The sequence below is a fragment of the Ambystoma mexicanum genome, chromosome 1p, assembly GCF_040938575.1.
Source record: "Ambystoma mexicanum isolate Mex_15411 chromosome 1p, UKY_AmexF1_1, whole genome shotgun sequence".
NCBI classification, from domain to species: domain Eukaryota; kingdom Metazoa; phylum Chordata; class Amphibia; order Caudata; family Ambystomatidae; genus Ambystoma; species Ambystoma mexicanum.
Window position 1 is genome coordinate 1,447,419,900 of NC_090921.1, and position 144,179 is coordinate 1,447,564,078.

The following is a 144,179-nucleotide window of genomic DNA, read 5'->3' on the forward strand; positions in this document are numbered from 1 at the left end:
ACAGGGACTGGAATGAGCAGGGACCAATGTGCTTGGAACTGAAGAGAGCACTGGGATGCACTAAGCATCTGTCAACAGGCTTCAAAATATCTGCTGGTGTATTGTGCATGGTACATGTTCACCATGGCAAACAACGCCTGGCCAATGTCATGTGTCTAGTGTTTTTGTGGTGAACATGGCATCCCGCAAATGGCCATCAATGCTGTGATGTGTGTGGATTTGTCTCAGGACAGCACCCTCAGAAAGGGCAGAAGGGCCACAAGTGGACTGCCTGCTTGGGTAGACATGACTACAAAAGCTCAGCGAACAGGATGCCAAGTAGCAGGCAAGACACATGCAAAAACTGCAAGGAAACACTCGCCATCTCTTCCATCCCCATGTGTCCCAGCACACATACAGCCAGTCCTGCCACCCTCATGACAACTCACCAGTAGATGCCCTACAAAAACAGCCTCCTTCACAACAATCACCCTGCAACCAGTGCCACCCTGATTGTCTTGATAAAACAGTATGTATAGACACACCAGTCTACCATCACAATGTGTCACATGCATCCATGAAGCTGGGCGAGTCCATAGTACAAGTAAAACACAAATAACCCCACAGAGTGCCAGATACCCTGCCACCAATGACACCACAAGTGCCACCCTGAGTACCCTCAACTTACCTGCATATGGTACCCACCTGGCTCGCATCCACTGCATCCCACCTGAAACAACATTTTGAACCCACAAAGACATGCATTGCATCAATCTAAAGATACTGGCTATGAAAACTCCTGTAGGTAACACGTAAATAGGCATGGAACACCCATTGTCAACAGCTGGACGTACAAGCAACCAAGCGTGAGCAACCATCAATATCACAACTGCAAACCTGACCAACAGAGAAATCAATGGCAGCAAAGCAAACACGTTACAAGTACAGCACAACATACACCCTGGAAACAGGTGTCACTCAGCACTGATTTCAGGGATACAAGTTCTGTACACCCACTGTCTGGTCGCATGTATGCATTTGGGTCAACCATGGATGCAGGGTAGGAAATGGACAAGTGAGGAGGAGCTGTCCTGGGAGTGGAAGTACAAGTGTGGTGGCTGATGAGAAGGAAGACAGGGGGCAAGAGGGAGTCAGGACACAGAGTGATGAATGAATAGCAGTGGAGTGGAGAGAGAGAGAGAGAGAGAGAGAGAGAGAGAGAGAGAGAGAGAGGCATAGATGAAAGAAATGCTTCCTATTAATTAAAGTTGAGAGTAAAATGATTTTGTAGGGAGTAAAAATGTAAGTCCAATTCACAATGAGAGTAATTTCGAAGTGAGTAAAAATATGTTTTAACAGAAAAACTGCATTTTTCTGGTAATATACATTCCTTTGCACCTAAACATATATGCCCATCCAAAGATATATGTTTACTTCTTCCAATCAGACAGTTATTATATTATTGTACACCTTTGGGACTACGTGCACCACTGGGCCAAACATATCCATGTTGCTTTGAGGGTGAAAGCCGGAGGACAAGATTCCACATGTCTCATTCATATATTTTGTTGAGAGTATTGTTACTCCCTATTATCATTTAACGTGAGTATGTGCCAGTTGTTAGGGAGTAAACGTAGCCATCTGTAGGGCTGTGCAGAAATCACCAACATAGTCATAGCAACTGGAACCAACAGTGTCCATGTAGTATATCTAAAAACATACAACACAAGCAACACAGTCCCTAATCACTACCACATGGACAGCAACCACTATTCTGCACATAGCCCCCAAACTACATACATGAGAACACAATTAGTAGGCAGAGTACAAAATAGTAATGAGAGGACTTCCAAGAAGAGATCAGTGAGAGGTTGGAAACACAGGATCTCCTTGGAAGTACTCCCAATGCCACACAATGGCATCCCCTGATTAACGTGGCAGTGGGACAGTTCAGTAAATGCTGGCAGGGGAGCTGGTGATGTAAAGCACAAGACGATGAGATGCAAACATGTCTGCATTAAAGACAGGACTCGGCAGAAGGCAGCTGTTCATAGAGGCTGCAATCATACAGGAAGCCAGGGAACAGAGGCAACTGGCATGAAAGAGACAAGTGGCATGAGAAAGGAATGAGAAACAGAGGTCAAGGACTCTGCCACACAAATGGGTGCTGGCAATAGGCAAGAGGAAGGGAAGGCAGACTTCACAGGGACTGGAATGAGCAGGGACCAATGTGCTTGGAACTGAAGAGAGCACTGGGATGCACTAAGCATCTGTCAACAGGCTTCAAAATATCTGCTGGTGTATTGTGCATGGTACATGTTCACCATGGCAAACAACGCCTGGCCAATGTCATGTGTCTAGTGTTTTTGTGGTGAACATGGCATCCCGCAAATGGCCATCAATGCTGTGATGTGTGTGGATTTGTCTCAGGACAGCAGCCTCAGAAAGGGCAGAAGGGCCACAAGTGGACTGCCTGCTTGGGTAGACATGACTACAAAAGCTCAGCGAACAGGATGCCAAGTAGCAGGCAAGACACATGCAAAAACTGCAAGGAAACACTCGCCATCTCTTCCATCCCCATGTGTCCCAGCACACATACAGCCAGACCTGCCACCCTCATGACAACTCACCAGTAGATGCCCTACAATAACAGCCTCCTTCAACAATCACCCTGCAACCAGTGCCACCCTGATTGTCTTGATAAAACAGTATGTATAGACACACCAGTCTACCATCACAATGTGTCACATGCATCCATGAAGCTGGGCGAGTCCATAGTACAAGTAAAACACAAATAACCCCACAGAGTGCCAGATACCCTGCCACCAATGACACCACAAGTGCCACCCTGAGTACCCTCAACTTACCTGCATATGGTACCCACCTGGCTCGCATCCACTGCATCCCACCTGAAACAACATTTTGAACCCACAAAGACATGCATTGCATCAATCTAAAGATACTGGCTATGAAAACTCCTGTAGGTAACACGTAAATAGGCATGGAACACCCATTGTCAACAGCTGGAAGTACAAGCAACCAAGCGTGAGCAACCATCAATATCACAACTGCAAACCTGACCAACAGAGAAATCAATGGCAGCAAAGCAAACACGTTACAAGTACAGCACAACATACACCCTGGAAACAGGTGTCACTCAGCACTGATTTCAGGGATACAAGTTCTGTACACCCACTGTCTGGTCGCATGTATGCATTTGGGTCAACCATGGATGCAGGGTAGGAAATGGACAAGTGAGGAGGAGCTGTCCTGGGAGTGGAAGTACAAGTGTGGTGGCTGATGAGAAGGAAGACAGGGGGCAAGAGGGAGTCAGGACACAGAGTGATGAATGAATAGCAGTGGAGTGGAGAGAGAGAGAGAGAGAGAGAGAGAGAGAGAGAGAGGCATAGATGAAAGAAATGCTTCCTATTAATTAAAGTTGAGAGTAAAATGATTTTGTAGGGAGTAAAAATGTAAGTCCAATTCACAATGAGAGTAATTTCGAAGTGAGTAAAAATATGTTTTAACAGAAAAACTGCATTTTTCTGGTAATATACATTCCTTTGCACCTAAACATATATGCCCATCCAAAGATATATGTTTACTTCTTCCAATCAGACAGTTATTATATTATTGTACACCTTTGGGACTACGTGCACCACTGGGCCAAACATATCCATGTTGCTTTGAGGGTGAAAGCCGGAGGACAAGATTCCACATGTCTCATTCATATATTTTGTTGAGAGTATTGTTACTCCCTATTATCATTTAACGTGAGTATGTGCCAGTTGTTAGGGAGTAAACGTAGCCATCTGTAGGGCTGTGCAGAAATCACCAACATAGTCATAGCAACTGGAACCAACAGTGTCCATGTAGTATATCTAAAAACATACAACACAAGCAACACAGTCCCTAATCACTACCACATGGACAGCAACCACTATTCTGCACATAGCCCCCAAACTACATGCATGAGAACACAATTAGTAGGCAGAGTACAAAATAGTAATGAGAGGACTTCCAAGAAGAGATCAGTGAGAGGTTGGAAACACAGGATCTCCTTGGAAGTACTCCCAATGCCACACAATGGCATCCCCTGATTAACGTGGCAGTGGGACAGTTCAGTAAATGCTGGCAGGGGAGCTGGTGATGTAAAGCACAAGACGATGAGATGCAAACATGTCTGCATTAAAGACAGGACTCGGCAGAAGGCAGCTGTTCATAGAGGCTGCAATCATACAGGAAGCCAGGGAACATAGGCAACTGGCATGAAAGAGACAAGTGGCATGAGAAAGGAATGAGAAACAGAGGTCAAGGACTCTGCCACACAAATGGGTGCTGGCAATAGGCAAGAGGAAGGGAAGGCAGACTTCACAGGGACTGGAATGAGCAGGGACCAATGTGCTTGGAACTGAAGAGAGCACTGGGATGCACTAAGCATCTGTCAACAGGCTTCAAAATATCTGCTGGTGTATTGTGCATGGTACATGTTCACCATGGCAAACAACGCCTGGCCAATGTCATGTGTCTAGTGTTTTTGTGGTGAACATGGCATCCCGCAAATGGCCATCAATGCTGTGATGTGTGTGGATTTGTCTCAGGACAGCAGCCTCAGAAAGGGCAGAAGGGCCACAAGTGGACTGCCTGCTTGGGTAGACATGACTACAAAAGCTCAGCGAACAGGATGCCAAGTAGCAGGCAAGACACATGCAAAAACTGCAAGGAAACACTCGCCATCTCTTCCATCCCCATGTGTCCCAGCACACATACAGCCAGACCTGCCACCCTCATGACAACTCACCAGTAGATGCCCTACAATAACAGCCTCCTTCAACAATCACCCTGCAACCAGTGCCACCCTGATTGTCTTGATAAAACAGTATGTATAGACACACCAGTCTACCATCACAATGTGTCACATGCATCCATGAAGCTGGGCGAGTCCATAGTACAAGTAAAACACAAATAACCCCACAGAGTGCCAGATACCCTGCCACCAATGACACCACAAGTGCCACCCTGAGTACCCTCAACTTACCTGCATATGGTACCCACCTGGCTCGCATCCACTGCATCCCACCTGAAACAACATTTTGAACCCACAAAGACATGCATTGCATCAATCTAAAGATACTGGCTATGAAAACTCCTGTAGGTAACACGTAAATAGGCATGGAACACCCATTGTCAACAGCTGGAAGTACAAGCAACCAAGCGTGAGCAACCATCAATATCACAACTGCAAACCTGACCAACAGAGAAATCAATGGCAGCAAAGCAAACACGTTACAAGTACAGCACAACATACACCCTGGAAACAGGTGTCACTCAGCACTGATTTCAGGGATACAAGTTCTGTACACCCACTGTCTGGTCGCATGTATGCATTTGGGTCAACCATGGATGCAGGGTAGGAAATGGACAAGTGAGGAGGAGCTGTCCTGGGAGTGGAAGTACAAGTGTGGTGGCTGATGAGAAGGAAGACAGGGGGCAAGAGGGAGTCAGGACACAGAGTGATGAATGAATAGCAGTGGAGTGGAGAGAGAGAGAGAGAGAGAGAGAGAGAGAGGCATAGATGAAAGGTGGTGCAAGGAGGAGACTGGCTGGTGGGGAGATGAGGATGGATATGTCTGACATCACAGTAGGTGAGGACAGAGATAAGGTGACCAAGAGAGGAAGGCAGAGACATGAAGACTTGTAATTGAAGCAGCCTGGTCAGAGAGCCTGGAAGAAACATACATGAAATGTAGCACATGTAGTGGGCGATGAAGGACAAAAGTGGGTGATGGAGAAGGGCAGACTGGCAAAACAAGGCCACCTGTGAAAGGTCAATCAGCAGTTTCACATCAAAAAAACAACATGCACAATCCGCCATGGCATGTAAAGCGGAAAGCCACCCATGTCTGCAACATCCCTGCAAAGAATTGCCTACACTTACATGCCCATACTCTGCACCAATCACCAAACCCACTGTTGGACACCACTGTAAATGGACCTCATGACAATATGCAGCTATTCTCTCACCCTCCAACATACCACACACCATGTGTGAGACAGTCCCAGTAAGTGTGCATGGATCGCAGGGTACACAGGCAACACCTACAGGGACAACAGATAAACACAAGCTGGGGGAGTGGACGATGTACCACATTCATGCAGCCACAATGTGCACACTAACTGTCCAGTCACTCACAGTGCTGGATTAGATCAACAAGTAATGTAAAAAAAAATCATGCAATACATCCAGGTGTAGAGAGCAGACAGAAATGAAAAATTAACAACAGGTGGCCTGATTGGGGTGCACATGAGCAGTCCGTCAGGGGAACACATGCACATATCTGTACAACCCTACATGCAGCAAGTGTGACAGACCTGTCATATGGAGTCAATGTACACAAATGCCCATAACTGTGTCACCAAAGGCAGCGCCATGAGGCGCAGCAGCCGAGGATGTGTAAACCTGACAATGGACGTGTGTGTCACATGTGGAATAGTAGAATGGCAGGTCATGTGAGCCGATAACAGAGTGGAGTGGGGAGTGGCACAAGTCAAAGAGTCGAGTGGACAGGGTGTACACCTGCATGGCCTCATAGGAAACATGAGATAGGGGGAGTTGAAGGGTGTCAGTAAGGAGACATCATCAGGGTCAGTGAGGCAAGTGTTGGAGAACCAAAATACACAGAGTAAATATGCACAGATAATGCATGTCATCAATGAGCATGTATATCCACAATGTGGGAAATACTGCAATTGCCTAAATTGTGACAAATGATGCACAATACCTTCCATTTGTTTACATCAATCGTGTAAGTGCATCCTCCAAAACAATGCACACGCATCAAAGTGGAAGTGCACATACACACACACGCATGTGGATAGACACACATCTTCAGTGACATTTACCACATTTAGATGAACGATTCAGTTTCGTTAACAAATACTTCTATGTCCTGATGAAAGCCCACCATACATCTAGAAATGATGATTGCCTGGATGTGCGAACTACCACAAGAAGAGCTGAAACACATTGTGTCGACAATTCTTTTTAGATAAACATCCATCAGCGGAGAATAGGACTATTAAACAAGTGCCACAGGGCAATGTTTGGTATTGACCACTCCTGAACAAGATACGCTATCCAGCCATATGTGCTAAATGAAATATAATACAATCCAGTCTGGAGAGCTTAAAAAAGTGGAAACTAGCAACACCCATATAGACCTACTTTGTGTAATTTGTCGAAACATTTTTTTCACACATCAAGATAACACCATTACTAACCCCACTTTGTAGAAATTGTTTATGTGAACTCTTTTGAGTATAAGCCCCCAAGATCAAAAATGTTAGGGGTTGACCCATTCTTAAAATGTCTACTAACAACCCTTGGTTGTAGGGCCAAAAGTTTGTTTGCAAAAACATTACTTCTATCAGGTATCAAGAACCTAATAGTCTGATTAACAAAGCAATCAGTCCCACAATAAGTACCTTTTAGGACACTATACATTATCTCATAAGCAAATATGGAAATCGTGAACAAATATTTTTTCACTGATGAACATTTCCAAAGACTCATGAATGCACTGTTCCTATTAAACTCTGGCTTGGGGTCCACCACTCATGCTACAAACACCAATGACTTGGAACTATTAACACACAAAAAAGAAAAAACTAGTGAGAACAGAGTTACACGGAAAAATAATGCTTTCATATCTCAAAGCAGGTGCTATCCCAGAAGGCCTACAAGTCTGAAATATCCCTAGGATTTTCATAGACAACCCTAAATTCAAATTGAAGTTTAGCGGTGTGGGCAATAAATGCAGCCGTGACCGGATTATTCTAGTTATCAAAACTGCAGAGGAAATTAAACAGCAAGGCAGAGACTTGGAAGCGCTAGAAAAAAGATTATCAATGAAACTAGTATCCACAATGTTAAACACAAATTAGAGAAAATAGAAGAAGAGATTAAGAAATGTAAACAATTTAACATAGAGAAAAAAATCTGAAAGCTTAATAAGGATAGAGAATCCTATAAGGAAGAGAAGATGTATCCATATCTGAATGGAAGTTTCTATACTAAACAAAACAAAGCATGCAGTGTGAGACCGCAGAACCATAATAGTGCACTGCAAAGAAAGAATTTTGTAACCTTTTCGGAAACATCAAACACTTATTCAACATCTACCTGTCTCAACTAATCAAGATCACCAAAAGACAAAGCCTCACCTGTTACAACTATGCTGACGATACACAACTAGTCTACAAAAAACAAGACATTCAAGAATACAACACAATATTAGAGAACTGCCTCCGTGAAATGTACAACTGTATGAAATCAAACTCAACCCAGGTAAAACAGAAATAATGATCATCACAAAAAACAGAGGAAACAACTACTACATCCCCTGGCCGGTGGATCTCTGTACAACCCCAGCCCCATCGTTGATTGTAAAAAAACCTGGGAGTCCTGATGGACAACAAACTTACTCTATAGCCACAAGTAAACTCTCTAATCAAGAAATGCTTCATTCTCCTGTGAACGGTAGAAAGGATTCTACTGTTCCTGTCATTCACCAACAAAACACTCACCGTCATCGCTCTTGTCATGTCTAGAGTAGACTACGGCAATAGCCTATATCTGGGCATGCCGGAAGGACTTCTAAAAAAAACTACAATGCATACAAAATGCAGTGGCCAGACTGCTCCTCAAACTACCCCAAGGAGATCACATCACACCAGCGCTGTAAACACTACACTTGCTACCAATAAAACAGCAAATCAAGTTCAATTCAATGTGCACAGAGCAATCCATGACCAAGGCGCAGAGTTCATAAGAGACAAATTAAGCCTGCCATGCCCTACAAGGAGGCTAAGATCGAGCAGCGACATGCGTTTGGAAACGAAACCCTACAAAAAAAGAACATTTGGAGGTTCTTCTTTCTTTCACCTCACCTCAAAAACCTGGAACAAGCTACCAAAGAACATACTTAACACAAGAAATCAACTGCTATTCAGAAAACTCCTCAAATCCTGGCATTTCACCCCATAACTAGAAGAATTCCTATGGGGGCATATACACAGCTGAAAGAACGCTGAGAGAAGAAACCAATCCTCCCAATCCACTTAATTTACTGGCCATAAACAGAAGTTAAGGACAAACAATCTAAGGCATATCAACTTACCAACTGAGAGATAGATATGTTAGAATGATACCAAAGAAAGATCACAGATAGGTTGGGATGGAAGGTCAAGGATGATAAATCAATAACGCCTTGACCTACAAACTACAAACATGCAACAATGGACCACCAACAGAAAATAGATAGCAAGGGAGTGGGTGATTGCTAACTACAGCTTCAGTATCAGAGTGGGGGACAAGACACGCTCCTACCTATTGCACTAAGTTCAAACAACATAGCTGGGAATGTGCCACGCCATAACTCATAACAATTAGACAGACAGGAAAGAAAAAGTGAAAAACATCCCAACCTATAGGACAAATGGCTACATAGAACAAGAATTATAAGGACTAAAAGACATATAACTCACTAACCCTATTCTCTGCATACCTAACTCGCACAGAAATCCACACAACCATCTTCTTGCTCAGAAAACTGCACACACTTCACCACACCACAACAACAAACAAACAACACATGAACAGCAGCAAAAGCACACAAGGTTTTTCATCGGTTCGATATTAACACCAAAGTTCAGCGCACAGTGAAAACCAACTGAAACTGTAAACAGCACACCACTTTCTCACTTCCCTACTCCCTCTTCACCCGACTAACCCATTCCGGCCTTCTTATTTGCAGATCCGCCTGAGCGCCTGGGGACCAATTCTGTTGGTGACGGTGCGCGGTACAAATACCTTTTACATTAAAAATTACATTAACTTCCAGTAGCAATGAATCAGACAATAGTGATGAATCGCCCTCTACCTTGACCCTCACAAAATCAAGCCTAGATGCGCAACAGTTTTTTCAAGGACACGGCTGCAGAGGCAGAATCAGAAGACGCCCACAAAAAGGAGAATACGGGATGAGATCTCGCTAATGGAACATCAGGTTTGACCAGCAATGGTAGCTCCGATCTTTAATCTGACTGCTCATCAGCTATCACCATAGGAAATTGCGGTGCTCTACAAAGGCCTCCGTTTTGTACCTACAAAAAGTGCCGGGCATTTCACCACTGCAGCAGAACTAAGACATTTCTTTAGAGTTTTCAAACTTAAATATTTCTCTTCAGAAACTCGGAAAAGAAGAAAGCACAACAGGCCTGAAAACACCATCAACCTTCACACCACCTATGTTAGCACTTTGTCCTAATTTACTAACTTTGAGAACAGGATTCTTCACGAAACCAAGAAATTACTAGCACATTCATTTATTTATTTATTTATTTGCATTTTTAAAGCACTCAAACAGGCCGAGTGCATCAAGGTGCTGTTACAGGAATATGTCTTAGTTGCATATTTATAACACGCTTAATACCCAGAGGTTTCTAAGCGCGGACCCGGGGATCGAACCTGTGTTGCTTTGTGTCATCTTGTTTCCAAGGCAAGCACGTTGCTGCTGAGCTATCCTCCCGGGACAGGAACTATTCGAGAGATAATCTGAACAAAGGTGAAAGAGAGGTGATACACCAACATAATAACAACTCTGAGTTCCTGATTAAGCCAGCCGGTAAAGAAGGTGCATCGTACTATGGAAACGCTGTAACTATAGAGAAGAAGTGTTGCATCTACGGAACATCAAAGAATACTATAGACATCTGAAGGCCAATCCACAAAGAGATTACAAGAAGATATTGTGATTTTGATGCAACACGCATACTCAGAAGGGTGGATTAATAAAGTCGAAAACCGTTTCTTATTTAAAATACTTTCAATGTCCGTGGCCTTTTATATATTGCCAAAGGTCCATAAAAAGGCATTAAGACCACCCGGTAGACTTATCATCTTAGCAATGGGCTCAGTACTGAAGCCATTGTCCCAATACTCCGATTTTTTCCTGAGACCGTTTGTCCTGAAAATGAAATCGTATGTCTGGGACTGAACACAAATCATCAACATTCTATCCACAATAAATTATTGAATGAGAAGATATTCTGGTGATCTTTGACGAAGAAACCTTGTACACGAGTATCCCCCAAGATGCCAGCATAGAAGTAGTGCACACCTACCTGGATTGACGCACCAAGACCAAAGAAAAAGTGGCAACAGTTTTTATTTTGGAATGCATTAGATTGACTCTCAAAGAAAATGTCTTCTTTTTTGAAGATACACTTTTCAAAGAAATACATGAAACCAGCATGGGAGCAACATTTGCCCCAGATATAGCTAACCTGTATGTGGACAATTTCGAGAATCAGTTTCTATACCAAGACACATGCGCCCTGCTCACAGATGTGAAGATCTGGCGGCGATACATTGATGGTGTGATGAGAATCTGGAACAGTACTGTGCAGGATCTGAACACCTTTCTGAATTGACTCAGCAGATGTGACCCTTTTTTAAAATTCACCATGACATGTGATTTACATACTGTCCCCATCCTAGACCTGATGGTTATGAAAACAGGCCACAGGTCTATTCAGACCACACTGTTCAGAAAATCGACAGATAAAAATACTCTACTGCATTACACTAGCTATCATCCCTCAAGCCTCACGACCATTCTTCCCTATGGACAGTTCCTAAGAATAAGCAGAAACTGCTCCCAGACAGTAGAATTCACTTGACATGCTGGGATCCTGGAAAAAAGTTTGAGAGACCAAGGCTACTCTAACACCACGATAAAATCAACCAAGAGAAGAGCACGACACACAACGGGAGAGTCCTGCTTGACAGTTCATCAATGAGAGCAAGAAGATTGGATCACTTGTGTGTCGACATATAGTCGTATCAGCAATGCTCTTAATAAAGTGATTATAAAAAATTGGAATATCATACATACGCCGGGCATCACTCCAACAAAACCTCATTTTTTTCATTCAAAAAGCCACAAAATTTAAAACAAATTCTTGTGCATACATACAAACAGAAACAACCTAGACAAACATCCATTCTAAGTGCATGGGGATTGCTCCCGGTTGTAGGTCACAACAAATGTGGGGGGAACTGTTCGGTCTGCCCCTGACATGCAATAAGAAGACTGTTGACTTATGTAGTCTCACTTGGGAATACAAAGACTTTTATAGCTGCAAAACCAATGTGGACCATTTATGCCATTGGATGCCCATGCAATCTGTTGTATATTTGCACAAAAAAAAAGAGAAATCCGCCAAAGGATCTGCGTACACAGATCATGCATAAAAAAACAGGTCCCTGAAAAACCAATGGTGGAACATTTCCAGGCAAAAAAAATAAATTCAACAACTTTGTCTAGTTTGTGATCCAACCAATCCCATCCCTAACATGATACGGGGAACGAGATATACGGCTTAGACAATTGGAATAATGCTGGATCCAATGTCTCAACATGGTAGAAGAAGGCCTGAACAAAAGTATACAGTGGGGTTTGTTAATTCACCCGTGTTGACGTCTGGCTTTGCCTCGCGCGTTTCTTCAAGATTGAGGTGAATTTGGATTATGTACATTAGGGAGCATACATAACTTGTGTGGGTCCACCAACTTTCCCATTCCTATGGATGCACATAATGTCTATTGACAACTATTATGTCAATCTAGATTTGGGTTTTTCCGCTGGCCACAGACGATAATAATAACATTCTGACATTATTCAACCTCCTGGCTGTGCCCCAAAGGGCTGGAACGCCTTTTCAAATGCAAAATATCTGTGTCTAAAAACTATATGTATTTGATTGTATGTACCAAATGACTCGAATATTTTTCCATACCATCACTATGTGACACACTTTGGAAGATGGTCAATCAATTGGGTTGATTTTATCAAATGTATGTGCAACTTGTATGTACCAAATCATTTCAATACCAGCTGTCTCTCCACACTACAATCATTATGCAACATGCCTGAGAAGAGGGCCATTCTATCCGTTTAGTTTGACTTTCACGATACTGGAACAGGAACTTAGATATATTCAAATTGTTCTGTACATTAATGGTTGGTTAATATGCGTGTGTGTACCAATTGTTTTTTTAAAAAATCAAGTTCCATCAAAAAAATACACTTAAATACACTCTGGAACATGGGGTGATTCAATTGTCTCTTGAAATAAATGGTTTAATTCAACCTGGATGCATCCACTCAATGTAGAAACCTTTAAGTTTCATGGATGATAAATACATTCTAAAATGGCTGCTGAGTGCACCGTGTTGAGTAAGAGTTCCTCACTAGCCAGTAACATAGAAAATATATGATATCCGTCCCCTTGGTTACCTAGATACACACTCAGAATACAGCTCTGTTGGATTTGACAACGCTGCCAACGGGATTCTGGAAGCAACTGGAAAGAGAGCAAGTGTACGTGAATACCGACACCCTTACCCGCCGACATGCCCGTGCCTTTATAGATATCCCAATAGATTATGGTTCATTAGGAAGGCAGCATAGATCTGTCAAAACTCCCTGCATGGCCACGCACCCACAAACGCCACTAGAGAGCAGCCGGTTTTTGGCTATGTATAGAGACGGGGCACCAAGGCAATGGATTGTGACATACTGTAAAGTGGGGAGCATCTATGAGCAGCACAATCCCGCCTCTGGCCCTTCCTGAAAGATTACTGTGATGTTTTATCAACACATGGGCATCCCCAGCCCACTGTACTGTAGCAGATTAGGACTACTTTTAAAAGCAACTTTGGGCTATAGACAGTAGTACTTGCCAAAGGATGATACATTCCATGGCTAATTGATGTACCCACTGAGCTCTAACTTATAGAAGCATTAGATTATGACATGTTTACCAAGGATTAAGATCTCACTATGACACGTGGTACAAGATGATTGCATCTTAATATGCAACTCTATCCATAGCGCCTTTGAAGTATGGCAGACGAACTAGGGGCTGGACTGAACCCAGCATGAGACCGGTGACTCCTGTAGCTGCTAACATTGGGAGATCAGTAATATACGCCTGATTTTTCTTCACTCTATTAACATGTTGCATAACTACCCAATTAGGCTTTTAATTAGATATTTGTTATCAATACAGATCCTCTCCGTCATTAGGAAGAGAGCCATCCAGGACTAATACCAATCCGAACGGGAAGGAACACCTGCATGAAACATGTATGTGCTGCTTTCCCTATGTGCCTTAAGCATCGTCAGGTCAGTAGCCCTCTCGTACTGGGGTTAGTAGATATGAATACGCCCGGTTATACAGCAATAGATCTCACACCCTCCCACTTTATGTATTTGTCTCATCATGGATGCCATAAACCAAAGGGTTAGACGAACGATTCAGTTTCATGAACAAATACTTGTATGTCCTGATGAAAACCCACCATACATCTAGAAATGATGATCGCCGGGATGTGCGAACCATCACAAGAAGGGCTGAAACCCTGCTGTGTCAACAATGGGTACAATTTGTAAAACCTTTATTGAAATTTTTGGGGTTGGAGAAACTCCTATTTTGCCCTATAACTAAGTTGGCAGTAGTCTCGACCATCAAATAATAAATAATACAGTACTAGTGGGGTCTGTCTAATCAAAATGGACTATGCTAACAAACCCTAATGCCTTCCCTACCTCTTGTACAAAAAAGTGTGAAAAGGAGAAATGTATGCAAAAGGAAAACAGTGTTGAAATGAATAAATGTGGTTGAACCAGCTCTCCTCCTCACGTTAGACCTCATGGAGTAAGGCTGCCCCTGTAGGCATGATGACCCTCTGGCTCAGCTTCTAACACAACCTGTCTGGCACGACATTTAAGTCTCTTTTCTTTGACTTCAAAAATAATGCTTCATCAAAACCATTCCCAAAGGTTCCCCTCTCTATCAGGCTCAGACCTTGCACCCCACAGTTCTCATAGGCCCCCATCTGCAGGGCTCAGACCTCCCAAAACAAGTTCAACACAAAAAAGCAAGGGGTTTCCTTCCCCAAGCTTATCTCACTTCGGGTCACCCACTGTCAGGCTTGGACCTCTTTCAGATATAATTTAACACAAACTCTTTGGGACCCCTTTCGGATGTCGAAGACTTTCGAATGTGCATGGTTTTCTTCGCAGACAACAGCAGGTCCACTTTGACTAAATGTTCCCAGTTCAACTTTCACTTTAACCATTCTGTGGAAGTTAACTTCTTTATTTCACTTTTGTGCGTCATATGCTTTATTGTTTTAAACAATTCACTTTTTACAGAGACTTTCGAGTAGGCTACTTCCTTTCCCCAGACCACTCTGTTACCAGTATCGCTGTCTTCCCAGCCACCTTTTACTTTAAAGATCATTCACAGGTCTGCTTTTCCTCGTGTTTCATTCACAGGTGTGCAGCCTCCACTAGCGATATAATGTTGCTATCTTAAACTTATAACACACACCAGCCTTACAGGTTCCTTTGCCAACTCACCGGCTGTGTGCGTTTCTTCTTTGTTTTTACACAAGTCAAGGTTAGTACTACAGTATTGACCTTGCCTCTCCAACTCTGCCGTTCAACAGAGAGAGTTGCTGGTGTCTTTGGAATACAATGCAGTCTTCAGTTGTGGGATCTGGCCTTCTCCAAGTGTCTTTAGTGGCCTGTCGGAGGCAACAAGCTCCAGTAAGAAACTCTCAGGATTTCGAACCAGCGGCTTCTGTCCCTTGTTCCGTCGTTCGGCTCTAGTAGATTTGCCTTCATCCCGGAAGCCCTGCCCGTGCTCATGTTCCACCTTGCTCAGAGTGTGCCTTTGGGTGCTGTCTTTTATTCATTAGAGGAGAGCTAATTGGTATCAGGTGTATGCACTTAGCAGCAAGTGCCAGACTTTGCCTGACCCGATTAACGGGACATGCCCAGTACAAAGTGTGTGAGTGAATGTTGTTATTCTCAGTCGCCCTCTTCCTTGGCCCAGTATTTGTGTAAAAAGGGGGATGAGTTGGGACGATAGAGCATCCTCAAACGTAGGATAGGCTGGATAGTCAAAATAGGGGGGAATACCACATCTCACCATCAGTGGCCTCACCCCCACTCCTGAAGACACCTCAGCCAGGTGATCCTCCCACACTGGTTCACCCCCAGGGTCTGGATCCAAAGGTGATGGCCATGGCCATGCTACCTGAGAGAGAGATCCCCGGGTACTAGCGGGTGAGACACCCCCTGTTTTCTCACAATGCCCTCTGCAATTCTGTCCAATACGTTGCCATTTTGGATGGCAGCACACAACATTTGCTGCTCCCTCCCTGTTTCTCCAGCCTGCACACGTCCACGGCGTGTGCAGGGCCCACGCCATCCTGATGAAAAGGACCATGCCCGTTGCTCCGGTGCCCGTGTCGTTGGCTGCAGGTCTGCAACCCTCCATTGGACATCAGCTCCAGAACCTGATACCAACTCATGGGAGGATGGCATTGCAGCCTTAACCACCATGGACATGAGGCCCAGCACTGACTGGCCTTTTGGGTAGCCAGCTGTACAGCTGCAGACTCAATGTCCCCATCTGATCTGCCCATTGGGGGCACTCATCTTCTCCCTCTGTGAAGCAAACACATCTGCTTCTGCATCCAAATCAGCTGAGTCAGAACAGTCTGAAGAGGCTGCAGCATGACTGATGATCGTCTATAGTACCAGTGGGTTTTCATGTCGAATGACACCACAGCCTCCACTGGTGGTCTGACGTACCAACAGCTCTTTTTCCTCCTCCTCCACCTCTGCATTTGGTGCACCCTCACCTGCACATGGACAGAGAATGGCATATTGAGTCATGTGCCTCGAGAAAAAATGCACAAGTGCACCAAAGTGCAAACAGACATTGTGACTTTCCACAGTATGAGCTGTAAGTCACAGATGTATGGCTTTTGCTGACATGGGGCACCCCGACCTCCACCCCACGATTCCTGTCCATGTCGCCAGTAGACACATTTATGTACGAAAGTGTCATACTCATTGACTGATAGTCCATGCAACTGTCATGTCAGCACACGACCCAGAGACAAGTACTGCACATGGGGAATTGTAATGGCACAGGCCATCACATGGCATCAATCAGCCATCCAAGTACACAGATACTACCACCATCAAAACAACATGACACACAATACAAGATTTTGACTAAGGAGTCGACAACCATGACCAGTCAAAACACACATGTATACTGTTCTTTTGCACCATCACTATATATGCCGCATGCCTGAGATGGTAAACTGTCAATCCTTTGAAAAGTGCTCCATGGCTGTATTGGGACATGACATACATGCATTCACTCACCATCGGCATCCACTCCATCCACCCAACATTGCAACCACTGCCACATGTCACCTTAATGCAATCATGTCTCCTGACCAGGACAGCATGGCCCACTGCATCATTGTTTTGGAGCGTAGTTCATGTAGAATGAAAAATGTCATAAGTGTGCAGTAAAATGTGTGTACTGTCAAAATTACAAAAGTGTAGGGCTCCCTGTATTTTTCAGCAAATTGACCACACATAGGACTGTTACCGTATGCTGTGTCACATTAATGTCAACACCAGGTCTCATGGCACCCTGTGTGTGACTCCACATAAAAGCAAGTCCCCTGTGGTAGGCCTAGTAGAAATCAGGAATATGCATTGTAAATTGACATTGTGTGTGACGACAGTGCCATTCACATGACATTGTCATGTGAAGGATCATTCGATGACTGGCCATGAGTGTATGACCAACAGTCATTGACTATCATTTTGTATGACACTGTCAGGCAACGGCCATTCTCATCTCATACAATGCAATCTTCTACTGCACATGATGGGTGTATTTTGAGCACCATATTTCTCCTATACCAATAGTACCTTAAATAGTGAAATAAGAAAGTTGACATATGAATCTACCATGAGTGTGCCATACTGTACACAATGTTTATGGCATGCATCAATCACAGAGTTCTCTTCAAGTGCAATACTGCACTGTGAAACATAACCCTGCTACACAGCCACTACATGGGATTCACTGACTGCAGGCCATCAATGATGTAGATGTGGAGACAAGTATCCCCACCCAAATCTCCTCCCTCATGCTGCCGATATGTTGGGAGCCAGCGTGTGAGACATGTGCATTACCAGTGAGAATACCTATACCAAAGAGAATCCAGGAATTAAGATTCCCATTGAGAAAGCCATACATGCGTTCACAACAATATGATGGCCATTTGAATTAAATCCCAGAAGAAGTGTGAAAACTGAGAAAAATAGAAGACTGGTGACATCATGCAGAATAGAGGTGATGCACACAGAAGAGATGCAGACACGAGAAAACTTAGACATTGTATAGGTCTAAGGAGGAGGTGTTAAAGAAGAGCAATATTTCGGGCTCGAAATTAAAATGCTCATGCTACAGAATAAATAAAGAAGATATCAAGTCATTTTTATAATTGTACAGATGCAGTAACATAAGTAGACAAAGTATTCTTAAAGGCTAGCTATGTAGAGAAAAGATTGCAGCGATGTGCCAACGTATATACATAAGAAATGTAAGTATTATGGATGATTCCACAATGCAGTTTAGCAGAGCTGGATCCCATGAGCAGAAATACTTTTTCAGTGTGTCGCAGTTAGAAATCGGAAAACTTAACCATGGAGGTAAATCAAAAAAAGGCTTGGTTGGATCAACACGAAGAAGTCAAGGCCACCATGGGCCTTGATGTGCGTACAAACAATTACAGAATGTGTGAAAAGAACAAACCTTATGTCTTAAGTGAGGGGCGAGAATATTTAAGACGTCAGAGGTTCATCAAATAGGTGCAACAATCATTGCCTACACTAATGCCTCCGGGATAGGTGTCATTGTTTGTGACTAAGCTATGAAAATTATCACAAGAAGATAGGGCTACTTGGGGAGTGGTCTGTGGGCACTGGTGCACCGTCTGGTCACACCACAAGGTGTCATGATAGACAGCTCTGATATGCATCATGACAAGGCATCCCATGAGAGCAGGTAACAATTTAAGCATGCAACTCTGCATCAAATGATGTGATTGGTCAACATCTATCTCTTATACCAGTTAAGAAATGAAAAGTAACAGGCTGAAAAAATGTAGCATACAACAGTACAGGTGGGCGTTTCATTAATTGGCCATTGTACAGAGGAGTACCCTGTAGGTGATGTGTGCCTGTCAGGGGGGGCACGTCACAGGGCCTGGCCATTTGCACATGTTCTTGGCATAGATACCCTGCATGCATGTGCGGTCACTGCTGTGTAAACCAGCATGTGTACCCTCTTACAAACATGTGACACACATGTCCACCACACAAGATACTCCCAGAATGATGACCATGTGACATGAATCTAAACATGAACAAACATGCATTCCCCAAGGACGTCACACAACTGCATCCAGATGTAGCACACACACATATGGTGGGTCATACATAATTGGCAAAACACATGATGCATGAGAAATGCCACTCACCAGAAGTGTCCTCATAGTTCTCCAGGCCTCTGATGCCTTGCACCTGCTCAAGGGTGATGAATGGACTCATGGCCTCTTCATGCAGTGTCAGCTGCTACTCCTCTGGTGGCCCCCTCCAGTGGCCAGTGCAGAGGCCAGGTTGAAACTGAGCTTGTGCATGGTCCTACTTGTGAGATCATTCCACCGCTTCTGAACCTGTTCAGCAGTGTGCATATCCACACCTACAGCATTGAATCTGGTCTGCGACCCGCTGCCAATGCACCATCCACTGTGCGGGTGTACGGGTGCGCCCTGCATACTGGCACATCTCACAATAGTGATCGGTTAGGTAGTCAATAAGGATCTGGAGCTTCTCATCAGTGAAGCTCCTCTTCCTCTGCGGGCCCGTTTCTTGTGCTGTGTCTTGTGTTGAAGCCTCATCCTGCTTCGCAGGGCATCCCTTCTTTGCCCAAGGGGCCCCAGGTGGTGGTGCTTCACCTTTCTGGCTGTGACCACGTTGAGGTGCAGGTGCTGGGTCACCTGTGGGCTGAGCACACCACCTATTTCATGGGCTGGGGCAGATGTGTCCTCACCATGTCCCGAGCCCGTCTTCTCCCTTTTCCCTCTTGTGGCCTTTCCACTTATGTTTCTGATGTAAAGGATAAATGTAAGGCACACCAAGATATTGTTCATGGAATATGAGGGAGGGAACATTGTGTTCCAGCAAGGCTCCAATGCACCCCAATAGCAAGAATACACGGTATGCGCTACTCAGGGGCACCCCAATACTCTGTTACAGATGCGAAATGCACACCATTGTTCCTGCTACAGTCAGACTGCCAATTTTGCCGCCTCAGGCCCTGCTTTGCATCACTCACTCCTCATCTGCTGCTGCTTGCTTGAGTGTGTGTGCCTACTTGCAACTGGCACTGTCTCTGAGTTCTAGCTGTCCTACTTTTGCCTGTACTCCTGTGTTGGGCCTGTGACCACCTCTTCTGTATTTGGGACTTCCACCTCTCCCTGCCAACACCACCAAAGCTCCACAGCACCTACCCAGGACCCAGGAAAGCCTTACCTGCCTCAAGGGTGCCATGTCTGGACCATCTACATCCTCTGAGGAGTGTGGCAACCCCACGTCGAGGCAGAGGGCTGCCAACTTCACCTCCACTGAAGTTGTCATCCTCGGGGATTGGGTCTTGCGAGACTATTATTCCCTCTTCAACCCAGCAACTCTGCTGGACAATGACCCGAGGCAAGTGGTCTGGGGTGACATCACAGCTGCATTAATACAGAGGGGTTGGCAGACCGCACAAAGACCACGGTTCGGATATGTTGGGACAACCTCAAGGCCCATAGCCATTCCAAAGTGTTGGCAGCCCTCGCCAATGAGCCCATCGTGGAGCTGCACTGTGCAGGCTGCCACCGGTTCACCCAGGTAGAGCTGCGGGTCCTTGAGATGTTCTATACGGACCGTTATGCCCAGTTATATGGCTGGAGACGTCATCTCGAAGCTGCAGGTGAGTACCCATGTGGAGCAATGTTCTACAGTGTATGTGTGGCATGCATGTTTGCAGATGCCACATCTGTTTGCAGCTTGTGTGTGCTCTGAGACACAGCATATTTCTGCCACATGCCAATGCTGGGCGTATGTGGCGTTGTACATTGTATATTGGCACATGCATGGTTTTTGCTAACTTAAACCCACTGACTTGTTGTACTGTGGCACATGCTTTGTGAGATCATGGAGCAAGTGCAGGTACATTATAGATGTGAGGGATGTGCATGATGGACACCTCCATGTGAGACACACCTTTAAGTGCATCCATGCAGACACATCTGATGAGAGTAACACATGTGCATGGATGTCTGTGATTGGCAAGTTGTTGCATTGACATCTCTGGGACAGGGATGTGACATAACATCCCAGTGCATCTTGAGCACAGGTGCACATGTGTAAATGTAATATGTGTTTGCTGGGCCAAACCACATGTGCAAGTGGGTCCCAGATATACGTGGCGGTATGTGTTGCTTGCTTGCACGTCATTCTGTCACATATGCATGTTGGTGAATGTGTTTGTTTGAGCATGTGCCCTGGTGCAGTTCCCATGGCCCTGGCTGCATGTAGTGCTTCTGTTGGTTGTTCATTGGTATGGTGGCATAGCATGTTTTTGGTAATGTGTTTGAGGGCACACAACAATAGGCTGTGTTGACATGTGCGTGTGCCATGACTGTGATTCATCCTCCACACTACACCCATGCATCAGTTGACATGCAGTTTGCATGGGCACATACATGTGTTTGAGCAGTGTGTGTGTGTGTCAGGGCATGGTTGAAACATGTTGCATGATTGGTGGTGTTTATGTTGTGTATGCCACTCATGCATTGATGACGATGACTGATGGCCATGTTTTTGTCCCCTTTTTCACAATTGCAGCAGTTCATGAAGAGGGAGGAGGCACAGCTGTGGAGCAGCAGGGCAGGGACCGGCCCACCAGACCGAAGCACAGACCCCAGCCAGCCATTATTGAGACCATATCATCTGGGGGAGAGTTGGCGGGTGGAACGCATGTAGCATCAAGCTGTCGGAATAAAAAGTATATCGTGCCTCCTATTGTAATAAATATATTAATATTGGCCTACGCCAAGCTGCTCGAAAGTCATTTGCGAGATCTGTGTTACAAGGTCCTGACCTTTAATCTATGTAGGCCACCATTTTAGGTCAAACCGACATTTTAGGATTTATGTCGAAAAGTCACCCTGTGAGCTAAAATGGTGGACGATGTCATTGCAAAATACAACATGGCCGTCTTGACCTCTGTACATCGCTAATGTGTAATCTGCCTCCACGCTACTTGTTGAAGGCATGAACTGAGACCTCGTCCTACGTTGACCTATGTGTAAGAGTATTACTCGCACAAGTAAACCAATCCACAAGTATGTATTATGATAATGTATTTACACATTGGACAAAGAACATCTGTTTAACTATATTGTATTAATGTTTAAGAAGACCTGCAATACGAAACTTAGAATACACAGTTAATGCATACGCTTATTGTTACATGTAATAAAGAACGAACCAGTTAGACGCGGTTATTTGAGACTCGGCAACGAACCCTAGAATTGGTGATGTATAAAGTAGAATATTAACCAGAAGAGGTGTTGGCCATAGCGCTCACAAAATGTATAAAAAGCTAATGCATTCTAATGTACACTCTCTCACTGAACACACTGAACCACTGGAGTTCGTTGTGTTGTACTGAGGGCCGATAGCTATCTGACTTTGCACTGTTTTGTAATTGTATTCGATAGAGAATAAAGTACTTTGTATATTCCTTTGAAATCTGTGTTTGGTGTATTTCCTTTTGGGGTACTCAGCCTCGATATTTTGTTTCTGTTTTCACAAAGCGGACCTGCTGGGGGTACATCCCAGGAGATTGATGTGGTGGGGGACTCCTCAGTGGCTGTGGGCCAGGGAGGAAGGCCCTCTGGAGTCATCCATACCGCTCTAAAAAGTCAATGAATCAGGCCCTCTGTATTGTTTTATACCATTCTATAACATCTAGGAATCACTAGCAAAGCATGCGTCATCATCTCTATATTATACTCAATTGGGTTCGTATCTGGGCTTCCCAGGAATGAACACTGCACTGTTCTATATTTGCACTATTGTGTTTCATTTCTTGGTGTCTCCGAAGAAGCACATTGCATGTGTTCTATAATATGCCCATTGAGGTATCCCTGAGAAACCTACTAATAACCTCATATTCCAACCAGCCTGAGGTACTGCATGCTTCCGAAAGACACCAACACAAACATCTACAGAAACCCTTATCCCCGTTCTAGATACCCAAAACTCTGCAACTCTGGGATTAACTTGCAAATCTCATCAACCTACTGAAGCATCCTTTTAAGTCAAACTCTTGATGGTTCCCACCAAGAAAGACAATAACTTTGATGTTTTGTTAGAAAAATTCGTCGTAATCTGTCTTCAGGAAACTTGGCTAAGTGAGACACCATCAAGGGATGGCTACGTCACCCTACTGAACCCTGACATCAAAAACTCAAAAGGTAGACCATCTTCGTGTCTCCTGACACTAATAGAAATAAATCTTTTGTGGTCAAATGCAAACTCTTTCTGTCCCAACCCCTTTGTTCAAGGTGTCTTGTTGCGGACCGAAGACGAAAACATATCGACAAGGAAACATTTGCTAGTCTTGAATGGGTACTGGAATCCTGAAAGAATCAGCACAAAGATATTTCTAAATTCAATAACACAGTACATTGACGAGGCTTTAACTACTTACACAAATATTTCCATTATATGTTGTGGGGATCTAAACTGAACATGGTTCAAAATCGACCACTCAACCCAGTTCTTCACTCCTCTATCAAGTGAAGAGGTAACTGGAAGAGGTCAGTTGTGGAGTCTTGCTTTGCAAAATCGTAATTGCAAAATGGTCAACGGCAACGTGAAAGGGGACCAGCCACCCCGCGCAACTTGGTCAAACTTAAAATCACGGTCAATTATCGACTACTTTTGGGTATCTCAAAATCTTTTCGCCCAAGATTGATGATGGTAGTATGTGATATGCCAAATAGTGACCATGATCTCCTTTGTTTCTCCTGCATGCTCAAATGGACACATTGTACAAAGAATTACATAACTCCTGTATTGGTCAATGCAGGTGGCAACTGACTTCGGATTAATTGCTCTCAAATTCATACTATGAGCCAACAACTATTCAATCAGAACGCAGCCCCGTCGGTTGATTATGCATCGCTTCTCTCTAATTTCATCACTGTCAAAGTGTCCGATAGGGTGATGGGCATCTCCCATAAACATCTGTCTACTACGTTAGTAACAACTGCAAAGAGACTGATGTAATGAGACATAAGAGCAATGAAAAAGTCAAATATCACAAAGATCTGTGGTATGGATCTTAAAACTGCAATTCGATTGCGACAGCAAGCGTACAGGAACTGGTTGAAATCTCAAAAAACGATAATGGAACAGGACAAAGCAGAAACCATAATGAAACATCTGATCTTAAAGAACTCTCGTGAAATTTGGGCAATCTTGAACACAGGAAACTCACGACATTCTGCTTCTCTTTCAAACGAAATCGAAGCAGTCAAATGGGAGTCTCATTTTCTGAATATCTTCAGTTTTCCACCGAGTGAACCAGCGATAGATCCACATAATGATCTTACCAGATGGGATTTGCAAATCTCCCTGGATGACATTAAATCTGCCATACGAGCCTTGAAAAGTTTGCATGCTGCTGGCCCTGACATGATATCAAACATGATGTTAAAACAAAACGATGTTCAATGGTCAGTCTTCATGCAGTGTCAGCAATGCAAAAAGTGTGCTTTATGAGGGACGGCCCACAGGAAGTCCCATCGCACACCCACATTTGATCCAAACGACCCGTATTCATGGAAACATTGTGCAGCATTTCCGCATAGTAATGACCACGCAAATCCCTCTGTCATTACGACACCCCAAGGCAGGCAGCACGGAGGTGGTTTTGCATGTCGGATTTAGGGGTGCGTGGACGCAACCGGGTTTCCGATCTAACTTAGGGGTGCGCGTATGAAGTGTAGCGGGGTGCAAGACGGTTTACGGTGGTTCGCACGCAGATTTTCTGAGTGCAGACTGAGCTACGTTTTCTCATACACATGTTGTCGGGGTGCCGGCAACAGTTATGGGGAACCCTGCGCACGTTATCCGAGATGAAGGGGACCCCACACAGTGTTTGAAGGGTGCGTGTATCCGCACCCAGGGGAGCGAGCAAAGATAGCTGTATTGGCTGTTTATGCTATGCATGTGGGTGCGTTGGGGGCGTTCCGTGAATGACTTGTCAATACGGTTAATTTGCGCAGTAAATTTCATTATTACACGGGGCAGGCATTTTGTATTCTCTGCGCGGATTCGCACAGTGTCCTTCTCGACGCGCTGTCCTTTCAGGATTTCTGCACACTTTTTCATGAATCGGGCCTTATGTGTTTCACCAATCACTGAGGTATATTGTGCAATGGCCATTTCAGCAGGATTATGGAGCCATGGAAATCTGTCAAGCAACTCAAAAGCTCATTTGAAGTTCTGAAATCTTAGATCAGAATTGTGTATCTTCAACATTCGACAAACTAAAAACCCTGTTGTAGTGAGTTCAGAGTTTGCCCGTCCGTTGGACAATCCTGCAAAGATTCTGTGGATGGCCTTATCCTGCTAATACATTAACCTTTCGGTTAATTGAAACCTGAGATAAAACATATTAAAATTGATCTAAAAACTCAAAGCACTATTTACAAGTGTGATACATCAAATAAAAGCCAGCAGACACCTGAAGTGTGGAGGACAATGAGAAAGAAGCACTTCCAATGCATGCACAGGGACAGTGAGGGCCGTTTGAGAGTGGATTTGTAAAAGATAGCAAGCCCCCCGCTTCTCTTTTTCTCTTATGATACCTGCTACAGAGTCACCTTGAGGTAATAGCTGATGGAAACATTTGGATGAAACACGTTTCTGTTAAAAGCAGTACATCCACATGCAGACTCGATATTAAATCATCGATTATATTAGCACTAGAAAGAGCACTTTGGGCCTTGAGAAGAGCTCCAGAAAAACAGAAACATGCAGATTTGATTCCAGGAATTGTGTGTTGTAAAGGAACAAGGACTAGATTTGATGAAGTGCCGCCATCGAATGGAATCCTAGGACCAGGAGATTGTACTTTATAAGAAGTAATAACTGGAATTGGATTGTACACTTGGAATAACACATTTTCTAAGACATGAGCAACCATCAGCAAAAGAAAAATTAACAGAATCAGGGTAATGCAAGAACACCCTCACCATTCGCAAAACCCTAGGCGAATAATACTTGGGTAAATAAGCAGTTCCCTGAGCCATCTGCCTTTTAATGAGAACAGCAATCCGAGCAAAGCCCTGAAGGTATGATTTAAATGCTGCACTAAAAACAATATGGGGGAGAGGTCGGGTGGCAAGGTCAGCTGATCATGAGTGTGCATCACACACCTGATTACTAACAACGCTCTTTCACGGGACAACCTATGTTGCCCAGAAATACCAACTAAAAGGACTACAAGCCCCAGCAAGCTGTTGGAGTACGAAATCACGTAGACAAATGGGGCATTAATAAAAAAAACTAAATTCCTGCAGCACGTACTGCATGGGAACCGAGCCTAATAATTTGAAAAAGACTATAAAATAAAAACATCTACTTTAAAATAGCATGCTGAAGCCTAATCTTCAATTTTGAATAAATGAACAATGAAAAAGCAATAACTTAAAAAGAGCACGAGATAACAGTCTAGGGCTAATTTAATTGAGTTTAAAATATAATCAGTTACTTTAAAAGTACCATTGCTAAAAGGTAAAGGTATCACTGAAACACTGGCACTAATGGGTGTTTCTCCCAAGCACTATGTAAATAACCAGAAACATATTATTTTTTTCTCCTGCTTTGTTTAAATTATTACGTGTAAAGAAACTGTGGTGACGATAAATCCGTAACTATTTTCTCAAACTGATCCATTGTTAAATCAAGTAAGATATTTTAGGCCTACCGAGTTGTCAGCAAGCAAACTGTTATGGGCATATTTCATTGTTGGCATTGTTTCATTTGTGCAAATAATTTTTTTTTATTTGTATTTTGTTAGTGATTTATATAATACCTTAGTCCAAGGCACTGCACATAAGCCAATTTATAGTATATTACTGATGGATAGTGGAAAAGTAATTCAACAGAATAAATAGGAATGATAGACATTACAATACCAAAAAATAAAACAAAACAAAACATGGTCCATGATTTAGAATTGAGGAAGATAGCTGTTCAAAGAGGAGCTGAATAGAGGATAAGGCACAGTAGATCGAAGAGAAAGAGGAAGAGCTTTCCAATGAAGCAGAGCAAGTAAGGAAAAAGTACGAAAGCATGACCGAGCACAGGGTGGACGAGGAACTAACAATAGAAATTGAGATTGCGATCGAAGAACCAAGAAGGGAGATAAAAAGAAGGAAGAGAAGTAAAGTAGATAGTCGCAAGACCATAAAGAGATTTAAAAGCAATACCCAAAAAATCAATTTTGGCAGAGGATGAAAAGGTATCCGAGGAGGACGGTAGGGGCCACGGACAAGGAAGATACCATCAAGGAATTAGAAAACTCCCCAGCCCGGCAAGTGTAGGGGTCCACTTGTCGAGTGAAGAAAGTGAACTACAGACCTCCCATTTTGCACTATCTGTGTTCTTGATCAATCAACAACAACCATCTCGGTTGCACGCAGTAAGAGCATACATTGACAGTGGAGCCGTTGGGAATTACATCGACCAGGATCTTGCGGCAAAGATGGGTCTTCTGTTACGCCCTAAATCAACCACCGACACTGTTACCACTTTTGACGGCACAGAAATAGATTCTGGTCCAGTATCCCAATGCACTGCAGCTTTAACCTTTCTGTGCCAGGATGGACACCAAGAATCTATCGTTTTCGACCTCATTAAGGCACCACAGTTCCGGTTGATTTTGGGAATGCCATGGTTGGTAGCTCACAATCCTCGAATCGATTGGCGAGCAAAAGAATTGGCCTTTCCCGAGACTTGCGCCCACACATGTTATCGCCAAGAGAAACCACCCATAGACACCAGAACCTCCACGCTTGCGACTGTGTCAATTGGTACCCTACCAAGTGAATACCAGGACTTTCAAGATGTCTTTCAGAAAGAACAGGCTAATAACCTGCCACCGCATAACCCATACGATTGCCAAATCAACCTAATACCCGGTGCACAAATCCCTTGTGGGCGAATTTACGCACTCACGTAACCAGAAAACCAGCACCTGAAGGCCTATCTTGACCAATATCTGGCCAAAGGGTTCATCCGTCCCTCGAAGTCTCCACCAGCCAGTCCTCTATTCTTTGTCATGAAAAAGGAGGGGGGAATATCACCTTTTTTGCGTAAAACAGGGGACGAATGGAAAACCGCTTTTTGCACCAAATACGGCTTGTACGAACATCAAGTAATGCCCTTTGGCCTTTGCAACTCGCCTGCAGCATTTCAATACTTCATGAACGATGTCCTACGGGAATTGATTGATGTCTGTGCTCTAGTGTACATCGACGATATTCTAGTATATTCTGCATCAAAGCAGGACCACGTTAAACACGTCCAATCCGTATTGGAGAAACTCTGTGAACACCAGCTCTACGCCAAGCTCGAAAAGTGCTCATTCCACGTCTCTGAGGTGGAATTCCTGGGCTTTATTCTCAGCCCGAATGGAATCCGAATGGGTGTACACAAGGTAGATGCTATCCTGAACTGGCCATCCCCAAATTCATTCAAGGGGGTTCAAAGTATGCTGGGCTTTGCAAACTTCCACCGCCGGTTCATCCCAGGATTTTCACAAATCGTGCATCCCATCATGTCATTGCTAAGGAAAACCACAAAAAGTTCCAGTGGACAACCAAAGCCGAGGAAGCTTTCCAGGAACTCAATGCAAGATTCACATCTGCCCCAATCTTACGCCACCCTCGCCCTGATCTCCCATACCTGGTGGAAACGGAATCCGCAAGCATGGCTATGGGAGCCGTCCTCTCACAAAAGGACCCCGAAACGGGCCAGTTACACCCTGTTGCCTTCTGGTCACGTAAATTCACACCCCCTGAACTCAATTACGCTATCACAGACAAAGAACTCTTGGCCATTAAATCAGCCTTTAAGGCATGGCGGCACTACCTCTTGGGCGCCAGACACACAATCACTGTAATAACTGACCACCGGAACCTCCAGTACCTAAAAACGACAAAGGCCCAATCCTCACGACAACTACGTTGGGCTCTTTTTTTTTTTTTGCTGAATATGACTACGTGATTACATTTCGACCGATGCCCTTTCCCGTATGGGGGTGGAAGAGCAAAGATATCAGACCCCTGACCCAATACTAATCATCCCGAGTGACAAGCTCCTAGGAATCACAGCAACCATAACTCAGAAAGAATTACATGAAGAAATCCAAACCCTGATGAGTCCGGAGCAATTACAAGCGTGGAGTGCAGAAAGAGAACATTACATGATAAAAGATCAGTTGCCCTATGTCAGGAATCGTTTATTCTTACCAAACCAAGAACTACGAGAACAAGTCATGTCCGGTTATCATGATTCCTTGATCGAGGGCCACCCTGGAATCGTTAAAACCCTAGCCAAGGTAAAACGAAATTATTGGTGGCCCACGTGGCGTAAAGACATTATCCAATTCATCCTATCTTGTGGAGTGTGTGCTCAAAACAAGTCATCCAAGCAGAAACTGCCTGGGAAATCCCACCAGCACCCTGGCACACGTTGTCCCTCGATTTTATTACTGACTTACCACCCAGTCAAGGGTTTAACACTATTCTTGTGGTCGTGGACCTATTTTCAAAAATGGCACATTTCATTCCTCTTAAGGGGCTCCCAAATGCTTCCACTGTGGCAAAGGTATTTCTTGAAGGCATCGTACGGCTCCATGGGTTTCCTTCAGTTTTAGTCTCAGACCGAGGTACTCAATTCGTATCTAACTTCTGGAGAAAATGCTGCTCTATAGCCCAGATCGACATCCGGCTATCCACCAGTCACCATCCCCAAATGGATGGTAAAACTGAGAGGACAAATCAGACGCTCGAGCAGTATCTACGTTGCATGTTACACCAAGCTGAAGGATGCTGGTTCGACCTATTATGGATAGCTGAATATGCTTATAATAATTCCCTACACACCAGCACTGGGCAGACACCCTTTTATACCATGTATGGCAGGTACCCACGTACTTCTGAGTTGGACGTGCCTACAACCCTGGAAATGCTAGCAGTCAAAACCTTGTACACAACCATTTCTCAAACCTTTAAAAGGGCAGCTGAGCACCTACTTCAAGCTAAGAATCGCCAAAAGAAGTTTGCTGAACAACACCGAGTAAAGGCCCCCAACTACCAAGTGGGAGATAAAGTCTGGCTGGCGTCTAAACACGTGTCCATTAAAGGAACCCGAACTTTCCGTCAAAGATACCTGGGTCCATTCATGTCACCTCCGTGATAAATCATGTGGCGGTCAGACTAGCTTTGCCGTCAAACATGCAGATTCATCCTGTGTTCCACGTGTCTCTCCTTAAACCTGTTCAACCTGGGACCCAGGTAGCAACGCCACCGCAGCCAGTAGTAGTCGCCGGGGATCCAGAATTCGAAGTCAAGGACATCCTGGTTTCAAAGTACGTCAGATCCAAATTATACTACTTAGTAGACTGGAAGGGGTATGGTCCACAAGACAGGGCATGGTAGCCTTGTGAGTACATCCATGCACCTCGCTTGCTTAGATGATTTCATCAAAACCATCCAAACAAACCAGGACCAGGCAGAAGAGCCACCTTGAGAGGGGCCTTGGGGCGAGTGTTGTCATGATTCCTGCGCCTCATGTCCCCAGCCCTCAAAGATGTCAGGCTGGAGCCAGGCCACGATCACCTACATGGCCCTCAAGGGCCTCTCCATCCCTCCAAAACCCACTTGGAGTCAGACTTGCCGCGTGTGGCACCAGACTCACTCACTCCCATAGGATAACTTGTAGTGCATTGATGGGGACAAGATAGATGCCACCACATATTTCGGTTCTCAGAACTGCATGTGCAGTCTAGTCTTTTGGGTGTGGTTCAGCCCAGAGTCACCTGGGATACCCAGAGACTATTTAAGCCTCGCCCAGGCTGAGAAACATGCTTTGTGTTTTCTGCACCTGCAGCGTGACACTCACCATGTTCGAATCGGTCTCCAGAAGGCCTGCATCTTTCTCCTGCGCTAGGCTCCTGCAAGAACAAGAACACTGTTAGGAACAGCCTTACCTTGCAGCGCTTCTGCCCATCATTCATCGCTTCTTCTGTTCTGCGGGCATCTTCGGCGGTGTCATTCCCATCCCGGCATGCTGCTTCCTAAAGAAAAGAGAAAAGAACAGAAAAAAGGCATTAGTAAGCATTCAGCAAATCTCCGCTTATTTTTAAAGACTGTACGAGCTTCAAACGCTTACCTGAATCCCAGCCACTCTGTCGGAACTCTGTCTCCGGAACTTCTCATCCATCTGCAAGAGGGAAAAGACACTCCAGGCTAGCGTGGAAACATCGAGAGGCGCTGCATACCGTGCTTACTCACCGCATTTCTTCTTCATAACCGGTATCCATGCTGAAAACCTCGCGGCACCTAAAAGACACAGAAAAAGATCTCAGTTCAATACAAATACGAAAGGGTCGCATCGCGCATCACGCTCTCACTCACCTTCAGCGCTACTCATCTCAGCAGCACGTCGCCATCCCCAGATGCCGGCCATCATCTAAGGAAGGAAAGGAACAAAGTTAGAGAACTGTTCAAAAGACTCATTATACTTACCTGTTAGACTCTTGCCAGTGAAGTAACTAGGCTGCAACGAGCCTGCATCAGTCAAAGCACTGCTGCGCTGAAAGCAGGATGGAGAGAACACTTTCCAAGAAAACAAGGTGAGCTGTGGATCAACGGGAAGGGTTGGACTCCTGGGAAGAAGGGGTTCAAGCACACAGAGACAATAGGGAGTTAAACTGTACCAATCCTGTGTTTCAGGCCCGGTCTCCAGTCAAATAGACTCCAGGGAAGGGTTCAAGGTCGTAAGAGGTCAGAACAGGCTGAGTGACGTCCCCGTGGATACCAGGTGAGCGTTACACAGTTGTGTGTGAGAATGGTTTAATTGAAATTAGGTATATTATCAAACTACAACCTCTTTTATATTTGCTCTGTATATGGAATTCAGAAGATCTTGCACCCTCCAGGGAAGGTCTCAGAGAGGTTTTGTGGATGCCAGGTGGTAGGAATATACCATGGTTTAGGCATGTCAGAACCATGATAAATAAAACCATGATAAATACATGTGGGTTATTCCCAAGAAGTGTGGGGGTGGCTATAAAGCTTATGTTAAGAAATGCTTTACGGAATGGGCATGGAGTATGATTTTTGACAACTGTTTAAGGGGAAAAAATTAAAGCTCTATCTGTATCTCAAAAAGGAGTGGGGGTTGCAAGCATATTTGGATTATCAGCTTCCCCCACCCTTAAATGTTGGTATATAAAATGTTGTTTGGGCACTCTCCCATTAGCCAACTTTCAGCTAAGTGAAGTAGGGGCTCTATTTCGCCCGCTTGTCCTTTTTGATCAAACAAAATTGAAGATGAAGCCCATTTTCTCCTTCTATGCCCATTCCATCGTGCTGAGTTTCCAAGTGGCTTAGGCAATTATGGCCGTATCAAAATATTCAATCGACTCACTTGGTCATTGAAGCCTTAAAATGCTGTTCGGCATTTGAAGATGTGAAGGTTATCTCCCTTTTTATCAAGTCTGTTTGTATAAAAAGAAGTCTATTGAAGTGCATCAGTGGATTTTACCTATGCATAGTTGCTTGTACTACCTATTTTATTTTTGACAATTTTTCAGATGATTTATTCGTTAATTTTATGTATCTGTATTTTGTATTGTCTAATTTGTGCTGCTATGTTCTTTTATGGCGTTTCTGCTGAAATAAAGAATTTGAAGTGATTGAAGTAAGTAACGCTGTCCCGGGCAGAGCTTATATTAACCTTAATGGGCTTCCATCCCCGAAAATACATTCTTCTGAATTGTGCAGATATGATCAACAGAAAAAACATCATACCATTAATATGTGCACATGTGTACTAACTGTACTAGCTAACATACCCAACACATCTGAATCAAATGTCTATAAGTACCTTGTTGTAAAATATCCATATATGTGCATTGATGCTACATCCAGGCATACAACCCCACCACAGCAACCACCAGGATAGAAGCGCGTAACACGGCGTTCGAACTGGCGTTCTTCTGTTTAACGCGCAGGGAGCAAAGCCCAAAACTGTGTCCGAGTGCTTAAACTATAGGTGTCAGCACATAAACTAAAGTGCGGCCAAACCTATATCCTTAATCTCAAATGGGCGCCATGTTGGAGTAGGTATTTGGACAGCTATGACGCTGCCGTCCCTGATGAGTCACACCTTATGAATGAGTGGTTGCTGCTTGTGAATTTTTTACCCAGCAGTTAAATGCAGGTGGTCAAATCTCTGACTGCATGTCAGTAATCACATGATTTTACTTTTTTGTGTGGTTAACAATCACCACCACATATATCCTCATCATCATCATCATCAATATTTTTTTTCCGGTTATAAGGCCATAAAAGTACATCATGACACATATCAACAATAGCAATACACCTATCAAACAATAAGAATACATTAAATAATGACATCCTTGTTGTGGATAAATCAAATACCATGCCCTCTTGGCATGCTGGTATACCCAAGGGGACACACTTCTCACCTTCACCAGTGAGAGTCAGGCCAAGTAACACTGTCACTAGTTTAGTCCAGGTGCGTTTGCCCGCTAGGTTGGGCTGCGTTTGCAACCGTGAGCAGGATGAGCTCTGACTTGGATCTTTGTGTTGACTGGGGGGGGGGGCATCTCCTAACGAAGCCCAATACACTTTTCCCCACACTTGGCTCCCAAAAATCAATGTGTACATAATCGTGAGCACTTTCCCTATGATATTGCACTCTTGTGCCCCTTCATATTTTTTTCCCGGGTAACAAAAAAGCAGCTCTGCACAGCCTGAATCCAGTGAGTACACTTATTTATCAGGACCTCTCTGGGTTCATCGAGATTGGGACTAGCTTGGGGACCCTGTGGAGGTAAACTGACCCTCCCCTGCCAGGAGCTGACGCCTTGCTGCAGGCGGCGGTATGGTTCCCTGACACGTGGTCTGCTCCACTGGATGGCTTTCTCATGAGGGCGTTAGCTCAAAGATCACCTTCTGCCCCTAGTGGGAGTGTGCTGCATGGTTGAGTATGATGCCCTAGGTGTCGACATGCCCCCTTAAGGCTCTAGGCGCTGAAGAGGCTGTGTTGGAAACTGGGCTTTCAGTTTTCTAGCTCTCATTGCAGCTGCTGGAATACCCCAGACTAACAGGGTCGGAGTTTGCATTGTTAAGGCAGATGTCAGTACTGGCAACTGGTACTGGGGGCACAGCTTTTGACACGGCATTTGGGTCCCCCCTTATACCCTCCTTGGTGGATAAAGTCCTCCAACTCACCCCCTTGGTCCCTCCTTTCCTGTGTTGGTTCAGCAGCTGTAGGAGTGGGCTATTTATGGATGACAGTTCAGACATAAGGTTACATTTGCAAGCATGGACCCCTGGGTAATCCGCCCTGTCCCTGTCAGCAGTTGATGTAGGTGTTAGACCAGAGTAAAGCAGGGTGGCACAGGGGAAAACAAAATTGTTGATACAAAAACCAGAATGGAAACCACCAGTGGCTTCTGCTTGTTCCACCTGCATCAGTACATCTGTAGGCCCCATTTTGATCACATTGCAAATGCCCCTCTACATCCCTCCCCTTCCCCGGGGATCATTAGATTGCATTCTGTTTGGGGTCCCTTTGGTCCTGATGTCTGTCATCGATGTAATTGCACCTCCCCCAAGATTGTTACTAGAGTCTTCGGGATATCATTAGTTCTGATGGTGTCAGAATTGGTCAATGGAGATTGACTAAGGGTCCATCCAGGAGATGATGGTGCAATTGTGTTGGGTACAGGGGTGCTGGAATGGCTACTGGGGTGTCGCTGTCATGGATTATCGGGTTTTGGTGTTCTGGTCCCCAGGCAAAAAATGGCTGATAGCAACCTTGGCTGGGTCCCGATGTCCTGATGGTCAGAGCTGCAGGGGGGATCTGTATCCCTGCCACTCGTGCCTGGATTGGGCTTCTTTACCATCGTTGCATGCGCTGTGATTTTGACCCCCCAGGGATCTAGATTTAGGGGGAGATTGGTGTATCCTAGGAATTGATTGAGTTTGCCGAGGCTGCGTGTCGCCCCCTGGGAGTTCAGAAGCCCGTTTTACCTAGGCACTGTTGCTCCTGTGTGCACGGGTAAAGATGGGACAGTAGAAATGTTCCCCTTAACCAACAGGATTTTCCGTTTGGGTGAAAGTGGGAGCAAAGGTGATGGCATTATTGGCGAGCCAGCAGGTGGGGTTAAAACAATTTAGAAGGGCAAAGGTAGAGCGTTGTTCGGGCAATGGCTTGAAGTCATTTTAAAGTCTGGTTTAGATTGCTCACCCTAGCCTGGATTCCTGCCGCTGCCGCCACAGTGTTAAAATAATGTGATAATCCCCCAGGCTATTGGCTCGCCTCCTCACCTCCTCACACATTTGGGAGTCAGTCAGGGGTCTTGCAGTGTGGCCTCCTCTCCTCGACTCTTTTTGTCACCAGATCTCTGCGGTAAGGGGCCTTAGATAAGGGATAGGAAGGCTACGCTGGTTTTCCGTGACAAAGACCGTCCTGTGGCTTCAGCTATTAACTGGATTCCATGAGGCGAGGTCCAGCAAACCACCGCCCCCCACCCCTCCGGCCGGATACCCTGCACCCTCGCAGAGGAGGTGGGTGCTTTTCAACTGCTGTTGGTGGATGGGGGCTAAAGAATAGCTGTTGACTACAGCAGAGTCTCCCAAAGCGGCCCCTTTGGGCTACAGACTCCCGTGCCGTTAAACCCTGCGGGCTTCACTCTCGCGAGGGAAGGTGGGTGATTTTCAACTGCTGCTGGTGGGTGGGGGGTGAAGAACAGCTGATGGCTACAAGCAGCCCCTGCGGGTTACAGGCACCCATGTCCTTAACCCCCGCAGGCTTCCTTTATAGAGCAGTAACATGTTTTGTTCGTATTAGCAACCTGACACATAACATTTTCTCACTTAGTGGTACGCTGTTGGATTTCTATTTAAGTGGTTTTGTACAATTTTTAGGCTCAATTTGACCCATAATGTTTGTTTACATTTGATGTTGGTAGATAATATGGACAGTAATGGTGTGCAGAGAATGGTATCTCTGTGTAGACCACATTATGTATTTATTTATTTATTTTTAATTGTACTTGTTATATAACCATTTTTACAAAGGTGTTTTCTTTTCGCTGCTCAAATGTATGTTAACTTGTTTATTTATGGCATTTATTGTCATCGCCCAAACCTGTATCAAAGAAGTCACAAAAGTGTAGTCATTATGTAAGTACCGTCCCAATCTCAGATGTACTGAATGATACATTAACATGCCGAACTTTAAAGACACAGGACATCTTTATGTCCCTCCCAGCAAGTAGCACCCAACCACACATACACAAACACACACAAACACATGCTCATTAACACACAGTCCGCAGTACACCTTGCCCATAGACAAAGCGAAATAAATCGCTAAACATAATGGTTTTGTGATTTGCATGTCAGCATCCTGGCTCCCAAGCCCCTTCCCTTACATTATGTATGACTGTTCTCAATCAGTCACAATGTAAAAGCATTGATCCCACAAAGATGACTGGAGTGTGGCTTGCTGTGGTGCACATGACCCTGTGGAAGTGCACCACCCAGGATACCTCTTTTCTCCACTCAGCCACATGGTACTCCTTTCCTGTCACTTCCTGCTCATGCAAATACAAACTGCAACCTTCCATGTGAACTGCCACTCACCACAGATTATTAAAGCCTTGCTCTGAGAAATCACCATCTTTGTTAAAATAGCAGCCAACAACTACCCCATCAACTTTACTGGAGACTCAACCATTCTGTAATCCGTGCAACTAAGAATCAAAGAAGTTCTTGTTGATCTTTGAGACACACGCCGAGCTCATCACAATACCTACCCACAGCAGAGTCAATACCTTCCACCTTGTATTCACTGCATCCCCAGCACACTCATAACTAAACAACTGCTCTGGATAACCACACAGCCATACCCATCCGGATTCACCCACGCAGTGCAGCCTTCACAGGCAGCAATATCCAACAAAGACATCTCAATGCAACTTCAAAACAGCAAAACAAATGTTTTCCTATGGATGCCTTATTTAGAAATCTCTGCATCCATGCAGCCATATGCAATCAGCTGACATTAATGTCCAGTTCAACAAATTGAACTACATTCTCACTGGCACACTAACAAATAAGCACAACTTAGCCATTCGCCGTCTTATATACAATAACTCACGGACAACAAATATGTCATCCACAAACAAGAAACACAACACTGCTTAACACCCTCTCTACAAAAACACACATGAAATGTGAAGGCTCAATCATTTGCTGGTTTGATTCATATCATGGCAATCAACACCAGCTCCAACGAGAGTGAACTATCAGTTCTTAATGATACCTGGAGGACTTTGAAGTGCCAAATGGATTCAAAAGTTTCTCAGACATCTTCAACGCCCGCATGGCACCCGTGGGCTACTTCTGCTGACTGCAACATCAAAATATATCAGTATGCGATTGACAGAGAGCTCTACAAGGAAGTCAAGAGTGTCAATGACCATCACTAGCTGAAAAACTGCCCCCTCATCAATAATGTCTAGATGCCTAAAACATTGGCCAATGAATGCAGATATAGGGCTAGATTCTCAAATGAAGGAGCTTTGTGAATATTGGATGCGCTTTTAAATGTGCAGAAATACGCCCGTATTTGCGCACATGCGCTAAGAGGCGAAAAAAGGCCATCTGAATGATCACACGCAAGATGCGCTCATTCAGATGCCCTTTCAGAATTTGGCTGCTCCTTTTTTTGGAGACATTGGTGAGATGCCCATGCGCCAAACAATGATTTGAGCATCTGGCCCGTCATTTTTTTAGGTACTGCCAAAATCACACCAGCACTGAAATGGAACTTGCAGCTTGTGTCTGTAATCCACCCCAGTACAAAGTCCATTGGCTTTGCCCCCAACTGTGATGTCTCCTGAAAAACACAGCTTGCCAAAAAGACAAGAAAACCATGCCACTGCCTCTCACTGCTTCAGAAAATCAAGCTATTCATTTCGATCTCAGAAGTCACAACTGTTGTTGTAGCATTTCTGCTGCCCCAAGAGTGCTCCTTCACTGGTCAAACTAGTTCTGAATCTGTTCGATATTCCAGTCGCATCTGAAAACAAGCTGCCAGCAGATAACGCTGAATCCTAAGCAATCAAAACTGATGAGCCACAAGAATCTGCCCTTTACACATGCACCAGAGGAACCCTGTTCTGTGGAAGCAAAGCTGTAAGCTGCGGGCCTGAGTGCGTGTCCACACCACATGCAGAGCCTGGAGTGACTTGTATGATGGAACAAAAGCCACTGGACATGATTGTACTGATGACTACTGATCCAAGTCAAGGACCCACAAAAAGGAGATTAAGACATCACCAGAATATGAGGAGCAGGAGCAAAAAGGGATACCACTTTGCAGGGCCAAGCTCAGCAAAAAGCCTTAACATTGAGATTCCCTAACTTTGGGAGCAAGTGGAAACTGTGCATCTCATTTTCCATCCAATCTGAGGACCGTGGAAAGAGATCCAACAATGCTGCTAGCAGTGTGCCTGAGATGAGATCTGCAGTGTTGGAGCCTGTTAGGCAAAGTTTGTATGCAGTACCCTTTGGGTGCACTATACACAACTCAGACTACAGGTATAGGAAACCCAACCTTTGGTATAAGCTTGTACTAAACAGTTTTGGGAGCGTGTTGAGCAGCCACGTTTATCTCACGAGGGGTAAATGTGAGCTCTAAGGGAGTTACACAGAGATTCACAGTGACAAGTATTCAAATAAACTCTTACATACAAGGTTCATTGAATAAACTATTATTACTTTGTTTATCAGTCAGTTAGAATAAGCCTACTTCAGAAGGGAGCAATATCACAGTAACACTCAAATACACTTCAAAACACACAGTCTTAATATTCTAAAATCAGTGAAGACCCTTTCGAGATGGCCCACAGACACAACCTACACCCTCGGGTGACTTCAATAGCTAGGGTGCTGGGGACATTAATATTTTACTGTTTACATTTAGAATACTGTTGAATTTGGTAAAAGGAAAAGGTTATTTAGAACATACAAGAGACCACAGATATTCTTAAGCAGGCAAATACTTTCAGTCCTCCAAGAAGAGTCATTCAGTGAAAAAGGCTAATCCAAAGTCAATAGACAAAAGTCTATCTGAGCTGAAGTCCTTCTTTGCGGGTAAGTAGAAAAAGTTCTTGCACAATGTTTTTAGAAGTATTTGAAGAAAGATGAATCAAGTGGGCTACAAGCTGTTAAACCTGTGAAAGGTAGAAGATGCAAGCAACATTTCAACAAGAGGTAAATTCTCTCAGACGTTACAGTACCTTTGCATTGAAGAAAAAGTGCAGAGGATGACTTCTGTTCCTGAGCAGCTCTGCAGATATCTCTGTTCCTGGGCCTCAGTCGTGGGGACAAGAGGGAGGACTTCTGGGGACTCCTGCACTACAATGGGACAGTCACCGCTCACAACCGGGAATCTTTCCAACAAGTGGCACTTCAGTGTTTCAGCTCCTCTCGACTACAGCAAATAGCATCACTGCGGTTCCTGGCTGTCAAGATGGACTTGCTTTGCTTCTGGGGTCCCGCACTCTGTTGAGGGGGCTCGGGCTAGGTCAGTCCTGCTTCCTGGGAGTCCGGAGGATCTTCCTGGAGCTCTTGGCCAGCTTAAAAGCAATGCACACAATCTGGTGTTCATCTCCCTGGCTATACGGTTTCCAGCAGCAGCTCTATCGAAATTCAACCAGCTCTGAGAAGGATGTCCAGGTGGCTTACTTTGGAGTTGTTTTGTCCCACCAACTCAAGGGGAGAAGTCGTTCTTGCAGGGACTTCTCTGTCGATACGAATTTGGAGTTTCACCACAGCAGCAGGGCTTCACCAGGCAAACCAACGGTCCAGGAGTTGCAGCAGGAGTCCTCTTCAAGTTCTTCTTCGGTTCCTTCGTCCAGAGTTCGACTCTGCCTTCCAAGCCAAAAGCCCCGTCTTTTATTCAGTTCTCTCCCATTCAATCAAGCCCAACTGTCAGTCACCCAGCAGGTTGGCTGTCCTTGCTGGACAGTCAGCCAGCCAATCACTACAGGGTGCATGTGGGTCTCCTATCAGACTAAGCACATGGAGTTTTGGGCACCTCCCTCATTTCCTGCCTACCCTAGACACCCTGGAGCCAGAGGTGGGCTTCACTCGTGAATCCCACCAAAGGCAAATTGAACAATGGGACCAAACGTGGTTTGGTGTGCAGAGTAAATCTCAAGAAGGACCTTTCCACATAGAAATGGCGAAAAAAGAAGAACGGGGCCATTTTAACAAAAATGGCACCCTTGGGTGCTTTTTTGCAGCTGCGAAAGCAGCCCGTGGTAAATGCAAACCACAGTAATTAAATCGAAACCACTGCCACAGCCATCCAGTGATTAAAGGGTAGCATAAAAATGTTACATGAGAAGCTAGACAAAGGGGATACTAGGTAACCCCTCCAGCACCCAATTGTAAAATAGTGTGTGCTGGGTCTAGAAAGTTACAAATGTAAGTAAAGTCAATTTCACTCTACTGCTCTGGGAAATAGTAGTTTATCCCAGAGAAGGTATTAAAACCTTTGGGAAATCTGAAAGACTTCCCGGTGCCACTGCACTGAAGGTGCTGTGTGACACAATGTAAAGATGATGCTTATGGAGTTTGTCAGACTCCATAACCAAAAGAAACACAAAGTCCAGAAATCACATTAAAATACATGAGCGAGTGGGAAAAAGGTTTTCACTCTTTCCAGGTTAAAAGAAATCAAGTCCTCAAAATCCAAAGTTGTTGGGGGTCTCTAGGGTGGTGGGAATTAGCATGTTTCTAAGAATTCTCCCTAACATTCGTCCCGCCCAGACAAAGGGACAGGAGGATTTAATCCACCCCTGGATGAATCCCCTTAATAAAATTTAGGATTTTCCCCCTTCATCTGCATTAACCATCTCAAGGGTAGGTGGTCTGTTTGAATCACAAAATTAGATCCATACAAGTATGGTCTAAACCTCTACACAATTTCAAAACATTAATGTTCTATGGTTGTCACCTTGTCTCAGGTTCCTTCATTTTCCTACTGATTAAGCAGATTGGGTGTTCCCTGCCTTTCTCATCCAGCTGATTCAGAATTACACCTATACCTGTATTGGAAGCATCTGTCTGTACAATAAAGGATTGGTTGTAGTCAGGAGCTCTTAAAACTGGAGCTTGACAAAGGACTTGCTTAAGTCTTTCAAACGCCTTAGTTCCCTCCTCATTCCACCTGCCCTTCTAGGGGAATTTGGGTGAGGAGATCACATTCAAGGGAGAAGCTGTGGTCCCATAGTTCTCAATGCAGTTCCTATAGTAGCCTCTGAGACCTAGAAAGTGTCACAAGTTTCTCCCATTCTCACCTGTTTCTCTTTTCTTGTGACTTTCTTGGACATAGCTTCCTTCTTTCTTACTGTCCGGGACTTGTATAAGTCTGGACGCGGGTCTTCGGAGTCCAGCGTGAGGTTTGTAGCCTTCCACTAGGAAGCATTCAGTATCCGGACGAGGAACCAGGAAGAAGACGAGTCGGCTCGAAAGGAGTTGGGGCTCCGACTCCGAGCATGAGGTAATTCCAGGAATGTAACCACAAAAAGAAGGTAAGGGGAAGGGAATGAATGAGTACCAGGAAGGAAGGAAATAAAGTATCAAGGAGAGCACAAAGCCAACTTTAGAAACACACGTCTAACTTCACCAAGCAGTAGCGTTTAGACGCGTGGCGCCCCGCAGGCGTGGCCTTTTTCTAAGAAGCCGAACGTTGCATGGAAAGGCTGGTGTGCCGCGCTTCGGAAGCGCTGGCCATGTTGGTAGAACCGCAGAATTTACCATGAAGTCCAGAATGGGCGAATTTGGTGGTTCATGACAGCATGCCTCCTCCTAAGCCCGGCACCTCCGGGTTTGCCTGGGTGGATCCGATGATATCTTTGTAATAGACGATGGGCATTCATGTTTGAGACTGGTTCCCAGGTGCACTCACTGGGAGGGTATCCTTTCTATTCAACCAGATACTGGAGTTGGCCGTGTCTGTATCCGGAATCACATATCCTGGAGACCTCAAACTCAAGTGGTTTATTGACAAGTACTGGAGGGGGTCTTGGAGCAGTTTGGTTGGATTGCACAAAAGGTTTTAGCAAGGAAGTGTGGAAAACTGGATGAATCCTTTTCCAATAATCCGGTAGCTGGAATCGGTAGGCTACTGGATTAATGATTTCTGTTATGGAGAAGGGTCCATAATACTTGCAGGCCAGTTTATTTGGTCGTAGATGTCGAGGAAGAAGTTTCGAGGACAGCCAAACCTTGTCTCCCACCACGTAAGGAGGGCTTGGTCTTCTTTTGGTGTCTGCATAACGTTTGACATCTTTCCTGGCCTTTTCCAGTCGTTCTTGGTGTCTTTGTGGATGTCGATTAATGTTTCGATCCAGGAATCAACCGCAGGGACTAGGGTTGGATGAGGCAGAATAGACGTTAGAACTGAAGGATGAAATCCCTGGCTACAGAAGAACTGGCTGGTTTTGATGGCTGAATGATCCGTTTGCTGTAAGAAAACTCAGCTACAGGAATCAGAAGTGACCAATCATCCTGGACTTTGGTGGAGAAACAGCGAAGATACTGCTCTAGTGTCTGGTTGACTTGTTCTGTTGCTCCATTGGTTTGTGGGTGGTATCCTGATGACAACGCACGCTGAATCCCCAATATATGACATAGTTGTTTCCAAAATTGGGAAATGTATTGGGGGCCTCTGTCAGAGATGATTTTGGAAGGTAGTCCATGAAGCCTGAATATCTGTTCCAGGAAAATCCCAGCCAATTCAGATGAAGATGGTAGCTTGAACAAGGGTGTAAAGTGAGTCATATGTGTAAACAGATTGATTGTAACCATTATGGTCGTGAATCCTCTGAATGGGGGTAATTCCACGATAAAATATGTGGTGATGATTTCCCAAGGTCGTGCTGGCATTGCTGGTTGGTGTAAGAGACCTGCTGGTCTTCTGTTTCATGTTTATTCTGGTTACAGACTGCACAGGATTGGACATAGGTTCTTACGTCGTCTTTCATCCGTGGCCACCAGAACTGTCTCTGTAAAAGATGGAGGGTGGTGGTGCTGCCTCGATGTCCTGAATGGAAGGTATCATGGCATAGTCTTGTGATCTTACATCTGAGATCTTGTGTGGGTACTGCCAGCCGGTTTCCTTGAAAAGATATCCGTCTTTAAGCTGGAGGTTCCTAGGATTGTTCCTTTCGTATTACTTCCAGAGTTCGGAAGAAAGTGTTTTAGCACGAATGTCCTCCAGGACAGAAATAGCTTGAGCTACAATTACAGAGTCAGGAAACATCTTGGGAAAGGTCCGCGCTTCGAGAGGCTCGTAGTCAGGACGTCTGGACAAGGCATCAGCTACGATGTTTTGTGTTCCAGGGAAGTGAAGAATTTGAAATTGGTATTGGGCAAAAAAGAAGGCCCAACGGGCTTGACAGCTGTTTCTGCACTCCAGGGATTGTAATACTTGTAATTTCCGATGGTCTGTACGAACTTGTACTGGGTGTTTGGCTCCAAAAAGGAGATGACGCCAGTCAGTGAAGGCTTGTCGGAGGGCTAGCAACTCCTTCTCCAGGACGGAATAATGAGTTTCACTGGGAGTCAAGGTACGGGATAAATAGGCAATGGGATTTCCATTTAGTCATCAAGTTCTTGTTTTAAGACTGCTACGATGGCGTAGTCGGATGTATCAGTCTCAACTAGGAAGGGTCGATCTATATCAGGTTGAGCTAGGATGGGAGCTCGAGTGAATTCCAACTTCAATTGTTGAAACGCCGACTCCTGAGCCGAAGACCATTGAAACGGAGTGTCTTTCCTTAAGAGTGTTACAATAGGGTGTACAATGTCAAAAAACGTGGGTATGAATTTCCTGTAAAAGCTAGCAAGTCCCAGGAAGGATTGAATGAGGATCCATTCCGATACCCTTGGAACCAAGAACGAACCCAAAATAATGAATGTTTGACACATGGAAAAGACATTTTTCCGGTTTGGCCAGGAGCTTATGTTCACGTAAACGTTGTAAAACTGCCTTAACGTGTTCTTGATGGTTCTGAGGTTCCATAGAGTAAATCAGTATATCGTCTAGGTATACAATGACAAAAAGGAACAACATGTCTGAAAAAACCCGATCCATGAAGCATTGGAATACTGCGGGGGCATTAGTGAGACCAAAGGGCATTACCAGATACTCAAAGTGGCCAAAAGGAGTTCTGAAGGCTGTTTTCCACTCATTGCCTTCCTTTATGCGAATGAGATGGTAGGCACCCCTGAGATCGAGTTTAGTGAAGATGACAGCACCCCTCACTGCCTCCAGGATATCCGAAATAAGAGGTAATGGATAGCGGTCCTTGAGGGTGCATTGGTTGAGGCCACAGTAATCCAAACATGGTCGAAGCTCCTTGGAGTCTTTTTTAGGGACGAAGAAGCGAGAAGCACCAGCTGCAGACTTGGAAGGTTGAATAGTTCCATTTGTTAAATTGGTATCCAAATATTCTCAGAGGGCTCTCTTTTCCGGTTCAGAAAAATGAACATTCTTCCAAAGGGAATCAGCGCTGAAGGCTCTGTATCAATGGCACAATCCTCAGGTCTGTGAGGTGGAAGAGATTGAACAATGGCTGTTGAAAACACATCTGAGTATGTTTGGTATGCTTGAGGAATTTGGATGATGTTGGAGACAGTTACTGACGGTTGCTTAGGTTCCTGGATGTCTTCCGAAGGACTTGGCAAGGTGCCAAGAGATAAACAATGGGACATGCAATGTTCTGAACCGAGAAACAAGGATCCCGCTGCCCAATTGATGTAGGGATTGTGCTTCTGTAACCAAGGCATGCCCAAAACCAAGGGGTAATGAGCCTATTTAATGATGTGAAATTTGAGGATTTCCTGATGATTGTTTATTGACAGCAGTAAGTCCTTGGTTTGGTGGGTTATGGGTCCAGAAGACAAGGGTCTGCCGTCAATGGCTTTGACCGGTTGTATTACCTCTTTGGTTTCTCGTGGGATGTGATGTTTGACAACCCAATCATGGTCTATGAAAATGCCCATGGCACCACAGTCCACTAAAGCCAGGATGGGGTAGGATTCCTTTTTGGAAAAGGATAAGACTGTTTGCAGGATTACAAGAGTGTTCTGTCCTGGAGATATCACGGAGTGAATAGATGAGGAGCAAACATCTTTCTCCCGAAGCTGTGCTCTGCCTAGCATCGGGAGCTGGTGTTTCCCGGATGCCGAGGTGGCGCTAATGGACATTCGCTTACAAGGTGTTTATCAGAGGTGCAATACATGCATAGTCTGGTATTGATCCTACGGATCCTTTCCTGGGGAGAAATAGGTCCTCGGAAGGCTCCTAGTTGCATTGGTTCAGGTTCAGTGGCTTGCGTAGCAGTTGCTTCTTTTGGGCCGGGATAGTTTGTGGCTGGCTTAGGAGATGTTGATTTAGATTTCCTCTTTTTCCCCTTCCTTTCCTGAATCCGGAAATCAATCTGTAGAGAGAGGTCCATGAGGGCTTGAAAGGAGCTTGGGCGAGCTACTCTAGTTAATTCGTCCTTTATCTCATCATTTAAACCTCTTCGAAAGAGGGTAAAGCTGGCTTCCAGGGACCAATCAGCCTCTTTGACTAACTGGTTGAAGCGTGTCACATACGTGAGCATATCCTGGGTCCCTTGTTGGAATTCGAGCAATCTTTCCTGAGCACTGTAAACAAGCTCAGGGCGATCAAACATGGCCTTAAGGGCTTCCACAAACCCATCGTAATCATCCAGGAGAGCATTGCCAGTGTTGATTAATGGAGTAGCGCAGGTTAAGGCATTGCCCGTAGATGAGATATCATGAATCCAACCTTAACTCGTGGGGTGGAAAAATAGTATGGTTTGAAAGTGAAATGTACCAAACAGGAATTTAGAAAGGCACATAGATTTTTTCATGATCTGTCGTATTTGTCCAATACTCCCCCTAACAGGACACTTTCCTTGGCAGCAGAATCGCTGGACTGTTTTAATGCAGCATTCTCAGCCTTAAGGTTTTGAACTTCAGTGGTTAGTTCTTGCATGCCTCTCATGAGGTCCTGGACTGCGGCTTCCATATCTGCCTTTGTATCAGGTTTGAGGCGTCTCAATCTGTCACACGTTTCTCCCCTTCTCACCTGTTTCTCCTTTCTTGTAACTTTCTTGGACGTAGCTTCCTTCTTTCTTACTGTCTGGGACTTGTATAAGCCTGGAGACGGGTCTTCGGAGTCCAGCGTGAGGTTTGTAGCCTTCCACTAGGAAGCGTTCAGTATCCGGACGAGGAACCAAGAAGAAGAAGATTTGGCTCGAAAGGAGTCGGGGCTCCGACTCTGAGCACGAGGTAATTCCAGGAATGTAACCACGAAAAGAAGGTAAGGGGAAGGGAATGAATGAGTACCAGAATGGAAGGAAATAAGGTATCAAGGAGAGCACGAAGCGAGCTTCGGAAATGCACATCTAACTACACCAAGCAGTAGCGTTGAGATGTGCAGTGCTGCGGAGGCGTGGCCTTTTTCTAGGAAGCCGAACATTGCATGGAAAGGCTGGTGTGCCACGCTTCGGAAGCGCCGGTCATGTTGGTAGAAACGCAAAGTTTACACCGCGGTGCATCAGGGACCATGAAGTCCAGAACGGGTGAATTTGCCGGTTCATGACAGAAAGCCTCTCACTTACGTTTGAGTAGTAGGGGTGGCCCAGTCTTGTACAGCTTGTACTTTGCTAGGCAATGGCCTTATTTCACCTCCTCCTACCTCATGTCCAAGGTAGACCACTTTACTCTGACCAATTTGACATTTACTTGCTGTTATGGTCAGATTGGCCTGCTCAAGAGCCTGCAATACATATCCTAAGTGGTCAATATGTTCTTTCTAAGTAGGGCTGAACACTGCAATGTCATCCAGGTATGCCATGCAGAAGTCCTCCATCCCATTCAGAAGATGATTCACCATCCTTTGGTAAGTAGCAGGTATATTCTTTAGTCCAAAAGGCATAACCTTAAACTGGTAGAGGCCCCCTGGGGTTGAAAATGCAGTTTTCTCCTTGGCATGGTCTGTCAGAGCTATTTGCCAATAGCCTGAGGTTAGGTCAAATATGCTGAGGTACTTACTAAGTTTGTCCACCAGCTCATCTGTCCTAGGTCAAAGATGGGCATCAGTAGTAGTGACTGCATTAAGGGGTCTGTAGTCCACACAGAATCTCAACTCCTTGGATCCTGCCTTTGGTACTAGCACAACTGGACTAGACCATGGACTTGTAGATGGCTCTATTACCCCGAGATCAAGCATTTTGTTGACCTCTTCCTTTATGTGCATTCTTACATTGTCTGACATCCTGTAACCTCTGCTTTTAACAGGTAAACAGTCACCAGTGAGAATCTCATGTTGGCCCGAAGGGTTCAAGCCTGGTGATAGTGAAAAACGAGGGGCAAACTGATTTAACAGAGCTTTACACTCCTCCTGTTGTTCCAGTGACAGATCAGAAGAGGGATTAACTCCTTATATCTTTCCATCTAAAGGTTGTCCCCTGAGGAGGTCATGTAGAGGCTCACTCTCCTCCTCCTCTTGAGCAGAGGCTAGAAGCAAAGCTCCCAGTTCTGGTCTAGAGACATAGGCCTTTAGGCGGTTGGTGTAAGAGACCCTGGGGGCCTCCTTAGGATTGCCAAAGTCCACCAAATAATTGACCTCTCCAAATGTTCCCACAACCTTGAAGGGTCCAATCCATTTGTCCTGTAAGGCCCTTGTACGTACCATAACTAGAACTAGCTGGTTTTGAGAAAACTCAACCATTTTGGCCTTCTGGTTATGTCAATGCTTCACCAGAGCCTGACCTACTTTCAAGTTATCTGAAGCTTCTGTCATCATGTGTGTCATTCTCCTTCTGAAACCTAACACATAGTCAGTGACTCTGACTGGCTTGTGGGATGGAGCACTCGCCAACCCCTCCTTGATTAGGGCCAATGGACCTCTACCCAGATGAACATAGATAAGCTCCAATGGACTGAATCCAACCCCTTCTTGAGGGACTTGTCTATAAGCAAAGAGAAGGCATGGCAGTAGAAGGTTCCACTTTCTTCTAAGGGGTTCTTTTAAAGCAACTATCATGTTCTTCATAGTTTTGTTAAACCTCTCCACCAACCCATTGGTTTGGGGATGGAAGGCTGTTGAGAACGTGTAGGTCACTCCACAGTTTTTCTACATGGCTTGCATGTAGTGGGACATAGAGTTGTATTCCCTGTCAGAGATAGCCTCCTTAGGAAAACCTACTCTGGTAAAAATACAGAGTAGGGCCTTAGCCACTGCCTGAGCAGTAACAGTCCTCATAGGTACGGCTTCAGGATACCTGGTACCATGGTCTACCACAACCAATATACATTGGTTGCCTGAAGATGTTGGAGGGTCTAAGAGACCAACAATTTTGATTCCTACCCTCTCAAAAGGGACACAGCTTCTACAGAATGTATCTACATCAGACCCAATCTTAGGCCAGTAGAAATAAAGAGAAATCCTTTCCTTGGTCTTCTTAAAACTTAAGTGACCAGCCAAATGAATCCCATGGTCTAACTGTACAAACTGGGGCACTACAAGGCTTCTGTAGTCTCCTGGGGTAGACTGAATAGGTTCACTGTAGAGGAGGATATCCGCCCAGAATAACATGTGCTTCCCTGGCTCTTGCCCTTCCAGCAGGAAAGCTGCCTGTTGGCGAAGTGCTTCAAGAGTAGGACACTCTTTTTGACCTCTGCTAAAGTGTGCCCTACAGGGGCCACCTTCTGCCAGTAAAGACGGCTGCCCAGGATGGTCTTTAGGATCCAGATCTCCAAAAGGGGAAAGGTCTTCTTCCAGCACTGTGTCATCAGTAGCTGACTCAACCTCTTCTGGTTGGACCTCATACTCAGCCTCAGCTGGTGGAGTAGTCACTGGTGTAACTTTGGACTGTCCTCTCAGAGATGTCCTGGTTTAATGCACAGGAGTGGTATCTTTCTTGTTTCTTGAGACCTTGGGTTTCTCCTTTGTCTCTTTCTTTTGGGAAATAGAAGTTGGCTCGTCCTGTGGACTGTGTGTTATAGGTTCTTCTGTAACAGCCTACTGAGAGTCATTTAAAGTGAGCTCTCTGGCCTTCCTAGTCTGCTCTTGCTTCTTTTACTGGGAGGCCTGGAGGTGCTTGAAACAACTCCAAGAGTGTTTAAGTTGTACACTGACAGGTATTCTTACAGTCATATTGTTGCACTGGATGAGAGCTGGTAATATTGGAACTATGTGGATAGGCCCTCCAGCAAGATTAGTGGGCCCTTTGGGTGTCACCAACCACCACTGTGATATTGGCCCCAGTGTTTCTAATCGTGGGATATCCTGACCATTTAAAAGTACACTGTCCTGGCATGTTATAATTGCTTTTCTAGAGGAGTTTAGCCTTGTGAAGGTTTTTAGTTGAACAAAGGCAAAGCAAATTCTTAGTGTAACAACTCTACATTATATCCTCACCACCTGCCATCAGTGTTAGGCAAAGTTTGTATGCCGTATCTTTTGGGTGCACTACTCACAACTCTGACTACAGGTATAGGAAACACAACCTTTGGTATAAGCTTATACTACACAGTTTTGGTAGCGTGTTGAGCAGCCAGGCTTATCTCAAGAGGGGTCAATGTGAGCTGTAGGGGAATTACACAGAGATTCACAGTGACAAGTATTCAAATAAACTCTTACACACATGGTTTCTTGAATAAACAATTATTAATGTATGTATCAGTCAGTTAGAGTAAGCCTTTTTCAGAAGGAAGCAATATCACAGTAACACTCATATACACTTCAAAACACACACACTTAATATTCTAAAATCATTGAAAACCCTTTTGGGATGGCCCTCAGACGCAACCTACACCCTCGGGTGACTTCAATAGATAGCATGCTGGGGACATTAATATCTTACTGTTTGCATTTAGAATACTGTTGAATTTTGGAAAAGGAAAAGGTTATTTAGACAACAAATATTCTTAAGCAGGCAAATGCTTTCAGGTCCTCCAAGAAGAGTCATTCAGTGAAAAAGGGTAAGACAAAGTCAATAGGCAAAAGTCTATCTGAGCTGAAGTCCTTCTTTGCAGGTAAGTAGACAAAGTTTTTGCACATGTTTTTAGAAGACTTTGGAGAAAGAAGAATCAAATGGGCCACGAGCTGTTAGTCTTGTGAAAGGTAGAAGATGCAAGCAACTCTACAACAAGAGGTAAGATCTCTCAGACTTTACAGTACCTTTGTATTGAAGAAAAAGTGCAGCAGATGACTTCTGTTCCTGACCAGCTCTTAAGATCTCTCTGTTCCTGGGACCCAGTCGGCCGGACAAGGGGGAGTAATTCTGGGGACTCCTACACTACAATGGGACAGTCACCACTCGCAACTGGCAATCTTTCTAACAAGTGGCACTTCAGTGTTTCAAGTCCTCAAAATACAGCAAAGTTGCTGGGGGTCTCTAAGGTGGAGGGAATTAGCACATTTTTGAGAATTCTCCCTAACAGAGCCACTATACTGGGCTGAGCCCCCCCCCCCAAAAGCAGAACTGCCCATTGTTCCCGAGTGCTGTATAAATATCATCACTGCCATACCTCATGTGAAACATTTGCTTACCTATGAAGTCGGCAGTATTCACATGAGGAGCAGAGATTGAATGGGAATGTGTGAACTGTTTTTAGAAAGTAGTTTCCCAGTCCTAAAAGGAACCAAAGATGGAGCTGGTGCTGCCAGCCCAGAAGTACAAAGTACAATGAAACCATCAGACCATCATTGTACTCAGAAGCCTGGACTGCTGACTGGGTAACCGTGTCAACAGGAAAACACCAAGCATTCCACTCCAGGCCCAAATGTGCCACTGACCTTGATGAAGTGGCTGAAGCCTTCAGTGGTGACCAATGCTGGATCAAGCTCATTGGGTACATACAACTAGAGTAGAGAGTTCTCCTGATGATTGTCTGGAGAGCCAAGAGGATGGCCAGCCATCAGTTAGCCCAGCTCTGGGGAGTCAGCCAGCCCTGGATACCTGAATGGTCAGTTGGAAGAGGTAAAAAAGAGTGCACATCGTGGGTACGTAGGCAAGTGTGCCACTTGTTCCAGTGCACACGATGGAAAGAATAACTCTTAGACAGAGGCCTGGATTGCCACATGATCTAAGCTCTTGATATTTAGAAGACACTGGGCCTCATTACGACCCTGGCGGTAGCCGTGCTCTTATTAAGTGCACCGCTGCCGCCGGTAATGATTTTTTACCGGAACCCAGAAAAGGGCAATAACCGGGTCATGCTGATCTTGGCAGAACCAGTAATTTATCTTTTCTGGGCACCGGTAAACATTAATCCCCATTCCCATTGAGCCCTAAAGGGCTCAATGGGAATGGGGAGGATGCTAACAACGGGCCCATTAATGACGGGCCCGTTGTTAGCACCCTGGTCTGCTAACGGGTCCCAGTAAGGATGCCTGGTCTGGCCAGGCGTCCTAAGCGGGACGTGCAGCAGACCTCGTAATGAGGCGGCCCGGAATGAACAGCGCCGGTCCCTTACCGGCACCGTTCATTCCGGGGCTGCCAGGTTCCTAATGAGGCCCATTATGTAGATTCTATGAACCTGGAGCTCATTGTGTGATTCAGACAGACCAAGTGCACCATTTTACCAAACTGGTATGTTCTGCGTGGGGAAAACTGGCACAGAAACCTCAACCGCTCTAACCCCCCCATACATGTAATACCCCTATCTTCTGTACACCAGATGTGGACTTTTGAAGTAGTACCAGCCAGCACCCCTTTTTTTCCTAGGGATGGGTGAGGGACTGCCTTTGCTATTGTTAAGTGACTTCAGTTCAGAAATCCCACTAAGTCAGTGCCTCGTCTGGGACGCCCAAGGGAAGCCCTTATTTATATATCTTTATGACAAGTTATACTCTGGATGATAAACCCTTATATAACGCCCCTCTCTTTGAATCCCCCTGACCTCACTGAGCCAAGAAGTAGGTGTGTTTTGCAATTTAAAAGATTTATTGGAAAAATTAAACAATATATATATACATCACACTTTTATAATAAATTAATATTTGATATCACACTTAAGAATATGACAGTGATCAACAATGGATAATATTACATTTGTATGCTTATTTAATTACTTAGGAGTTGGTATAGGAAGGAAAAGGTAACTTATAATGCTTTTATGGTTTCAAGGAAAAACAATGATGGAAAGAATGCTGTACAGAAATAAACTGATAGGGTTTCACAAGAGATAATATGTTCCCTTTTACCCTGGTGGCAATTCACTCCCCCCCTATGCAATATAAGGTTATGGAAGGTGAGCACACAATTTTCAGGAATACAAACAAAATGCAATGCAAAGTTCCAGTTCCCCCCAGCGGGTTTAGAGGAAAACAGGTATGATTTTAAAGCAGGCAAATCCTTTTAAATTTGGTGGCAATGAAGTAAAATATGCTAAAAATGCTTTTAATTCCCTATAGGAGGTTCAGGGTAGGTGATAGCTATTTAAGATTAGTTCAAGTCACACCTGCGATGCTCAATGAGGGATTAGCAGGTTGAAAACGAATTTTAGCAGTTCAAGCAAAAGCGGCTATTTTGACAGGAGCTAATTGGACCAAATCGCAAATCGCAAATGTGGGCTTTTCCGCCATCTTGGATTTTCTAAGCCCACAGCACCAAATGTTGCAGCATAATAACTTGAACGTGGGTCAAGACACCCAACACTATCTGATGTGAATCATGCCATATTCGAAAGGGCATTTATTTTGTACTACATATGTAATGCTATTTTTATATTGCATGTTTTTTAAAAATGTTTGTCATGGTTTGTAGAAAAACTGCACACATTCAGAGAATACCTGCTGATGTTAGCAGAAAAAAAACGACAGAAACTAATTTGGAAACATAGGGATTCTCTTTATGTATTATTTTCAGTGTTAGATGGCAGATGACACAGTGGGCCTGATTCATGCAATCTTTAGCGCGGTGCAAAGTGCCTTTACACAGGTGCAAAGTGATTTTGCACTGCCAACAAACACCCTGATTCACAGAGCAGTGCAACGTGTATTTTTGCAGTGTAGAGTGACTTTGCACTGACTTTCCACTGGTGCAAAGTCACTTTGCATTGCGCTAAAAATTCCATGAATTAGGCCTATTTCAGGCTACTTTTGTTAAAGAATATAATAGTTCATGATCTACAAAGAAGAAATGCACGCTGTTAAATGTAGTTCTTTATATTTTATAGAACACTGAATCCCCCCTGAAATAGGGACTGAAATTCAATGAATTGCTGAGATTAAGGACAAACAGATAACATTATCACAACTTTCACAGAGTTGTGCTACACTGTGACACTGTACATATGCACTGCCCTGTTTGTCTTGAAGATTAACCTTGCCTAGTAAGGTTGGGGGACAAATTGAAATATAAAGATGGACATTTTGATAAAATAATAGTCCACTTGTTATGCTGCTTGATGTCTTCTATTTGGTGTTTACCAGATGGTTTTAAATATATATAAATATATATATATATATATATATATATATATATATATATATATATATATATATATATATATATATATATATTTGAAGTTACTTGATGTACTGTCAAGTAAGTGGTTGTTCAGTGTGTGCATATTGCCTTTTCTAGGAGGGTTGTGCGAAATGTAATTTTGTATGCATAACTTGATGAAATTCAAAAAGTTTCACTTCATGAAATTGCAAAATTATGATTTTTTTTCTAATGATGTCTCTAGTGAAACTGGAAAAGATAAATCCTGAGCAAATCCAATTTCTGGAAACTACATATCAGGAAAATAAAAAGAAACCTTCGGTAAGGAATTTTCACTGAGTTTCCTTAAATGAAATGTGGGAGGTTTCCTGTTTTATATTTCAAACTCACCATAATATAGACAGTACATAGCAAACATGCCACAATGTTACAATCCTAACGATGACAACCTACATGACACTGACAAACCTCATTGAAAGTGAAATGCATAAATGGTTGGTTATTGCCTCCTTGAAAACTGTCAGTGTAGGGTTAATAAGGCAATGTATAAAATAGCTCCAGCTAGTTTTTGCATTTATCAAGTTGTGTGCCGCTCGCAAAATGTTGACTGACTTCTCTGGAAAACGGTCCACTATTGTGCTGTTTGAATCTAAAACGGTTTTGCAAACCTCTCTAATTTTGTTCCTTTACCTCGCCCAGTCCTATTAACTCTCTGAAAGGTATCTCTTTCTTTTCTATACATTAAATTTATATTGACAAGTTCTCGCTCAAGTGTTGTTCTTTTTCTAAACTCTAGCCAAATATGTAGAGAATACCTCATTCCACGTACATTTAAATTAAGCTGGTTTTGTGGTTCTAACTGAGAAGTCAAATTGGGCCTCATTACAACTCAGGCGTTAAGGGTTAACGCCGTCGTTAACCCTTAACGCCTGATTCCGATTTTAAAAGCTGCTTTTAGCAGCCGTTAAAATCCATGACGCTAAACCGCCTTGGTGCTAATTACGCCACCGTAATTTACGGTGGCGTAATTAGCGCCTTCCCCACTCCGATTATGCCCTATGGGGCAACAATGGGAATGGGGAAGGGTAAAATGGGAAATGGGGATTTACCGCCCCACTCACCTTGGAATGGGGCGGTAAATCCGCCATCCACCATGGTGTAAAAGTAGTTTACACCATGGTCGTAAAGTCGGCATACTTACCGCCTGGGTCGTAATGACCCCCATTGACTCTTATAAGTCTGATGGAACTCTTCAGAATATTGCAGTTAGATTTTTAGGATAACATTTAAATGATGATTCAAACCTTCCACTTAATTTATGCAGGCTCGCACAATCAGTGCCTATCTCCATTGAAAATATATCTTCAGTGTGTTTCATTTAGATTGGATTGTTATTTGAAATCTATTTCTTCTGGCGTGCTGCCTAGCACATCTCTGACCTTTGACAAGTGCATAAAATGAATAAGTATTGCAATTCTTTTTTGAATTTGAGTTACTTCACACAGTCAATGGTTGCATGTCTGTCTAATAAATGTCATATTGATAAACGAATTATACCCGCAGGGAAAAACGTTTATCAAAGTCTTCTTTTTAAATAAACGGTCAAGTACTGCCACCCCAGATTAAATTGTCAATGTTCAATTCAGTAGTTCCCTTGCATAAACTCACCACCCCACCTACCCAGGAATTATCCCAGACTGTCCACATGAAATCGTAAAAAAACAGGAACAATAAAAGTTATTGGATGCTTTTTATCCAATACTTTTGAACATTTTCATGATCTGCTGCAATCCAAGAATATTGAGATCGTGGGAAATTGAGGCTGTGCATAATCTTTTATTGAAGGCACATTTATCTATTTTCACTGTGTTTTTTTTATTCTGGATTTCTTGTATTATGCAACAGTTGTTCTTTTCTGTGACCACTCTGTTGATTAAAAGACATTTACCTGCAAAGCAATTAAGTATAGTAATTAATGATGTAATTTGCTCTGTGTTTGTGCATATACATATTTTGTTTGTGGTGTCTTATCTTTCACAAACACACAAACACAAAACACTAGATGTTTCTCAATCTCGCCCTTCTCCCTTCCCCTCTCCTATTTCAATCGCCTTGCATTTCTCTTTCTTTATCTCTCTCCTTTTATCTCTCTCTTACGCTCTTTCTCTTGTGTTGTCTCTCTCTCGCCTCCATAATCTCTTTTAATCTATTATCATTTGGAAGACAATTTAAACTGTATTAACTATATGTTATATAAAAGCAGTTTATAAGTATATTGTTCACCATCAAGGTGGTTAGTGGGAGTGGTAACACAAGGTAGGGGAAGGGGAGAAAGACACACACTTATTTTTGGCAGACTATGTTTGCAGGGTACACGGAAAAGACTGACATGGTCATGGGTAGTACTTTTTTGAGATGAAAGATGATTTGATAGACAGGCTGTTATTATTCCTCCTCAGGAATGTGATCTGATTGTGCACAGGATAAGGAAAAGGTCATCTACAGATTATTGAGTGTTCATTATGGAATACCATCAATAGATTTATGAGACGCTAACCTGTTGAAGGGAGAGCATGTGATACAAAGAGATTTCAGACTGAATGGGTTTGTCTACCAGTAGTCATTGGAGGGCTGGGAAGTGTGTTGTGATTAGATGCATTTTTGAAAGCTAAGAATGAGATGGCCTCCAGCGTTTCCAAGTCTTTGCACCCAGCGACTGAGGAAGGATGGTAGATCAAGTTATATGTTTTGTTAGACACATGTGGGTGGGATAAGGCCAGTCCCAAAAGCCACTGTTTGAAGAAAGACGAGATATCCAAAGACATTTTTGATGCTGTGAAGAAACAGGAGCTCACTAGCAAATCTGCCTGTGAGTGAGTGAGAGATTTTAGTTTATGTTGATGCCAATAATTTTGAATGATGAAGGCAGGGCTGGGTGGTCCACAAAAGGGAGACCATATAAATGATGACCAGTAATGGAAGCTATCTCTGACGAATAAGATCTTTGTTTTTGTGACTGTAGAATTTAAGCCAGTTGCTCCACATTCATTCTTAAAATGCTGACATGCAGTGATAGACATTGCTAAAGGTAGGGTGTTTATCTTTTTTGATACTAATAAAGAACTATGTGTCTTTTTCGCAGGAGATGAAAATGAGCCCAAATGAATGAGTAAGCAAGGTTATATGGTGAATGAATGCATGCAGGTGCGTAGGGAGAGCAAAGAGCCTTTCCGAAAGTTCACAGAAACGAGTTGTAATTTGGATTGGTATGGGGGAGAGTGATTGTGATCTTGCTCAAAAGAAATGGGTGATCAGGGAAAGTGCAGAGACCCGGACACCTGCAGTGGCCTGAGATAATGTGGTGTACAGCAATGTTATACACAACCAACAAGTCAATGATTATGAAAACAATGGCTGTCTCATCATCTATGAGAATATTCATTTCATTCATGAGATGACTGCACATTAGTTCAAAATAGTGGGTGGCTGCAAACATGGTTGGTATCCAGAAGCATTTTCTCTTCAAAGGGAGCCTGGAGTTGAAATGTCACACAGCCTTTGTGTTTTCCTGGGAAGGGGAGATTTAATATTGGTTGATATAGTTTGGCATTTTGATATCGACAAGATGTTTTTTGTGGAAATGGCTGCAAACAACTTCTCAATGAAAAAAGGGCTACACAGTTCTGAGAGCAAGAGAGGAACTGATTAGGTGGTGAAGCAATTTGGGACGGATGGTGTCATGAAGCCAACTGTACTCCAGAAAATGTGCAACTCATGAGCTTGTTTTAAAAGGTTTATTTGGGATTACGTAAAGTCCTGGGCAACTCAAAAGGGATCTGAATGATGAGAGTCTTCTTAAATCAAAAAGAGTGCTCCAACAGCTTCTCCAGTTTCTTCCCAGAATGACTCATAGACTCTTGCAAAATGTAGCTCTGTTGTGGTGGGTGAGTGGCCTTCTCCAGGAGGCCACTGGATGGAACACATGCAAAGATGCCTCAGTTATCCTTGCTGCAGCAATATATTGTACTGGAGCAGGTTCCGTAGCATTTCCCAGAGACGGGGTAAGTCTGCAGGGTTTTTAGGCACTAAATAGGGATCTTCTCTTTGTTGAGGTGTTACTCACTCATGCCTGTGGGTCTAACAGTAAACCTTGCTGTCTATCCTCCTCATCTATCTGCCATGTACATGTTCCTCCTCCACATCTCCCAAATTACAGGTGGGGTTGAGTTGTCTCATCCAATTCCTGTAACTCTGCCTATTCCTCCATGGAACATCCCACTGATCCCTTCTCCTGCTTCTTGGTCCTTCATCTCTCCTCCATCTGCAACTCCTTCCTCCCTCGAGCCTCTAATGCTGCTTCTCCTTTTTAGGTTCACAGTTCTCCCATGTCCTCTTCTACCTATGTTGCTCTCATGACTCTCTAAGATCTTCACTCACTTTTTTTCTTCACTTCTTCTCCCCCTCCACCAGCTTTTGTACTTCTGCCTCCTCCTTGTTTCCCAAAATCCACTGTTTTCCATAACCCCTATTCCTTCAATGCTGTATGTACCTATACCTCCTCCCTGACCTCTAACTTATCCAACTCACACAACTCCTCCTGCACCTGTACCTCCTCCTGAAATTCAACTTTCCCTGCACCTCCAACTCTGTCTGCACCTCAACCACCTCCACTCTTCCACTCAATGCTCTATTTCTACAAACTCCCACAATACTTCTAATCAAGCTAGCAATTTTATGATGGTTCGTCTCCTTCCCCACGGCCATTCTTGTGGCAATGGCTTGCAGCTGCGGGTGAAAGCTTACCCGATTCAAAGATTGGTTGGGCTGCATGAACTTCCCAAACACAGGTGGATATGGTTTAATTTCAATGTCTCCTTCCCCAACTAAGACCAAACCTCTTACTGGCCAGTTCACATAGTGGGGTGCAGTGGCACTGTGCACGTCTACTCTGACATAAACTATGCACTCCATGAATTGGGCATGCAGGACTTTTATCTGCACTGAGATCTGCAGCTCATGCTCCTGAATGGCTTTAGCCCTAGAACGTTAAGAAATGACATCCATTTAAACTTAACTCTGTGAGTCCAGGTGTACATGGCCTGCAGACTTCAACCCAGCATCCTGAGTCTGCTTAGAATGTCCTGTGGCCGCACATCACATAGTAGGTAGTGGGAGCCATACCCCCGAGCCTCCTCCGTGCACACGTCATGGGCTAAGCAGGCAGCTTTGTCACAAGGGATGTAGTCGCATTGAAGATTGAGAGAGGATTGGGATATAGGAGATACTTAGATCATGTGGGGCAGAAGATGCCCAGGAACATGAGTTCAGAGATGTGGTTGGATGAGAGGGAAGCAACAAGCCTCTTCCAAGGCAATGGAAAGAGCAGGTTTTATGAGAGATATACTGTGACAAATGATGCACATTGCACAGGTAAGGAACGTGGAATGTTCTTCACATAGAAAGTGAGAAGGGTTTGTAGAGGAAACTGTTGCAGAGAATTCAGACACAGCATTAGATAATGTATTGGAGAGCTCTGGTGTCCTTAATATGTATTTTGAGAGATTTTGAGTTGGAAAGAAAGGCAGATGTTGCATTAATTGTATAAGAGTGTTGCCAGGCGCTTACTAATAAGTATAGCTGAAGCTTGGATTAGAAGAGTTACCATTAGGAAAGGATTTCTTCTATTAAAGCATTTGATCTTTCTGGTAGGGGCAACTTGTTTCAGCAATGAAGATGATTAGTGAGGGTAAATAATTTGGGCATAGAGCTTGGGTTCAAGGGTGTGTCAAGAGCACAGTCTTACAAGAAAGTGTACACGTAATGGAGCTATTTTGTCGGGCATGGAGGGGAATGCTTTTGCTGGGGTTGGCAGAATGGGAGTTGTTGGAAGATATATCAAGAAAGGGATGGGGCAGCAAGGTCAACGGTCTAACTATTTGAGTAAGTGGGTCAAGAGATAAGTAGTTTGAGACATGGGCATCTTAGCCTTTGGTAAGTCACCGTAGTCAGCCCATAAGTGGAACTTCCAGGGACGAGTGAATACAGAGAATGACTGGGGTGGTGTCAGAACAGGTGATGCCCAGGGCATACTAGACACCCGAAGGGTGAACGTTAATGGAAAGTGGAAGGTAAAAGAGTTGGGGATGCTTCAATGGATAAGAAGGCTGTCAGAAAGAATAGGGAACGTAAACAGGAATGTGCATTTCGATATGTTTATGTGTGTTTCCTTTCCCTTCATCTCTCTATTCCCCTAAAATGCAAGGTAAACCTAGCTGGACTGAATGTGGGCTTGAAACTTGTGGAAGTCTATGGGCCATTTTGTGACCTGCTATATTGAAAGTGACCTCAGAAATCGATTGGACAAATCATTTGTATTGACTCAGCTATCTGTCACATTCAACGATTCAGCTAAATCGCAAAGTGTAATGAGCAACATTCATGGCAGCCATGAAGCAGAAACAACTTCGTTATCGCTTCCCTCTGCAAAATGAACCGTGTGAAAACCAACACGAGTCATTGTAACAGGGGAAGGCTCTATGAATGACCGTAGGCTTTCAAAGAGCTCAACAAGGCAGAGGATGTGACCGTTTCATAAATATACCAACAATGTATGACTGTTAAAAAATACAAACACAAATGACCTAATGAGAAACATGTTTGCTTAAAAATGTCCTAACACGTTAATCTTGGTGAACCGTCATTGCTGCACAGAATCTAGGCATGCGTAGATGTGAGAATTCTCAGGTATTCCAAAAAGGTGGAGAGGATTGACCTGTGCAGTGACTGGAATGCAATGCATAAGTGGCAGTGCATGGTAGAAACCATTCAGAAACAAAAGACCAGTTGCAAATGGAAAAGTCAAACGCTGTGTATGTGTCATGAAAACACAAAGAGCAAGAACACCTTTTCAATGGAACATCAGAGCAAATATTGAAATCTGCCAATATCAAGTAGACTCTAAAAGCAGACAAACATTGCAACGGGCCTTTTGGGCCAAATACATGTTGATATTGCAAACAAAATACATAACCGCAATATGCAGATGGATAACTGACAACCAAAAGTGTAATAAACACAAAGAGACCGATTCATGGAAATGTGCGCAGAAATCCTACAACGCCTGCATGCTCATTACGTCACAGCACGAAACTACACGCAGAAGGTATTTTGTGTGCCCCAGGTATTGGTGGATTTGTTTGTGCAAAGAAACTATTCGTAAGTCGCGGCCGTCACGCCCCTGACACGCCCCCAGGCAAATAAAAAGTCAGAAACAGCCACCATTGCGTGCTCCCTGGCACGAATACAGGCACGCTCAAAACAATGTGTGGGGTCCCCCGGAAGAAGGCCTTCATCTCGTGGACCCTGCACGGGGACCCCCGTAACTGTTAACGGCACCCCACAACATGTGTACAATTTATCGTAACTCCGGAAAAACTCTGAAAATCTGCATGCGAATCCCCGTAAACTGTTTCTGCACCCTGCTACACAGCATATGAGCACCCCTAAATTAGATAGGAGCTCCGGCTGCATTCACACACACCTAAATCCGACACTCAATCTTATCTCTGCTCAGTGATTCCTATGCACAAGTTTCTGTAGGCCTGCTTTCGGGTGGCAGATAGTATGAGGGCTTTGCGTGGCCATTTCCCTGCTGGGATTTTGCACGGTCAGATCCCTGAATATGTATTGTTCCATGCAATAGTGGACATGCGATGGACCGCCTGTGGGATCCCCCTCGTAATGCCCACTTTTTCTGCATCTTCTTCACCATTTTTGGTGATCTGCTTCCTTCCCCGCATTCTGCACAAGCCACACCCACGCTCTGCGTGGTGTGTGGCGCTAGGCACTCGTCCGCTCGCAGGGGCATGGCAGACTGCTGCGAAGTCCCTGCAAGTCCAAGGAAAATCCTGTGCATTCGATTCCATGGATCGATGAACAGGATTACGCACTCTGTTTGGCGCGCAAGTTCCCTATTTTCAACGCAAATATTTACATGAACCGGGGTGATAGCAAATAGACATCGACATGCCAATGGGTCCAATCAAATTGCAAGTACCCTGTTGTTATGGGTAGAAAATACATCATCCTATGCTTGCAGCTCCAGCCCATTAATTGTGTTTTCCAAAGGAAACTAATCAACAAGAAGCATTTGTTTTGGATGACAACTATACTATCTCCCTCATCTCATCTCTCTGTGCCCATGAGTACAAGCTGCGGTAAAGTAATTGGTGAAGGAGACAAACCTTGTTCTTCACCTTACATGTGGTTGTTGGACCTTGTCATGGGCACACAGCACACGAGAACCCAAATGCGACCTCCAAATAAAGCTGCACGTGACAGATGAAAAAGAGGCCACGGTTGAAAGGTTGTCTGCAGATGCCTTGAATTAAAATGTTGTTTGATGCGGTCAAGGAAAGAAACACCTTTGCTGAGTGTTCCAACTGATGCTGAACACGTTGAGAAGCCAAACTCTTTTACTTGCAGAAATAAATCGAATTAGTAACCTTCCAGCCACTGGACATGGCTGACTGGTCAAAGCGTGAATGTGCATGGATGGTTGGAAACTAGGACTGGCCAGGAATTGCCAAGCTAGAAGAACATGGTTAAGAAGAGAGGATATAAGGGTAAATCATATACTCTTGAACATTCTTTGCAACTGAGTTCCAAGAACATGGATGAGAGGTATCTGGTACCTGAAGTAGGAGTAAGATGTCTCTAAGAAGAAGTGCCCATAAGGTGTAGTGATCCTTCCTGCACTGCTCCGTCTACTATTACAAGGAAAAACATAGGCGAGAGCCCAGAATGAAGCCACCATAACCAGGATCCAGAACCTCTAGATGGTCATTCACATTCTTTAACTAGGAAGAAGAAAAATGACCAGAAAGAAATGAACATCAAGAAAATAATCTCTGTGAAACACAAAATGTCATCAATACATCCCTTGTACACCGACCTTTCTTAGATCCACTGAAAATGGCACAGATTGCCACATGCTGAAGGCACCCAAACTCACCCAACCTCAGCGAGATGACCAAGTCAACTATCACCATAGCATGTGCTTGCCCTTCCTCATATTTTTCAGCCCAATTGGAATATTTTTTTCTCATTGGGCCCACTCATGATTATGTTTCTAATTTACAAATGCATCCACAACATGATAGATTTAAGGGTGACCTTTACTATATAATATCCTTTTTTTCTGAGCTGGAGAAATGCAACCACTGGATGCATTTTTATTCTCTCAATCCTGACTGATTTTCTCCTAGATAAATACAAAATGTTCCCTTTCCCATTCCATGTGCCTACTAATGGTGGTTGAATGATTAGATGCTGGAAAGTTTGTAATGAAAAGAAGTCTGAATGGGAAAGCCTTTCTGAAATAACATGGTGGTCCATCAAGGTAGTTACAAAAATCAAAGCTATCCTCTACATTATTTAAATACAGTAGTAACAGTCATATAATTTGAATTGTTTTATTTTATATTATTTGAATTTGTGTCCAGTGTTGGCCCCAATCAGAGGGGCTTATAGGGGTGTACTGGGTTCAAACGTTCAAAAGATGTGAGATGAAACAGAAGTTACATACTTTTCAGGACAAGATAGAAAGGTATGATAGAGAGGAATGACAGAAAGGAGGGGCGGCTGATGGGAAAGAGGTATGTTTTGAGGCTTTTTACAAAAGTGGTGATGGAGGGTGTGGTGAGGATGTGGAGTAGTGGGGTCTTCCATGCTCTGGTTGATCACTGAGTCAATGTTTGCTTTTGAGTGCATATAATTTGCTGTGTGGAATGCATAGGAGATTTTGTTTAGTTTGGCTGCTGTTTGTGTGGGTGATGTGTTTCGATTTGTTGTGAAGACGAACAAGAAACACATCATGTGCTATCCTTCTTCCCTTGGGATCAGGGGAGGAAGGCTAGCTCAGCGGCAATGTGTTTGCCTAGGAAGAAAGACAATGCAGAGCAACTCAGGTTGCAATCACGATCGTGTGCTTAGAAACCACTTGCTGGTATTAAGCACCTTATAAAAGAACCATTATAATTATAAAGATAGGAGAAGGTTTTGAGCTGGATGGCTTTTTTGCAATGCAGATTCCTTTCAAAGTAATTATCTGTGGTATGGGGAGTCAGCAGAATTTGTAGAGAGCAGGGGTGTTGTGTGAGTTTCTGGTGGCTGCAGGGTGAGTCTCTCTACTTAGTTCTATGTGGCTGGCAGGGGAGAGGGTGTTGTTGGGATTCCAGTGTGGAGAGCATTTCGGTAGTCTAACTTGGATGGAACTAGTGCTTGGACTACGGGGTGGAAGTTGTCTAGGGAAGGGTGTGACTTATCTTCCATGTAAGATGTAGTTTTACTTTGCATGTTTCGGTAAGGGCAGCCATGTGTTGTTTAAGGATAAGGTGGTGGGGTGCTGGTGAAGCCTAAGGATTTGACAGGTGTTTAGAGGGATAAGTTTGGGTTCCGGTGAAGAGTACTTTTATCCATGGTTTTATGTTGGGTTTGTGCTTGGGGGCGGGGGGGCAGATGACGAAGTATTCCATTTGGATGGGTTGAGTTTGAAGAAGTAGATGTCTATCCCTGGATGACAGTGAGAATACAGCTTTAGAGTGTATGTAGTTCTGAGGGGGATAACATTGGTAAGTAAATTTGCATATTATCTGAGTATTGGAGAAAATGGATGTTGTAGTTGCTAACTGTCTGTTTGACGTGTTTGATATATAGGTAGAAGAGGAGAAGAGACAGTGAATATCATTGTGGAAGCCTGTATTTGACTGGCATGGGGTCAGATTGATAGGGAGATCTGTGGGATATATTGACCCTCTCAACGCATTGCCCACATCACTGCGCTGCATTGGTGCAAGAAACAGCAAAATGGCTGTGCTGACTCCTGTGCAAACCAGGATCTCGAAATTGCATTTTTACAACCACCAGAAAGATGTCTGCACCACCCTGCCACACACATTTCAGGTGGGGGGCGGGAGGGCAGAGTACACACTGCAGGCATGTGCCAGTGTGCTCTGCAACATTTAACATGGAATTAAGTAAATAGGCAGCATTGCCTTGCTGGAAACCCCCAAAATTCCCTGTTAAAATGAAAGTTTTTTCACTCTTTGCAAAAGCTGCGTTGACGCTAATTCCATCCATTCATTTTGAAACTACTGTGATTAAAAAGGCCATGCCATGCCAAGGATCATCCATTGTGTCTCAGCAAAACCGGGCCTGATTCCTGAATGACAGCCCCTGTCAAAAGTAACTTTGAAAAAGTAACCAAGAACTCTGTTTTTACTCTCATGGGAAAGCGCATGTATTTCTCCACAACGTATCATACACCAGCTGTTTATTTCTCCACAATGTATCATACACCAGCTGGTTTCAAAAGAACTTTAACTATCTGAGGCTGGTCAGTCTCATATAGCAGTGTTCAGATAAAACTCTTGCATTCAAAGAAAAATAAATTTAGCTGCAAGGACATTGTGGAAATCTGAGTGAGCTGCACAAAACCGAATTAAAGAAAGAAATGTCAGTTTGCACCACTTGTGAAAATAGGCTGCTTACAAAATAAGGAAAAATAAATGCCTGTGTTTTAAAACAGTACACTGGTAAATAAAAGTTTTGCTTGTCTTTAGAAATATCATGGGGTTTGTTACTGGAAGAATATATCACAAGTGTTATTTGATGTAACGGGCTTAATTCTGGACTTAAGGTCAAAAGTGAAAGATGTTAAACCCAGGGTGGCTTGAGTTACCAAGTTGAAAAACAGGTTTTCTGCCAAAAGGGCTATCTCTCCCAGCAGATCCTGCCAACCCACTGATAATTATAGGGTGGAGCAGACTTTTGTCTCTGTTAGAACCCAGGACAATGCGGATCTCAGGGAAGGAAGCAAAAGGTGTCAAAGACCATAAAACCTTACTCAGGCTGAAGCAACCCCCTATCCTGCTTGAAAGGAAATGCCATTTGGTGTCAGCTGGGAAGAGAAAAAAATGACAGGAAATGGCTCCCATTTGTTCTTAAGACTATTTTATAAAGAACTTTAAAAGACTTGTATCTCAGCTGCCAGAATTGGTTAAAAATGTGGAATTTTCACAGCGTAAAAGTGGAATTCCGGCCTGTATTTGCAAACTCGGTTGAACGTCTTGACACACTCTGGACAAAAATGGTGATATATGTTGTATCACAAGAAAAGCATCCATGTTGCAAACATAACATTTTGTACGTAAATCCCTGGGGATAATTTGCATCTGTGTACAAAGTTGGGGAATTTTAGGCCAAATCTTTCATATTTAAAGTTACCAAAATGTATTAGAAACAATAAACAAGTTCACACAGACTGGAGGTTTGGACTAATCTGTGCTGCACATAATATGTAGCCTGTGTGTATAATTTGCCAAGAGATTGCAAGTAAAGAAATGTAGGTTTTTGGCCAAATCGGATTTTAAGTAAAGTAAATGTGAGACTGCTGGGACATTGTAGCCTTCACCTCATAAACCTGACATCATCCACTTAGAAATCCAACCAGCAGAGAGCAAGGCAGAGATTACTACCTTTGCCCAATCCTATTGTTGCGAGCGTGTGTGGTAAAGCCTGCCCCTGTCGTATACTGTGATGATGTCACCTGGCATTATAAATAAGAGCCCCTGACAACACACAGGGACACACTGATTCCTGACTGATTCCTGATTTCCTGCCCGACGTCCTGTCTGTTCCTGTCGTCTTGCAATTATCCATCTAGGATCCATATCCCAACCACAAGGCCAAACCTTGCTGATCCTGCTTCAGCTAGGCCTCATTTTTTAACTATCCCAATAACCAAAGGGAAGCTGTGGTGTTTTGGGAAAGCATACTTAATTTAACCTGGCTTGCTGCTCACTAAATGCAAGCCTGCCATCCAGCTGATCTGTAGTATCCAGTAACCAGAAGTGCTACCCGGTATCAAGTCCATGCCCGCTGATTTTGTCTGGCTGTCCTGTGTTAGACCAGATCTGTGTGGTGATCCTGACTGTCCAAAATCCAAACTAAATGTGGACTGTGAGTATCAATAGGAACCATAGAAAACCATAGCATACCTTGCCTTGCCTTGTCCTATCCCAATCTCTAAAACATCCTATCCCTACCTTAATAACTTGTAACATTGTCAGAATCCTTATTGCAACCCGGTCATTGATTTATAGTGCAAACGCTATCTATTTAGTAATTCTTGTAATTTAAATCCTGAACTATCAATCCTATTTTGAGTGATCGGACTGGTTCCGCCAGGGCGGGCGTTGGGGAACTAGGGTTGAACTCATGAATCAACCCTGGAGCTTACTGTGTCCCTCTTTGGTATTCTAGCGTCAATGCTCTAGTATGGAGTAAAACTGTTCTTGTCCAAACTGAATTTCTTTTCTGTTTTCACTACCAGATTTTTCTAAAAATGCCTCTTTTTCTAAATAGCATATCTCCCTGAGTTTAATAGCTAGAGACTTAATTTCACCTCCTGATTGTACCTAAGATCTATAGCTATACCCCAACACCCAACAAAGATGCACTACAAATCAGTGAATTTCACCTGTTTCTATCAAAAAACGTTTGGTTAATTTCAGGCAGGAATGAGCATTTTTTCAAAGTTTTACATGTGTTATTTTTACTATCAATTGTTTTAAACCTTTCATTCATTACCGAATTGAATGCTTTTGCTCAATTCATTGCTTTCGATTGCTTGTAACTTTCCAGTGTTGCTCCCGTAGACAACTGTCTTATTTAAGGATTTTTGCAAACATTCATTGTTTTATTCAGCCATTTCCGAGTGTCATTTTAACATTGCAAGTGTTTAAAAATGCTTTTTATCTCTTGTTTGGGGAGGGAAGGTTGGATTTGAATTGTGTTTCTTATTCCTCATTCGTGATGACCTGCTGCTTCCTTATATCCATTTAGAATAGATTATTTGTGGGTTGAGGAATATTGCAGGGAGAAATCCTAACTTGAGTGCTATCTTTCTAAAAATTCAAAAGTGTCTCTATTCTCTGGTATTTTCTATCTGTGTTGCTAAAGGGTTAATTTAACTGCATTGCCTACATTCCTATTGTTATTGTCACCACATTGGTGATTGCTGCCCCATATATTAAAAAGTGTACGATTTTCTTGAATTTTAAATAAATAAATAAATAAATATTAACTTTATCAACCAGCCGGGTTCCTGACCCGGGGTATTTGAAAAAGGGGTGTGATAAGAGTAGTGTATCTCTCAAATATTGAACCTACATATATAACAAAATAAGCATTTCAGATGTGTGCTGCATACTGGGCTGAGACCAGGGTGTATCGCCGGATTTAAATACTTAACAGATTTGGGGTCTCGTCTGGGATTTTGAGTTTGGTTACCACCTGTGACAGTCTAGCACAGCAGACTAACCTGCAGGGTAATGATACTTTGCGTGGTTGGGATACTGTGCTACACTGTACAAGCGCCTCCTAAACAAATACTCCAAGGCCAGGCCGGTCTGTAAAAGTAAAATTCAATCAACCCCAAAATAATTAATTATGAAATTGACATTACCAAAATGGCAATTCCAGTAGAAATCAGTATGGCTAGGGAGCACATCCTGCACAAGCTTTTTGTCAGGGGTGAGTGGCCAGAACAGAATGAACATGTCTGGCTATAGGAATCACAGAACAGGTCACCGCCATGGACCTGGATACATGGCAGGACAATGGCCCATTACACCAAGCTCTCAGTGAATTGTACATGGCCCCAAAAATCAAAGAGGAGCAAAGCAAAATTGCCAGAATTGTGGTCTACCTATACCTCCACATAGGAGTGATACAGGAAAAGCATGCTGAAAATACAGTTCTAGCACAGAACCAAATTTAATCCTTAGAGAAATCCAGACTAATTTACATTCGGCAGAACATAAATTACGGGAGAGCCAAGAATTGGAGGCAGAATCTAGGGATGATGTCACAAGATTAAAAGAGTATCTGGCTCTCCTTCAGCAAGAGAAGGCAGAGCAAGACACCCAATTACAGGAACTAAAAGAGGAGTGTCAGGAAAGGGTTGACTCTCTACAAGAGAGTCAACACAAGCTGGCAAAACAGTGACATTTTAACAGAGCCTGTGCAGAGCAGGTAGTCATCCTACAAGGCCAGATAGATAAATTGAATGTGGAAAATAATAAATTATTTGTGAAAGACCTCCACTCTCAAGAGGAATTTGATCAGGAGCGCCTGAAATTCCATACTATAAAAAAACAAAGAGATGACCTGGCGGAGCAGAGGGGCACCCTAAATCAAGAGAAAGACGCCCTAGGCCAGGAAATAAGCGAGTTACAAACCGATTTACATGAAAGTAAGTTGTCCCTGCAGTAGTTAAAAGAACTAAGACCTGAGCATGGGAAGCTAATGGAGCATGCCAGACAGGTAGAGGGTGCTCTGAAAAAAAAAACCCAAGCCAAAGACACACACACCCAGGAGATGAATCACTTGAAACAGAGAATATCCCATTACTCCCAAAACATGCACGAAGCGCAGAGGGACAATGAGGCCCTCTGTGAAAAGATTGATGGACTCCACCAACAAGTAGCAGTGCAAGAGCGGATCATTGAGACCGGAAAGGCCTTGATAGGTGAACAAAACGCTCAGATTTTTGCTTATCACCAGGAAATATGGGCTAAAAAAGAAAAGGCAGCAAGATTGAAGAAAGTGGGTGCTAGACTAAATTCTAGCTGGAGGGACCCTGAACAGGTATAGAGGGACAGGTCTACCCCTGATCATAATATAAGGACCTCTGTACTCAGGGACTCAAACCCCTTCAATACCATGAACACTGCCAGCTTCATGTCTACTGGCTCATATGAACCGGGGGACATGGGGATGGAAATATTGAATAGGGTTGGTAAAATGGGACTGACAGATCAGCGCCCCCCAGAAATTGATGGACGGGCATCCCTGTACAGATACCAAAATGTTAGGACTGATATCTCTGACAAGGAAGACTCCTATGAAGGGAGAGTACGGGAATTAGATACACTAAAATACTGAATTCCAAGGGACCAGTTTGTGAAATTTGGTGGGGAAATCAAGGAAATAAAGCCCCAAAAGAGTATCCTAACGACCTCTACCCAGTTAGGGCAGTGGGGGGAATACTCCGCCAATCCTGGGAGCAGGGAAGAGTCAGAAGACTCTTCTGAGCACCCACAGGAAAAGAGAAACTAGGCCCCAACATTCTACAAGCCCTTCTCAAACATGCAGAATTAGGGAGTGCCTAGAGGATCAAGAAGCCACCTCCAGTAGCAGCGCCTCTGAGTCTGAGGATGAGTGGACTCGGGTGACTAAAACAAAGAAGGCAAACAAACTTGAACAAAGATCCCATTATCCATGAACAAAGATCCCATTAGGCAAATCAAGTACATTAGAAGTGTGATAATTCCATTTCATAAAAATGCAAAGAATTCTGTCTGGAAACACCTAGAATTATATGAGCAAACGATGGGTGCTTTTCATATGAAGGACAGTCAGAATCACATAGAGTATGTGAAATGGACATTCTCCCCTGAATACTCCAGTTTCTTTGTGGGACTGGAGGACCAGAACCACTCAAGATGGTCCACCTACACGGCGGCCATCTTAAAACATTTCTCTGAACACTGAAACCCCCAAGAGGCCTGCAAGGCGGCCTACAATCTGCATTGCAGGGAAGATCAGGCCCCACAAGAATTTTTGCAGGAGCTCAAATGCGCCGGTTGCAGGAGCTCAAACGCGCCGTTGCACAGACCACAAGGAGGGTGCGCAGAGATAGTCAGGAGTTCATCACCACCTTCTTTCATGCACTCCCAAAATACATAATGACCCAGCTGGTTAGGGACTTTCATTAGAAAAGATCAATGGACTGGGTCATAGAACAGGCGACCCGCATTTATGAGGTACAAAAACCAGCAGATAACAAAAACACAAACAAAAACCCCAAACCAGCCAACACCCCTGCTGCTGCTAAGATGACAGCGGTGAAGGTTGCCCCCATTCTAGATCTGGAGATGGGGGACCTAAAAATATACCTGTACCGAATCAACCCAATGAAAGACCCAGAAAGCCCTCGGGCCAATCCCAGACAGGTCGTAGTCAGGGAGGTAATTCCACAAATGGGACCCCTAATTCCCCTGATTACATTAGCCACCGATACAAGGTTAACAGACCAATCCTGGGGTATGTTTGGACTCCCCCAGCCCAAGGGGGGGGCTCCAACCAGGTAGGTACCGCCCCAGGAAACTTCACTCGTAACATTCCCCAGGAGGGCAGTAATCCCCCAAATGCTGGGTTGAGTTTCTTTCCCCGGTACCCACAAAACCCCAAACTGCAGGACAACCCTCCTTTCTTTCCCCGCTTTCAGGAGCCCAGACAGCCCAATCCAGGAGAGGGAAGGCCAAGGGTGGAGGGTTACCAAAATTCTCAATACCCAGGGTACTATGGGAGAAGGGATAGTTACCCTTTCTGTGACTCACCTAGGGTTGACCAGAGACCTGCGTACCAACCGGAACGGGTGTCTCAACTGGAGCGCCAGGTCCAGAACCTGTCCCAGGATCTGGGTCGCATGTTGAGGGCTCAACAGAACCCTCAGATGAACATGGCGGCTCAGAACCCCATTAACCAAGGGTCTGGTACTCCAGAACAATGACGGGGAGAGCACCCCGACAACTCACCGGTTCCAGAGGAGGAGGCACGGTGGGAAGGGAGGTTTAAAGCCCTAGAGGAAGCGTCATTCCTGACCTGTGAAAAGCCCCGGCACAACCAGGAACTGGAACCTAAATCTCCTGCCCCTGAAAACCTGCCACCCAAGGAACAGAGGGCGGGTAGGAGAAATAAAGAACCCTAAAAGACCCACTTTGTGGATGAGGTTAGTGTCCTCCAATTTGAAGGAGAGGAATGCTCAGAGGATTCTGGAAAAAAAATATTCTCCTTCAGGGATGGGGGAACTCCTCTCAAAGAAAAATGGGTCCCAAGAGATCCAAATGAAGACTGGGTGAATGTGGGGACTGAGTCAGAATCGCCCATCATTGAACCCCAGAATGAGCATCAAGGAAACCATACTGTCTAAACTAAGTCTGGGACTGCCTCCAAAAAGGGGGGGCTGCCCAGAATCAGAAAAAGGAGAGCCCAAACCTCCCCACATATCCCAATGTCAATTTCTTCTTTCAGATCCCCAAACTCCAACACCGGATCATGACCAAACTACCCCTGTGTTGGAATCAAAAATAAGGAAATTGATTGCCCAGAATGCCCATTACCTTTGCCCATTGGAGGAGAATTATGGTAGATTTTATTCCCCAATCCAGGTGCAAGGGCAGTGTACATTTTTGGCACTGGTGGACACATGATCCCAAGCCACTCTTCTGTCAAAGAGGGCATATGATCAGCTGAATTCATGAAGTGGGGAGAGATACCAGATCCCTCTCAGCCCTCTTTCTGGACAACTTCAGAACTTCGATGGGAATGAAATACCTGTTGAGGGGACTGCGGATTTAGAAATAAAAATTGAGCAACATAAAGTGAAACACCCTGTCATAGTCGTAACTCCAGAGGGCACACCCTATCTACTAGGGAATGACATCCTGCGAAGGTTGTCCCCCTTAATAGACTGTGTGAACAAGGTCCTCTGGACCCAGGCTAACAGGCTGATAAAATTAAAACATAGTGTCAACCATGTTAGTTTAAATGGCACTTGCCACATGGTTGAACAAAAACCTGATCATATTGAGTTTCATCTTCAGAATAATGAAATACCCGACGTTAAGATAATTGCTGTGGGACAACAAACTGGTGATGGGAACTCCTCTCCATTTCTGACAATCACCCTTCCTTCCAGTTTCAAGTGGCATTCCACACTGGAAGGCAATACTCTGAAATTCTATACTAATTCACAATCTGAAAATCACAATTCCATAGTCAAGAGTGATGAGAAACCAGCTCAAAGTTTAGCTAACATTCAGAAAATTAGAGAACAGTTATTCATCCCTATTCAGTTAAATGAGGGGAAGGAATCTGTTCTCGCCCCAGTGTGCATGAACAACGGTAAGAGCTTCATCAGCGAAGCCATGTTCCGACAGCTCCCAAAAGATCCAGCCATTCCCACATTTAAATTGATCGATAAATGGGAAATGGACCTGGAAACTCCCCATTCCAAACATCTTCTGCTTAACAGTTGTATGATCAATATTTATAGAGGTGACAAAAGCATAGAGCACAATTGTTGGGTCGTGCGAGGTGTTCCTTCCGCCTTTTACATGGGCTGTCACATCCTTAACCGACTCAAGATTAATTTGGATCCCAGTTAATGCCAAGCCCGGGGGTGTCGCTCCACGCCATGAAAGGAAGATCCCAGGGGAAGCGGGGAGTGTCGTTCCACATTCCGGCCAGAGGCAACAGGAGGATCAGGATGCACTGTTCTCTGATGGAAGAGGGACTCATCCCTGCCGGACCCTGCTGTGACGCGTGGAGAAATTCCACTTGCCCGACTCCCCCTCGACTTGGAAAGCCCAGGAGAAGTCGGGAGGGAGATGTGTGGGATATATTGACCCACTCACTGCATTGCCACACATCACTGTGCTGCATTGGAGCAAGAAACAGCAAAATGGCTGTGCTGACTCCTGTGCACGCCAGGATCTCAAAATTGCATTTTTACAACCACCAGAAAAATGGCTGCACCACCCTGCCACACACATTTCAGGTGGGAGGGGGGGACAGAGTACACACAGCAGGAATGTGCCAGTGTGCTCTGCAACATTTAACATGGAATTAAGTCAACAGGCAGCATTGCCTTGCTGAAAAACCCCAAAATTCCCCCTGTGAAAATGATTTTTTTTCACTCTTTGTAAAAGCTACGTTGACGCTAATTCCATCTATTCATTTTGAAACCACTGTGATTAAAATGGCCATGCCATGCCCAGGATCATCCATTGTGTCTCAGCAAAACCGGGCCTAATTCCTGAATCACAGCCCCTGTCAAAAGTAACTCTGCTTTTACTCGTACAGGAAAGCGCGCGTATTTCTCCACAATGTATCAAACACCGGCTGTCTTCAAAATAACTTTAACTATCTGAGCCGGGTCAGTTTCATATACCAAAATGCACTCCAAATTAGTGAATTTCACCCATTTTCATCAAAAACCGTTTGGTTAATTTCAGGCGGGAATGAGCATTTTTGCAAAGTTTTACACATATTATTTTTACTATCAATTGTTATAAAGCTTCCATTCATTTTCGAAATGTATGTTTTTGCTAAATCTATTGCTTATGATTGCTTGTAACTTTCCAGAGTTGCTCACATACAGAATTGTACATATTTAAGGATTTTTGCACACATTAATTGTTTTATTCAGCCATTTTGAGTGTCATTTTAACATTGCAAGGGTTTCAAATCCGTTTTTCTCTCTTGTTTGGGGAGGGAAGGTTGGATTTGAATTTTGTTTCTTATTCCTCATTCCTGATGACCTGCTGCTTCCTTATATCTATTTAGAATTGATTATTTGTGGGTTGAGGAATAATGCAGGGAAAATCCTAACTTGAATGCTATCTAAAAATTCAAACGTGTCTCTATTCTCTGGTGTTTTCTATCTGTGTTGCTAAAGGGTTAATTTAAGTGCATTGCCTACATTCCTATTGTTATTGTCACCACATTGGTGATTGCTGCCCCATATATTAAAGTGTATGATTTTCTTGAATTTTAAATAAATAAGTATTACCTTTACCAACCAGCCAAAGTGTTTTCTGACTGTGAGAAAGGAGGTGAAACATTTAAAACAGTGCCAGAGAATTTCATATTGTGGATGGTTAGGGGATAGCCTGGTCAATAGTGTTGAAGATTTCATGTAGGTCCAGTAGTATGTGGAGGGCTGTGTGTTTGTTGACACTGATGTTGGAGAGGTCATCAATGACCTAAGTGTTGTAGTCGTGGTGCTTTGTTCAGGTCAAACGCATATGACCATCTTAATTTGTTGCAGCAGTTTTTGTGCGGGGTCCTGGTGGTGTGGCATGAGTCTTTTGTCAGAACATTTCAGGGTGTATGAATTCCTGTTTGGTAGAGAGGAGGTCATTGATGAACTATGGTTTATGGTGGTGGTTGTGATTTTTGTGTTTTGAGGCAAGGTATTTTGTTGAGTGACTGGCTGATGGTGTTTTATTTGTTCAGGAGTTAGAAGGAATGCTTCAGAGGGGACTACAGGGTTACTAGGAATGGTTCTGAGGCTGTATCTGTAATGTATTTGTTGTGTCTGGTTGGTGGCAGGACGTTTGGGTGGTTGCTGGGGGATGTTGTGTGACACAGCGAGCATGAAGGAGATTGCAAAGTGGTCAGACCACAACACACAGATTCGAATTTTCCACAGAGAGGTGATTTGTGCAAAAAACAGAGGGTCAAGGGTTTTGCCAAAAATATGTGTGGGGTGGGTGATGTATTGGGTGAGGTTGTAGGGGTGAGAGGAGTGAGGATGCTGTTCAGTATGTGGAAGCTGCCTGGGAAGGAAGTGCTATGTTTAATTCACCAAGATAGATGTTGGTGCAGGGGAAGCTGTGGTAGACAGTGGTAAAGTTGGATCATTCATTGTGGAAGTTACCATTGTGCATTGGAGCAGTACATGAGGTGGATCAATGTATGGTGTGGACGTAATGAGCAGGAGCAACAGAGAGAGAGGGCTTCAAAAGATGTGTATGATTGGTGCAGGATTGTACAGTGTAAATGATGCCAATGCTACCACCTGATTTATATGGGCGATCTCTTTGGTTGATGAGATTGTGTGGGGAGAGAATGTCATGGTTGAAAGGAGTGGAGTGGTGTGTGAGATTTATTTCTGTTAGAAAGAGCCTGCCTGGTATATGTGCACTAATGAGGTAATTGGTTAGAATAAATAACCACTATTTTATAGCCTCTTCCCCTGACATGAACAGTTGAACTGACTAATACTATGAAAGTATGAGCATTGTTATAGCTGGTATCGTCTAAGGGGTGAGTCTGGAGGTGATTGTGAATGGTTAATTCTTCAAACAAATGATTATGTGAGTGAATTAAATGTGTAAACTTTTTCTTCAAAGAAAGTGCATAACTGGGTGATTGCATGATTAAATAATTGACTTAGTAGCTGAGTATATACGCATTGCCAGTGCAAGGATTAATGCCACCTTAGTGGAAATAACATTTTGGTGCCCTCATCCCTTACACTGGAGTCAAGTTTGATATTTAAACTGCAAGCCCATACCCTAACGTGCATGCTGCTCTTAGCACCATAGGCTCCTGCATAGAATGACCTTTCTATATCTCTAACCTTGTGCACATATCAATGATTATCTGAGCAAATGGTGATATGTTTTTCCGTGCTGCAAATGCAATGTGGTACTTTACAGCAAGTGTGTGGAGTATGTGAGTGTCGCTGAGGTGGGTGGGGAAAGGCTAGTGGGGAAGGCTAAGGGGGAATAAGGGTGTGGGGCAGGATGCCATAGCAACATCAATGATGCACAGTGGAAGAGAAAGAATCAGGAACACATTGTGCGAATGAGGTATGTGACAGTTAATTGGACAGACAGCATTGGGCGATGGACAGGATCTTGAGGTTGATTCTGTACTTGACCGGGAACCTGTGAGCAGCTTTTCTAGCCTCTCGGATATGGTTGCATTTGCAAATGTCTAGTGCTGCTTGCAGGGCATTAATTTGTAATATATGTAGCTTGTTCAGATATTTTATGCTGAAGTGCCACATAGAAGTGCAGTACAATGATCATGTTTTGAGTAGATGAGGGTGCGGGCCGGTTCTTGGAGGACAGGAAGGGCTTGCTGGTGTTAATAAGTGGAGTATTGTAGCCAGAGGGATAGGCAATATGGTTGACTAGTCGAGTCATGTTTGAAAAGGAGTCCAGGTAGACACTGAGCGTTTTCACTGAGGTGGCAACAGGGATGTTGTGTCCATCAGTGATGAATGCTTTGAAAGCCTGGTTTAGTTTGGCTAGGCAGGTTGGAGGGCCGATGAGCAGAAGCTCTGATTTTTTCATCTTTGAGACAGAGGCTGTGTGTTGCATCCAGGATTGGATGGTCTCGTAAATTGAGTTCACTTTGAGCAAGTCTTGAGTGTGTTCACCAGTGAGGGGGATGAGAACCTGTGTGTCATCTGTGTAGTTAGTGTATGAGATACCTAAGGAGTCTAGGTGGTCCAACACTGGTTTTGTATAGGCATTGCACAGTGTAGGGGAGACACAAGAGCCTTGAGGTACTCCACAGAAGAGTGGCGTGGGGCTGGCAGTGGCATCACAGGCAAACATGAGAGGTTGTCAGCCTGGAACGAGATGACCCAGTTGGCAGCATCCAGAGAAAGTATGCAGATGAGGTCAGTTGATGGCAGAGGGTCTGGTGGTCTCTGAGGTTGAAGGGCGTGGAGAGGTTGAGCAGTAAGTGGAAGGATAGGTTACCTAGGTTGCTTATATGGTCTAGCTGATTCTTAAGGTCAAAGAGGGCTGTTTCTGTCCCATGTTTTGGGCACAAACCTGATTTCTGAGTGCCCAGGATGTGGGGAGATTGTAGGAATTTTGGGATTTATATTTCCAATATGGAATGGGACTGTGGTTATGGGTCCGTAGTTGGTAGGCATAGAAGGGTCAAGTGATAGGTGTCACCTTTACAACGTGAAGGTTTGAGACCTTTGATGATGTTGGTTGGTACTTGAACAGAGGGATGTTTCTAGGTTTGCTGGACAGAGGGGCAGCTGGCAGGGCAGGTGGGGGGTAGGATAGTTTGGCTTTAATCTTGGTTAGCAGCAGTGCCATTTTGCTTGTGAGGGTGTTTTGGACAAAATTACACCAGGAATTGTTTTTGATGATAGAGGTGGGGAAAGGGTGGAGTTTTCTAGCTCTTTGAGGATAGCAAATAGCTTGCGAGAGTTGGAGGATGCTTAGGTAATTCTTTTGTTCTGGGCAGTGCCTTTGGAACCATGGATGGATTGTCTGTTGAGGTGGAACATTTTGGCGAAGTCAGCTTTGTTTGCTGCGATTGGCTCTTTGCTCCAAGCAACTTTGGCTCCTCTTTTTCTCGCATGGATGACCCGGATATCAGGGGTGAACCAAGAGTTGAGAAGTTGCATGTTTTTTTTATCTGTCCAGGCTTCCAGCTCTTCCTCTTTTTGGTTTTGTTGAACAAAGTTCCTTGGGATACCCGTATGGAGCCCATGGGTGGGGGTACAACACTGTACCCTTAGTGTATGTTTTTGGGCACCTATATGTGGCCCACAGAGCAGGGTATGGGCTGGTGGCAGCTCCATGCTGAATTTGACAGGTGCTCTGAGTATCCTGCATTTTAGGATACCTAGGCCCTGCCGTAGGGATCAGTGGTTTTCTTATAGGAGACAAGATGGCGCCTGTGCCCTCTTGGTTTCTATAACCGGTTACTTGTTTTCCCAAAGTCCTGGGAAGCCCTGACTCTGTCCCTTCCCCATACTGGCTGTTGGGTGGAAGAACCATATATGGTATTGTGGGGAAGTCCAGGCCAAACTGGCTGGAGCCTTCCCAGCGACTGTATGTTGTGGTAAACCTTTGGGGTGGGACCTGGGCGAATGGAGTGGTTGACTAAAATGCACTTCATGTTATGGGTGTCTGGTATCTGTGTGTGTGTGTGACACAAAGAATGAGACAGCCCTGCCCGAAACTGACATGAATGCAGTGTGGTATGCTGAAAGGCTGGGGGCTTGCCCCAATCCACATTCCTTGCCATGGGTGTCTGGATGGAAGTGAATGGCCTGAATGCACTGTGAGCCTGATTGGCTGCATGCCTACATGAATACCCTTCTCAATGATTGGCTGCCTGAGTCTGGCTCAGCAGTGTGAATGAGAGACAGAATAGTATATCTGGCGACCTCTCACTTACCAGAATTCTTCAGAAGCTGAAGTCGAAACTTGATGCTTATCCTTGAAGACCAGCTGGAAGAAGAAGGATTACTGCTGTTTTCCTTCAACTCAATTCAAAAGCTGTCGAGTCTGTCTAGGACTGATCCGAGAGAGAACCTGGCTAGGAGACCTCTCCTCCTGAGCTATGAGGGCACATCGTGCAAGAAGCTGATCTTCACCGAGGCACCCTGATGGTGAAGATGGTGATGGTGTCCGCCGAGGAATCTCATAGTGAAGCACCCGGACATCGAGGCCATCGAAGTCCATCATCGTCGACCAGGTTCGGAGGTTTGCCTTAAATGCTGGACGCCAGTCGAGTCATGTTGCCCAGAAGCGGGGACAGCTTGACGCCGTGCTGCTCGATGACCGAAGCCACAACTCCACCTTTGCCTAAGACATTTGAAAGAAAGGACTCCTTTGCCATCAGTGTCGACGGCTTTGTCACACTGGAGAAAGTCAAGGTCATCGACAAACCAAGGAGAATCCACCGGTGGGTTTCCCGCTACCCAAAGTCCACAAAGACCAACGAAGATCTAAAAGCTAGCCATGGTCGAGTCCCGATAGTCGATGTCAATGCCGATACCGGAGATGCCTGCTGCCGGGCCAACGTTGGTCATCGAGTCATCTTTGCAGTAACAAACTCTTGTCTTTGAGGTGCACCGCATGCCATGCCTTCACAGGACATCCACAACCGATGGTCGACGAGCACCGCGAAGGTCAAACTGCTATCTTGATGACAGTGTTCACATTTCTTCGAGGACTGTCGATGCCCTGTGGCTCCTGCTTTAAAGGGAGTTCACCAACAAGGGATCTGGCAATGAACCATTGAAGCAACTCTGCTAGACCAGGTACATTGGGGTAGTAGAACATTACTAGCAGGAAACAATACTATTTAAAACATGTATAGACTGGGCTTGTTGATACACTTTATTTACAGGTTGCCCAGGTGGGGGTATCCTCACACAAAACTGCCTCTAGGTATAGGGGGTCAGGAATTCTGACATTGTTTAACCTAACTTGTCTTCCTTCCTATGTCTGATGTTGATTCACATTACTATTTGATTTGTATGCCATTGAGGCTGTCAGTAGTTGATGCATTTTAAAGGAGTCAAGAATTAACTGTGGTACCACATAGACATTGCACATATTTACCATTTGTGATTTGCCAAAGCACAAAGTGTGTTATTGATTGTGTATATATAGTTAACCTTATATGTACAAATAACTGTGTTGTCACATAACATATTGTGCGGACATTCCTTTGTGGGGGCTTGTGGGCTACACTGTACTTAAGAACCAGCCTGCATCACCCCCTGACAGCTTAAGCCTTGGTTGCGCATTCATTGCTAACACAATAGAGAACCTTGGCTGGGGTGCTCTGTGCTTCTATCTATCTGTGTTCTTGTATTGCGCCACTAACCCAAAGGCCTTCAACTCTGCCATATAGAGGGAAGGAGTATAGATGACCCATCTCCATTCTTTACAACGTGGTGATTGGGATAATCCGGGTGCTAGTTAGGTTGCAGGTGCTATGGGCCAGAATGGTGGCCGATGTGACAGCTAGTTTTGTGCGTGGTGGTTTGCCTGTGCTAGGGGAGAGGATGGTAAAGATGAGAGTACGGTGGTTAGATCAGGGGCATGATAAGTTGGATAGGATGGTAATGTTGGTTTTGTGGTCCAGGATCCAATAGTGGTTGCCCGTGGGAGTGCGTAGGGTCAATGGTGTGTTGGATGCAACGTAGGATCGCCATAGAGTTGGACAGGGCGGTGACCTCTATGTCAGACAGGTGTTTGTCCCAATTAGATGAGCTTAGAGGGATATACTGGGTTCAAAAGTTCAAAAGATGTGAGGTGAAACAGAAGTTACATACTTTTCCAGGACAAGATAGAAAGGTATGATAGACAGGCAATGACAGAGAGGAGGGGTAGATGGGGGAAAAAGATATTTTTTGAGGCTTTTTACAAAAGTGGTGATGGAGGGTGTGGTGAGGATGTGGAACAGTGGGTTGTTCCATGATATGGTTGATCATTGAGTGAATACTTGTTTTTGAGTGTATATAATTTGCTGTGTGGAATGCATAGGAGATTTTGGTTAGTTTGGCTGCTGTTTTTGTGGGTGATGTGTTTGGTTTTTTTGTGAAGACAAACAGAAATACATCATGTGCTATCTTTCTTCCCCTGGGGTCACGGAAGGAAGCATAGATAAGGGGCAATGCATTTGTCTTGGAAGTAAGACAACACAGCGCAACAAAGGGTTGAATCCCGATCCCACGCTTAGTAACCACTTGCTGGTATTAAGTGCCTTATAAAAGAACAATTACAATTATAAAGATAGCAGAGGGTTTTGAGGTGGATGGCTTTTTTGCAATTCAGATTAATTTCAAAGTAATTATCTGTGGTATTGGAAGCAAGCATAATTGGTAGAGAGAAGGGGTGCTGTGTGAGTGTTTGGTGGCTGCAGGGTGAGTCTCTCTACTTTGTTCTACATGGCTTTCAGGGGAAGAGGGTGCTGTTGGGGATTCCAGTGTGGAAAACATTTTTGTAGACTAGCTTGGATAGAACTAGTGCTTGGACGATGGTGTGGAAGTTGTCTCGAGAAGGGTGTGCCTTTCTTGCATAGAAGATCTTGTTGTAAGTTACATGTTTTGGTGACGGCAGCAATGCGTTATTTAAGGAAAAAGTGGTGGTGTGCTGGTGAAGCCTAGGGATTTGACAGGTGGAGAGAAGGATAGGTTTGGGTTGTTGGTGAAGAGTACTTTTATCTAGGGTGTTAAGTTGTGTTTGTGCTTGCAGGGGGTGGGGGGTGCAGATGAGGAAGTATTCAATTTTCAATAAGTTGAGTTTGAAGAAGTAGATGTCCATCCTGGGGCGATAGTGGTATACAGCTTTTGAGGATGTGTAGTTCCGAGGGGGATAACAATGGTAAGTTAATGTGCATATTATCTGAGTATTGGAGAAAGTGGAAGTTATGTTTGCTAACGGTCTGTTTGAAGGATTCGAAGAGTAGGAGAGACACTGGGGATCCTTGTGGAAGCACGTATTTGACTTGGGTGGGGTCAGATTGATACAGGGAATGGAGTTGAAGTGTGTCTGACTGTGAGAAAGGAGGTGAACCATTCAAAAACAGTGCCAGAGAATTTCATCTTGTGATATAGGGTGTTAAAGGGATAGCATGGTGAATAATGTTGAAGATTGCAGGTAGGTCCAGGAGTAGGAAGAGGGCTGTGTGTTTTTTCTCAGTAATGTTGGAGAGGTCATCAATGACGTAAGTGTTGTAGTCTTAGTGCTTTGTTCAGGTCAAAGGTCTAATTGGAAGGGTTTGGGGTGGTCATTTTTGGTGATATGTTGCTGGAGGTGGTTTATGATGAAGCATTTGTGGTAAACAAGATTGCAGTCACCCAAGATAAGGAGATGGGTGGCAGGCTTGAGATTAGACAGAATGAGGTGTGAAAAGATGTCCTTGAATGCTGCGTTGGGGCCTGGAGGTCGATAAATCGGGTGGATGGTAATCGTGGCATTGGGTGAAATTTTAGTTTAACTGAGATGGATTTGCAGTTATTGAGTGGTGCTGAGTTGAAGGAGTGTAAAGGGAGGAAGTCCTTGCAGATGAGGGCTATGCCTCACCCTTTTCTTAAGATCCTGTCACAGTGCAGTAGAGCGAAGCGGTGGGGATCGCAATGGAGAGAGTTGGGCCAGCAGTGGCGGTAAGCCATGTTTCTGATAAGTTGAGGATATTAACATTGTTCAAAGTAATCAGGTCAAGGATGCCATGTGCGTGGGACACTGGGTATCTTGTGTTCAGTAGTTGTCCCCAACTCTAACCTTGTGGTTCTCCCATTCTCTTGAGGAGCTATGCAAGGCGAGGTTGGGCTGGTGCCAGCAAGGTCACAGTGCTACGGAATGCATGACGGACATGCCTCAGGCAGTGGAAGACTAAGTGGGCTCCTTCTTGAGAAGTACATGGTGTATGAGACTACAAACTGCGTGTAACTAAACCCCCCAAAGACAAGAGACAGTAACTGCCTTGTTATTCTAAAAACTAGACATTTTTACTGGCTCATGTTTGCCAACTCTTGCCTTATATGGACCTGTGTGCATGTGCAATATGAGTGACGGAGAGTGGGCCATCCACTCCATCTGTATATAAGGATGAACATGCCTGAGGATGGCAGAACAGTCTGTCCAGGTGTTTGGTTCCAGCTTTCATTACAAGCCATACCTTTTCTGCTTCTGGTCTCCCATGTGGTAATTTTGGTGTCAGGGTTCACTGGTATCGGTGGAAGCAGGAGGGACAGGGGAAAAAAGAGGCACCGAAACATGTGTGCTCCCCTTTCTTCTGTGCAGTCTGGGAATACATAAAGAGGTAAGTGAAAAAAGTGTTTTTTGCTGTACCTATTGTGTGTAGTGCCATGAGGCACGCACTGGACTACAGGGACTTCGGATCCCGTTGGAACTCTTAGACTACACAGAATTACCGCCTGCTAGGGTCGGCTGCCTCAGAGTGCTTTTAACAGTACAGGGCCTTACGGGCAGTTACAGAACCAGAGGTGAGTCAGAGCACACAAATAAGCACCTGTTATATAGTCAGAGCGCCAGTCACAAAGGTACGGCATGAGGTTAAAGCTGTAGGGTCGCCAGGGACAGCAGGTAAATGGCAGAGGTCGGTCCACTGACCAGGCAGGAAGAGGAGGTTGAAGAGTATTTAAAGAAACAGAAAGGAATGGGTGTCCAGTAGAATATAGATAAACTGCCAAGAACACTAGATAACTTCATACAGGATTTGCTGTATACCATGGGAAAGAAATATAATTGCAAAAATAAGATTCACCTTTACATTCACATATACCAACTATGCTGACGACACCCATATTCTCATCCCTATCCTAGGTGACTATGACAAAGATGTAGCCATGATTAACAAAATCTACTTAATTATACAAACATGGATGGCCACCCATGGTTTATGCCTCAATGACGAAAAACAGAGCTCTTAATCGTTGGGTCTACTAAAAGACTGACTAAACTCTCCCCCAATATAACTCCTTCATCATTGATGGAATTAAGATCAAAGTCTCTAAGGAAGTAAAGACCTTAGGCTTCTATCTGGACTCTGCACTCAACCTCAATAAACAAATCAATGGCACAGCCTCTGCTACTATCTACACGTTTAAACAGATTCATGCAAGCAAACCATTCTTGTCCACGGAAAGTTGCATTATGATTGAGAGGGCTCTAATTCTTTCCAAGTTGGACTATTGCAATGCCCTATATTTGAGCACCAGCAAACACAATACTAATAAACTTCAGACACTCCAAAATAATGCCTTAAGATCTGCTCTAGGTATCCCTAAAACTCAGCATATCTCCCATGTGAGACGTTCCACCAACTGGCTCTCCATAAACGACAGAATCAAGTTTAAATCTCTAAACCTTACTCTCAAACGTCTGTCTAACAAGGCTCCCCTATACCTCATTGATAGATTCACCAAACATACCTCAGAAAGGCGCAATCCAATAGCCTTAGAATACCCTATTTCAAACTCCAAAAAACTGGTGGGTCTAGCTTTCCAGTCCTGCAGCACAATTATGGACCTCTATCCCTGATTCTTTAAGAGCTAGATCTACCTTCCACTTCTTTAAGTTTAATATTAAGAGGTTTCTGCATTCCCGTGACCTGTGACCACATGTGTCCTCGTATCGAATCTTGCATATTATATCAAAGTAAGAAACTGTAATTAATGTATCTAATGAAAAAATGTGTATTTCTCTTACAAGATTTATTTGTATGTAAATGATTTTTATGTCCATATCATCTGTATCTATGTAACCTGTAATGCGCCCAGATGCCTACTGGCTCGGTACGCTCTATTAATGAATAAACAATGCAATACAATACTTGACGTGCCTGTGGAAAATGTATAAGGTGGCTAAAGGAGAAAGAGATAGTATTGAGCAGCAGAATACCCTGCTGTGTGATATGAGGGATGAATTGATGAACTCAAGACAGATGGCAAACACACATTGCATGTAAATATCATCCACAATACTGCTTAAAGCACAGGAATTTGAGACGTTAGACAGCAGCTAAATGATTGCCAGTAGGAACTGCAAGAAAATGCATTTTAGGTTTACAGGCAATAGCATCCAGAAAAGGAGGACTGGGCATATCCAGTATTGCCCGTAAATGCCTGTTCCTCCTGACGAATATACAAGACCGCCACCATATAACAAAGTGGTGAAAATGATGCCAATCACACTAAAAAGCAAGGGAACATTCAAGAATGTGGGGCATGATAATTCAGCAGCAGTCCAAGAATTCAATCAGAACTGGACTTAGACAATGTAACATATTAGAACATAACAATAGCCATGTTGACAAGATACAGCATGCCATAGACAAATGGGATAGCATTCACCACATAGCACAGAAAGATAGTGAGGTGGTGATAAGGCAAGATAAAGAGCTTGATAAACATTGGTAGTGGAGGAGCAAGATCAGCCACTGGCAAAACCCCAGGATATCATGAAAATGGTAGTGCTCCTGAAGGAGATGCTCCAGTATCGAGAGGCATCCCCAGTGGAACTATTTACAGCCTTACACATAACAAATAAACCATTGGATGCACACAGGTTATTATGATATTGAAGGTGCAACCCAACCAGGCTTATCATCCTTGGGTTTCCAGATATTCAAGACGCAGATCTAGTGGTGGATGCGACTAAGGGAACTGGCACGAGATGTAATATATGGATGGAGCCTAAAATGGCTTTAATGAGAAAGCACAATAGGATACTGGCACTGCTGAAATGTATGAATGTTATCATAATAGGGAGGGATCCGAGCCCATCCGATTTTGCCAGCATGCTCATGCAAATGCTCATGAGGGATCCAGACGGGGTTGAAAAGGTGTCAGTCGGGCAACTGTTGCCCAATGATATCACTAGGGTGGTACAAGGGAAAGTGGATGTGGATGTGGAGGAGAAACCAAGAACTGTGCAGGGGTGGGCATATATTTTGAAGGCAGCGGATGACACCTGGTTGGCAGTAAGAAATCTCATACCAGTGAGGGACTGTAAAGACTGGGCAGAAGGCAGGAACATGAAGGAACAGGGGTGGGAGATACCGACACCAGTGCAAAGTGTTGTATATGATGTAGAGTGTTACAGTGAGGATGCTACATATTTTAGCGGACAGGAAGAGGAGGTAGAGGAATGGCAGGAAATGTATTGTACAACCAGAAAATGGGCACCAAACTGTATCAGAATGTGCAGGGTGGGATACGCCCCTGGGTTACATATCGGGAACCACAGCAAGAACTGAATGATATAAAGAAAAGGCCCACATTTTAAGAGAACAGGTAGCAAGCACTGAGGCCACCCCAGTGGCAGCGGTCACGGGGCCTCAGGACACTAGGGGCCTCAGGACACTAGGATAGGGACAAACCAGTAGAGTTAGAGGCTGCAGTGATACCCCTAAGACAAGATAGATGGGGCCATGTGATGATAGAAGGCTCTTTCTCTGCAGGTGGAGTCAGACACACTGCAACAATACTAGTGGATAGTGGGGCGGCACTAACTCTGACAAAAGCATTGTTCACAGGGTCAAGACACACAAGGATGGCAAAAATGCAAGGACTGGGCGGGCCCACATTAACATCCTCAGTAAAGAGCTTGGATGTTACATTGCAGAGTGTACATCTGGACCAACAAACCTATGTGACGGTGGGGAAGAAGATGTGGGATGTCTTGACCCACTTTTGCTCTGCCATGCAGCATCCCTGTGTTCTGCTGGTGCCAGAAATATCAAAATGGCCGCAAATCCCTTGTGCGTGCCAAAACCGATGGAAATCGCGCTTTGCAACACAATAAGATTGCTGCCAAATCTACTATGCAGGTTGTCAGCGGTGGAACAAAGATCTCAATCCTGAAACATGTCACTGGGCTTCACAACAAGTAAAAATGGAGCACAGAGGGAAAAGTAGTGCTTTGCTGAAAGAAATCCAAAATCTTGCTTTTAAATCATTTTTTCTTGGTTGCTGAAACTGCAGAATGCTGGTACAAAACACCCTCAAACATCCAATATTGTTGCTGGGTGCTACAATTCACTCAGTTCAAGAAATCATTGTGAACTTACAATATCCTGAAAAGCTGAATTTGTCAAAGAAACATCCACAGCAAAAGTTGCCTGCCTGTGGAATCTGTCAAAATCTGAGTGCATTACCCTCGGCCGCCTGAATGACAGCTGTCAGAAGCCTGCATGACAAACTTAAACTTGTACAAACTGAAATCAAATGGCTGAAAACTAAGTGGCCTGTTAATGAGAGTAATGTATGTTGTAACTGTTTAATCCTATGGTTTAGAATCTGCAATATGTGTTATAGCTGCTTGTTTTGAAATTACAAGTTTGTTTTGAGCAAAGAAAAAAAATGCAACAGAATTAACATTTCAATTTAAGCCTGACTAAAAGCAACCAAACCAGTATAACAGCTTCCCCCACAGAGGCAGGGCCTCTCCATTCTGCTTCCCTCCACCAGGAAATCACACCTAAGTGATGATTATAGGGTGGGAGGAGAATTTGGTCTGCAGGGGGAAGGAGACAATGGACATCCTCCAGCTACAGGAACTGCCAAGTGTGAAGGGTCATAAAATGGCCTGGGCCTAGGAGGAACTCGGAGGAGACTGCTTCTGAACTACAGAGAGTCAGAAGGAGGTGGAGACAAACAACCATTTGTTGCTTAACCAGGACCAAATACACATTTTAAAAAGACTGATAACTTACTGTGTAAAACTGTCAAAACACAAAAATAACAGCATTGTTAATGTAAATATTGGCTGCACATTTTAAAAGGCACCAGAACTCTGTGACATGTTCTAGGAAGAAACGGTGGAAAATGTGATATTACACAAAATGAATTTTTGATAGAAGCATGAAACTTCATACACTTATGCCCATGTTCAATGAGCACATCTGTAGAAATTTGCTCCTAAACTGGACATTGTGTTCCGGATAAAAAGGGCAACATTCTGTAAAAAGCAGACACAAGATCTTACAGCGACGGGGTTTGGAGGAGTATCTGCTACACAAAATATGTAATCTGTATATATGATTATTATAGAGGTTGCACACATGGAAATATGTATTGTAGCAAAAGTAGATTTTGTGTTCAAGAGGCTAGGGGTGGACTCTAGGCCTCATAAACCCACATCATCATGGTGACACCCTGTTCTTCTCCTCCTATCAAGGAAGAGAGCAGACCCTGACCAATCCCTGTCTAAGGGGCGCAATTAGGCTGAACCAGCACACACACCCCTCTATCATAAGCATAAATAGAGACAGTAGAGGGCACAGAAGGACAGACAGATTCACCCACTAACCAATTGCTGGCGAAGAACCCTGAAGCAGAATCATCCATCTTACTTGCTCCAGACTCCAGAAACTTGGCAAAGCAGAGAAAGGCCCATTGCGTAGCTGAACCATTCTCAGCTAGGCCTTGAATTCCAGAACCAGAACCCCAGAAACCAAAGGCGAACATCAAACAAACAGCTGGGCTGTGCTGTACTGCTTGCCTGCTAAAAGAAAGAATTATCATCAGAACCAAAAGATCCAATCCAGTTGTGCCGTGCTGTGACCAGACCCAGTCCAGTCCGGTGTGCCCAGCAGTATAGCCTGACCAGAATCCCTGACCACAATCTCTGACCAGAATCCCTGACCACAATCCCTGACCAGAATCCTGACGGTTCCGTGTAAAAATATATGTAGTGAGTATCTAGTGAGTATCTGTAGATAGAACTGTGTCACTAGCATATGTACTGTCCATAACCAATCCCTATTTTAAATCCATAGTATCTTGTATTCAGAACCTGCATTGTTAGGAGTATTTTTGAATTGCCTGAAATCTCTATCATATCCCCTCTATCTTTCCTTCTGTGTTAGTATTGTTAAAACTATCTTTGCACTGATATTTTAATCTGAAGTAGGTGAGCTCTGCTGCAGGCAGGCGCCCTGATCCAATGGCTGTGTTCCTGTGTGGTATTCTTCTATTCATAGTCATCCTATAGTGTAAGAAATCCTTTTTGTCATTTTAAAGTGCATTCCTGCTTCCCATTCTTGCGCTTATCTCAGATTTCAGAAAAACCACCTCCACTAAAACGTCCATAACTTCTTCAGTTTTCATGCTAGAAACAAAATTTCAACTTCTGCCTGGGGAATTTCCGACACGTGTAAAACAGCTTTTGGTTGCTTCCAACCCCAACCTCAGTTTTAAGATTTCACATTGATTATTAGTATTAAATCGTTGCTAGTGTTTGTTTGTAACTATCTAAAGCAGCTCCCATAAGAATTTAAACAATTTCAGCAATTTAGCCCATATTTAGTGTTTTACCCAATCCATTCTCAAGATAACTTTAAAACCATTGTCACAGCTTGCCAATCAATTCTGTTTTTCTCTTGTGTTGCTGGGGGGAAATTGGGATTGATACTCTGTTTTGAATTCTGCCATTCCTGAATACCTGCTCTCCCCTCCTATCTCTTTACATTTCCTATTGGGGGGTTGAGGGGTGTGCAGGGGAAAATAGTAACCACACTGCTATCTGTTCTGAACACACACACAAAAGTATTATTTCTGTGCTGAATTGTTTTGCTCACTATTGCTCCTTGTGCATTAAAGAGATTGCTTAGGGTTACATCACCACATTGATGATTATTGTATACGTATTAAACATAGTGTGATTAATTTGTAACTACATGAATACATATTTTAACTTTGCAAACCTGCCTGATTCAGTGTGACCGGGGGGGGGGGTTCCAAGAGAGGGGTTTGATATGAGTGGTACATTGTTCTGAATAAAAGAACTTTTATACACAAATAAATATGGATTTCAGTTGTGCATTACACGCTAGGCATTGACTTAGGTGTGTGCTGGATTGAAATCACTTACAGATTGGGGGCTCCTCACGAGATCCTGAATTAGACATACCACTTGTGACAGTCTAACACAGCGTGCTAACTGACCGGGTACATACACCTTGTTGGGCTACCACACTGTGCTACACTGTAAAAACACCCTTAAATAGAAACACTCAAAGGAGTTGGGCCTGTTTTGCAAAGGTAAAAGTAACCCTGAGATAAGTCAGAAGGACATTTTTATTTCCCGTATGGTGACCCCAGTGGAAATTAATATAGCAAAAGAACTGCACAAATTGTTAGGGGTGAATGGGTTGAGCAGGGTCAGAATGTTTGGCTGCAGGAAATCAAACAACAAGCCACTGCCACAGGATTAGATAAATGGCCGGACCAAGGTCCATTACACATGGCACTTAGTGAGCTGTATATGGCCCCAAGGGTGAAAGAAGAGCAATGTAAAATTGCCAAAATAGTGGCATCCCTGTACCTCCACATTGGAGAAATACAGGAAAAATATGCCGAAAACCTAGACCTGGCAAAAAGGCAAGTACAATCCCTAGAGAAGGCCCAAACTGATCTGGACTCTGCAGAGCAAAGGCTACAAAAGAGCCAAGAATCAAAGAGTGAAACCAGATAGTACCTGACAAAAGTGAAAGGAGATTTGGATCTCATGCAGCAAGAGAAGATAGAGCAGGATACCAAATTACTGACACTGAAAAAAGAGTGCTAAGAAAGGTTAGATTCTCTACTACACAGCCAACAAAAGCTGCAAAAGCAATTAAATTATAATAGGACCTGCACAGGGCAGATAATCGCCCTGGAAAATCAGATTGATGAGATAAAAGAAGAAAATAATAAATTAATTCTTAAAGACCTTGAATCCCAAACAGAATTTGATGAAGAGCGCCAGAAAGCTGGTGCATTCAAAAAACAAAAGGACGACCTGGCTGCACACAGGGGTACTCTAATTCAGGAAAGGGATGCCTTAGGCCAGGAAGTCAACTATTTAAAAACCAAGGTGGAAGAAAATCACCTAGCCCTTCAGGGACTGGATGCGCTCAAAATGGACTACGAAAAACTGTTAAGGCACATCAGGAGAGTGGAAGAGGCTCTGGCAAAGAATGACCAGGCCAGTAAGGACAGGACTCAGGAGGTGACCTTCCTGCAGCAAAAATTGGCCCAATACTCCAAAATTAGGCAGGAAGCACAGAGAAACAATGAGGCTCTCTGTGAGAAAAATGGCAGGCTCCATAGACAGGTAGCCATGCAAGAACAATTAATAGAGACCATTAAGTCCTTAATAGAAGAACAAAAGGGTCAGATTCTTGCAGGCAAACAGGGAGTAGGGGCTGAGAGAGATGAGGTCAGATGGGAGAGGGAAACCTCTGAGCATAACCTCAGGAACCTTGTCACCAGAGTCTTCAATCTCTTCAATTCCATGGACTGTGCCATCCCCATGTCCACTGGCTCACATGAGCCCAAGGCCGTGGGGATGGTAGACTTCAGCCCAATGAGGAATATGGGGCTAATAGGACAGCGCCTCCCAGAAATGGATGGGCTGGCATCAATGTATGGGTTCCCAAGTGCTAGGGCCATCTTCTCTGATCAGGGAGACTCCAGTGAGGGGAGAATCAGAGAAATGGATCCTCAGAAATATAACTTACCCAGAGATCAGACCGTAAAATTTGATGGGGAATTCCATGAGAGTAGGCCCACTAAGAGCATACTAAAAACCTCTTCCCAGCTAGGACAGTGGGGGGCAAGGGTACTCAGCCAATCCTGGGAGCAAGGAAGAGTCAGAAGACCACAGGTCCCTAGAAACTAGGCCCCCACATTCTGCCAGCCATTTCCAAGCTCGCAGAATCCGGGAGAGCCTAGAAGACCAGACAGCCACATCTGTTAAAAGTTAAAAGAGTCAGAGGATGAGTGGACCAGGGTGACCCGAACTAAAAATGGCAACAAAGTCAAGAGGGCTTTACTCAAGGATACCCTAAAACAAATAAAAGCTATTATGAGCATCATTACGCCCTACCACAAGAATGCAAAATATTCGGTTTGGGAGCACCTTGAGTTTTTTGAACAGATGATCGAAACTTTCCATCTGAAGGACAGCCAAAGCTGTATTCAATATGTAAAGTGGACATTTTCTCCTGAGTACTCCAACTTCTTTGCGGGGCTGGAGGATCAGAACCATTCTAGATGGTCCACCTATAGGGAGGCCATCCTGAAACATTTTTCCATTCATAGGAACCCTCAAGAGGCCCGCAAGGCAGCCTATAACTTACAATGTGGGGGAAGACCAGGCCCCGGAAGAATGTGTTCAGGAATTAAAAAGCGCCTTTGCGCAGACTACTAGAAGGGTGCGCACTGACAGTAAAGAATTTGTGAACACCTTCTTTCATGCTCTCCCTAAGTATATTATGACCCAGCTAGTGAGGGACCTTCATGAGAAAAGGTCACTAGACTGGGTCATTCAACAAGCAACGTGCATCTATGAGGTGCAGAAGGCATTGGAAAATAAAAATAGTAGCAAAGGCCCCCAAAACAACCAACACCCCTGCTGCTGCTAAGGTGGCTGAGGTAAAGGTTGCCCCCATTTTAAATCTGGAGATGGGGGGGCCTAAAAACCTTGCCGCACAGAATCCAAACAACCCCAAACCCAGAGGGCCCTCGGGCCAATTCCAAACAGGGAGCCTGGGAGGTAACCCCACCAATGGGACCCTAACTCCCCTGACTACATCAGCCCACCCTACAAGGGAAATAGACCCATCCTGGGCTATGTGTGGACTCCTCCAGCCCACGGGGGGAGGGGATCCAACCAGACAGCTAACCCAGGAAACTTTCCTCCTCACTTTCTCCAGGAGGGCAGTAATCCCCCAAATGCCGGACCAAATTTCTTTCCTAGGTACCCACCAAATTTCAACCCCCAAAACAACCCATCCTTCTTTCCCTACTTTCCTGATCCCAGACAGCCTAATCTGGGAGAGGGGAGGCTAAGGGTGGAGGGGTACCCAAACTTCCCTAACCAGGGGTATTTTGCGAGAAGGGATAGTTACCCTTTCCGGGATCAACCCAGGGGAGACCTGAGGACCCCGTACCAGCCAGAGCGGGTGTCCCAACTAGAGCGCCAGGTCCAGAACATGGCACAGGATCTGGGTCGCATGCTGAGGGCTCAACAGAACCCTCAGATGAGCATTGCGGCTCAGAACTCCTCGAATCCAGGGTCTGGTGCTCCAGATCAATGACGGGGGAAGAACCCTGACAACCAACCAGTTCCCAGGGAGGAGGCACAAAGGGTAGAGGGGTGTGAAGCCTTGGAGGAAGCTTCCCTCCCCACTTGTGGAAAGCCCCTGGAAACCAGGAACTGGAACCAAAATCTCCTGCCCCTGAAAGTCTGCAACCCAAGGAGCAGAGAGCGGGTAGAAGAAATAAAGAGCACAAAAAGGCCCATTTTGTGGAGGAGGTACAAATCTTCCAGTTTGAAGGAGAGGGGTCCTCAGAGGATTCTGGGAAAAGGATCTTCTCCTTCAAGGTTGGGACAACTCCTCCCAAAGAAAAATGGGCCCCAAACGATCCAAATCCAGACTGGGTAGATGTGGGGACCGAGTTAGAACTGCCCATCATCAGTACTCAGAATGACCAGCATGAGAATCCCCTGGTTCAAACCCATCCTGGTGACTGCCTCCAAAAAGGGGGGAGCAGCCCAGAATCAGAACCAAAGGAACCCAAAACGTCCCCGATATCTAGCTGTTACCTTTTTCTTACAGGTTCCCAAACAAAATCCTGCCCAAACCACCTCTCTGCTAGTATCCAAAGCAAGGAAAGTAACCCACTAGTTGGCCAAAAATGTGCATTATCTTTGCCCTATGGAGGAAAAGGAGGGAAGATTTTATGCCCTGGTCCAAATGCAGGGGCAATGTACAATTTTGGCACTGGTGGACACTGGTTCCCAAGCCACCCTTCTGTCAAAAAGGGCCTTAGATCAACTGAATTGGGAAAGGGAGGAGAAATACCAAATTCCTCTCACCCCTCTTCCTGGACAACTTCAGAACTTTGATGGGAAGGAAATTCCCATCGAGGGGACTGCGGATTTGGACATTAAAATTGGGTGACACAAGGTGAAGCGCCCAGTCATAGTTGTGACTCCAGAGGGCACACCTTGTTTACAAGGGAATGACATCCTGCGTAGATTGTCTCCCCTCATAGATTGTGTAAAAAAGGTCCTCTGGACCCAGACTGGCCGACCCATAATATTATAACAGAGTGTCAACCATGTTAGTTTAAACGGCACATGCCACATGGTTGAACAAAAATCTGACCAAATTGAATTTAGCTTCCAGAATAATCAAATCCCAGACGTGATAAGTAATTGCAGTAGGACAACAAACTGGTGATGGGGAGTCCTCTCTATTTCTGAAAATCAACCTTCCTTCCAGTCTAAGGTGGCATTCCACACTGGAAGGAAACACTCTGAAATTCTATACAAATTCACAATCAGAGAAACCCATTCCTATTGTCCTAAAAGATGAGAAATCAGCTCAAAGCTTGGCTGATATACAGAAAATTGGAGAGCAGTTGTTCATCCCTATTCAGTTAAATGAAGGGAAGGACTCTGTTCTCGCCCGAGTATGTGTGAACAACGGTAAGAGCTTCATCAGTGAGGACATGTTCCGCAAACTCCCAAAAGATTCAGCCATTCCCACATTTACACTGTTAGACAAATGGGAAATGGACCTGGAAACACCCAATACCAAACATCTCCTGCCTAGCAGGTGCATGCTCAAAATTTCCATAGGCGACAAGAGCATAGTCCATAATTGTTGGGTCGTGCGAGATGACCCTGCTGCATTTTATTTAGGCAGTGTCATTCTCAATCACTTTGTCATTAGTTTGGACCTAATAAACTTCAAGGCTTGGTCCCGATTAACGGGTAATCCCATGGACTTTGATGACCCAGAGAAAGCATTTCGGTCAGCTCAACTGCTGCCATATGCAGTTGAAATTCAGATTGGAGAGGAAGTCATCATCCCACAATGGACCCAACAATTCTCACTGAAATTAAAAATCAAAATAGGACAGAAACTGAAAAACCCTGACGCCTATGTCCATCTCAATGCTCATTTCCAACAGCAAGGGTTGGGGGTAAACCCAACACCACTAGTCAACATAGAACATGACACCATTCCAATAGATGTGGATAACAGCGACCTAAAGAGTATCACTCTGGCCACAAGCACCATTATTGGAATGGCAGATGATGACCGACATTTTTCCATAGATTTAGGTAATGAACTGTTAGGAACAATCCCCAAGGACTGTTTTGACCGTGATAGCGACGATGACACAACACCAGACAGGATCTTCACTCGGCATGTGGGGAATTTCCTGGTGTACTCTTCCTGCCCTTATGGTAAGGAAGATGTGACCTGTGACTTCAGGCGGGAGGAGGTGATCTTTCAAGTAAAGAAGGACTGCCTTCCCCACCTGAAGCCATCAGTCCAAATCAGCACTTTGACCAGGGACTAATCCACCCAGCTGGAGCAGGCTGCTGAGATAGCCCAACTGGAAGTCTTTCCAGGCTTCAGGCAGATGTTTGAAGAGAGAGTCAACCTAGCTGATGCCTGTGAGACTCTGGAGCAAAAGCAAAAATTGAAACAAGTTTTGTTAGATTTTCAAGATCTATTTGCGGTGGACTCATATGACTGTGGTCGCACCGACATTCACACAACAACCATTCCCACGGACCCTGGCATGACTCCAGTGTTTGTGAAGCAATATAGCTTGCCTCTCGCATCAATTGAGTCCCTTACTGAAATAATTAAGAACCTTGAGTCGGGTGGGATAATTCGTCCAGTCCACAGCACCTTCAATAATCCGGTGCTGGGGATTTTGAAACCAAACTGCCAGTGGAGACTCTGTGCTGACCTCAGGGAGCTCAACGAACGGGTCCGTACTTCCCGATGGCCTCTTCCCTACATTGACCAAGGGCTGGCCCAGAGCCAGGTGTCAAAGGTATTCACTGCAATTGACCTGACCAATGGTACTGGACTGTACCTGTCAGTAGGGAGGACCAATACAAGCTGGCCTTTACCTTCGGTTGGCAGCAGTACACGTGGACCCGGACTCCCTTCGGATACATCAACTCCGGCAATTAATTTAAAATCTTTCTACATAAGGCCATGCCCAACTTGGGTGAAAGGGATAACCTGGCCTATGTAGATGATGTTCTAGTCAAAAGCTCAACTGTGGAGGAACACATAGCGGAGATCCGTTATGTCCTGACACAGTTGAGGGCTGCAGGAGCAAAATTCACCTTTCAAAAGGCACAGTGGTGCAGAACCTGTGTCAATTTCTTGGGGCAAAAGATTACTCCTCAGGGTCTTTGTCCCCAGGAAAAGAAAGTGGAAGCACTCCAGAAATTAAAAGACCCCAGAACTCTGCAGGAACTAAGGAGCCTCCCTGGACTAACTAATTACAGCAGAAAGTTCATTGAGGACTACGCAGAGATCAGAAGACCTCCATCTCTTGAAAGGGGGGTCAAGTGGGAGTGGGGTCCAGAACAAGCCGAGGCAGTAGGACAACTCAAAGGAAGACTCTCACAAGCGCCTTGCCTAGCTTACCCTGTCAAAAACAAGGAGTTCTTCTTGGAGACAGGGTTCTCAAATACATGCTTGACTACAGTATTATATCAAAAGCATGACAAGGTCAATAAAGTAATCTCCTATGCAGTTAAAACTTTATCCTCTGTGGAGGAAAAATTCAACGATTGTGAAAAGGCACTCCTGGCAACGGTGTGGGCATTGAAGAATTACCGCCCATTCATCCAGGGGGAACACATCATAGTGGAGACTCCTCACCAACCTTTGCAGTATCTTCAGAGTGACAGAATCCGGGCCGGAAATGTGGGTAATTTCCAAATTACTTCCTGGATTCTGTCAATGCAAGGCTTTCCTGTGGAGTTCAGATATGGCCAAAACAAGAAGAGTCCCCTCACGCAAGGTCTGGCTGACTTGCATGATTGTGCCACAGAAAACTGTCTCGAGGACGAAAGTCTTAAAATCAAGGACAACATGGAGTCATACCTTAATTCCGCACATAAGGTCTATGAAGAAGATCAGTGTGAGGGAATGCCCACTGTCTATGTGGATGGGTGCTCTTACCATGTTGACAACAACGGGGAAACAAAACTTGTGGCCGGCGTAGGGAATGAATGGGTGAATGATGTCCCAGAACCCTCCGCTGGGTACAAAATCGGTCCCCGAAGTATTGAAGTGGCAGAGTTGATGGCTGTGCATCAAGCCATCCTCACTGCTGTCCAACACCAACTCCACGAACTGGTCATAATCACAGATTCTGATTATGTACGGAAAGGGTTCGTGGAGCATCTGGTTAACTGGAAAACCAGAGGCTTGCTATGTGCTAATATTAAACCATTGAAACATGGAAAATTAATCCAAAATATTGATGATCTGGATCTGGTCACCTCGAACGAGGTGACCATCTACTGGAAAAAGATCAAGGGTCATTCTAAAGTAGAGGGACCAGACAAAACTGGGAATGACCTAGCTGATCAGCTGGCCAAAACCGAAGCCATCCAAGGGGATCTACTTGAGATCGAGTCCCTGTTGGGGGAAATCCAGGTCACTGCTATCACTAGGTCCCAGACAAATGCTCACAATGAACTCTCAACTGCACAATGGAGTAAGGCGACCCCAGATGCTGATTTGATTACGGCTCAAAAAGGGGATCCAATAATTGGTAAGTTTTATCAACACATTGAGGACCCTGACAACTTTCCCCTGACGGATACCAATTACATTGGGAAAGAGGACCTCAGAGTGTTCATGAAATGTCCAAAAATGTTCCGAATCCAAGACGGTTTGTTGGTAAGGAGATCCATAGCTGGCCATGACCAGTGGGTGGTCCCCACCTCATTCTGAAGCCGGATGCTAAGTCACGCCCATGATGCGGCCACAGCCAGTCATCGGGGGTTTGATACGACACTAGACATCTTGAGAGAGGTTGCATACTGGCCACACAAGGGGCAGGACCATGACCAATACATGAAGGGGTGTCTTGTGTGTGCACAATTTCAGCCAACATCACTCTCACACCGTGCTCCCCTCCAAAAGAGGGGGATGACACTGCCTTAGTCAGATTTACAAGTCGATTTGATCAGGCCCGTGATTCGCCCCTCTAGGGGGAACAAGTACATGTTCACCGTGACATGCTTGTTCACTAAATGGGTGGAATGTTTCCCGGCCCCAAATTGCAAGGCAGAACTGGACTATCCCAAAGGATTGAGTCAGACCGAGGTAGCCATTTTACTACCGAAGTAATCACAAAGATGTGGGAGATACTTGGGGTCAAAAGGAAACTGCACATTGCCTATCGGCTAGTCTCAAGTGGTGGTTTTGAGAGGTACAACAAGACAATTATGCGCATATTAAAAAAGTTTGTAGCAGATTCTGGGCCAAGTTAGGACATTTGATTACCTCTTGTCCTGATGGCCATCAGATCTACCCCTTCTTAAGCAACAGAAATGTTGCCGTTTGAGCTGATGACTGGACGAAGGATGGTGCTTCCCCAGCATCTGCTCTACAGAACCCAGGAGCAGACCTTGATCAATGCCTCTACAACTCATGAGTATGTTGGGAATCTGAGAAAACACCTTCAACAAGCTTTTGTCTATGCTCAGCGGAATCTAGAAAGATTTGCAGACAGTATGAAGACCCACTATGACCTTAAGACAACTAAAAAAGAATACCAAGTAGTAGACTGGGTTCACCAGTCGCCTACAAAATCTGCATCCCCAAAGGCAGTTTGGCAGAAGGGGAAGACAAGTGGGTCCACATCAACCAGCTGAAGTGTTGCCATCCTAGGCATACTCTGTGGCAAATAGAGGAGGCATCCGGAAACCCAGAGGGGGACATTCCGGATCCCTATAAAAATCCAACTGTTAAAACCATTCCACTGTCGAAATCATTAGGAATTACAGGTGGGGAATATTGTCAAGTATATCTCAAATGTATGCATCTGCCCCACTACATGAATAGTGGTGGGGAAATGTCCATAACCATGATCTGTTCTGTCTCATAGTACTGAAACCATGGATTTTAAGCACCAAGGAGGACCACTTGGGGACCGGGATGAAAGACACAAGGGAACTGGAGTATCGCTCCATACTCCCATCCGGAACCAGCAAGGAGAACCTGTCGATCCAGCACTGATGGGAGAAGCAGACAACTTTCTCCATCTGGACCAAAAAGAAAGAAAGAACATCCCAATCTCCCGACTTCCCCTTGATGGGTGGTCAACCTCAAGTCATGAGGGGGGGCTCTGTGGGATGTCTTGACCCACTTTTGCTCTGCCATGCGGCTTCCCTGTGTTCTGATGGTGACATAAATATCAAAATGGCCGCAAAACCCTTGTGCGCGCCAAAACCGATGGAAATCGCGCTTTGCAAAACAAAAAGATGGCTGCCAAATCTACCATACAGGTTGTCAGTAGTGGAACAGAGATCTCACTCCTGAAACATGTCACTGGGCTTCACAACAAGTAAAAATGGAGCACAGAGGGAAAAGCAGTGTTTTGCTGAAAGAAATCCAAAATCTTGCTTTTAAATCCTTTTTTCTTGGTTGCTGAAACTGCAGAATGCCGGTACAAAACACCCTCAAACATCCAATATTCTTGCTGGGAGCTACAATTCACTTAGTTCAAGAAATCATTGTGAATTTACAAGATCCTGAAAAGCTGAATTCATCAAAGAAACATCCACATAAAAAGTTACCTTCCTGTGGAATCTGTCAAAATCTGGGCACAGTACCCTCTGCCACCTGAATGACATCTGTCAGAAGCCTGCATGACAAACTTAAACTTGTACAAACTGAAATCAAATGGTTGAAAACTAAGTGGCCTGTTACTGAGAGTAACCTATGTTGTAACTGTTTAATCCCATGGTTTAGAATCTGGAATAAGTGTTCTAGCTGCTTGTTTTGAAATTACCTGTTTGTTTTAGCAAAGAAATAAAATGCAACAGAATTAACATTTGAACTTAAGCCCGACTAAAAGCAACCAAACCAGTATAACATCTTCTCCTACAGAGGCAGGGCCGCTCCCTTCTGCTTCCCTCCACCAGGAAATCACACCTAAGTTATGATTATAGGGTGGGAGGAGAATTTGGTCTGCAGGGGGAAGGAGACAATGGACATCCTCCAGCTACAGGAACTGCCAAGTGTGAAGGGTCGTAAAATGGCCTGGGCCCAGGAGGAACTGGGAGAAGACTGCTTCTGAACTATAGAGAGACAGAAGGAGGTGGATACAAACAACTATTTGTTGCTTAACGAGGACCAAAGACACATTTTAAAAAGGCTGATAACTTACTGTGTAAAATGGTCGAAAACACAAAAATAACAGCATTGTTAATGTAAATATTGGCTGCACATTTCAAAAGGCGCCGGAACTCTGTGACATGTTCTAGGAAGAAACAGAGGAAAATGTGATATTACACAAAATGTATTTTTGATAGAAGCATGAAACTTCATACACTTATGCCCATGTGCAATGCGCACATCTTTAGAAATTTGCTCCTAAACTGGACATTGTGTTCCAGAGAAAAAATGCAAAATTCTGTAAAAAGCAGACACAAGATCTTACAGCGACAGGGTTTGGAGGAGTATCTGCTACACAAAATATGTAATATGTATATATGATTATTATAGAGGTTGCCCACATGGAAATATGTATTGTACCAACAGTAGATTTTGTGTTCAAGAGGATAGGGGTGGACCCTAGGCCTCATAAACCCACATCATCATGGTGACACCCTGTTCTTCTCCTCCTATCAAGGAAGAGAGGAGACCCTGACCAATCCCTGTCCAAGGGGCGCTGTCACAATCACACTTTGAAAGGGAAGAGAGTTCAACATTATCTCCCCAAGCGCAGAAGCCGAATGAGTCCACCCCTCCCACCGTTGTTGGCACAGGTACCTGATACAGATATACACAGGACACCACGTGGCAGCCAATGGGGGGAAGAGGGATTAGGGAGAGGTTGTGGATAGGGTGGGGGAATGAGGAACACTGGAAAGAGGGTAAGGAAATACCTAGTTTGGATAGGACTGGGGAAACACAGGGTAAAACCTGACCTATACAACCCTGTCATACATATTCAGATACGTGATACCTGTAGAACTAACACATACACACATAATGTGAATATTTCCTAATCAACCTGCCTCCTAATCCTGCCTAATACATGTATATGGAAATTCAACATGAACACATCACGAACACTTTGCCATAAGCGAGATGAAGCAAATAAATGGGATGTTTCCCAGCATGATAAGACACACACATGGCCCCGTGGGCAAGAATAAGCGACATGTAACAAAACGTAAAACACATGTAGTAACAGACTCTAGTTAACAGCACTAGTTTTGCTAACACACATAACTTCCTGATTCCAGGAACTGTTGTATCTTAATCAACAATGACTTGTGGCACTGGCCCCTTTGCAGTTGAACATTTGTAATTACACAAGTTCCAGCAAGGGTGATTATAACCCAACAACTAGACATAAACCCCATCTCCCAAGACCGCCATGGCAATGCATTAGTCTGTCTGTCAAGGACTGTAGTATATCACAGTTCCCTCCCGTACTTATCTTAAGTCTGGTAGCCCAACGGGACTACCCGGACGATGTGAACTTCTGCAGAAGAAGGCGAGCGGCAGCGTGTCTGTCCTCCTGCCAAAATGCTAGTCCTCCAACCATCAGCATAACAGTGCACTGGGCGCACCCTGAACTCCTGCTTCCTCCGACAGCATAATGCCTAGCAAACCAAAATAAGCCGCACCTGTCTTGCACCATTGCCGGTTAATAAGCTGTGAGTAATCAGAAACAGCTGGCAACGTGCGCGCAACCCAGGACTACAGGCGGCTGCTAATGCTGCTGGGAAATGTAGTCTTTGCTTCCCCAGCTCTCCAATGCACTTCATCATGCATAATGTAACACCCCTCGTCTGCCCCATCCTCTATTCTTGACAGGCGCGCTTAGGCTGAACCAGCACACCCACCCCTTTATCATAAGCATAAATAGAGACTGCAGAGGGCACAGAAGGAAAGATGGATTCACCCACTAACCGATTGCTGGCGAAGCACCCTGCAGCACAATCATCCATCTTACTTGCTCCAGACTCCAGAAACTTGGCAAAGCAGAGAAAGGCCCATTGCATAACTGAACCATTCTCAGCTAGGCCTTATATTCCAGAACCAGAACCCCAGAAACCTAAGGGGAACATAAAACAAACAGCCGGGTTGTACTGTACTGCTTGCCTGCTAAAAGAATTATAATCAGAACCAAAAGATCCAATCCAGTTGTGCTGTGCTGTGACCAGAGCCATTGCAGACCCGATCCAGTCCTGTGCTGTGCTGTGAACAGACCCAGTCCAGTCCGGTGTGCCCATTAGTCTGTCCTGACCAGAATCCCTGACCAGAATCCTAATGGTTCCGTGTAAAAACATATCTAGTGAGTATCTATAGATAGAACTTTGTCACTAGCATATGTACTGTCCATAGCCAATCTCTATCTTAAATCCATCCTATCTTGTATTCAGAACCTGCAATGTTAGGAGTATTTTTCAATTGCCTGAACTCTCTATCATATCCCCTCTATCTTTCCTCCTGAGCTAGTATTGTTAAATCTATCTTTGCGCTGGTATTTTCATCTGAAGTAGGCGAGCTCCACTGCAGGCAGTCCCCCTGATCCAGTGGTTGTGTTCCTGTGTGGTATTCATCTATTCATAGTCATCCTCTAGTGTAAGAAATCCTTTTTGTCATTTTAAAGTACATTCCTGCTTCCCATTCTTACGCCTATCTTAGAAATACGACCTCCACTAAAACCTCCATAACCTCTTCAGTTTTCATGCTAGAAACAACTTCTGCTTGTAGCTAACATTGACAGCTTTAATCTGCATCAAAAACTGCATCCCAAATCCAAATAGTTCTCTCGTAATCGCGATTATCGCACACAGAAAAGTGTGCTGCGAATTTTCGTTTAGGGAATTTCTGACATGTGTAAAACAGCTTTTGATTGCTTCTGACCTCAGTTTTAAGATTTCACATTGCTTCTTAGTATTAAATCATTGCTAGTGTTTGTCTGTAATTATCTAAAGCGGCTCCCATAAGAATGTAAACAATTTCAGCAATTTAGCCCATATTTAGTGTTTTACCCAATCCATTCTCAAGATAACTTTAAAACCATTGTGACAGCTTGCCAATCAATTCTGTTTTTCTCTTGTGTTGCTGGGGCGGAAATTGGGATTGATATTCTGTGTTGAATTCTGCCATTCCTGAATACCTGCTCTCTCCTCCTATCTCTTTATATTGCCTATTGGGGGGTTGAGGGGTGTGCAGGGGGAAATAGTAACCACACTGCTATCTGTTCTGAACACACACACAAAAGTATTATTTCTGTGTGGAATTGTTTTGCTCACTATTGCTCCTTGTGCATTAAAGAGATTGCTTAGGGTTACATCACCCCATTGGTGATTATTGTATACCCATTAAACATAGTGTGATTAATTTGTAACTACATAAATACATATTTTAACTTTGCAAACCAGCCTGATTCCTGGTCCAGCCTGATTCCTGGTTCAGTGTGACCGGGGGTGGGGGGTTCCAAGAGAGGGGTGTAATATGAGTGGTACATCGTTCAGAATAAAATAACTTTTAGACACAAATAAATAAGGGTTTCAGTTGTGCATTACATGCTAGGCATTGATTCAGGTGTGTGCTGGATTGAAATCACTTACAAAGACATTTTGGGCATTGAGCGCCTGGGGACCAACTCTGTTGGTGACGGTGCATGGTACAAATACCTTTAACATTTAACATTGACATTTTACTTAAAATGGGGGCAGTGATCGAACTGGTGAACCCATCCCTTCTTCTTCAGGGGACGGCAGGCAGTGTACAAGTAATATTCCACTACTGACACCATTTATGAAGGCATCATGAAGTAAGACAAAGATTTTTCTTGAATGTCAGGATGGAGTAAGGCCTAACTTGCCCTATGCTAAGGTAGGATTTCCCTACCTAAAGAAAACTAAGGATAGTCTATGTCAGTAAATTCAACTGAAAAGTCTGTCTGTGTCCAAAGCTTATACTTGCCCTCACAGCTAAATACATACCATTTGTAGGGATGTCAGCAACAAAAGAAATAGTGTTCGAAATACAGTTTGCCGCTTCTTCCAGCTCCTGGCTTATTTTCAACTTCCCCTCGGCCAAGTTCAGAACTGTCATGCGCAGTAGGAAGGTCAGGCACACCAGGCACAATGCCTTACAGAACACTCATACCCTCGGGAACTACCTGACACATAACACAGCGAGACTGTCCAAGTCACAGTCAGCCCTTCACATGATCACGCTACCTGTGGTGCGAGGGAAGTGTCACCAGCTTCCAGGCTCTGTCAGAGGGCGATATTATTTGTTCCCTCGTTTCCGCTGGCAACTGCCTTGGAGATTGCGAGAGGGCTGGAGCAGGAGCAGTCGGCGGCAACTACTTCCCGGTTCCGGGCCAAATTCCCGGTCACGTGCCCTGAGCTCTGCTCACGTGATCAGGAGTCGGCAGGTATAAAAGCGGCGCACTTTGAATCACTCACCGCTTCACAGCTGTTTCACGACTCTGTTTGGCGTTTTCGATTCACGTTGGATTCATTTGGATACAGACCTCAAGCCTACAGATTACAGACTGGTTCTTCTTGCTCCTTGGATTTGGCTTTTGGTTTCTGCTTGGATTTACTGACTTTTTGGTCTTTAGCTAACATTTCACGGATTGATTGGATTACCCTTCTCTGCTTTTTCAAGTGTTCTACGTTCTCCAGAGTTCCTCGAACTGCTACGGTACCACAGTGTTGAGAATACATCCAAGAATCATCAGGTGGTAGCCAGCGCTGAGTTTTCTGGTGCCTGGCTTTTAAGGATTACTGACGCTTCCCTGCACCACAGCCTCAGAGTTCCTGGCAGTTAGAAAATCACCCTTGGGTAAGCCCTGTTTCAATAACAGTTACATTGTTGACAGTACTGTGCTTGTTTGTACTAATACCTAAATGCATTCCACAGCTCTGGGGTCCTCGGCGGCGTCTGGTCCTGCGAAACAACAACAACCACCTGTGGCCTCAAGGCTCGCACAGGGAGTAGTTTTTCTTTCTCTCTGTGTGGAACTTGGGGACAGAGGCCCATATATTCTTCACGACGAGTCGAGTCAAGACAAGAACAGTTCTAAAAAGGCCTTGGGGTTCTATTCTCCAAGAGTTCAATACAGTTCACAAAGTCTCAGGGTTCCCTTCCCCAAGAAGTCAGCTCTTCCAGGTTCAATACAATAATCAGTTCAAATCTCTTGACTGTCAAAACAAATGCAGCTCAAATCCTTCATCATCTGGGCTTTTCAATAGTTCATAAAGATTGCTCTCTTTCTGTATTTCTCATTCACAAGTAGCGGTGGCAAAATGCAAGCTTCTTTACATTTGCTTTCCTTAGCTCTTTGGAAGTAGGGGTCACTCGGTCTAGGCACAATTGTCAGACCACACGGTCCACTCATTACAGGTCAACAACTGATAACAACTGATAACCCATGATACTTTGTTATGCTTCTGTATTCTTCATGTATTTTCTAACAGCTTTATTCTCTCTGAGCCTGTGTCCTTGGTCAACCCTTATTTCAGATTCTCCTTAGCAGTCTCTTGGCTTTGCCACAATGTGTAGTTCACACTTTTGTATCTTGGGCCCTGTGACAATGTGGATGTCTTATTACAGAAACTGCTTTCATGTAATACAAGCCGGACCATAAAGTCTTACTGACGTGGAGATGCAAAAGCAGGAAGCAAAACATGTAGCACCTTTCCTCTAACGCTGTTTTTCGTTCCCTAGGAAACGGTGGGCGACGAGGAGGAGGTCGAGCCCAACGGTCTCAGCTGGGTGTATGAGGTTAGCGGTTGGAAGAGGAGATTACTAGAGTCCCGTTGCGCTGTTGCGCATAGTTAAGTTAAAAGCTCAATAATAGTTAATTGGTGCCGCGTATCGTGTTGTGAGGAGGCGCGGACCGATGCGAGCTGCTCCCGCCCGCAGAGTGAAGGAGAGAGAGAGAGAGAGAGACGGACTTCACGACGAGAAGTGAAGGTTGGTGCCGCGTACCGTGTTGTGAGGAGGCGCGGACCGCTGCAAGCTGCTCCCGCCTGCGGAGTGAAGGAGGGAAAGAGACGGTCTTCACGACGAGAAGTGAAGGTATCGAGAGCATAGAGAGAGTAAAGGTTGGAGATTCGGAAGAGGAGGAGCAGCGGATGAGCCTTCGTTCACCGATCGAGTGGAAAAGGGAAAGACGCCACTCAAAGGTAACCACTCCGTATCATAAGGAGGAGTCAAGGGCTGGGACGCATAGGGAAGTCGGCAAGGAGAGAGAACAGGATAAGTGAACCCCAAAAGGGGCAGAGATTTTTAAAAGGGCGGGAGTGTTTGGGAGTGTTCTATGTGGCTGACCCTCTGCTGGATTGTGGTGCAGTAACTCTACTACCTCTACCTTTTGAGAGGAGGAGCTCCGTGATAAAACCATCACCTCCACGCGGAGCGTAGCAGAGTGTTTGGGAGTGTTCTATGTGGCTGACCCTCTGCTGGATTGTGGTGCAGTAACTCTACTACCTCTACCTTTTGAGAGGAGGAGCTCCGTGATAAAACCATCACCTCCACGCGGAGCGTAGCAGAGTGTTTGGGAGTGTTCTATGTGGCTGACCCTCTGCTGGATTGTGGTGCAGTAACTCTACTACCTCTACCTTTTGAGAGGAGGAGCTTCGTGATAAAACCATCACCTCCACGCGGAGCGTAGCGGAGTGTTTGGGAGTGTTCTATGTGGCTGACCCTCTGCTGGATTGTGGTGCAGTAACTCTACTACCTCTACCTTTTGAGAGGAGGAGCTTCGTGATAAAACCATCACCTCCACGCGGAGCGTAGCGGAGTGTTTGGGAGTGTTCTATGTGGCTGACCCTCTGCTGGATTGTGGTGCAGTAACTCTACTACCTCTACCTTTTGAGAGGAGGAGCTTCGTGATAAAACCATCACCTCCACGCGGAGCGTAGCGGAGTGTTTGGGAGTGTTCTATGTGGCTGACCCTCTGCTGGATTGTGGTGCAGTAACTCTACTACCTCTACCTTTTGAGAGGAGGAGCTTCGTGATAAAACCATCACCTCCACGCGGAGCGTAGCGGAGTGTTTGGGAGTGTTCGGGAGAGTTCGGTGAGAGTCCGGTGTATTCCGTACTCTTGAACTTTTGCAGTAATGGACCCGAAACACACACCCGGCATTAACCTCCGGACCCCCGTTTCCAGAGCACGGTTACGGAGGCTTCATTCCGCCCCCGCTCAATCAGACTGCCATACACTCAGTCACGAAATATTATCTGCAGCAACGGATCAGCGCGACGATGCGATAGATTCGGGAGACTCCATCGATCAAACGGTACGTGAATATGCTGAAGGAGGGGATGGGGCAGCTCCTATTTTAGAGGTCTTGATTAACACTAACATTCAAAATGTGCACGAATGTGTTAGCGATCTGACTTCACCACGGAAAGTTGGCTCCTCGAAGGGGTATGATGACATTCAGCTTGGATCTTGCAGAGGATGTCATTTGTCCGTCTTGCACTCCCCTAAAGCGATTAATAAGGCACCCCTAATTTCCCCCCCTTTCTCACTGTACCCTCGTCCGTGTCCCCTGTAAGGGCTGTTGCTTGCGAGCCGGCTGGTCCTACGCTTGCTCCGCCTACTGCTACGGCTCTAGTGCTATCGCTATTGTCGGCTAGCTGTCATGCGCAGTCCTGGGGAGGACTCGGTGATCCCGGCAAGTGCCGATGTGCGTGTGCATCAGAAGAGCCACGAACCAGCATGACGATGTCGTCTGTCGGGAAAGTTGAGGGCGCGGGTGCGGATAGCCTAACGCAACACCCTGGTGAGGCTATGAACTCCCTGAACGACAAGCTAGATGACACCCACTATGAGCATTTATGGAACGTAAATACTGCAATCACTGCGCAAACGACTTTGTGCACACATCTCGCCCCATCTGTCATCCTCGATCGGGCGATTGCCAGTAATGACATTAATGACCTATACAAGCTGCTGTCTAAGCCACTCACAGCTCCCCCTCCTTCACTCAGAGTGCTAGCCTGGAGAGTCATCCAGAAAAGCAACGAAGAAAAGAAAATAATTAATCTAGAGATAAGCAAAAAGGCTAACCAATCTCTGCGAGATAATAGCCCAAGTCAAGTGAACCCGAATCAAGCTAGTGGTGTCTCTGATCCTTGCTCTGAAAATGATGGCTTAACGAGCTTATCGAGGATCTTTCGAACTGAAAACCCCACATACAATAGCTGGAATCCTGAGCGCGATCTTCTTATAGTGGAACCTGATCATCTGTCCAAGGAGTCTGTGCTTATAGAGCATAACCCCCAAGGCGAAAAACGGCAAGAAAGGCGAAATTCGCTATTCCTGGCTGACAAGCTACTCAAAGACCTTAAAACTCTAAATGCAAAAATGACTCCTTCACCATCCATGAGGATTGAAAAACAAATAAATGGTCGCACCGAAAAAACCAAAAACTCCGTATGTCAGAAAGACAGTGGCATTGTAAGTTGTGATAACCTAGAAGAGATAAGAGCAGTCCCTCGAAGCTTGCAACAAAATATTTATCGCCCCAATAAAAGGCGAAGAGTAACGTCAAGCGTAGCACCTATTCCGTGCTCACAGAAGCGATCAAAAGCAGGTGATTACACACAAAGGAAACAATGCTCCACACAAAGTAGAGTCAATCAGCACAAAACACAAGGAAACCTGAAACCGATCTTAACACCATCTGACTCAAGTGACTCAAGTGATGATTCCTTTTCCGACTCAGAGTATAAAAGCCCAATAAAAGGCCCTTATAAACGGAGATTCCCAACTCATAACAAAAATAGACTAAAGAGCCCAAATGTAAGAAGTGACCTACAAACTGAATGTTTTGATTTAGTCGAACAAGTGATAAATCAGCTGAGACCTAACATCATCTCTGCACTAACAATTACAGTTGCTCCACTAATAAAACTCTACGAGCAGTCTGAAAGATCAAATCTCGCTCCTGGGATCAGTAAACGCAAAATTAATAAATATGGATTTGGAGCAGAAACTAATGAAAAATCAAATAGTAAATAACACCAGTAACAACGAGGCCTTTGTTGAGCAAATAAAAGAGCAACTAAAAAATAGTGCTGATGATAAACGCCTCTTAGCGGAACTAGCAAGAGAGGCAATACTGATTCTAAAAAATCAACAAATGACAAATGAAGAAAATTGTGAGCTACGAGTCGTGGATGGAGTCACTCCGTGTAACGTAATAACAAGAAAGACCATTCAGCGCTCTCAAAACCATAAAACACAAATGAATCCAAGAGTGGAAATAACTCACGAAACTGATTCAATTCTAGCAGCAACAGTAAATACTGAGCCATCACGTGTCGAAGCTGCAAACAGCTTGGATAATATCCTTGTAAACTCTATAGTGACGATATCAGAACTGAACGTTATTGATTTTGAAGCGATCGAGGAGCCGATGGACACGATTGTGTCTGGTGCAGTCGCAAGTCTCGAGCTTCAAATGGGAACGACAGCACCCGATGATAACAGCCATCAGCAACAAATACAAAAACACACTGAGAAAAATGAAACATTTGCCATTTCCGATAAAACTAGAAGAGAAAGTTCACTCAAAGAAGGCGCAATTAAAACAACTACTGTAAAACAGATCAAGAAATCAAAAAACATGCCAAATAAAAGGAAAGCAAACAACAAAAACGTGAACAATTTTCTAAGAAATATTAAATCCTTGAATGTGACAATCCAAACTGATTCAAATAAATTACCATCAATGGATAAGATCCCTGAGCAGAGAATTCCGCTAACTCAACTAAGAGGAGCGGAGAAGAATGAAGAAAGACAAGTCTTGGCAATCGAATGTGACGATGAGGAGGACAAACGAATGATAGAAGAACTTGCCAATTTATCAACTTATGAATCAACTGATGATGACCTGATACTTAATCAAGAAAGCGCAAGTGATGAGAATCTGTTGACAGGGTCGCCTATTAGTAATGAAGATCAAAGCAATCTTCCTGAAAAAATAAAATCATCAAGAATATGTACAATCGAAGAGTCACCAGAAAAGAGGGAAAAATGTGCAATTCAATCTCAGACTTCCGATGACATAACATATATAACAAAAAGGCGTATGACCTTAGACGAAAGATGGGCCATAGGAAACTCACATTTCAATGAGAAATCGGCCGATGTCAAGAACAAACAACAAAATATAAAAACATTTACGCGAGAATCATGCCCTGAAAAAGAAGTGAATATCAAATCGATACTATTAACGAAGGAACGGGATCAAACCCGTCATGAAGAGGCACAAGACTCCTGGAGACATGACAAAAGAGTATCGTTCAAGAAACAAGAACTGCTGACGAAAAAAAAGCAGAATATAATGTCTAATTTTTGCATACTCTTGGAGAGAAAGCTCTCATCGAATGATGGCCTGATTCTGAATAGATATAACGTGCTTCAACTCTTGAACCACCTTCCTCGACTTCGTGCTGTAACAACTAATGACATTAAAACTGTCGAATTTATTCACGAAGACACTACTGACCGTGTGCTATTGCACATTCATTCTCGTGCAATTAGAGATATAATTGTTGAACACTCATTGGACCTTGATGACCTGGGCTTTGCGATATCAGAGCCGTGGAGGGAGCAATCTTATTCCGACGATAAAATCATTAAACCAGAAACCAATAAAAAATCTGTAGAACTGAAGGACCAAAGATTTACCAAATCTTCTCAAACCTTGGAAAAATACTTAAATGCAAGGAAATTTGAAGAAAAATCAGATGTGTACAGAGAGGACGGGGTCCCTAGTCAATTCAAAAAACAAATTAAAATCACATTTGATTGTCATGAGAATGAAAATTACTCACAAAGTTCGAGTGTCAACAATCCTGAGCATAAGGTAGATGAAACCTGCTGGAATTGGGTAGCCAAGTCCTTAAATTCCAAAGAGTACCAATAACGCCAGCAAGAAATTATATCTTCGTCTTTACAGGTTGGCGTATGGAATACAAGAGGTTTCACGCACCTGTTTAACAATAGTTTAGGGTGCCTCAAACCTCTACATATCATCTGCCTGCAAGAAACATGGCTTCTGAATGAACCAGTTGTGGGAGGTTACGAAATCGCCTGGAATCCAGCAATTAGACAGCCAAAAGGAAGACCAATGGCAGGGCTCTTAACACTTGTAAAACAGAACCTAGGTCTCCGAATATTGACGAGCCTAAATGTGACCCCTTATATTCAACATGTGAACGTTACCACAAATTGGAATCTTACGACTAAGGAATCATTGCATATAATAAACCTATATTGGCAACATGAAGCCTCTGATGAATGGGAGTATCTTGATGCAATAGGGGACCTGTTAGACTCTATTTTGTCAAAGGAAGACAATGCTAGAATCATACTGTGCGGTGATCTCAACATGGAACTTCTCAAAATACCGAAATCACTAAGTCAAACAGCTATGCCATGGATGCGACCTAAACAAAAAAAAGCCAGTTTAATCCAAGCATGGGAAGAAGAGATGGAAGTAAGAAGCATGATAATGCTAAATGGCTGCACGAAAGATGATATACCTCCTAAGGCGACATGGAGAAATGCCAATTCGGAATCAATCCTCGATTACTTCTATGTCTCAGAAAATTTAATCGCTGATACCGAATCACTAAAGGTGATTAATATGCAAAACAGTGATCATGACCTGGTAAGAATTACACTCCGATGCACTAAAAAGAATGCACAAGAAATATGGCGTCAAGACGTCACCAGTACTCCAGGCAGAAATCGACTAAAAATAAAAGAACATCAGATTACCTCTATGACAAGAACATTAACAAGGGATCCCACAACAGACCTGGATCAAATTGAATATCTAACCTTACTTCAGGCCTTTAGTGAAACCCCTGGTAACGGTAGATTAAATAATTTTAAGAGGCTACATGTTTATGATCAAGAAGTAGTGGCAAAGAAACGTGAATTGAGGCAAAAAATTAGAAGGCTGCAAAAATACCGTGATGTGAAATATCTCCACGACAAAAAAGAGTTGCATAAAATTTATAAAAATTGGCTACGAACACATAAGAATACGATGCTACAGAATGATGCCGAAGAAATGCTCCGAATACTGGGTAGCAAAAATGGACGGATGTTCTGGGATGTGATAAACAACTTGGCCACACCCCAACAAGCTATTCAGATTAATATGGTGAATGAAGCGACATGGTTTGAACACTTTACTAACCTATTCACCAAGAATACGGATAGCCGCTACGTAGATCCAAAGCAATCGGAAGCATGGGAGATTACAATTGAGAAAGAAGATATTCTCGATAACATTAAACGGCTAAGTTCATCTAGGGCCCCTGGCCCTGATGGCCTCACAAACTATTCTCTGAAACTACATCCTGATGCATGGGCTGAGTTCTGTTTTGTTTTATTTAAAAACATCATCGAAGAAAAAAGAATTCCTACATCGTGGAAAAGAGCTATTATTGTTCCCATTTTTAAGAAGGGATCGCGAACAGATCCGAAAAATTACAGACCGATAGCCCTCATGGACGTTGTTGGAAAGATCTTTGCAACCCAACTACTAGTAAAATTGACTCAGTGGATAAAGGCTGTAGGTCTAGCCGACCCTCGCCAAACTGGCTTCTCTAAAGGAGTTGGCTGTGGGTTGAATATTATGATCATCAATTTGATGAAAATGGAGGCGATCAGAACAAAATCAAAAGTTTATATGGCCTTTGTGGACCTAGCACATGCCTTTGACGGAATTGATCGAGAGATATTATGGTCCAAACTTAGCAAATGGGGTTGCCCCTGGAGTCTGCTCGCGGCAATTAAACAACTATATACTGACACTACCATTACAGTTAGGCTCGACGCACAAGGATCACTAACTGATCAAATTAAAACATCGCGAGGTGTAAAGCAGGGCTGCCCTCTTGGTGCAACCTTGTTTAATGCCTTTATCTCGGATATTGGAAATGCGTTCGAAACAACCAGATCCTTTGCACCAAAATTGAATAGAATAAAAATTGATTACATTTTATATGCTGATGACATTGTGCTCATGGACCTTACTCCGATTGGGCTACAGAGGAAACTACGAGCTCTTAAAGAGTATACTGACGCAAATGGTCTTGAGATAAATCCATCTAAATCCGAGGTACTTATATTGCAAAATCTAGTTGGAGCAACTAACAAAAGAAAATTCAACTGGAAATTGGAGAATCAACCGATAACACTTGTAAAGGAAATCCAATATCTCGGTGTAACCATAAATTCCAGTATACAAGATGCAAACATGATTAAGAAAATTCGGCGGAAATGTAATTCATTAACAGCACAAGGAGTCGTACTTAACAAAAAGTACGGGAAATTCACCTTGAAACCGGTCATCGCATTTTATAACTTGAAGGTCATTCCGGCCTTGATCTTTGGTGTAGAAGCCATGTTTGGTTGTCCAGCTGAGACTTGGTCTTGGTGTGAGAACTTCTTCTGGGGAAAGGTACTATCATTGCCGAGGGGGACCCCAACAGCTTGTATTCGCTACGAACTTGGATTAACCTCAATCAATGCAAAGATAATGTGGAACATGTTGTCAATCTACAGGAAGGTCTTGGGAGCAGATGATCTACCACAATATAGAATCCTCCGAAGTGATGATGGTCCATCTAAAGCATCTGTTCTCCAAATGTGGAAACAATCTGGCAAGAACATCCTTACCAAGCTACAAACTGACCAAGATACACTTCTACAGAACCCAGTTGCCGTTAAAAAAAAACTGTGGGAGCAAGATTGGTGTGAAAATCAAGACAAAAGAACAACACACAGATGCATGAAGGAAAATGCAACGGAAGAAAGGGCTTATAACACCTTGCCAAAATACCTCCAATTATTTCCTTGCCATAAAAGAAGATCCTATTATCTTAAATTTCGGATGAACTTGTACAAAACTAAATCAATTCTAAAGATACAAAGCGAAAATAAAGACGCTGTTGAGGATTGCAGATTTTGTAAAAAAAAGAAAGAAACGCTCAAACATTTAGTCCTCTTTTGTGAAGATCTAAGAGGTCTAAGAACGGCCTTCTTAGGTTCTGAAATCCACAAGAGGCCGACCTTAGATGGTGAAGATTGGTGGAATATGTTCTCAGTAGGCGTAGACTTCAAACTTGTTATTCCTTTAACACTATTTCTAGAGAAATTGGAACTGCAAATGCTACAGTCCCCTGTTACGTAGCACATATAGATATTAGAACAACTAGAAAGAAAACAGCCTATTTACCGCTCATTCTGTGTTATGGTTTTAACGTCGTTATGCTTCTCTTCTATTTAGTTTTGTACTTTCTTTTGTCTTTTCTTCCTTTCCTCTGCTTTTACGCATTTTCTTTTTCTTTTTTCTTTTACAATTTTTAAATCTAAGCGGAAGGTCTGAGTTTGAAATATATTTTAAAAAGTTCTTGGTTTTTAAAAGTTCGTAATGAACTAAATAAAAAAAAAAAATTAAAAAAAAAAAGGGCGGAGTGGTATCAATAAGGAGGAGTCAAACCCTACGAACTATAAAAGACGTTTTTTTTTTATACCTGTAAGAGACATTTTAAAAGAAAAAAACAAATGAGCTTCCTTAAGTGAATAGTGAGGAAAAAAGGGAACTTTACTGGAAAGTAGTCATTTTGAAAGAAAAACTTTTGAAGGGAAACAGACGCCAGCAGTGTGATTGAGAAATATTCAAGCCAACTAAAGCTCTGCAAGTTTAATGAGAGACAAAGGGTAAAACGCTCGAAGCCTGAGGGGAAAACGAGGACAAATAAACTTTATCAGCCTAGTTACGAGCTAAACAGAAAAGACAAAGAAAAGACAGTCTAAGAAGATCAAATAGAGTAAATAGAAGATAAACAGAAATACAAGTAAAGAATAAAGAAAAGAGGCAAAGACAGAAGTAGGACCAAGATAACTAAAGAAAGGACATTAAGGAGACTTTCGAGTAGAACTTACCCTTATAAACCTGGTGTATCAGACGAGACGATCCTTCCCATGAAGAATTGTTGAACACGGAAGCAGAAGTATCCTTTTTATGGTTTTTCTGAAAAGAAAGAATTCTGTTAATAAAGAATTGGGCTCTCTTTCAGTCCAAAGAAAACTACTTACTGACTGAAGTGTCTTGATTCTTATTAATTCATACAGTCTAACCACTAGAATTATCACAGTTGGTGTCAGCAGTGGGATTCTGAGAACGCCATGGAAGACCTGATTAAGACCCTAAGCGAGGGTCAGCAACTCTTACAGCAAGCCTTACAGATGCAATCACAACAAGCTCAAGCTGACCGATTGGCCTTCCAGCAGGCCTTACAAATACAGAAGGCTCAACTACTCGAAGTTACCAATGTACGAAACAATCCTCAGGTCCCCACCTCTGTCTTACAAAAATATTCGACCGGCGAAGATCCAGGACACTTTTTCGTGAACTTTGAACGAGTAGCTCGGAATGCACAATGGCCCGCCGAGAGATGGTGTCATTACATCGCACCATTGATGACCGGTGAAATGCAATGTGCATATCAAGCAGCAAACCCTACCGGTGATACAAACTATGGAGACATGAAAAAGGTGGTATTGGAACGGATGGGACACGATGAGGAAACTTATAGAGTGAAATTTAGAGAGCTCAAGTTGAAAGGGGACGAAACCCCAAGGCAATTGTTTTATCGAGTAAAGGAACTAGCAGAGAAATGGTTACAGCCTGGTACATCTACTTCAGCAGAAATGACCGAAAAAGTCATTCTGGAACAGTTCATTGAAGCTCTCCCTGGACCGGTGCAGCGGTGGGTCAAACAACATCCCAGGCTGTCATTAACAGAGGCTGTGGAAGTGGCCTCGGCTTACCAAAAGGCGGGACAAGGGAAAGTGATGACCTACCCGACAAGCTATAAACCACCCCTTTTGTTGAATAAGTCTGCTTCTACACTAAGGTGGCCTCACTCAATGCTACGAAGATCAGAAGGTGACGGCGTACGATCTAGATCTACCAGTGAGGGTCCGGTGAATTATCGTCAAGCTACTCCTACACCTAGAGGTCCACAATGTTTTGACTGCGGGGGCTGGGGACATTTAGCGAGATTTTGTCCGAAAAAGCTGAGAGCCGAACCAATGGAGGTTGGCTTACTCGAATCACAAAAAGGAAATGAAATTACCGAGATGATGAATGCAAGACCATCGCAGTATCTGTATACCTGTGACGCAGAGGTGGATGGAAAACACACCACCGCGTTAGTCGACTCAGGGAGTCTACAGACGGCGGTAATATCAGAGCTGGTAGGTGACGATTGTTATTCCTCAGAGAAAATTCCTGTCCGATGTGTACATGGGGATGTATGAGCATACCCATCTAAAGAAATACAAATCAAAGTAGTCGGGGAAACAATGGGAGTGAAGGCAGCAGTATTACCACATCTACCAAAACCACTTCTAATTGGCTCCGATATACCAAAATGTCCAGAGTTAGTACATAAGATTGAGAAGAGCTGGTTGGAAACGGCCCCGTTCCATAGTGATGAAATACCTAGTACAATCCCTAAAATACTAAAAAGTAAAAAGGTCAGACGTTCTCTGAAGAAAGAATGGAGAGTCAAAAATGTCTCCCCGGTAGCAGTAGATTGGAGAATCGAGGAAGACGGAGACAGTTTCCGGTCTGCCCAAGAACTAGATCCTTTGCTGCAATATGCTCGAGAACGAGTTCTAGAAAAAGTAACGGGAGAAGGACCACGATTCATCAAGGAGAATGGGTTGTACTATAGATTAAGTAAGGCCAGGAATGGCGAAGACGTAAAACAGCTGTTGATTCCCCATAAATTCTATCAGACTATTCTGGAGGTGGCTCACATCCAAATTGGTGAAGGACACTTAGGAACGGAGAAAACCACCAAAAAGATACTCGATAGATTTTATTGGCCTGGAATATACCAACAGGTAGTTCGCTTCTGTCAGTCATGTGAAGAGTGTCAGCGGAAGAACCGAGCAATGTAAGAAGAGCACCACTTCAACCTATGCCAGTAGTGATGGAACCATTCAGTCGAATCGGAATAGATATCGTTGGACCTTTGGAACCGACCAGAAGAGGCCACAAATACATTCTTGTAGTGGTCGATTATGCAACCAGATACCCCGAGGCATTTCCATTAAAAGCCACAAATACCCAGCAGATTTCTGACGCCATCATACCTTTCATTGGACGAGTCGGGATACCCAGGGAGATTGTCACCGACCGTGGGTCGAATTTCATGTCCAAGGTTCTAGAACAAGTTTGTGAGACCTTGAAAATAGAACATCTGAAAACCGCTGTGTACCACCCACAGACTGATGGGCTAGTAGAACGTTATAATAGTACCATCAAACAGATGCTGAAGAAAACGACTTCCCCAGAGAATAAGGACTGGGATAGAATACTTCCATGGATTCTAATGACACTCAGGAATACTCCACAGTCGTCAACAGGGTTTTCCCCCTTTGAATTATTGTTTGGAAGACCTGTTCGTACTTTGTTAGACCTCTTAAAAGAATCTTGGGAAGAACAACCGAACCATGAGATTACACTAACAGAGTATGCTTCCCAACTGCAAGAAAGGGTGGAAAAGTTACAAAATGTTGCAAGAGATAATCTTCTCCAAGCACAGATAAGACAAGAGAAATACTACAATCAGAATACACAGTTACGTAGTTTCAAGAAGGGAGAACAAGTACTCGTGTTAGTACCTACATCATAGAACAAAATGCTAGCTACTTGGAAAGGTCCATATGAGATTCAAGAGGTGTTGGGACCCTTAACCTACAAGGTGAAACAGACAGACTGTAAACTTCCTTATCAAACATATCATGTTAATTTATTAAAAAAATGGAGATCTCCCGTACCAACAATGGCCATGATATCCGTGAATGAAACTACAGAAGAACAATTTCTCCAAATAAAGAAGAAAACTGGTGCGGAGGGCCTAAATGTAAATCTAGATTTGTCAGGAGTTCAAAAAACAGAATTGTCTAATGTCATACAAAAGTTTGCACATGTTTTCTCTTCCTTACCAGGGAAAACTAATTTAACAAATCATCATATAGTCACCAAGCCAGGAACCGTAGTAAGACAAAGACCTTATCGAATTCCTGAATCGAAGATCAAAGCTTTCAACCAAGAGGTCCAAGAAATGTTAGATCTAGGGATCATTGAACCATCTTACAGTGACTGGTGCTCCCCGGTTGTCCTTGTACCAAAGCCGGATGGGAGTGTAAGATTTTGCATGGATTTTCGAAAAGTAAATGACATTTCTAAATTTGATGCATACCCAATGCCCCGAATAGAAGCTCTCCTGAACAATTTAGGGAAGGCGAGGTTTTTGACTACAATTGATTTAACCAAAGGTTACTGGCAAATTCCCCTACTTCCTGCTGATAAGGAAAAGACGGCATTTGCCACACCTACGGGTTTATATCAATTTACGGTTCTACCCTTTGGGTTGCACGGAGCTCCGGCAACCTTTCAGCGACTAATGAACCATATAATTAAGGGACATGAACAGTATGTCGGGGCTTACCTTGACGATATCATAATCTATAGTAACACATGGACAGAACACCTACAACATCTGGCAGGAATCCTAAGACTCTGGAAACGACAGGATTACACATAAATCCCAAAAAAACTCATGTTGCCATGTTTCACACAAAGTATCTGGGATATTTTGTCGGTCAGGGGATCATCAGACCTCAAGAGGAAAAGATCAAAGCCATAAAACAGTTAAAATTTCCAGCTACACCGAAACAAGTGAGGGCATTTCTAGGGTTTGTGGGATATTATCGGAGATTTATTCCGCACTTTTCTACTCTCGCCAGCCCTCTCACAGATCTATTAAAGAAGAACTCGATGACAATGAAAACTTGGGAGACTCGAGAAACTTTACAAGCATTTAACGCCTTAAAGGAGGCCCTCACCGAGAGAGCTATCTTACACTGTCCAGATTTTAACGCCCCGTTTTATCTGCACACCGATGCCTCGGGTACCGGAATAGGTGCTGTGCTGTTCCAGGATCAAGGGGAGAAAGAAAGGCCCATACTCTTCATTAGTCGGAAGCTGTTGCCACATGAATTGAGTTACCCAACTATAGAGAAGGAATGTTTGGCCGTAAAGTGGGCTATAGACGCTCTAAAATATTATCTGTTAGGTCGGGAGTTCACTTTAATAACTGATCATGCTCCCTTGGTCTGGCTTGCTCGAAACAAGTATTCAAATCAGAGAATACTTAGATGGTTCCTTTCCCTCCAGCCCTTCTCTTTTAGAACAGTTCATAAACCAGGAAGATTGTTAGCCCAAGCTGATTATCTATCCAGGGCAGAAACCCTTCCCGATCGTAAGGGTTTAGTAGAGGGGGTGTGACAATGTGGATGTCTTATTACAGAAACTGCTTTCATGTAATACAAGCCAGACCATAAAGTCTTACTGACGTGGAGATGCAAAAGCAGGAAGTAAAACATGTAGCACCTTTCCTCTAACGCTGTTTTTCGTTCCCTAGGAAACGGTAGGCGACGAGGAGGAGGTCGAGCCCAACGGTCTCAGCTGGGCGTATGAGGTTAGCGGTTGGAAGAGGAGATTACTAGAGTCCCGTTGCGCCGTTGCGCATAGTTAAGTTAAAAGTTCAATAATAGTTAATTGGTGCCGCGTATCGTGTTGTGAGGAGGCGTGGACCGATGCGAGCTGCTCCCGCCCGCGGAGTGAAGGAGAGAGAGAGAGAGAGACGGACTTCACGACGAGAAGTGAAGGTTGGTGCCGCGTACCATGTTGTGAGGAGGCGCGGACCGCTGCGAGCTGCTCCCTCATGCGGAGTGAAGGAGGGAAAGAGACGGTCTTCACAACGAGAAGTGAAGGTATCAAGAGCATAGAGAGAGTAAAGGTTGGAGATTCAGAAGAGGAGGAGCAGCGGATGAGCCTTCGTTCACCGATCGAGTGGAAAAGGGAAAAACGCCACTCAAAGGTTACCACTCCGTATCATAAGGACGAGTCAAGGGCTGGGAAGCATAGGGAAGTCGGCAAGGAGAGAGAACAGGATAAGTTAACCCCAAAAGGGGCAGAGATTTTTAAAAGGGCGGTGTGGTATCAATAAGGAGGAGTCAAACCCTACGAACTATAAAAGAAGTTTTTTTTTTATAACTGTAAGAGACATTTTAAAAGAAAAAAACAAATGAGCTTCCTTAAGTGAATAGTGAGGAAAAAAGGGAACTTTACTGGAAAGTAGTCATTTTGAAAGAAAAACTTTTGAAGGGAAACAGACGCCAGCAGTGTGATTGAGAAATATTCAAGCCAACTAAAGCTCTGCAAGTTTAATGAGAGACAAAGGGTAAAATGCTCGAAGCCTGAGGGGAAATCGAGGACAAATAAACTTTATCAGCCTAGTTACGAGCTAAACAGAAAAGACAAAGAAAAGACAGTCTAAGAAGATCAAATAGAGTAAATAGAAGATAAACAGAAATACAAGTAAAGAATAAAGAAAAGAGGCAAAGACAGAAGTAAGACCAAGATAACTAAAGAAAGGACATTAAGGAGACTTTCGAGTAGAACTTACCCTTATAAACCTGGTGAATCAGACGAGACGATCCTTCCCATGAAGAATTGTTGAACACGGAAGCAGAAGTATCCTTTTTATGGTTTTTCTGAAAAGAAATAATTCTGTTAATAAAGAATTGGGCTCTCTTTCAGTCCAAAGAAAACTACTTACTGACTGAAGTGTCTTGATTCTTATTAATTCATACAGTCTAACCATTAGAATTATCACAGGCCCTCACTTAGTTCAGATTATTCTTGGCAGTCTCTTGGCTTTGCCGCAATGTGAATTTCACACCTTTGTATCTTAGGCCCACACTTATTTCAAATTCTTCTTGACAGTCTTTTGGCTGTGCCACAACTTGTATCTCATACAACCAGACTCTCATTGGTAGTCATTAGGTTTTGCGATAACTGGTATCTCACACAACTCTCTCAGTGGTGTTCACCCTTTTCACCACATTGCTTTCACTGTATTCATAAGTGCTCAACACTTGCTTCTGTATTGTGCTGTATTCAAATGTGCTCATCATATCTTTCAGTTAGTTTGCTATTCATTAATGCTTTTTGTATTATCAAAAGTACTTATAACACTTTGCAGCTTGTTCGGTATTCATAAACATTGAATTTGGTCTTCCATAGTCATTACAATAGTTTTCAGTTTGTTTGTTTACAGCCCCCAGAGCGCCCCGGTATGAGTGTTCCCTTCTTTACACTCACTGGTATGCTGCCACTCCTCTGGGCATCTCGATTTTGCTTCCCTGTTTCTTTTCGCTCCGTCTTTTCCTCACGGGAGCCGCAGCAAGCAATGCTCGTCATTCTCGAATCCTGCTGCACGTAGCTCTGCTCTTCCTCAGCGGAAGCTACCAGCAGCCTGCAGTGATCAGTAGGCTTGGTTGTCCCACAGCTCCTGGACAGCAGGTAAGGAGGACAGCAGGCTTATTGTCCCCCTCATGGCCTGCTTTGGCCCCAGCGTCACTCTCCCACTCCTACTCAGCACAGCTTCCCTCAAGCCGGTTCTTCTTCAGCCTGCTCTGCTTCTGCAAATCGCATCCTTCTCTCCATGCCATTTCTCTCTAGGCCGTTTCTCCCTCGCTGCTGGGCAGTCACACATTGTATACACCTCGGAATTGTTAAACGGTGGCAGGTGCAAATCCAATGATGGAAAGAATGCAACACAGAAATAAACTGATATGGTTTCAACAAGAGAGAATCTAATCACCTTTCCCTTTGTGGCAATTCACTACCCCCCGTGCAGTATAAAGAGATGGAAGGGGAGCACACAATTTTCAGGAATACCATCAAATGCAATACCAATTCAGTTCCCCCCTAGCAAGCTTAGAGCACAGGGATGATTTTAAAACACAGGCAAAAATACTTTAAATGTGATTTGCAAAGAAGTGAAAATATGCTAAAAATGATTTTAATTCCCTATAGGAGATTCAGGGTAGGTTATAGCTACTTAAGATTGGTTCAGGTCAACACTACCAATTATTCAGGAATGGTTATCAGATTGAAACGAATCTCAGCAATGCAAGCAAAAGCAGCTATTTTTTTTACAAGTGAAGAAGTTTGAGCTAGTTTTCAATTCGTGACACTTTTCCCGAATGCACGATTACGGAAAAACTATAAGGAGTAGAAGGTCGTTGGAAAGCTTAGATTCTTAGCTTTAAAATGAAAGTTAAATCTCGTTCCTAGCACACGCGGTTCCAAAGATACGGACAATTTTGTGGAGGTAGATTTTCAGAAGTAAAATTAAAGTTTCAGAATGACAGATGCGCTGTGGAAGGTTTTGGATTAACAGGGTGGACACACAATTCTATGTTGCAGTTCTAAATAGGTTAAAATGGTTTGAATTAGATTATTTTAAACTAAGAGATTGGTTTTGCACAGTTCTGGCTGAGTACTCACACTATAAATTTGAAATAGGCCGTAAGGGTCTGGTCAGGTTTGGGCTTCACTCGCCACAGACGGTCTCTGGTACTGGTTCTGCTCACAGCGATCTGGGTCAGCTCTGCTCTGCTGGTCTGGATCTCTGGTTCTGGCAAAAGTTCTTGGCACTGCATACAGTGGTCTGGTCTCTGGTTCTCTCTGGATACAGCACTGCTTTCTTGGTTCTGGCACAGGGTTCTAGCCAGAATCAAACAGCACAGCTCGGCTGTTGAAGAGTCAGGTTGCAAACGATTTAGAGGCCTGCTGAAAAGGATTCAGCTTTTGGACTAGGGCTCTCTGCTGCAAGTTCTGAAATCTGGAGTCTGGTTTTCTAAGTTCTGGATGGTCCTTCTTGATATTGTCTGGTCCGGCAGAGTGCTTCGCAAGAATTCAGGTGATGTGGAAAAATGAGTGTCCCTTCCTGGGTCTTAGTGGCTCTTTTTATGCCTTTTGAAAGTGGGTGGGGAGGCTGACTTTCTATGTCCCACACTCTCATGATCCTGATAGGCTAGAGAATTCTCTGTGCTCTCACTGGGGAACTAAGTAGTGAGTCAGGATGAGTCAGAGTGATGCTATTTTTATGGCTGGCTGAAGTCCCTCCCATTTGCATTTACTTAGAAAAACGATTTTTCATAACCACACATGCTTCCCAGATACACAAGTTGTTGACATTACATGTACACATTGCAGATGAATTAAGGTACATTCTTGCCCAACTCTGATCTTCCTAAGAGCTTGGGTTCAGAAATGACAACTTATTTTCATTTTTGATTGGTTTTTCAATATTGGACTTTTACCCGAATTTACACAGAGGTACACCCCCCTTCTGGGTATATTACAGTAATTTACTAGGTCTCTAGCATAAGCACAGTGTCTGCAATATTAATAAATAGCGGGGTTCGGTCCCAAAACATTGTACGGAATTGAGTTTAGACTCAAATTGTAGGTACATTTTTCATATTAAGGATCTTCAAATTGTACATTTCTGTAATCTGGTTACAATTAGTTATCAATATTCTTATAAAACATATATTTGCCTTCAATTCAATTCACAAAAGTGTCTGGGTCCGCCCCCAGAAACTTGGTGAGTCAGAGATCACATGTCCTTCCTTCCAGGCAGAGCACTGTTTAGAGATACACATCAAATCAGCATATTCTCTTCAATTGAAAGAGTCTATTGTGTTGTTTTCTGCAGGCTGCAGGAAAGTCCCCTCCCTCCCAATCAACAGGGTCATGTGATATCCTGGGCTGTTGCTGGGTATGCTAGGTGTTAAGACTTCCCATGAACAGAAGGCCTCTTGAACTGTTAATTGAATCAGGCTGCCTTTTTGTGAGGGCCTGGGAACAGCGGGGGTTGAGAATTCTCATTAATCAGCAAGCCTTTGAAGTCCCAGCTAGCTCAGGATCCTTTTGCAACTCCTGAAATACAGTTCTCCTATCAGAGTTTAGATCGCTAGCGCCGGTTAGTGTCCAATGCCGGTACTGCACCTATTTTTGGGAGCTGTTTTGAATTAATACATTTCAAAAAGAAAGGATTTTACTTGATAGTATATGATCCTTGCTTGACATGGCATTGATGTGGATCTGCAGTAGAGTAAAGTAGAACACTCAACCAGAGTTGGATTTTTGTTTGGTGGTTTCGTGCCCATGATCTTAGCAATTTTTGACATTAATAAAAACAGATTTTGAACAGAACCATCTTTATTTGCACTGGTGGGTGGCAGGTCAGGCGACCATTTTGGTGTGCGCTAAACTGCACGGTTTTCCTGGATTCTGGCGCAAATGTGGGCTTTTCCGCCATCTTGGATTTTCTAAGCCCACAGCACCAAATGTTGTAGCATAAGAGTTCAAACGTGGGTCAAGACACCCGCCACTATTAAAACGGAACTGCTCCACAGGTCTTGTCCTCGTCTTAGTACCAAAGTGGTGAGAATGAATGAAAGTGTGCATAACTCCCAGTTGTTTCTTCCTTGTTTTGCTATTGATCAGATATTTATCTGTATTAACAAAAGGAGGCTGATGTATGTTTATGCAGCCCAAATGAGGAGGTACCCTCTTAATTGGACTCTTCCTTGTGCCAGCATAGCTATGGACTTTCTGAGGGTTACTTTGAAAGGAAGAAAAGCGGAAGGATTGACAGTAGCCTACAAAGGCTGATGGGACCATAGTTTCTTTGTGAAATGGGAATGGGGGATACCATGTCTCACCCAAGGACATCCTTTCCCTACTCCCCAAATCTCCTCACTCAGGTGATCCTCTCTCACATATCCAACCCCAAGGGCAGGATCAAAGAGTGCTGGCCTTTCCCTGGCCACCTGAGCAGAGGATGTCAAGGGAATGTAAGTGAGGGCGACCTCAGGTTCCTCACAGTCCTCTGTTTTGTGATGTACATTCCTGAACTGTTGTTAGGTTTTAGAAAGATACATTTTTGGATAGTTTCAAATCATCCCAAGCAACACGAGGAATATGTTCGGGCATGTTCATTTTGAGTTTTAAATACATCACATTATTCAAAGTGAAGTGAAAACATGTCAGAAGGCCCAAGTACTTTAAATGAGACTTTGGTTGAACCCTACATTTTACATTATACTGGTTACAATGAAACATATGCAAAATACGAGCATTTGAAACAAATGACAATGTTTGTAATACACAAGTGGATTTTCCTTCTATATAGGGATTCAGTAACAGGGCACTGTGATGACATTCTTGAATTGTTCCTTAAGGTTTTAATGCTCTGAATATATGTCCAAAGGTTTGCTAAATAGTATGGGATGTCGCAAACACACTAAAAGTCGGGGTCTTGTATTTTAGATCGAGGTCAGTTCCAACTTCTCTGCATTTTTGTGCATGTCCCTCCAGACTAATGAGGCAATAGTTGAAGAAAGATGCAATTTACATTTGTGTCCTCAAAGTAGAGAATTCCCATGTAATCACAAATCTCAGAATGTCTTCAGCACTTATAAGCCAGTGAAGGCACGCCCCTAAACTCTCACGCCAGAGGGTATACAATCCACTAGGTAAGAAAGGCCCAAGTCCATCTTGTAAGGATAACAGGTTTTAATCTCAAACACAGATGAGAGCAACAGCAAAGAACTCTGCTGCTAAGAACGTTCTGCCAAAAAGAGGTACAAGCAGAAACTTTTAAAGGTACACAGTATCATGATGACGCAACAACATACAGTAAAACCTGCACGGCTGATTGAATGGACCCTATACATTTACCACTGTATCCATAAGGCATGGCAGTGTATTGGTCCCAGGCCAGTCTGCCCGTCTTCCATCACGTGGCTGCTTCAGGTTTTATCTTTTTCTCACATAGAAGGTCAGAAAAAATGTAATTATACTCCTACTAAACAGCTTGTTTTGTCACTCATACTGTGTACTTGGCAAGCCCTAACATGGACACAAAGGAGGTTCTGGGGCACTCTAACCTTCACAAACCTATTTCACTCCCTCACTCCGTGCCATCCGGCTCCAAGGTCTCTACCGTCGTTTTGAACTATAATTTATCTCCACCAAGCATCTTGCAATACAAATCACACAATTGTCACTTTGCCGATATGCCCTGTTCCCCCTCTTTGAACATTTCAGGACTTGTTACTTTGGCATTGGTAGTCAAAGGGCGCCTGGTGCCATGGAATTCGGGGGGGCTTGGGGTTTAGTCAGTTATATAGGCTATAATTTGTGGTCACCCCGGAGTGAGCCGAGTCATGCTTTGGCCAGTGTCAGATAACATGCACACCAGGCACTGGTCTCTGATCGTGTCCTTGTAGGGCACATTCCTCTTGGATGAAAAACACATCTTTGCAACACTTTTGGAACAATGAATAGACGTTGTGGTGGTTGGGGGTGTGAGCTGTCCTTATGAGAGCTCAGGCATGGCTGGGGATTTCTGTGGTTTCTCAAATGTGGGCCTAGTGCATGCAATTCCGCATTTATCATGTAGGCCTTCACTTCTACCTATGATTACTAATATCTACACAAAATAGCAATGCAACTCGTGCCATATACTGAACTATGCAGTTAAACTATATTTGGTTATACTGAAGTAGGGCCCTGTTAAACAGGAAGGTGTCCCTCTCACCGCCCCCCTTTCCCTCTGGCCCATCATAGTGCTTCGGATGTCTCTCGCCTCACTCTAAAGCACCTAAGGGGGTGGGGCGGGGCTGACCCCTTCCCAACACCAGTCTCTAAATTCAATTACAGAACACCTCCAAAATGAAGTCTGAAAATTCCCTTGTTATGTTTTGAAAATTGTTCTTTGGTGCGTGCGCTTTTTTCACACCTGATATTTTCCAGATGCATCCTTTTCATCATGGCAGCAAGCAAAATGTGCAATCAAACAGGAGTAGTGATTTTGTAAATGGCGCCTCTATCGCACTTTCAGAAAGGTTTTTCTGCTGTTCACTTTAAGAACACTATTTGCTTTGTATTTCCTCTGACAGGCCAGGTGGGACCGGGAATTGGGGCAAGTGGTCCGAAGTATTCAATGGAGAAAAAAAACATGGAACAGAACAAGTGATTGAATGACTAAGACACAACGTGGAATGTGTATGTGAGGGGTTGAGCAAAAGCAATTAGTGTGAGTGTTTACAAGAGTGTCCGGCTGTCTCATTGAGTAATCCTGCATCATGTTTCTAAAGAACCCAAAATAATAGTAGTAGATTTGGTCAGCCCATGAAACAGTTACAATACACCCCAATGGAACAACTTATCACACGACACCTTGCACTCTCAAGAAGTCTCTACTAAACGCGATGCCAAAGTAGCTGAAAGTAAACCAGTGAAAGCATAGGCCTACACAAAATGTCAGATCTTCTGCCCTCAACCTACTAACCACAAAAGCAATCGATGCAGAGGCAGAACCATTGCAGTGGTAGAGTCCAGAATTGTAAACATGCTGTCAGTATAAATAAGGTCACAATACAACAACAGTATCAGTAGATTTAGTAGACGCATATAAAAAGGCCTGGCTATTCTGAAAAGCATATGGTTGCAACCTGAACAACCAGGGCTGGAAAATGGACATCGAAGTTGTAACCACTTGGTATCACAGATAATAGGATTCTGTAACGCCTAGGACTCTCTCGGATTTTGGCCAGCCTGTACTTTTTGAGAGATTGGGGCTGGCTACTCGGTGTTGGACCTAGTTTGTATACATCTAAATGAAGTGACCTATAATTTATTTTTTTTTTTTTTATTAAAATGCATATGGTTTATCACTTTAAACCTTACATTTATCTAAGAAAATCTCAGTGACCTATCATTGTGTCTTATCGTCCTCCTTTGCAGGTGCATAGGACCAGTTGTACTTCCGTTTGGCACTATACAATGTCAAAAATAAAATAGAATGAGAAAGGTTGCATATACATAATAACAAAATCACCTTTTTTTTCAAAAACCCATGGAGCTAAAGACACTACACTCAAGTTAATGACGGGAGCAAACACCACATTGAAGTGCAACGTGCTGTCTTTTAAAAGTTATAATTACAGTTAGAAGTGCAACGTTTCGCTCATTGCAGAATGAAGCTGCCATTTTGTGACACGTTCGTTCTTATTGTAAACATGTCGAAAGAAAATACCCATCTTCTTTTCTTTCTACTGAATCCTTTTAAACGAGACGCTTCCCAACTTCTAAACTGGCCTCAACATGTGTGTTGTGTTTTATAAATGATGTTAACCGCGCAGAACGCGCATCAGTAAACAAGAAAAATCATAATGCATACTTCCTGCTCTCATCAAAAAATGTTTCCGATTTGGTCTGAGTAGCAGAAGCAACCATTTCTGTTGACATTAAAAGCTTGATTTCACAAACCATTTAATGCACTCTAAGGATACTGTTAAAAGACATTGGCATGTTGATGTGAGCTGTACAAAGGTCAGTGATTTGGAGGCGCTTACAGACAATTTGCCAGGATTTTGGCATTTTGTAAGCACACGCAGGACAGCTCTCCAGCAAGCTGACCTTGACAGCGAATTGGATAAATAAACCTTCAATTTACCCCCTCCAGCTCCCTGCTAGCCCGGCGGGTCCCTCTGGTGCCTTCACCTGTCCATATCGTTCAACCGCCTGCAACTTTCAGCTGACGAGCGAGCACAGCTTTACAGGGTCTGTGACAAACACCATCTAGCAGATAAGGCTTCTTAAAAGTCAACGTCAATAGTGCTTCCATTGAAAATGTAATACTGGCGCTCCATCTTGGCCCGTCAGTCTGAAGCTGGCGTGCGCGTCCCAGGGGGCGCGTCAAGCGCGAGCACCACTCCATAACAGGTAATGACGTGGCATTTAATGATACTGTCCAAAGTGATCCTAGCCCATGGAAAGTAATGTGCACTCATGTTCCAGATAAGCATGCCGAAATTTACTAGAACAGCAGTATCTCTCACTGCACTGTCACTAGATACAAAGTGACATATGCTGCGCCATTGTACCTGGCCTCGGCTTTTGCTAAAACCCCATCTGAGGAAAAGAGCATTTTCAGCTGCGCAGTCCCCAATGCGCTAAGGGAATTCAGCGAAAGGCGCGGCGGCAACAGATCCGTAATTAAGTATTCAGAGCCTCTTTAATACTTCAGTGCTCTCGGATCCGCTACTAAAATCTATGAATTATACCTCGTCGAAGAATATCCTTAATCGACTCTGACATGTTTTATTGGCGGCAGGAAAAATGTTTCAGAATGAAAGATAAGGTTACAAATGTTACAACTCCCAGCGTTTACTCTAGTGCCTAGCCAAAAAAAGAAAAAAAAAGGCCAGCACTCATCGGCATCACTCATCTAATGCATTGGAAAAAAGGAACACGTTATCTGACGGCCCATTTCAGCTGACGGCACATAGCGCGCATTTTCAATTTCCTGACAAGCTTATGTTGCTTATGCAGATAAGAAAAAAAACATCAACCGTAACATTTCTCGTGCGTGCGAGAAGGATCAGAAATTCGCCTTTAGCTGTGAAGTATCCGCGGGCAGAAGCAACGCGTGAACAACAATTCAAAACCACTTCTGTTTCTTCAAACCACATAGAATATTACATGTTTCCCGAGTTGCACAGACTTGCTCAGACGGCGCAGAATCGCCCTGCACGAAGGTGAAGCGCTGGCTGACATCTCAGGAAGAGTGGAAACAGTTTCATCAGCTTAGTGTCAGCCTTAAGGTTTTCCAATGCAACGTTTATTCTGTAAAACGTAATGCCCAAATAGCGAAATAAATAACGCTGCAGTGGACTTTTTAGTGAACTGGATGCTAGGTTTTTTGTATGTAGTATGGAACAATCTCATGTGATTAAAACGTGCCCCATTACAATGTTGTGCATTTGAAACTGTACAAATGATGCAATGGCGCACTTTCAGTTGACTTGTACTTTTTTTTTGCATAGACAGAAATATTTTGTTTTGAAATATCAATATGCATCCTCCCCCTACCTACAGAGTTCCTCACGGTTTTGGAATTGCCATGAAGCCACCAGTGCTTGCTGAGAAAGAAGGCTGTGGGCGAGCAAGTCATCATGGTGGCAGAAACCAAGCTCATGGGTAACAGGACAAAGACACATTTTGACGCGCAAAATGTGAAATAATGATTGTACCAGAATAATTTCAAAATGTATTTATGCAATGGAATATTCGACTGCGACGAATTGACTTCTGCCCTTCAGGAGTCCAAGGAGGAGTAAAGATGCGAGATAGCAGATGTACTACTCTGGGTAATGAGACAGGGTGAAAAAAGGCAATACAAACCACAATGTTGACAAGGAAATGTTCTATAGTTGCAAAAAGGGATTCATTTGACCTAGCCAGTCTCTAGGGCCCACAAAGGACCAGGGGTGCAGTACCAGGCAAAATACCTCTTGCAATGTCTTTGCGTTACGATAATGAATAACCAGACTTCTCAGGGCTGTTTGGCAGGTTAATGTGGTTTGAAAAGTGTCAGTCGTGGTTGTCCAGAGGCAAGCAGATGTCGAAGCAGGGTCGAACCAAAGACTACTGGACTTCTAAATGTGACTCAAGCAATACACATTGTGGAGGTCACCAGGATGAGCTCAGTGGTCGAGGTTCGACTGCGGATGGGCAATAAATGCAGGATGTGGAGGCGAACCGGTCCAATGCAGTGGCTTGAAGGGTCATTTCCATCGGTGATTCGTTCACCGATGTTCAAACCGTGGTTTGAGCAGTGCAGATGCAGCAATACTTCTTTGTTCGAGCCGAGGCAACAACGCGCTTTCAGGTGGCGCGGTGTGGCAGTGAACAGTTCGAGCATGTGGGTCAGCGGCTTAAAGATCAGCAAGTGCCAAAGGCAGCTCCGGAAGGTCCTGGAGGTTCAATCTGGGTTGAAAATACTAGAATCACATCTCACAGGGATTCAATGGCCAATTGGAAGGATCCCTGGCTGCCCTGCCTCTCAGGAGCTGTGAATAATTTAAGGGTGTCAGGGAAAAGATGAGTCCTTATCTCAGGTTCCCAAACATGAGGGAGGCTAGAACACACCTTCTGGGTCCTGCAGCACAGTGAGGCAGAGATGAAGATTTTGTTCAAGCAGCAGTTCACCCTAAATGATTCCTGGGGATGGTTAGGGGACAGAGCTTGCCTCTGCCTTGACATTCCTGTCTTTATATTATAACTAGAGGGCTTTGAAAAAGACTGCTCCCCAACAGGGTTCAGCAAAAAATGTATATTTAGCCGATATGTCTGCTGCATTTGTGATCCATGCTGCAAACCCTGTGAAAATCAAGAATGTCACCATAGGCTGGCTTGCATATGCAGATGACCTTATCCTTCTAGACTACACACCAGCAGGACATCAACTGATGCTGAATGCCCTAGCTACATACTCGGATGCTAATGGTCTTAAAATTAACATTGCCAAAAGTAAAACAATGGTTTTTACTAAGAAACATCAACCTAAAAGATTCCGATGGACCCTATCTACTGAACCGCTTGAGCAAGTATCATCTTATAAATATCTAGGCCTAGTAGTTGATGACAAATTAAAATGGATCCTGCATTGGTCTGAAGTGAAAAGGAAATGTGCGATATCAGTTAATGCACTTAGTACATTCATTGGACACAACAATGGCTATTGTGCATCTGCTGTTCTGACCATATACAATGCAAAGATTTTGTGTATGCTGTCGTATGGAGTTGCAATTTGGGGCCAAAAATACAGGAAACGCATGATTGTTTTTGAAGCTAAAATACTGAGGAGGCTATTTCGCTTCCCCCAATGCATCAGCGTGGAGTACCTATACCTTGAATTTAATCTAAAGGGTATATGGAATTTATACTCCTCCTTGAATGCTTACTTACAGTGCAATCTGATACAATCATTGTCCCCTATATGAAGGCCTTTTTAAGTCTCGAAGATAATATTTCAATCGGAACCATTGGTGTTTTAAAGTGTATTCATAACAAATGGTTATATGAGGGAAACATTTCATTTCTATCCGGCAATGTAAAACACTGGTTGAAGACTAAATTACGAGAGGCTGCTTTTGTGCAAAATATGCTGCATGTTGGGAGTATGTCATTTACTAGTGATTTCTGCAATGAAAGAATGGTACGTACCTCCTTTCTGAGGTACATCACTGCCTATCCGAGTCGTGTATATTTTGTACTTACCTTCTAATCAAATTTAATGCGTCCGTGGTCCTTTCGTCTAATGGAAGTTACAACTATTCTCACTATTCACACAACTTTTGTCGATTATGTGGAAATTTGGTATGTGAAACAGTGTCTCACTTGATAACAGAATGTGATAGCTTAGACTCACTAATCATGAAGTTTTTCAAAGCATATGACAATGCAACCACTATTAATGAATTACCGTCTTTATGGTTGGCTTTTATTCAGGGAAATGATATAAATTTAATATATTTTATTGTTCGATTTTACATGCACTTAGTCAAAGTTTTTAAATGTCTTGATTACGTCTTGATCATTCCGTGGCGTTTCTGTGAATCATTAACTTTTTTGTATATGATCTGTATGTTATGTGTTATACAAAGCCTTGTTGCTACATGTATATCAAATAAAATAATTGAAATAATGACTAACCAGACTTCTCAGGGCTGTTTGGCAGGTTAATGTGGTTTGAAAAGTGTCAGTCGTGGTTGTCCAGAGGCAAGCAGATGTCGAAGCAGGGTCGAATTAAAGACTACTGGACTTCTAAATGTGACTCAAGCAATACACATTGTGGAGGTCACCAGGATGAGCTCAGTGGTCGAGGTTCGACTGCGGGTGGGCAATGAATGCCGGATGTGGAGGCGAACCGGTCCAATGCAGTGGCTCGAAGGGTCATTTCCATCGGTGACTCGTTAACCGATGTTCAAACCATGGTTTGAGCAGTGCAGATGCAGCAATACTTCTTTGTTCGAGCCGAGGCAACAACGCGCTTTCAGGTGGCGCAGTTTGGCAGTGAACAGTTCGAGCATGTGGGTCAGCGGCTTAAAGATCAGCAAGTGCCAAAGGCAGCTGTGGATGGTCCTGGAGGTTCAATCTGGGTTGAACATACTAGAATCACATCTCACAGAGATTCAATGGCCAATTGGAAGGATCCCTGGCTGCCCTGCCTCTCAGGAGCTGTGAATCATTCAAGGGTGTCTGGGAAAAGATGAGTCCTTATCTCAGGCTCCCAAACATGAGGGAGGCTAGAACACACCTTCTGGGTCCTGCAGCAAAGTGAGGCAGAGATGAAGATTTTGTTCAAGCAGCAGTTCACCCTAAATGATTCCTGGGGGTGGTTAGGGGACAGAGCTTGCCTCTGCCTTGCCATTCCTGCCTTTATATTATAACTAGAGGGCTTTGAAAAAGACTGCTCCCCCAACAGGGTCCAGCAAAAACCTTTTGAAGGTTTGGAATCCAGAGTTGATTCAAAGAAGAAGTTGAAGACTCCTTCTTTTAAAAGCAAAAGCCCCTACTAAGTGATTGGACTAAAGCTAGCCTGCTTTAGGTGTCCAATCCCTGTTCTGCGAACAAGTGGACTTTGCCTTCTGACATCACACTCAACATGCTCACACTCAACATGCTTTATGCTACGGAAATGGGAGAGGGTGAGAAGGAAAGCTAGAGGCAGAGAGAAAAAACATGGTGGAACTATCCTCCAGCTCCCTCTATTTACACTAACCACAACCCCTTCCTTTCTTAAAAGAATCAAAGGCATTTTGAAATGCAGAACCCCTTTGTGAGGCTACTCATTTTGAGGATGGGTGGGCCCTTTGATTCCAGTTCCAAGGACAACGTCCCGTGGAGTAGCTGTCTCTCTGACAAAGGTGTTACCTGGCCTCTCAAAGGAACAATGAGAGGTGATCCCCAAGGTGACAGTCATGCTAACAGGATATGGACAGCCTGTCTGGGGAGAATACACAAAACCCTTCCACAACTGAACTGGGCTCACAGGCCTGACACATGGGTGATATCAATTGAGGTGGCTTTGATAACTGTGAGAGATACTGGCCACCATACCCTGAAATCAGGTCTGACTCTATTTACAGTTTAGTGCCACTAGGAGAGCCTCCTCATAGTTATGCAGTTTTTGGAACAGGGGTGCATATATTATATGAAGGCCCTGTGCTCAAAACCCTTGGCTGTAACTGCAGCTATCAAGAGGGCGCCTAGGACCCCTGAACCTGCTCTGGGCCACTAGAGAGCAGGAACTGAAGATCAAACCACTTATGCAGATGGGTACAGGTGTACTTTATGCTTTGGCATGGAGTTTATGAAAGGGAAATCTAAAAAACAGATGTAGCTTCCTGAAATGGAATTGCCCAACTAATTTTATTAACTAAATAAAATCAAAAAAGGCCAGGGATTCTCCACCCTTGCCAGATGGCAATTCCCCACATAGACAAGCACAGCATAATTGTAGGCTTGCTATTATTATTTGCATATGAATTGTGAATGTGTTGTGTAACTTTTGGCTGAGACTGACTGACTCACTAAAGGACGCAGAAACCCCATCAGAGCATGTTCACTAATCTATGTGACAGAAAGACTTAAACAGGGCCTTAATGCACAAAGCATTTGTCAATGAGTACATCCCATTGAAACAAGCGTTTGTAAATTAGGCCCATGTGTGTGTGCCCTTGTAATTGTTAAACCTGCTGAGGTGTGAGCCAATAAGTACTAAGTCTCACCCTAAGTTACTAGGGGAATCCAGACGTGGACCCCTTGCTCACTATTCTTAGAGAGGCACAGCTCCTCCCTACTGATGAGGTCCAACCAGACCGAAACACGTGTCTGGGGTTTCTGTTGGTACTCTTGTTCAGAGGAGAATTGCCTAGCATTTCGGTGCTGGACTGCCCCAGGGCAGGACAAAGACTGACATGTTTGGGATATTTCTTCTCTGTGAAAGATAGTGAGCTAAAGACTCTGGGTAAGTCTCTCATAACCAGGACTAATGTCTGGCAGAGGGACTCCCAGGACCCCCTTGTTAATTTGCATTTTTAAGTAACTTTGGGTCTCACCCTAAATTACTAGGGGAATCCAGACGTGGACCCCTTGCTCACTATTCTTAGAGAGGCACAGATCCACCCTACTGATGAGGTCCAACCAGACCGAAACACGTGTCTGGGGTTTCTGTTGGTACTCTTGTTCAGAGGAGAATTGCCTAGCATTTCGGTGCTGGACTGCCCCAGGGCAGGACAAACTCTGATATGTTTGGGATATTTCCTCTCTGTGAAAGATAGTGAGCTAAAGACTCTGGGTAAGTCTCTTGTAACCAGGACTAATGTCTGGTAGAGGGACTCCCAGGACCCCCTTGTTAACTTCCCTATATGAGTCATGTTTTCTGTGCTGGAGAACCATGTGTTAACATCAGTGTACTGTCCTACAAAGAACTCTGGAGATTTCCCAGTGGCCCTCTGCACCATAGGCCTCTTGTATGTGGGCACCATCGTTTTCTACTACTCTTACACTTGCTTACACCCTGACTCATTCCTTCCATCTCTCCTCGTCCCCCCAAACTCTTGAAGTAAAGAGCTTAAATCTTAATCAATCTTACATGTCAGTCCTTTTTATTGACTTCTTTTAATCCCTACATAGGGAGAATGTGCTTTAACATGCACTATTTGGACTCTTACTTCAACTTTTCTTCTGGATGAACAATCCAAACCATACTTCAAGATGTCAGGCTTGCTCGCACAGTATCATATGGGCTCATTTTGAAAACAACATATCCAGGGCCATCTTTGGTTTCCAGTCCATCACCTTGTGTTAGTTGCCTTTAAGAATTATGACCAATCTGGCCTAGGTCAGAGCGTGTGTGCACATCTGCTTTCGTTCCATTCATGCCTGCTATCCAGGACACTTGTCTACCATTACTGTACATATAGTAGTGTGAAACATGCAGAATTGATGAGTGCAGACCGCAAGAACCTGGTTACTGTGTATTCATAGGTCCAATGGTGGGTTGTGTAGAGGGAACCAGTGGTATTTGAATCCAAAAATGAACCCAGGTGCTTGTATCAAGCTTGGTTTCCTATTTAGAAAGTCTGCTCTGAGACAGGTGATGGGTAGAGGGTTTCTGAAGGTCTGTGTGTGACAAGCTGGTGGGAAAGGTGTAGAACTATGATAATATTAATGTGTGCAGGGATGGATTAGTAGCTAGTGTCACCTACAGTGTGTGAGTGGATAGCAAGAGCTTGGGCCTCATTCTGAGATTGGAGGTAGTCATGGCGCTATTAGCACCATGACTGCCTCCAATAACGGTACCGAGTCCACCTGATTCAATGGGGACTTACCGATCTAGTCCGACCTTTGCGGGACCGGTAAGTCCCCATTGAAAAAGGCAATCCCCATTCCCCATAGGGCTCAATGGGAAAGGGGAGGGAGCTAGTAACGGTACGGCAATTTGCGGTACCGTTATTTGCTCCCTGGTCCCTTTGCGCCTGGTAAAACCAGGCACCCATAGCGGGACCCGTTAAGGGACCTTGGAATGGGGCGCAAAGGGATTACCGGCACCGTTGTCCTTAACGGTGCCGGTATCCCTTTGCGCCCAGGTCGGAATGAGGCCCCTTGTCTAGTTTAAGGTGGAGGCTTGGATGGTGAACATGTCAATGAGATTGATTCGGAGTTTGTGGACACCTGTGGGTCAATCAGGGTCAGGCATGATGTCTGCGGACATCATACATGCCCGCTGATTGGATGTTAAAAAAAATCGTGAGCTGCACCATATATTTTTGATCGCTCGCCATGTTGGATCCGCGGACAGCATCTGGTGTCAGCATATAGCACAGTGACGAAAAAGTGTAGAAAACACATTTGGGGTTATTTGGTGGCCAAAAGAGGGCATAGAAAGGGTGGTACAGTGAAATAAAGGTGAAATTAAGTTGTTTTATAGGTGAAAAAAAGGTTTGCATGTGCCCCAGAGTCTGCATACATCACCGCTGACTGTGCAGTGTGTAAAAAGCCTGGAAAACAGATTCTGGGTTATTGGTGGCCAAAGGTAGGGCCTGGAAAAGGTGGGTGGGTGGAATAGATCTGGTCTAGAGTTGTTTTTATAGGTGAAAAAAAAGTGTGCAGGTGCTACGGTGTCTGCAGTCCCCGTGGTAGTCCGCAGACCCACATGTCCCATCCGGGTCTTTTAAAGGTGCCTTGCATGGAAAGAGAACTTTGGGGACTAGCCAATCAGGTGTTGTGGTTGTGGAGGAGAAGTTTAAGTGTACAGGAGTACAGGATAGCAAGTCTTCTGTTTGTTGTGTGTTGTGAAAATGGCTGTGGCTATGACTATAAAGAAGCACGGTGTGTGGATGTGGAAGATTCTTGGTTCTATTCATTTAAGGTTTATACTGAATCTCGTGGCATCTCTGCTACTATTGGATTGGAAGAAGTGGAAGTTTTGTGGTATGCAGATTGTGGATTCAAGTGGGTGTCTTTAGTACCATTCTGTGAGAGTATGGCTAACTTTATATGTCCAGATATTATTATTGTGCATTGTGGAGGAAGCAGATTGGGCTATGTGACTGCAGGATCTTTGCAGTTTGCCATGAAGGACATGTTGAAAAGTCTAATGGGACTGTTTCCTGTTGAAAAGATTGTTTTTTCTGAAATCCATGAAAGTCAAATATGGAGCCGCCCAAACTTGTTTTGTTCTGAAATGGAAGAAGATAGACAGCATGTCAATAAAGGTGTATATGCTTTTTTATCTGGTTTAGGAATGGCATCTTTTAACAACGCAAATATCAAGTTGGAAGGTGTAAATTTGTTTCCAGTAGATTCAATGCATTTGACTGATGTTGAAAATCAAATTTTTCTTTTGAATATCCAAAAAGCACTGACTTTTTTTGTGAACTTGTGAAATATGTTGTAAAGTATTTTTTTAGTAGTTGTAGTAAATAAAAACAAAAACAGAAAAAAAATAGAAATAGCTTTTGTGAAAGTTACAAAAAATACTTGAGTTCAGTAGAACATCTGTTTGTGCCGTATATAGAACCCTCAGCATTTTTTTGGTAAAGGTTCTTTTAAGAGCCACCATTTTTAACAAAAAACTAGTGAATTGATTTTAATTCCCCAAATTCACGGCTCAAGTTATCAGATGGGTGCAGACTTTCATACTGTCTGCGGACTATGCAGACTGCAAAAGGTCCTGTGATTTTTATTTTTATTTTTTAACTGTGAAGGTTGGGTCCTTAAGGTACCTTTTTTTGTCTTTCTGGCTTTTATATATTTTTGGGATTATGCTTTTATGTAGTAGAGGTGAGGAGGTAAGGTGGGGAAGGGGAGGGAGGGAATGGGCACCAACCACAGATACAGAGGGGCAGGTGGCCAGGGGAAGATGTTGGGGTGCCTTAAATCTACGTTAGGTGGCAGTGTTTCGTGTGCTCCTTAACCACAGCCTTAAAAGCAATTTGCAATTGCTCCCCCCTGCAGAGTGGTGTGTCAGAGTACAAACAGAATATTGTTACTTTCGAAAGGTAAGGGTCAACAGCATTCTGTATGGCATGCGAGGCAGCTGGTGGGATCCTCTGCTCCATGGGAGTAGCCTGTGTGTTGGCAGGAGCGGTTGAGGAAGATGGGGTAGAGGAAGATTACCTACTTCTCCATGAGAAAGGAATAGTCTTTCTTAGAGCACCTCTGGTGTCGCATGGAGGTGGTCACAAAAGTGTACTGTCCAGGTTGTTCATGTTTGAGTATGACCCCACACTCAATGCATTCAACCTTGGCAGCCCAAGCTTTTTTTTACACCCCCAACGGTTTTGAAAAACCAACACACCCATGATTCTCTCTGTGTGCTGGAGGTAGGAACTTCCTTTACCTCTTCTTCCTGTTCCTTATCATCCTCCTCTGCATCATTGCGCTTGTTCCCCTGTCCAGGTCCTCCATGTGGTGATGGTGGTGGTGCTCCTTGGGAAGGTGGGATGGTCATGACAGATGCCATTCTACAACTCATGGATGACTCCTGGGAGTAGCTCTCAAAAGATGCTGTGTCCTGGTCTGCCAGATTGAGAATAACTAAAAGTAATGGGTGGGTCTATTCAGAGGAACTGTTGCAGACCTTGTGACTGTTTGTGGACTTGGCTGTTGAAAATACACATCGAAAAAAGTTGCCAGATCAATTAAGAATATGTCTAGGAGCTGTGGAACGGTAGACTTTCAATTTGAAACATTCTAGATTGGCTGAAAATGCAGTTTAAAGCCATCCGCGATCACAGACACTGTCCGTGGACACGTTGGCGCTCCGCACAAGCGTAGTGACATGATGACGTCTGTAGAGCGTCCATTGCGGCATCGGATGTCTACAGACATTGGCAGACAGGAGACGCTGGATGCATGTGTGAGGATGTCTGCAAATGGGCACGCTGTCTGTGGACTAATTTAAAATGCTTAATGCAAGTTCTGACATGCATGGACAGGGCGTAATGACCGCAGACACCCCATTGCTCAAACTGACCCACCGAATGGTGGAGATATTTGGAGACTATTAATTGGGGTTTTAAAAAAGAAGTAATAATTTAGTACATAATAATATACAATATATTTATAGTATAAAATACTTTATATATGAAAGGGATGGGGTATGAGAATGGCAAACATAAATGGGAGAGTTTGGAATTTTAATAAAGTAATCACCTGGGGAGGGAGGGAGAGAAGTTTCATCAAATCATCTTTGATTTATGTTTTGTGATTTCATTGGGGTGAGTGCTGTGGGAAAGGGGGAATGGTACAATTGGGAGAGTGATAATCAACATGTTGTAACAAAAAGATGTTTAACATAATTTAAGTTCTATAAAGTCATTGCTAAATTCATCCAATTATGAAGCCAAAATCATTATTTCATTCTGTACAGTTGGGGTTTGGGAATGTATTTCTGATTGTTGGGATTCTGTATAATTAATCTTTTGCGTAGTTTCTTCATGTAAACTATACACTGTAAGAAAAGACGAAATTATTATTACAATGAGCTCTCTATAAATTATAATATTTGGTTATATTGAAAGATGTATTGTTTACCATTTGAGATTTTATCTTCACTCCTTTCTTCTCTGGGAACATTTTTCTTCTAGCCGCGAAGTGTGTTTGCCATTTCTATCAAAACAAGAAATGCTGATATTTGTTCATGAGAAATGTTGAAGGTAATAATATCTATGGTTAAGTTGCTCAATAAAAAGTACTTTTTTGGCAGCTTACAACTTTGGCATTGTCTGCCGAATGGTCATCGTAATTTGCAGAGAAGTGCATACTGATTGGATTTTTGAATATGGTCGCCATATTGCATGGGCGGATCATGGCCTTTGTCCGTGGACAGCGCAGTGAGGAAAAGAAGTCTGGAAAATATAACTGGGGTTATTGATACAGTGCTCTTTTTATAAGTGAAAAAGATGTGTAGGTGCTGCCGTGTCTGATGTTAATTTATTTGTCTGCAGACGTTATTGGGATTGGATGGGTTGGGGGGGGTCTGGGTGAGTCCTGTTATTTGAAGGTGTATTGTACATGCTTGTTGTATGGTTTAATTCTATTGTGGTGGTTGTGGCCAGCGGCCAGATTCTTGGTATCATGGCCTTAGGCCATGACCCCAAGAATCTGCCATGACCCCAAGATTCTGGCCACTGGCACATACAGTACAGTAATATGTGTATAGTTATTATAGGTACTAAAGGGGGAGTATTCCCTATTTCTATTATGGTGGAATTATATAATTGAAGTGTATATGGTATTTATGGTAGTAGGACAATTAAGGATAGTGCTCCTTGATATCTCCTCAGCCTTTGACACCGTCAACCATTCTATCCTCGTTAAATGGTTAGCTGATACCTTTGGCATAAACTGGGCACTGGACTGGCCCACCTGTTATTCTCACTAACCGCCCTTCCCACCTGCCGCTGGGCCATTTGTACTCCACCACCTCTCTACCTGCAGCATACCTCAGGGTTCTATCCTATCACTGTGGCTTTTCAACATCTATCTCCTCCCTCTGGCTCACCTGATCCCCTTTTTCTCTTCTCATGTCCAGTGCTATGTTGAATACACACAGCTTTCCTTGAAACTTCCCTCTACTTATTTCATCCCTCATTTTATCCCATGCTGTCTGACCGCCATCCAGGCATTGTGTGTGGCTAACAATCGAAGTCTCAATGCCAGTAAGATGGAGATCCTTTGTATTGAGACACGTGTGCCCTGTTTCCCCCTACCCTCTGGCTGCCCTCTTTGAGCCCTCTACTCCCACCTTCCTGTGAGGCCAAAAACCTCAGAATCATCTTTGAGTCCTCATTCTCCTTTACTACTTACATTTTGAAGCTTGTAAAGAAGGCCCACTTTCACCTTCACCTCCTAACAGGCATTCTACCGTTCCTCACCTTCCCCCAGAAGCTCAATGTCTCTAGATCCCTGGTCCTCTCTAGGCTGGACTACTACAACAGCCTCTTCCTCAACCTCCCCCTTTGTTGTCTATTCCCCCTTCGGCTAATCCAGAATAGGGCTGCAAGTCTTATCCTTGGGCTCAAGCCCAGGGATTGTATTGCTGCAGCCCTAAAATTTGTACATTGGCTCCTGGTGGCTGCAAGGATGAAAATCAAGATCCTCTGTATCATTGACAAGGCTTTCTGGGGCCTGGGACAATGCTATATCTAACTTTATCACCCTAAATACTACCCGTCTAGAGCCCTCCCCTCATCTAACTCAAATCCACTGATTGTGAAGCGCTTTTTGAAACAGAGAGCAGGAGGCATGTCTCTCTCTGCGGCCAGTGCATCTCTTCGGAACAGCCTTCCTGCTCCAATTAGACTTGAGCTGGACCTCCTTATGTTCCGGAAATATGTAAACACTCTTCTTTTCTCTTCCTGTTTCTCTCAATCCCTTCCCTGCTAACTCACACCACTTCCACTGAGACTGGTGGCCTGGTACCTTACGAACCTAACAGGTTCCAGGCCCTATATATATAGTTGACACCAGTACACCCCCTCCTTCAGCACTGCCCTTGCGGGTCGACTACCTGGCGGCTGTGTACCACATCCTTGGGACTCCTTTACCCCAGCAGTTAACCAGCAGCCTTCCACCTTGCCATCCCAAAACATTTTCCTTCTGGGATAATATCAGCATTTGGCCATCCCTACTCCCCCTTCCATTCATGCACTTCTCTTACTGCAAAATGCACGTGTGCATTTATTGCAGTATTGTGTACAGGGTCTTTCTTGTAGGTAACATAAATTCATATGTAATCGATTTCTAGAACATTGTTAAGTGGCAGTTGGTGTGCAGAAGTTTAGCATGTTGATAGAGTTATATGTAGAGTTTTGGAAGTGATTGGTGGAAAGAAGTGTGACTGTTCGAAAGCAGGCAATGGGGGAGTGTTACAAACATAACAGTATCATCAGTCTAATATAGGTAAAGCAAAACAGTCCTTAACAAAACAGTTTCAATTGTGTAAACCTATTGATTCCAATGTCTAGGGACAGACTTTGTACAATTTTATCAAGCAAGGAATCCAACACATACATTATCTAATCATCATTGGTGACCACTGGTTATTATAAACATACACACTCACTATAATGTTAAGTATCAAAAATTCATTTTTTTATTTAATTAATCATTAAACATTTAATACAAGACGTTCTTGTTTTTCCACATAAAAATATTTTTCCTAAAAAATGGTTACATTTTACACAAAAAAGTTTCCTCTTATTACACCCTTATCATTGGATCAGGAGTAAGAACACATATACTACCCTAAATGTACAAATAGAAACCACCTTTTAACAGTGAATTTCATCAACACAACAATACAATTATCCAACAATATACAAACAAAATCTGTAGTGTTTTCCAATTTAGACATGTTGGGTCTAAATTGGAAAACACAACAGATTTTGTTTGTATATTGTTGGATAATTGTATTGTTTTATATTTGATACTTAACACTATAGTGAGTGTGTATGTTTATAATAACAAGAGGTCACCAATGATGATTAGATAACAAACATAACAGTATACAGGGTAGAAAGCCTGTCCTGTCTGATGGTGTGCAGATCTTTTAATGATACATGGCCTGAAAAGGGGACTGCAGATAGTGCAGATAGTCATGAAGGTCCATGGATTATGGTCCTTATTGTATGCTAGAGAAAACTATTTGGGAGAGAACATTTTTTCTGTGCTTTTTTCTTTTTCTCTAGTAGACAATGTTCCATTATTTCCATTAGCATAGTACAACCTGCTAATGGAAATGTTGGCTAATCGTATTGAGTCTAACTAGTTTACTGAAAAATGTAAAGTAGATGGAGTCTATAAGATTATTTTTCTTTAGTTCTATTTTTTAACTGTGAACAGTGGTTCCTAAAGGAACCTTTTTCTGTTGTTGCAGGAAAGGCCAGGACTTAATGTGGGGCAGGGAAATGAGGGAAGGATCACCAACCACAGATATGGAGGGGCAGGTGTGCAGGGGAAGATGTTGGTGTGTTGCAATATATACAGAGTACTGTTGTCTTGGAAAGATATGGATAAACAGCCTCTTTTATGGCTTGCAAGGTAGCTGGTGGGATTTGCTGCCCCACAGTAGTAACCTGTGTGGTGGCAGTAGCAGTTGAGGAAGATGAGGTAGAGAAAGACATCCTACTACTTTCTGAGAAAGAAACATCCTTTCCCAAAGTACCTAGGTGGTGTGAGCAGGTGTGGCATTGCATGGCGATGGAACAAAATGAGTACTGCCTGTGTTGTTCGTGACTGAGTATGATTCCACCCTCAATGCATTCAACGAGACTCTGGTACCCCTCGTACAGTCTTAAAGAACTGCCACCCCATGATTCTTTCTGGGTGCATTTCCTCTGTCTCATCTTCCTGGTCCTCTTGAACCCCCTCTACATCATTGCACCTTTTCCCTCGTCCAGGCCCTCCAGCTGGTAGTGGTGGTGGTGGTGTAGGTGGTGGTGGCTCTTTGGGAGGAGGAATGGCCATGCCTGATGCCTTTGTTGAAGTTAATTGGCAGGTGTGCCAATACTCTTCCAAGCAGGTGCTTTCTCCTGTATTGCAGATGGAAAATTAGTAGGAATGGGTCTAGCAGCTCTGAAAGGGTAAACCTTTAGCTTGAAATGTCCTAGATTGGCTGAAAATATAGTTTCGAAATGTTTGCGAAGCCCGGACTCATTCGCAAAGCACAGATCGGTTCGCGAACATGTCAGAGGTCCACGAACATATTCGAACAAAAAACTGTGTATAAAGTTGTAGAAAGTTGATAGAAGTGTTTTGAATGTTACTAGGAGGTGTGGAATGACACCGTTTTTACATGAAACTTTATAGATTGACTGAAAATTATGATACATTGGG